Here is a 144179-nt window from a genome sequence, read left to right as displayed (position 1 = left end):
GAAAGTTGTTTGATAAAAATATGAGAATCCAAAATTTAGTATAAAAAAAATACAAACGAAACTTTAATGTGGACAAAAGTTAAAAGATAGAAAGTTTAAGGGGTTAAAATGAAAAAATGATAAAAATTATTATGTGTTATAAGAACTTGTACATTTCACACATAAAATATTTATACATTCACATAAGTTTTTAGTATATTATAATTGTGGAGTGAACCTTATAAAAATTGAGATCGTTTGATCCAAGATCAAAAACGAACAAAATAGAGTGAGTATACTTTTAATTTTTAAAGGAGTGAAAAGTTGAAAAAAAGAAAAAAAGGAATCGGGACGGTAGAGATATGTAGTAACAGGACAGAGGCCGTACAATAAAAATCATAGGTTGGCGCTTACGTGTAGGAAGCATAGAAAAAGTGGCTCACGTGGCTTTACTCAATTGAACAACCAGGACAAACGGTCGCTTCTTTCATCACATGCTAAATAAATTCATGCTCGTGTGTGATGCGTGTTAATACATCGGTAATCGGTTTATACTTTTTTAAAAGAGTAGAGTTTCCTAGTGGGACGACAATCATTTCTCAACCGTCAATTTTTGTTAATCAGTGTTGATGATGTTCGATGAAGGATAGATGATAATTTACGATATGAGTTAATTTAAGAAAAAGGATCATCACTGATACTTATTTGATAAAAACACAAACACAATCAACCAATTGTCTCATAATTAAGAATTGGCTATAAATACGTCGTAGTGAGGGAGAGAGGTTATAATTTTTGGAGAGGTTTTGAGGTCGACGATTTTAAGACCTTCCTGTTTCAGAGTGATAACATAAACTCTTTTCAAAACTGGCCGATATCATTGTAAGTACTCAATCACTAGCAATTAACTTATTATTTTGAAAATTAAGAAGAATAAAAACACAAAGATCATAAATGTAATTAAGTGTTAATTTCAATGTATCAACCAAATAAGTGTAATAAATTTATGAACCAGATAGATGTTACACAATTCGTGATAATTTTGTATATATGTTCTAAGCTACGAGCCTACGAGTTTATGTTCTTAGAATGTCATTTTCTTTCTATTACTTTTTTATAATTTTTTTTAATAGCGTTAAACTCTCCATATCACATTATGGTTTACTTTGTGTATTTAGCTAATTGAAAGTATACTTAGTAAAACTATCTAGCTAGCTATATGTAATATCATATCAAGATGTCAAAAAGCGTAAAGGACACTCTATTTTTGAAACCACGTTAGGTTCCTATCACGATATTCTCATAAAGTTTTTGATGCAGATGAAATACCGTCACTTAATACTCACATAAAATGAGCCCAAACTATATATTGGCAATTTATCGATGGATTAGTATATTATCGTAATGCTTGTGATAATGTCTTACAGAATAAATCATTTAACTTGATATAGACTATCTAGAAGAAAAGTGATTGTTTCATTTAATGTAAAATTCTTATTCGTTCGTTGTTCCATTCCAAAAATAAATCAATTTAACTAATAAACAAAGTCTACGTAGTTACACGTGACTTCAGATAGCATCTACATTTGGAGTTCAATTGTCACTTTTTTTCTTTTTCTTTCTCCAAGCCGACATGTATAAGTTATAGATAAATAAGTTAAAAATACTAACCTTGTGACACTAGGGCGTTGATGATTGATTGATGCTAAAGAGACCATTTTTTATTGATTTATATTTTTTTATAATTAATAATTATCTTAATTATTTAAATATATATATCGAGAGCATAAAAATTGAATCATTACATAATATTAGCGACCACATGTTGGCTAATCACATTTTGCTTGTAGTGATTGTTCATGGTTTTAATAACTTCCTTTAAACATTTCGACTATTATTTTACATGTTCATAATTATATGTAAATTAGTTTTGATACATAGTTAATGCGTATTAACAATCTATTTAGGTAAAGTTTAGGACAGCTTACGATTGTCGAATGGAGATTAAATAATGTACGAGTAATGAATTAACTATAGATGATGAGATATTACACGATAATAACATACTATAAAAAGTACGTACGGACTAGTAGACTAGCGCTATAAAAGCCGTATATATAAACAAATGCGAAATCAAAAGAAAAGGATCAATATCTTTCTATATATGTTTAATTTCCATATATACGACTACTATATCAAATATAGGTAAGAAACATTGGAGACAATGCAAATATGCGACCACATACTTTGAATCAAGACTAGAAACCTACTACGTATACATGACCTACTATAAATAGATTATAGATTTACTCCGGAATCAGAAATAGAGATTTCAGAATTTCCCAGGTTTAAGATTAATGAGTACCAAGTAATACATTGAATAGAAGATTTCTATTCAATTACCCTTTTGAGATTTCAAAATTTCAATAACTAACGATTGACCAAATCTTTAGTAACATCATGAGAATCGAAATGAATACGAATGAATTTGATCCTAAAATAGATCAAAAACTTGTGAAATATATTTGAAGAGGGACCTTTGAAATGTTATGTACATCTAAAACATGAGAAGAGAATGTGAAAGAGAATTTCAAAAGGGTGAAAAGGGTGTTTGATACAATGGAATGAAAAGGGTGAAAAGAGAATGTGAAAGACTTCTTATGTTTGGTTGTAATGGAGAATGAGAAAGAGAATTAAGAAGTGGGAATCGATTTCAATTCATTCCCTTTATTCTCTATAAATTGTAGTGAATGGAAAAAAAAAATTTATTTTTTTTTAATAATGTTATATGTATTAAATTTAATATTTATTTAAAATTTTGTATTTTTCATATATTCATTGTACCAAACGACGAAATATATTCTCTTTTTAAATACTCATTCTCTTTCTCACTATATTCCCTATTACATTTCCATTCTTTTTTATTCACTCGTACTAAACACCTTCTTAAAGCTTTACCATAGTTCAAACTTAGGATGGACACATCAATTTTTAAAGGTGTCAGTTCTTATGTCTTTAAAAAAACACATAGATCCTTTTTTTTGGGCATGTATGAAACATGAGCACGAATCAAATCCCGGTCCAACCTATGACCCGACCCATTAGCCTATCAAGCGGGTCGCTTCAACTCCGGGAGGTTTCGGGCAAGGTTTCGAATTTTCGGTCATATACTCATCCATACAGTATATATGTCAGTTAATATGTAATATGTAGAATTTATTAATTAGCTTTTTTTAGTGATAAATTGAATCGCTAATAGTTGTTGTCCCATCGGATCGATCACCACATTCCTTGAATTTGGGACCCGAATATCGTTAAGTTATTAGAATGAGAAAACTACTATAGATGAGAGAAAATCTGTTAACATTAGCATGAAATATTAATTGGTCTGTTTATGTGAGATTTCATGACATATTAATTTTTTCTTATTAAATAAGACTTGGATCCATTATTTCTTCATTATTGAATTCATTAGATATATCAGCCGCTTCAACTGATGATTATTAGTGAATTAGCTAATTAGCTAAATATTAAATTTTGGGATAATATCGAGTGGTATTGTCATCATGTGATCATATGACCCCACAGATGAATACTAGAATCTACATGTTCAAAAATTTACCAAAGTGGATAAACTTTTTTTTTTTGTAAATCATGTATAAGAATGGTGATTTATCGAACTTGGGTTTATGCAGTATGTACTATGAATACCAAAACGATACACGGGGTCAAAAGCTTTCACTCATTTTTTTTTTTTAATAATTAGGTAAATTTATATCATTACAGTGCATTTTTAAAACACGTATCTTAAAGGAGTAATGATATATCAACCTAATAATTAATCTAAAACTTTTATCACATCACTCATTTTTTCTTTTAGTCACTTCCTTTAATTATGACAATGTCAAAATTGTATTGTTAGTTTGATTATTATGTTGCTTTTTTAGATTGATTATTCATTTTCCATCTTAAAAGTTTGGGATAGTTCAGATAAAACCTTAACGGTAAGCTCTATATTTAAGAAAGTGATGATTAATTAAAGAGTCTTATTAAATATAGTTTTAGGGTTATAATTAGTTAAAGTGTATAAAATATTTTAAACAATTATTATAACATTTAGAGATAATCTTTGATATAAGTATATAGTTGTATAACTTTTTTATGCAAGTTAACTATAGTTCCTAAAGTTGTATTTATCACGTTAACCATCAGTAGATTGATTGGTGCATGGGAGAACCTGAAATTTAAAGGTTTCAAGTTTAGATTCTGGTATGAACAAAATCCTCTCGGGAATTGATCAAGACAAGGGTTTTCTGAGGAATGTTTCCTTTGGACGTGAAGTTAAATACATGAAAAGACATGCCCTTGCGCACAAATTTACTTTTTTTTTAAACGACAACAGACATATATATATTATAAACAAGGCCATCTAGCAGAGTGCTAGTGGTCAAATAGTACAATTACACGAAACAACAATCTAGATATCAACACATATACTACATCTAGACCTCGCCCGAAACTTTAACTGCTTAAAAAAAATCATATTAATACTATCTTATAAGAAAACTTCACCTAACACTACTTAAAATATTTTTCACCACACTACTTGATGTGACCAATTTATATAGATCGCCCACATCATTATTGGCCTTTTTCGTATGAGTTTTGAGTCAATTTTGTATGCATTTGGCGCGTTTATGGTGTTTGTTAGTGCTTTCAGCTTTTTAGCAGGTTGCGCGTCCATTTGGTGCATTTTCTGACGATTTTAGGCCAAGACGTTCATCCGAGTGTTCGAGAGCTGTTAATAATGTAAGATCGAAGGTTTCAGCAATTATCTGTTGCACCGCAGTGGGAAGGATTGTGCCCCACTGCACCGCATCCACATGTTGGTATGAAAAGAATTTCAGAGATAATCCACTGCGCCGCAGTGGGAGAACACACACCCCACTGCGCCGCAGTTACCAGAAGAACAAAACCAAAAGCAGTGATTTTTCATTGCGACGCAGTGAAGGGGTGCACAAGCCCACTGCGCCGCATTCAAAGGACAAGCAAGGAAAGAAGCTCACTGCGTCACAGTGAGGGTGTGCATGGCTCACTGCACCGTAGTGAGGACACGGGGATTGAGGTTTTCCAGCTTCTTTTTGCATTAGATTTTTGGAGGGTATAAATAGAAAAAATAAACCATTTTTCAGGCATCAAGCTTTCTTTCTATGAGCTGTGCTACACGAATTCTTTCAAGGATCATCTCAGATTTCATCATTGGATTCATTGAAGATTCAAGAACACTCATCTAGATCGTATCTAATTTTCTGTCTTGCAAATTTTATTCAAAAATCACCGGTACAATATGTTCTATTTCTATTTCGTTATTTATTTTCAATTTAGCATGAGTGGCTAGACTTCTAAGCATCCACTTTGATGAAACTTGACGAATGATATGATTGCAATATTTTAATTCAAGAGTTGATTCAATTATCGTTGTGTTGTGATCTTTATCAATTAATTCCGTGTGATTTATTCTTTTGATGTTAATGGTTTATGTGTTCATCGTTAGTGGTAGTGTGGTACTAGGTGAATATGTTTATCGTTTCAATTCGATTGTCTATGGTCGGTTGTCACCGGTTCATGGTATGACGGTGAATGTCAAATCTTTAATAGGAATTAATCGGTAAAAGTGTTTAGAAACGGTTGGTGGTACCACGTTTTCATTCACATAGGCATAATTGGTAATTAGTAATTGGATAATCAAGCAAACGAATTGTTGGGGAAATTTTCTAGGCATTGGTGGTACCGGCTTGGGTAATTAAACTAGCAATTTAGGTGTTTGGGTGATTTGCGAGCGGTTGGTGGTACCATGCGAGCTTATAATCCTTTCACGATTATCTTGTCAACTCTAAAGAATTTGTTTTTAAACGTGTGCAATCATAGCAGAAGTCAAGTGGATTCGAAGTGGATGATCCTTATTTATATTATCTGAAATTTCTTTACTCTTAGTTGTCTTGTCTTTTAAATTTCTTTAATTTCAAATTGTCAAAGTTGAGTAGCAATTCGGCTACGGTTCCACCCTATTTTTTAAAACTACTTTAGCAATAGTTGACGCCTTCTCTACAACCAATAGTCACCCCCACCACCACATCGTCGCTTCCACAACCATCACCGCATTGCACGGGTATCGTGCTATCTATATAACTTAACACTTATAATATACATACACGTAAGTTGTTGTAGCATGATAACAAAATTTTATGGTTGGGCGACTCATCTCTCGCCATTAAGTACCCGCGTCTATTTGCTTTGGAAACTAGACCAGATTGTTACATTTCTGGTGGATGTGTGGGTGGTTCATGGTTGTGGGAGTGGCGTAGAAAGTTAAAAGGCGGAGGTGAAGAATCATTTTTGAATGAATTGTTTATGATGTTACATTCGATATCATTGACTAATGTCCCTGATTCCTGGTGTTGGAAGCTTAATGGTAACAATTCTTTCTCGATAAGTGATATCAGACGCGATATAGACTTCTCCCTGCTACCGACCCACGACAAAGTTACTCGTTGGAATTCGAAGGTACTTAAGAAAATCAACATCTTTAATTGGAGAATGGAAAGGACCGCCTCCCGATAAGGTTCAATCTAAGTGCCAAAGGTATTGATATTTCCTATATTAGCTGCCCATTATGTAACACAAGTGCTGAAATATCGAATCATCATATCTATTCAAAGATTGTTACTTCTATAATGAGATGCGTAGTTTGATGTCAAATTGGCTTCAATTAGATCTCCCAGATGCAACTACCTCTAGCCTCCTTGATTGGATCAAGAACTTACAAGTGTTAAAGAAATACAAGACAATCTTAAAAGCAATTTGTTTCACATCATGTGAGCAATTTGGAAGCATCGAAATAATATTGTTTTCAAAGATAACACATCTCTTAGCATAGAAGTATTTCACAATGTTTTTTCCTATTCACTTTTTTGGATAAACTGTACGTCGTAGTAAAAAGGATAAGCTAATTTGGCTACTATGGCAAAGTAGTCCTAATTATTTGATGTAGCTATTTTTTTCTAATTCATTAATGTCTTTCAGGATTTCGCCGATTGACCATTGTTAACGAAATTATTTTCAATAAAAAAATGTTAGTATACATTATATTTTAGGCATAATTAGTTTTTTTTATTACCTTAGGGGCCAGAAAAAATACTTCAATACTCTATAACTATCCTACTACAAACTATTTATCAGAAGTAGATAATCCTAAAATTGCCTTCCCCTTACTAGACATCATTATCATTATTATTAAACTAATATAATCCTTAAAAGACATCATTATAAACTAATTTATCGACATGTCATTTAAAAGTATATTAGAAAAAAAGAAATATACGTCTCTAAATAGAGTTTGTAGGATAATATGATAAGTAGAGAAAACCACATAAAAGTATATTAGGAAAAAGAAAGAATTAATAATAGAAAGATTATTAGAAAAGTTGGAGATAAGACAGAAAAAGAAAGGAGTTGTCTCCACCGATACACGTGGACCGTCCTAAATCCTAATTTAGTCTTTCTATTTCTTTATCCAGTATTTTAAAAGAGTGTTCTGTTTTTCTTTTGAATAAATTGGTTAAATTTTGTATACCTGTTTTAAAAGTTGGCATTTTAGTCTTGTAAAATTTTACTGTATTATCGGAAATATTGGGTGGTACAGCTATTTTAATTTTTAATAATTGTTTTTAATAAAAATTTTATAAAATTTGTTACAATTTAACGAAAGTAGTCAAAATACAATTATAATTCACTCAAAAATAATACCAAACAAGTATTTCATAATAAAATATAAGTTTTAAATTTCACGACTAAAAAAATATAAATAATATACCGGATCGGAAATACCAGAAAAATGCGAGGAATACCGGAAACACCAGCCGTTATTGAATAGTGAATAAAAAATATTGGGCTTAAAATACCAGAATACCCTCGGTACCGATAATACCGACTGGTATATACCGGTATTTTAAACATTGATATTTTCTTATAATTTTTTTTTATTTATATTGTATCATACTATTATTATATGTGGATTGAAGATCTTATTTGCTTGTAGCTACAAGATACAATACCTATAAAATAGCATATAAATTAAAAAGGAAAAAGAAAAAACTATTAAAAGTGATGAACTAAAAAAAAAAGGATTATCATGGTGTGAAATATGTAATAGGCACCATGCCTCTTTTATAGAATTGATGTTGGAAACTTGCGTGGCAAGTTAAAATGGTTTGACTTAAAAATTTAAGTCAAAATAAAAAAGCCGCATATCAAGGTTTTAGGATTTAGAGTCCGTAACTAATAATAATATAACGTTTATCAATATTTTGATTCTAAATAAATAATTTTCCTAGCTTGTGTCTATAAATGTTTGCTATAAACAAGATTGTGGGTCCTGGAGGTGAGTTTTCTCCAAAGTCTCGGGTTCGAGTCTTGGGTTTTTCATCTCAAAGTATATTCCATTAGGAGGGGTTAGAGGTCTAGCAAATCGCTGGTTAAAATTGCCTCCAGCACATCTGAATCTAAACTAACTTTAAAAAAAAAACACGTTTAAGGATACAGATAAATTATTTCGTTTTTCTTATAGTATTCCCTCACTTTAAATAACAAATGCCATAATTTTTAATAAAAACTTTATATAAATATAATAGTTTTCTTGTAATATAATGCTCTTTTGAACGTATATAAGAGTTTTATACTCGTAGCTCAATGTTTCTTTAGTAAATCAATCTTTTTGTAATTGGTGTTTTCAACCCGCTCTATTGTTAAGTTGGTTAGGTTGTTAATTTAACTTTTTTTTTAAAAAAAATGTGAATTTCGTTTGAAATTTTGTGTCACGATCTGATATCGAAAGGTTTAACTTACGTTATATAAACCAGGTCCGTGCTAGAGAGCTTCATCGAAGTAGAAATGTCTATTTCAAATACCCGATGGTGGAAAAACCCTCTATTAATCCACCCGAAAGCACGACGATTAATAGGGTTAAACTCTGCCCCTCAGACTTAAAACTGTGAATATTCAAACCAATTAAGCCCTATTAAAGGGTCTTCTTATGTCCTACTCTTCTTTTCTCTACTCTCTCTCTCTACCCTCTGCTCTCTCCTTCCCCAACGGGTGATTAAGAATTCAAATCTCCACATAATTGTATAACGGATGATAATCCATGCCTCCACACAATTAAAAACTTCAAAATTATACATAAGTTATTCAGTTGACAATAAAAAAAAACAATTTTCATGTAAAGAATAATCATCGGTTGGGCTTGATTTGAAAAGTTCTCAAAGGTTCTCGCAAAAAAAAGGGTTCTCAAAATAACTTTTCACTATATATATATATTCCTTATTTTGAGAACCGTTTTTTTTAAGCATGAGAACTCATAAATAATATATTTGTTCACATGAATTTTTTGTTCATTCACATGTGAAATGCTATAAAAATTTATGTTGTAAAAGAAACTTTTTTAAGAAACCTTCAAAGTAGCCTTTTGTGAGCTTGTGAATAAATTTTTTCACGTTTTTTGTTCACGTGTGACAAACGGCTATATATGTGGTTTTGAAAAAAAATCATTCTACAACATATATTTTTATAATGTTTCACATGTGAATGAACAAAAAACAACATGTGATTCAATACGAAATTTAGGATTTCTCACTGTTCTTACAAAAAAATTGGTTCTCAAAATAAGAGTCTCCAACACACACACACACACACATATATAGTTAAATGTACACGAAACATGTTAAACTCTATCTATATCTATACTTACATATAAAAAGAATAGTCTCTTTTATTTTTGGAAGTGTTGAAATTACTCCATGCAATATGACAATAATACTCCTTACTCTTCTTCTAAATCATCCTCTATTTATTCTTTAATTTAATTATCTCCACTAATATACTTGAAATACCCTTAATGAAATAAATTATACCGTCAGTCCTTCAACTTTTAAAATAACTTCACTAACCACTATATTGATTACATCAATAGCCTACATTACTTGTTGTCCCCACTATTAGTCGCCACCGACATCAGTCATCGCCGCATTTTCATCACCAACGTCGCATTTGCGCAGACACCATGCTAGTATGTAATAATAACAAAAGTACACATATCCTACTTTTATTAGTGACGGATAACATAAAACGTTAAACACCCAAACATAAGATTCCTGAAATCAAAAGTTCTAGATTTTCAAATAAATATATAATATTTCTAAATACATACTTGCTCATTTATCTTAGTGATGTTATTGTCTACTAACTTAACATCATCCAAAAACCTATTACAATCAACTTCATCGTTAAAATAAATAAAAAACTGAGAGAAAAAAAGGGTCGGTGAAGTTATTTACACTTAGAACTTTTAAAAACGACAACCGGTGAAGTCGATTGTTGTCACCTTCACCCTTTTCATGGATAAAAGTTTATTAAGTATACTTTTAATATTTGATTTAAGCCTAAATTAAAATCTTTTGATAAACCATTCACCATCTTACACATTACGGGTGTACGATTTTAGGTTGTAAATATATTCGTTACACATTAAATTATGTTGTAATTTAAATTGAAATACTTAAAATACCCTCAATTTTTGACATATTCTCAACTGACACACTACATCTACCTAAAACATCTCTAAAATATTTTCCAATCCTATCAATCCAAACTACCTCGATCTTTTTTCACTAATTTAAATATAAAATCAACTAATATACCTATAGTATTCTTAATGAAATTTATTTACATTATACATTTTTTAACCCTTAAAATAACTCCACTACCTTATTTTACATCAATTATTTGTACAATAATTACCGTACGTTACCGTCACCGCCACTGCCACCACCACCGCTGCCGCATTGCGCCAGTACGCCACTCGTATAATACGTATAATCTCTAGTTTAGCAAGAATTCCAAATGTTCACCATACATATTTTTATAACTTTTTTTCTTTTTAAAATATGGACAATCTATATTATATAATTATTTTTTTCCTTTATAAAACAAATTGCCCTCCTCTTCTTTTTTTTTCCTTTTTTTTTTAACTTTCAATCTTCAAAATATTTAAACTACCCTTAATTTTCAACACATTCTTAACTCACACACTACATCTAACCTAAAAAATACTCTAAAATATTTTTCAACCCTATCGATCCAAACTACCTTTTTTTTCCCACTAATTTAAATATATTTTCAGTTAATATACCTATAGTATTCTTAATGAAATTTATATACAATATACATTCTTTTACTTTAATCCTTAAAATAAAGACACTACCTCCTTTTACATCAATTATTTTTACATTAATAACTACACGTTACCGTCACCACCACACATCACTACCACCACTGCTGCATTGTAAGGGTACACCACTCGTATAATACATATAATCTCTCGGTTAGCATGAAACTCAAATGTTTACCATACATATCACACATTAAGGTTGTTTGCAATATTTTAAAGTGTTCGACTCACTCTAAACTGTTGAACTTCAAAATGTTTTCAATCCATTGGTAATTTGTACGTGTCGTTCTATATAAAAATATAAAACATAAAAATTTGCTAATTGTACGTAGGTAAGTATTTGTATATAGTATCTATGATTCAAAAAGTGTATATTAAATAGTATTTAAATGGTTACCAACATACCATATATAAAATAACTAAGTTGACTTTTAATTTTAAAGGTTAAGATTGTTTTGATTATGAATTTCAATGGTTTAGATCAATAGTTAAAATTATTTTTTTCTCTTAGTTGTGGTAGCCATCTATACAACTAATAAAACAATAAGAATCCTAGCTTTATAAAGTCATCCAACTCAACTTAAAAATATTTTTAGACTTTGTCACGTAGGAATTTTCTTACGTGTCGCCTTCATAATTTTTTTTGAATATTTATATACAATATAAATAATAATATAAATATATTTTATATAATAAAATAAAATATATTATTATCAAAGAAAATCTAGACAAAGATATTATTGTATCTTACGAAACTTGACAGTGTATACTCAATTATATTTATTGATATAGTATGTTAAATAACCTAAACCTAAATATATAAAATCCTTCGAAATCAAAATCAAAAGAAGCCAAATCAAATGGTTTGTAATACCAGCCGTAAAAAAAAGTCTACATAGGAGGATTGTTAATGTTAGCAAAATATATTATATAATATTATATAATATAATAACAAGTTTTAGAAACATGTACGTATTCTTTTTCGTGATTTCACCTCTTTTAATGGATGATTTTATGAATTTGTAACATATACATCTTCATGGTAATACAATAATTTTTTTGCTTTTGTTTTAGTTTTTGTAACCAAAATGACATTACTTTTCATCTTAAAGTTTGGTTGTGTTAACAAATATTTGTTTTTGTTTTCTATAAAATTTACTTTAGATTTTAATTCCCTATTTGAGTTAATTACTTCATGATATAGGAAAGTACATTCACTTTTGAGTTCCATATGATTATTTTGGTCCTCATTTTTAAAGTGAAACTTTAAATGTATGTTTTCATTCCCTGGCAAAGTGCACCTTTTGTTATATTGTTTAAACAAATGTTAGTATTAGTTAATAATGTGGCAAGGGTGATGCACCATTTTGTAGTAAATTAAGAGTAGTCTAGATCGGGGCCAATTTAGATCCATGAAACACACGAAAAGAAAATATGTCTCACCGTTTAGATCAAAGCATCGAGAAAAAACAAGAGCCTGATAATTATATTATATCTAACATTTTCCATTACAAATAATTTATTTTTATTTTTTTATATTTTAAATGGTTTTTTCTGTTAATTATTTATAATTTTCTGACAATGTCTATGTGTTCCTTTAATATTTTTTATCCAAATAGTTTAAAATGTGACAACGGCATTCTTAAGTGATGATATTTTTGGATTTTACAACCTTCTCTAACAATGTTATGTGTTTAAGGTGAATTTGAGTTTTTAAGATTCTTGCAACATGATAATATTTTTTTTTCATTTTTAATTCAAAATAACTTTTTTTGTTAATAATATGTTTTTTAATATATTATAATTAATCTAAAATGTCATGAGTTTTTATTGTATCATAAATATAATATGTGTTTTAAGAGGTAATCATGAATTTTTATTGTATCTTGAACTACAACAGCCACACATCGTGCGGGTAAAAAAACCTATATATATATATATATATATATATTAAAACAGTAGGAATCATAGTCTTCTAAAGCCTTCTTTCAAGCTAAGCTAACTTTAAACGTTGACACATATAATTTATCCCACGTGGCATTTTCACACTTTTTTTATAATATTTATTTTATAACCTCTATATCTCCTCAAACTAATCTAACTTATTTTATTAATTAATATAAAATATTAAATCAAAACTATATACACAAGATTAAAAATAAAAAATCAAAACCCATATTGTACAATAAAAAGACGTCCACGTCTACTATTTTGGCAATGATATCTTACATACATAATATTATTTAAAATATATAAAATTTTAAAGACTCATATCAATTTTAGAATTTATTTAAAAATATTATTAGATTATATAAAATAAAACAATCATGTTGTTTCTCTCCTTCGTTCTCTTGGCCAAAACACATAAAATAAAGTCTATTATATAATGATAATAATTGTTACTTAGAGTTTTACAAATGATTTTCTTGATTGACATAGATAAAAATATTTTATTTCTTAGTTGTGTTTAGGATTATTTTTTTTTCAGTCATTACATAAGGTATTTTCTTCATCTCTTAAACATAACTGAAAACAAAAACTATATGATTTTCTCTTATTTATCTTTTTTTTTTTTTTTTACCTTTTTGTATTGTATTTATGTATATCTTATATGACTATATTGTTGTCATGTTTAGTTTTTTGCTTTGTAGATATATATTATTATTAAGTTTGATGAATAGATAACATGCTACATTATCGATTTACATTTGATTTATTTTTACACAAATGGTGTTGTTGATGATATCAAAATATCTTAGGGTAAATATTCTCAAATGAAGTGTTTAATAACTATAGTAGGTTGAGTGATTGTAATATTGACATGTCAGAAAAGTCAAAAGGTGACAAAAATTTAACCATGAACTATAACATAATCAATTTTCACATAATAAACTTATAGAATACCTATTTACTAATGTATAAAATAACCTTTTTAACTAGCCGTGCATCGCGTATAGTAAAATACCTAGTTAATATATATAATGTCAGTCTAATTATACCACGTGTCATCAACTTATATATAGATTTAATGAAGCTTCTGTCTATCATTTTAGAGATTTGATCAAATATTGTCGAGATTAAATGTCATTTATTTAATATTTTGTACTTTATTTTTTAATTTTTTCAAACAAAAAGTCACCTTTCAAAAAGAATGTCATTTATATATCTCTCTTTAATATTAACCTTAGATAATCTCACAATAACGTGACCACTATATAAAACAATAAATCTTCTATTTTCTAAAAAAGAATAAGAATAATAATAATAATAACTTTAAGATTACTGTATTCACTGATATACCTGTACATCTTTTAAAGGTCCTATAAAATGTATCTAAAATATCATATGATATTCATTATCTTATTTTGTTAAAGAAATTCCGTTTTCTAAAAATTAAATAAAATACGCATTACAAGAGACTAGAATGACTTCTGACTAGGTGCGGGCGGCGGAATGCGATTCTGATCGGACGGTCTATATTATGTGGACCCCACTTGACCGAATCATTTAAAATTAGGTTACCGAAAGAAAATATTTAAGATCGAACGGCTATATCTAATTTCGAATGTTCTTTCTCTGTTTCTAACCGTCGATCAGTTTTGTTTAAGGTATTTCATTTTAAGGACCTTGTGTTGTCTAGGTCTTTTGTGATTTCCCCTTATGTCGTACTTGTATATATTTAAAATCTAACCCTCTTACCATACCTAACTTCATAATCTACCCAAGTTAATTATCCAAGATTTCAAGTAAATTTTCATAGTAAAAATGGGGAGACGATTAAGCTTTTCGCTATTCAAATGACCAGGAAAATACGATACATTTTGACAGGTAACTTGATGGTCAAGCAAGTTAAAATCATCTCAACCATTGAATGAAAATCAAAGATTTCTTTGAATTTTAAAGCTTAATTTTTATTTAAGGGCCAAGTTGAAAAAATTGAAAGGATCCACAACTTTGACACAGATATATACAGACTAGTCACATACCCGCTCGATGAGATGGTGTTATTCAAATGACCAAGAAAACACGATACATTTTGACACAAATATATGCAGACTAGTCACGTACATGCGTGATGCAATAGTGTGACGGTAGTGACGGGTGGTGGAGGCCCCTGGATGATTACTTGATTAGAGTATGGGTTTTTATTTAATGCAGATAAAAGATATGAAGATAAGTATGATAGTTTAGCATGTTTTGATTGTAGGTAATAATAAGTTATAGGAGATTTTTGACTTTTCAATGGCTAAAAAGTTTAAGAAAAAAATGACCATTTAGTATATACACGTACGTATTTACATTCGAATTTCAAATCTCTTCTATAAATAATCCGAGCTTGGAGATACAATTAGTTACACCATCTTTTAATATACTAAAAAATAATTGCTTTAATAACTTATTGACTAATCATAACTCTCAATTTCTTCTAAGTCGACTTTTTTTTTTTCAGTTTCGACTTTAATTTAGATTTTTTTTTGTTTTTCATTACAAATTTACACTTTTTAACCAATAAATTCCAATATAAAAAAAATAAATGACATCCTTATAAGAGCAACTATAACATTGTCGTATTTAATTGAAATATTTAAAATATATTTCTCTCAAAATATATTGATCAATTTTTTATTGATAAAAAAAGTAAGTTATATTTTAAACCATAAATAATTAAAATATAATAATGATAATGTCGTAACATCCATGAACACGGACATAAAGTCTAACAAAGACTAAAATCAACAATCTATACACCAAAATATAACCCAAATGTGAAATCAAATTAGACCCCCCAAAAAAAAATTACAAACCAAGTTACTTTTAATTGATTTTAGTTTAATAATTTATCATATTTTTTTTCTTAGAATCCATATATTGAACACCCATAACAAATATTAATGTACCATATGGATAATTGGTTAAGTGGTTATCAACATTTTATAAAAATGTATCATATTGGTATCGAACTCAAACTTAGTACTAACGATACTTCTGTACATTATGTATATTTGAATAATAACATATTTTATAAGATATGTTTGTAGTTTTATAACTAAATATTGTATGAATATATATTGAAATGAATTAGATGAGTTACTTTGAAAATGAAAAGTTTACCTAAGTCTATATAGTAAAAATTAGTTTAATTTACTTTAAACTCTAAAGGTAAAGTGTTCATTTCACATATCTAAAATATAAGGCATTCACTCATCTATATCTATATTATATTAATAAACAAACTATTCTCTTATCTTTTCAACTCTCTACCTTTAAAATATCTAAAATACCCTTAACTTTCAACACATTTCTAACTTACACACTAAATCTACCCAATATATCCCTAAAATATTTTACACCCATATTTATCAAAACTATCTATCTCCTTTATTCAGTAATTTAAATATTTTCACCTAATATCTCTATAATATTCTTAATAAAGTTATTTACAAAAGATGCATCTCTAAACCATAAAATAACTACACTACCATTTACATCAATTATTTTTAGATTAATAACCACATCGTTACCACCACCGCCACTAGCAGCACCCATTGCCGCCACCGTCGCCGCATTGCGCGGGTACTTATCTTGTTTGACAATATATTGATCGACCATAGGTATATATATATATGTTTAGTTTCCATTTATGGTGACTTTAGTGAGTTTTTCTTTCAAAACTTTTAGGTGATAGATTACTTTATTTAAAAATTTAAACTAATATGTATTTTTTTTACGAGAAATTCTTTAATATGAACTTGGTTAAAACATTGTATGTTAGATTTACCCGCGATTCACTCGTGAAGTAGTGATTAATAGATTAAAAAAAAATGTAATGTTATTTATCCTTTTCAAACTAATCATTTTATGCTTGAAGGATCTTAGAATTTAAGTAGATATCTAACTATGATACAGTATAAAATATCAAAAAAAATTTCTTTTTTTCTCTGATAATAGGTTTTTTATGTATCTAAAATGTTACTCACCATTCAACATATTACTAGTTAACATACTCGTACATTACACGTAAGCCTGAAAACTATGACCCTCGAAAAACACCTATTAATCCACTATTACAAATGTGAGAAGTGAGACTAGGGATGAGAAAAAAAACCGTGACCCGCGACCCGACCCGGAACCGATCCGCCCGGAGGATCTAACGGGTCGGGTCACGCGTCAAACTTTTGTGTTTTGGGTCACGGGTTGCGCGGGTCAGGTCAGGCCGGATCAAGCCAAAAAACGAAAAAAAGTGAAGGAAACCCGTGACCCGCCCGAACCCGACCTGAACCGAACCTTCACCGGTCGGGTCACGGTCCCTATTTTCATGCATTGGCGGGTCGTGGGCCGGGTCGGGTTTTCACGGGTTGGGCCATTTGCACATCCCTAAGTGAGACTCAAACCCAGATAGATCATCCCAAGATCAAAGACCTTACCAATTTGCCACCAACCACATTGACACTATTTAACATAGATGATCTTTCAAAGATATCATTAATGAAAAAATCAACAACATTTATTCCTCAATTTCTAAAATATTTAAACTACTTCAATTTACACTAATGATGTACACTACTCACCGTCGTTGCTATCGCCGCCACCACTACTCACCACCGTTACTTACCACCATCATTGTTATATCGCGCAAACATGAATCTAGTTTTCTGTACGGAGCAAGTAGCTTGCCACTTTATCGATTCCACATTATATTATGATTATTTTATTTCTTTACCACTTTCTGTAGTTAATATATGTCTTATGATTTTAGTTCAAAAGCAAGTGCCATTTGATGATAAAGTTGATTACTTTTAATATCTTTAATTATTATGCATCATTTACACTTAACAAATATAAAAAACTATATATAAAGTGACCACTGACCACTTGCAGAATTAGTGAAGAAATTTTACGAACCAAACATTTTATTGTCAAAAAGATATATGTATATGAGTCCTATTTATTTATTGAAAATCAAGGTGGTGGAAGTCGCTAATCGTTCTCAGGTCGGTCGACAAGTGAGTTGAGAGTACTCTGGTGTATGCGGTGAGTACTCGGGGTCAAACTAACCAAATCGGGGAGTACTATGAGTAATCAGTTGACTCAGGTCGACTCGATAGTCGACAAGCTACCTTGTAACGAGTACTCGCCTATTTTTAAAAGAAAACATTAGAATTCTCTTCAAGTAATGCATATGCATGATGGCTTATGATTTCCATCAATGATAGTTGACTGATGAGACGATAACGGTTGGTTTTGTATATCGATATATAGGTAATGTTATAAAGAAATCATGATTTATGCTATAACTTAGTTTATATTAATCCGTTTTTTATCTTATGTTTTGTTGATCTTGGATATTTTCTAAAACTAACATACAGAGACAAAATAGTTGGTTTTAATACAAATTTTAAAACTAAGATAAATAACAAAAACAAATAGTTTAAAAAAAAAAAAACAAATAGTTTAAATATAATTAATTTTTAAACCAATACAAAGTATACTTAAGAGGTGTTCGGTTGATAGGTATTAAGATGAGGGATCGGTTTGACAGTATGGTTTATAATTATGTTTTTGAAAATTAGGAATCAAACCTATTTAACCGACTCCACTTAGTTAGATTGGTCAGGGGTATCTTCTAAATCTACTATGTGGGTTTTGGAGGTAAGTTTTTCCCAAGGTCTCGAGTTCGAGTCTTGGGTTTCTCATCTCAAGATATTTTCCATAAGCAGGGGGTTGAAGGTCCAACAAATCGCTGGTTAAAATTGTCTCCAACACGTCTTAATCAAAACTAACTTTAAAAAAAAGAAAAAAAAGAATCAAACCTATTTTTTAGACTTGCCTAAAAATCCATTACTTTTGGTGGATTGGAAGAGGATGAGCATAAAATCTAAAATTCAAGAGTCTTATCTTGATATCGTTCTGATTTTGATATTGTGTTTCAAGTGAGATTAGGACTGATATTGGATTTGGGATAGGAAAAATCCAACAAACTACATTCTTAGTCCCGTGCTTTATATGAGAACATAATCGGTAGCACATTTTTGTGATTTCCAAAATCGATACCGTAGGTACGGAGACTAGATGAGACTGGTCTCATGCCCACCCTTAAATTGTAAAATTTAACACCTTAAACCCTTAAATTATAAAATTTAACACCTTACTTATATATATATATATATATAAATTAAGATTTCTTTAACTTATGCTTTCGAGCCTCGAGATATATATTACATTATTTTTTTTAAATGGGTGAGGATTCCCTCAAGTTGAAAAGATCTTGACCCTTAAATGAAAATCAATGGTCAAGATTCAAAGATCTTTGAATCTTGGCTATTGATTTTCATTCAAGAGCCAAAATTATTCTAACATGACTAATATTGTTAGAGTTAACTTAGTGAATTCCCTATTTTTAAATATCGTAAATTGCGTCAATTTATTTTTCAAATTTTTTAAAACTCCAAAATGCGTCGAATTTGTATTAATATGTCTTGAGTGCACAATTATAAGAAAAACCTTTTTATCATGTGATTGTAAACAAAGAAACCCAAATTTGATCGATAAGCACAAGAACAAAAATCAATTGCCTAAAAGTTTTTAAATCGGAACAAAATACTAAAAACAATTTGTTATATAAACCAAGGCAATCTCTAGTTTTGTTATTTGTAAAGCTTTTTATTCAAAAAGGTAATGAACGTCAACTAATTCATAAAAGGCCCTTTCCATTATTACTCTCATTGAATCCATTATTTATAAAAGAACACCCGCGTAATGCATCGACAATGATCAGTGGTGACAGTGGCGATAACAGGTTGCGCCGGTGACAGTGGCAACATAGGCTAGAGATGTTATATTATTGTAAAAGTAATTGATTTAATGGCTTAATGATGAGTTTTTTTTATTGTGGTAGTCCGACAAAATTTTTGAAAGAAAATGATAAAGTAATGAGTAATTTACTAGAGGAAAAATAAGAAAAAGAAAATTTCAACTCAATTTCCTTAACCAAACCAAATCCACCACCATGTCATTGCCATATAGTGTAAGGTCGCAAAATGAACCTACCCCAAAAGTCATATACATATTCCAAAAAGTTTATATATGTTAATTAATTAAATAAAACCTTTCATCAAAAGTTAATTTATGAAAAAATACAAATATATAAATATAAAGAGTCATATATGACCGCCTTACAAATTCCTTTCAATCCTTTTCGAGCTTCCCCAGTCTTTCCTCCTTCTCTCTTTCACCGTCTGCCTCTCATTCATTCATTCATATACGTTTCACACACATATACACACACTCCAGAACCCTCTTCTTCATTTTCTGTAAGTTTTATTATTTATATATTAGTATATATTTATATTATATTATTATATCATACTCTTTTTTTTCTTGAACCGACTCTGTTTTTCTTATATATATTCTCATAGTTAAATGTAGGTTTTTGTTTCGACTTTCTTAATTTCATCAAAAGGGTTTGTTCTAATCCTATTTTTTGTTATTTGGGCTTTTGTTAAAACAGGATAAAGTTCCAAGCTTGCAAGTTTAATCACTACAAAAAACATGGTATTTTTATATTTTTCTTGAAATACTGTTTATTTTTTATTGTTAAAGATAAAAATGTTTTTTCTTTGGGTTTTGTATGTGTTTTATTGATTAATGATGTTAAGCCCATTTGATATATGTTTGTTTTCAGGTTAGCCCAATTGATAAAATGGAGCATCAAGAATTTGGTCCACCATGGTTGATACCAATGATAAAAGCTGATTACTTTATTACATGTAAATTTCATGGTGATGCTAATAAAAGTGAATGCAATCTTTACTGTTTGGATTGTTGTGGTAACTCTCTTTGTTCTTACTGTTTGGGCCATCATAAAGACCATCGAGTTGTTCAGGTAAATTTGTTTAAAAAGATTTTATGTCTGTTAATTGATTTTGATGAGATGTTAGTTTAGTGTAAATGTGATGTGATAATAATGTATTAAAAAGTTTGCATTTTTTTTTTTGGTTGTGAATGATTAGATAAGGCGATCTTCGTACCATAACGTGGTGAGGGTGAATGAGATTCAAAGATTTTTGGACATTTCATGTGTGCAAACCTACATTATCAATAGTGCAAAGATTGTGTTTTTGAATGAAAGACCACAGCCTAGGCCCGGTAAAGGAGTCACCAACCATTGCGAGATTTGTGGTCGGAGCCTTGTCGATGCTTTTCGCTTTTGTTCTCTTGGTTGTAAGGTATAACACTACTTCCCTTTTTGTACATTTTCATAATCATGCCTTATTCTGTATTGTAATTTTTTTAGTTAGAAGGTGTTGGGATAACTTTTTTTTTATTTTTAACGACAAATTTGGCTCAGCAGCATTGCTCCTTCATGTGAAAACTCCATTATTAAATTTTGCTCACATTATGAGTTGCATATAAGACATATAAGTCTTGAGTTCCCCAATTACCAATCCATCTATTGATGGTTGGTGTTGGGGTAACTTATTAAAAATATTAGCTTTTGAATGAAGCCATGTCCAAGGTGCATTTGTAAAAGTCCTTTTTTGTACTGTAAAAAGCTAATAAACATGTCTTACAATGAAATATGTTAATCAGCTCATTAATCAAAAACCCACTTAAATTCGTTATATGTCCTTATAAGTTGATAAAACTCTACTAATGTGTTAAGCCGTTTGTGTGCATTCATTGTCATTAGGACTTTTTTGTATTCTTAGTTTGTGGGCCTATTTTATCTCCTACTATGGTTTGAGTTCAGTTGCTTGTTATTCGCCTAGTCTACTATTTGGGGTTTAGAAATTATTGTTTTGACGGTTGTACTTGTTTGACCAATCTACTTTGGTTTTAACTTTATTTGTCCTGTCTCATACTTTGGGCTTTGGGGCGTTACGGATACTAATTTGTGGTTGTTTTGTTGGTTAGCTTAATGGTATGAAACGAGGCGATCGAGAATTAAGTTTCACACAAAAGATGAGACATGGCCACGCTTATGACCTAGATGAGCCGGTGACGCCCAAGAAGGGGAAAAGGTCAAATTTTTACAACCAGTTTATCGAAAATCCAATGTTCAACTTCAATATTAATTATGGGAGAAATGGTAACTCTGACATGTCGTGTTCGTCTATATCTGGAGACGAAGCAACGAACATGTCTCCAGGGACCCCACCAATATTCAACCATCGGAATTCTAGCAGGAGAAAGGGCATTCCTCGTCGGGCACCATTTTAGAAAGAAAACACAAGCGCGTTAGCATGGTAATCTATCCTCCATATGCCATCCCTTGTGTGATAGGGATACTTATACATGGAGGTCAAGGGTTTGAGTTCCACTTTATATATAGAAAGGTGAATATACATATGAACATATAGTATAGTTGTGATAAAGATGATATATATACTTTGTTAATATAAGTTAGTATAAGGTTTTGTGTTTGGTCATGTACATTATTGTTATTTTTTGTTGCTATAGCTAGGAAAAAGAAAAAGATGAAAACTAGATTGTATAAGAAATGTACAGGGTAGATACTTAAAAATGTAAATGTACAATATTGTGATACATATGTGGTATAACAAGTAGTTGGTTTATAGTAACAAATGTGTTTGTATAAATATGTATATATATGCTTACGTTTTCTTAACATGTCACAAAGATCAAAAACCGGTGAGAATAAATATAAATGTAACCATATATAACCCAAAAGCAAGGATTTTGCTGCTTGGGTTTTTGTGATTGATGGTTATTGTTGCGGGAACTCTTGGGAAGTATGTGTTTATATGGATGTATGTGAACGTACAAGTGTTTGAAGCATGATGTACAAGAGTGGTCAATTTATAATGTGGATGATGAAGAAGAGGCGTGAAGGATCTAAACTACTTTGTGGCAAATAATGTAAAAGAATGAATAGATTAGAAAATGATGGATTTGTTGTTTAGCGTAGATACATGTCACATTCTAAACTCCCATGGTTCATGGGGTACGTTTGGTTTAATGTCTGTTCGTCGTTTTGGTTTCTCTAAAAACGGAAAGTATTAACGTGGAGTGCGTTAAAATATCATCAAATTGGTCTAGTGACAAAGTGTCCGGTATTTTTTACAAAATGGTCTCAAGTTCTTTTGTCTTACGTATATATCAGGGTAAGATAAATGGAACCAGCCACTGGCAAAGCCCCCCAGCCAAAAATAACTTGTCATTCCAGGTTAACTTTTGTCAAAGGAAAACCTTTTTAGAGAATGTGGAGTGTTTTAAGTATAAATGTGGTTTCGGTATACCATTTGCGTTCTTGACATATCAGTAGTTTTATTTGTCAAGCCATTAATGTGTGGTTTATAGGATTTATGCCAACCTTGGTATTTGTTATACATTGTTGGGCTAATGTATGAAAAGTGATAAATCTACAACAACTATTAGCTATTTATAACAAATGTACATATTTTGCTGCCAAATAGTTGTTATGGATATATCATTCTCCCTAAGAGTGGACGGAGCGTCCTGGGGAAGGGAGGGGTACCGGTCCGGTACAAGTTGGCACACCGCGCCGACCCCCGGTATCGGTAGGGTGGGGAGCGTTTTGGTGACCACCGTACCGGTTTCACTGCCGATTAATGAACGTTATATTTGACTGTTGCTTTTGTTTGTTTTTTTTAACTAGCTGTCATTTATATGTATATATACATATACATATTTTATATCTATATGTCGCAGACTTGAGGGAGAAAGAAGACAGAAGCACAACCACGTATCCATCCGTCTATATATTATTAATTAAATTCAGTTTTACAGCTTATACCCCTAAAGTTTAAACTATTTATAATATTAGTTCAAAATCTTTTTTTTTTTCTATACATTATATTATTATTACTACTACTAATATTATTATTTAAAAATAGTTTTAATTACTCGTATTATTTAGAATAAAAATAAATGGAAAGTAAATTAAAAAGAAAAGGGTGGGGAGAGGAAGGGTGGTGAGACATTTCTAGCATTAGGCAGCGGGCGGGGAGGGGAGGGGAGGGGTGGCGAGGCGCTCCCCTCACCCTGATGTATGGTTTAGTTCATTGGTTATATAATTTATATAAACATCATTGGGGTCTTTCAGCTTAAGCTCGATGGTTGTATGACCATCCCCTTGTATGAGGGCTTCATTTTGGTATACCAGGTTCAAGTCTGAGGGGTCAGAGTTACCCCTATTAATCATCGTACCTTCGGGCGGATTAGTAGCGGTCCCCCCAGCAGGTATTTGAAATAGACATTTTTATTTCAAGGGAGCTCTCCGCGGACCCGGTTAAAACAACGTATACAAGAACTCCCGCTGTCGAATCGTGACACGAAGTTTCCAGCAAAATTCCACTATAATATATATATATATATTATATATATATATATGGTAAGTGATATTTGTACCACAAATATTAATAAATCTACCATACATATGCTTTAATGGCTTGTACAGTATGTTCTGAAAGTTGTACTGTGTAGTAGATTTTTTAATATATGTGGTACAAAAATCATTTATATATATATATATATATAATATATATATAGGTTAAGGGTAAAATAAAACACTTATTATTGTAAAACAAGTAAGACACATTGTGAGATTGACATACTTTAAAATTTTCATTAATTAATTATAAATATTAAAATAATAAGGGTATTATGGTATATAAAAATATCTTTACCAGATTTCCTTATCAAATTAATCCTCTTTTTTCTCATCTCCTTATCTAAACACATGCATCTGCAAGTTCATATCCGTCCATTCCGTTCTCATATTTCATCTTTAATATTTTCTTTCTTCTCTTTCTTTTTCTTATAATAAACTCTTATTATCTATATTATTAATATGGAATACATGTGATGATGAAGATGGCTAGCATGGAAACCATTGCTGCCGCCCGCTCATCAGAGCACCAGATTCATACTTTATCACTCTCTCTATGTCTCTCAACTGTTGTTGATAATCTTCTTCAGTTATGTGTTATTTTTTATCTATTTTTTTTAATTTATTATTTTTGTTTTTTTATATAGTTTTTTTTTAGTATTGCTGAATAATTTTGTGTCTATCATTGTTTGAAATAGAAAAAGATGAATGGAAAGTTGAACCATTTATATTTTTAAAACTGATAAGGAGCCACGGTGCATCATATTGTTTGTGATTTGGTTTGTATGAAGATGCAATGTATATGAATTTAGATTTGGAAAATGGGTCAGCAAAGTTAATCATGGTGCATCAATTTCTGGTGGTATTATGGCATCAATGTGAATCATGATCATCAAAATTAATCAAAATGTATCAATGTGCATCAGTTGCAATCCTGATATTATATGTTCGGGGTTGAAGATGGCTAAACAGCCGTACATCAATAGCCGTGTAACACAATTATGTGAACGAGGACGAACAAGAAAATAATTATAGATGGACAAGTTTAGAAAGAAAAAAATATATATTTTATTTGTGTATCATTTGTTCGCAACAACACATATATATATTACGTTGTCTTAACTGGGTCCGCACTAAAAAACCTTCACCCTCAATACCTAGTAGGGGAGAAACCTCCAACTAAACTGCTCGAAGGCACGACTTTTAATTGGAATAAAACTATGTCCCTTCTGCATGACTCAAATCTGTTTCACTGAAAGACTTTATTTGTGAAATACCTTGAAATATTTTTCATATATCTCGAACTTAAGATCTTCAATATAAAAAACTGATATTCAATAATTGAGCTATAAAAAAAAAGAGCATAATTCACTAATTTATGAAGTCAAAGTAAAAAATAAAAGCCTTAAAATATCCATTTTTGTACAAAGGATTGGAAAAATGAGGGGTCAATTGACCCATTTAAGTTTTGACCCCACAATCGCGAACATTACTAAGATAATAAAGATTGTCGTGTTGTATTTCTCCATGAGAAAGTTATATGTCGTTCCCAAAGTGAAAAAAATTTCAAAATTATTTTCATCATATTCTAGGCCCTCCAAACAAAACGTATTTGAGTTTCCTCGAGTCAAAAACAACATAATGCATTTCTTCTTCCTTTTGTATTTTTGTATTTTTTTTTTTACTTGTTTTGTTTAAGGACAATTTAATAAATACTAAATCTCATCCTAAAAAAAAAAACTGTAATTAATACTACATCTACATCCTAAATTATTTTGTATTGTTTTTTACTCGTCTGTCTTTCCACCAAGAAAGACTTGAACTTACGATTTTAAAATTGACTGAATACATCTATACTATTTTATAAAGGGAATCGATAATTGTATCACAAATTTTAATGCATTTACTACACTGTACATATTTTATAGCATACTATACAAGTATGTAATGCATAACAGTGGCAAATTCATCAAATTTTGTGCTACAAATATCACTTTCCTTTTATAAAGCAAATAGCCCATGTCTAACATTTTAAATTTCAACATTTATTTTTCCAAAATGTCCCTTATATATATATTCTGTATTTACCTAAAATAACTATAATACACTTTCATTCTCTTCAAATTTCAACCAATCATTTTTTTCTCTCCTCTATAAATTATTTTATTCATTAAATTCATTCAAAATCTTTTATCTCAAAAACCATACATCGATAAATTATAAAAACTATAGGTATGTTTTTAAAATTTCATGTGTTTTCATTAGAGAGATCATTCGATATACTTTCGACGAATTTTAAAATCCGAGAGCGGAGCCCGTTAGGTATATCACCACATCACCGACGTCGCCGCCACCACCATTACATCACCACCGCGTCGTCACCGCCACAACGCACAGTGGCGGATCTTGAAACTTTTAATGGTGGGGGCCAATTTTTTTTTTGTCATCGATATGTTCTGGGTATTATATCATGGTTATGCAATACACTAAATCGGGTCGGGTCAAACAAAAATAACACTAATAATCTAAGTTTTTCATTCAAATTACCAATACATAGTTTCTAATCAACACAAAACTACAAGCACTTATGAAAATACCAAGAGAAAATGTGTGGATTGTAGATTGTGGGAGATCGACCTTGTTACGCGGGTTATGGGCTAAATCATAAAATTATGAATGAACTAAGTGAATTTTGAGTTATAAAAACTAAAAAGGTAAATTTTAATTTTTGTTGAAACCTGAAACTCACAAATAAAAAAAAAAAAAAAAAAGACCTTGCTAGTGGATTGTGAATTATAGGCTAAAACATAGAATTATGAATGTACTAAGTGAATTGTGGGTTATAAAAATTAAAAAGGTAAATTTTATTGTACTATTAAATGTATTAAACATATCAAAAGTTTTTTAAAAAATAATCTCCGGAGGCCGACTTTTTTCAAATGAAATACGGATATATTAATACTACTAAGCGAAAAAATGGTAGTGACCCGTGCCTCGTTGGTCTCCTAAGAGAACCCCCCATGAACACACGAGTACTCTTATCTCGTATCACTAAAACCAATAACCTGATTCATTATGTTGACCAATGAAAAAAAGTTAACAAAATTTGAAGACCGGTTAAGAATATACTGTTAAGTGTTAATACTAAAATAAAAAATGTTAAATATCACTACTTCACGAAATATAAAAGATAAAAGAAAAATAGTTTTCTACTCCGTATATGAAAAAAAAAAAAGGAAACGCCACCAAATAAGAAATAACTTCTTATAGTTGGCTTGTCATATAGTTATGAGGGAGGATTCACTCACTTTAAAAAATATATTATGAGTAGTGATTATTGTCCACTAAAACTATGTCGACCTATAAAACAATCCAGATATATCTATATTAAGAAAGGTTTTTTTAACTTTCTAAAATACTGAAAATGTGCATTAATAATTTATACGAAGAGAGAGTTTTTTTCATTGTATTAACAAGTGTACGAAGACATAAGTATTTCATATGTTATCTAATAAATCTATCAATCTACCAATAACAAGGTGTTAAATTTTTTTATAAAGAAATAATGACCATTAAATTAGTTCAAACTTTTAATTACAACCTTTAATCAAATAATGATGTTATTTTCAAATTTATTATTGAAGAAACACGATATTAGTCCTTATACTTTATATAATTAACATTTATATAATTAACATTTATATAAAAGTAAGGTAACTTATTACCACGTATCTATATCTATGTTAATATATATGTTACGACACATCATCTATGTTAGTATGTATGTTAATGTTTTGTTAATAGTAATGACATTTATTAATTTATTTATGTTAATCGATGTTAGTATTTTGATGTATCTAATACGTTAACTATAATAAATAAATTTTAGTCTAATTATTTTTTAACTAAAACCATGTATAAATTTCATATAAATTTCAGTCTAATTATGTTCGTTCATTTATATAAGGGATTATTATTTTTTTTATTTTATTGTTGTTATTATTATTATTGTGTTTTTGCTATTTGGTTAAAGGGGAAAAATGTATTTATTTTTTTAAAATTAAACCTATTTTGGTTAGAAATTTTTTTTAAAATATAAAGAAAGAAAAAATTGCTCACTGCCGCTTTTCGGAGATTTTAAGCCTCAATACCTCGACGGTGTATGAGAAAGGTTAAAATGTAGACAGACCTTACCTATACCCAGGTAGAGTGACTGTTCCAGGTTCTACCTAAATGGTAGAAAATGACCTCCGGTCTTTGCATAGGATGATGATCGAACTTGGACTGTCTCCAAAAGTTAGGGTGTTTACCAATAATCCAAACCACGCTGATTTTAAATACCTTTGTTAATATGTCTTTTATTGTTAACGAGCATGGTACCCGCGCAATGCGGCGACGGTAATAGCAACGACGGTATAGTGGGGTTGGTGACGCGTGGTGATGACATCGACAATTGGTGTCGAGTGGTGTAAGTTGATGTTAAGATAATAGAACTATTTTATAAGATAATGACTTAGAATGTAAATTAGCAAGATAAGGGTTTGGGATGTAGATTAATTCATTAAGGGCAAATTTGGTAATTTATAAAAACCTTCCATGGTGGGGTGTTTATTAAGAACATTTTGGTAATTTTGCATGTGACATTTTGGTAACACTTTCCATTTTGAGGGGGTATATAATCTTTAATAAGGAGTATAGATAATTTAAAAGTTAATTATCCTAAGGCTAAATTAGATATAGGTATCAAGTAATTAGTAACTTTAAATATGATAAGAACATTCACGACATTATATTATTTCTAAATCTATATCGGTATACAATTAACTACAGATTATACAAAGGGAAAGGAGAATATAAGACTGTCCGACATTTAAGCTTAAGTGTGGAACCTCTCACATACTAATATTTTATTATTTCGTGTTTAATGAATAAATGCATGGGCCTCCATGATTTTTATGGATTAAAAAAATAATATGTGAGTGTTCCACACTTAAGCTTAGATACCAGACAGCCTTATATTCCCATCTCCTTATACAAGTTATGTTTTTATAAAATGTACTAACATCTAGATTTATTAGGAAAAAGATCTAGATTGATTAGGAAAAACATATTTTAATAAGTTATCTAATTAAAACAATGCCAAGGAATAAGTTTCTAATTTGATAGGATTAACACATCAGCAAACGTTAATTAAATGAAATTGGACTTTTTAACTGATTTAGGAATCGTAGTATATTAGATTATAAACCGCGTGAAACGCGAGAAAAACCTTTAAAAAATACATTTATACGTATAAAAAGATAGCACAATGATATTATAAATACTTAAAAACTATTAAAAATGACAGAATTATAAATAAAATAAGAACAATGACAACAAAACGGTTATTTCTTTCATAAATCGAACCATAGTATAAATATAACTTCAAGGACTAAGGTCTGACAGTGGTTTCTCATTCACCTAACAAGTGTTTTTTAGTTTTATGTAGTATCACAAATGATTATAGTTTTAAAGATTATAACATATGCTTTTTTATTATTGAATTGCAAGCTAAAACGGTTGGTCAAATGTAGGGAGGTAGTTAACTACGTATAACTATAAAAAGTTATAAGGATTCACGGTATCAACAAAATAATTGGATACACAAATAGTAGTGGTTTGCAGAAGCTGATTATGTCTATGATCCACAAGTATGTAATGAAGTCATAGCGAAGTTATTGGTTTCCCTAACATCTCCTTCATCAAAAGAGGGACTCGAATGAGACAATTTTTGGGTTGTACTTATACATCTCCTTCAAAAAGTAAGACAATTTTAACCCAGATGTTCCAATATTCCTTGAATGCATCGATGTCAGCCATCTTATCAAACACAACTTGATCTACCATGATACTGTATATAGTGAATTGGAAGCAAAAATGTAATTTTTATTATGCTAATGTGTAGTTGATTTATAATATTCATACATTTTTTATATCATGATGATGACTGTTTGTCACAATATCTCTTATAAGCTCATTCAAATGATTCACTATAAACGATAACAACCATATTTTACAACCTTGATCATATATCATCAAGTGTATAATTATACTTCATAACAGTTAATTTAAAGTATATATCCAATACAAAATTATTTGTAATAAACTATAATTTAAGATAGATCATAATATTACTTGACACAAATTAAGCAACTGCAAATATAATTACTAATAATTATTAGAAAATCAAATATTAAAAAAATTATAAGAAAGATGGATCGACATAGTTTTTTTGAAACTATCATAATTTGATAACAAATCAAGAAAGCGTATTTTTTGTAATATTATTAATTTATAAGAAGATTTTATAAAAAAAATCGAATATGAAATCAAAATAAAATTAAAAGAAAGATAGATGATGATGTGAATCAAAAAGGATATCTAAAAAGATAGACATATTAATTTTGATAGATTATAAACCAGCTGGATTGTATCAGTGGTTGGAGCCCTTGCCTCTGGAGACAGAGGTCAAGGGTTCGATCGCAAGGCTGGAGGGCCTTTTCTATCTATGGTAGAACATGGAAGCAGCCTCTCTACCTTAGGTAGGGGTAAGGCTGTCTAAGACGGTATTGGGACCCAAACCCGTGAAAGACGGCATTGAGAGTTACTTACTTTTTTAGTAGAATATTAATTAATAATATGTATTGTTGGAGCATTTTATTTATAGTTGAAAGACTAAAAAAGTATTTGATTAAAGGTTGAGTCAAAGATGATGTCATCATCTTGATCCAAGGGTGAAGAAATAAGGTAAAAAATTAATTAAGGATCCAAATTACTCCATTTTTTATTTAAAGGTTTTGTTTTAATACTTATAAAAGATGTATAAAGATAAAATTATATTAACTCGTGTATTACGGGGACAATAATCTAGTTATTAAGAAATAAGTATTCTATTTTCCAATATTATGCGCTATCGAAGTCTTCGTGAAAGATACATTCGACAACGTCATCTGTGACGCAAATACCTTATTAAGTCGATCAACCTTCCTTCTTTGCTAAGAAATTTATCATCGCAATTCCATATATATGAGAGTAAATTAGATTTTAAATTTAAAAAAAAAAAAAAAAACACTAAATACACCCTTAAGTTAGAGGTAATGTGTATAAAAAATAGGGAAGTGATATTCATACATCAAGTTTTAAACATCTCCAACAAATGTACAAGACTTATTGCACAATGTATAACTGTATCATACAGATATTGTTGTAGATGGATAAAATTTGTTGCACAAATATCATTTCCCTAAAAAATATATCTTTTATATCAAAAGTTGAAAAAGAAAGAAACCATTTAGTGTTGCCTTTTAATTTGTGGGTTTTGAGCCCCAATACCTTGACGGTGTATGGGGAAGGTTAAGATTTATGGAGACCTAACCTCTACTTAAGTAGAGAGGTTGCTTCCATTTTCTACCTAAATGTTGAAAAAGCTCTCCAACCTTTGCATAGGATGAGGATTAAATCCATGATCTTTGTTTTATATCAAAACTTAATCTCTTGAATTTTATATATGGTAAATATATAACTAATTTATATCAATAGGTCTAGAATTCATTGTTTTAACTGGGCCCGCCAGAAAACTCCTCACCGAATAAAAACAGATTTAAATTAATCGATGAGAATTTTTTATCACCCAAAAATTTTGAATTTATTTATTTTTTTAATCTAAAACATATTGCTTTCTACTTAAGAAAAATGTTTGTGGCTAACACGTATCCCATACTTAGTTATTTATTAATTTGAGCTTTCTTGTATAAAAATTTAATGTTTTAAAATGACAATTTATAACTTTAAATTAGCAGATTACCTGCGTAATGCGGTGGTTGATGGTGACAACAACCATTGGTGGCGTCGACAACGTCAAATGATATAGGTTATTGATATAAAGATATTTGATTTGAAAGGGGAGTTAAAATATTTTCAAATGTAAAAGACTTGTCATGTAATTTAGTATAGTCTTTACATCGCAATTCATGTAATTTTCAACGAGCGGATATTTACCAATAAACCAAAACGTATTTGAGATATTTTTAAAATGACACGTGGCGTAATCCTTGATCGCAACATGTCTTTTAATTTATTTATTCTATTAAATTAGCTTTTTTATTATATACAGATTCAATTTTCTTATTAGACTTAAAATTAAACTCCAACTCTTACTTTATGGATACAAAACCCGTTATAACCTTATCTAATTGATCATTTTCTCATTAGTAAAATTGTCTCTTTTTTTTTCCTCAATTCTTCAACTCCGTTACTTATTTTAAGTTATTAACATGGAAACTTTAAAATGTTGAGTTTACAATCCGAAATCAAAAGGCTATTTGACGTCATCCATTATGCTTACAAGTTCCGATTATAATGTGATTGTAAAAACTTAAGTTAATATAAAACTCTAGTTAAACATATATTATATTTATCGTTACTGTTTATCATAATTTATCTTCGATTATCGATTTATTTTAACCACAGTTTATTTCATACTTACGAATCATGTATGAAACATATTCGAATTTATTTGTGAAAAAAAAACATATTCCAATTTCTTTATTATATAATCTATATAATACATTACTATATATTATCTAGAAACCATGCATCTTTTTGCGTGCATCACACATTTTCAACACTTTTAGTCCCAGTCGTTAAATTTGTTGCAGTAGTGGTCCTCATCAGCTAATGGATGTTAAGTATTTCTTGCAATTATAGTCCCTGTCGTTAAATTTGTTACAACAATGGTCCCTATCAGCTAACTTTAACCTTTTAACTTTAGGTTTCTTAATCTTTGCCACATAACTTTAACCTTTTAACTTTTGTCACATAACTTTAATTTTTTTTACTTTTAACACGAAAATTTTGTTTTATTAGTTTTTAAACATATATTTTTCTAACTATTGCCACAAAAGTTTCATTTTTTTTTACTTTTTATGACGGAAACTTTTACCTTTTAACTTTTTTGTCACATAAATTTAATTTCCTTTACTTTTGGCACGAAAGCTTTGTTTTATTTAGTTTTTAAACTTTTGTTTTTCTAATTTCTGTCACGAAAATTCATTCTTTTTACTTTTTATCACATAAACTTTTAAACTTTTACTTTTTGTCACATAACTTTTATTTCTTTTATTTTTTGCATGAAATTTTTGTGTTATTTACTTTTTAAACTTTCGTTTTTCTAACTTTTGTCACAAAAGTTTCATTCACTTTACTTTTTATCACACAAATTTATGAAGTTTTTGTCTTTTTACTTTTTGCCACATCACTTTTATTTCTTTTACTTTCCACACAAAAGTTTTGTTTTATTTACTTTTTATATTTTTATTTTTTCAACTTCAGCTACCAACGTTTCATTTTCTTTACTTTTTATCACATAACTTTTCACTTTTTAACTTTTGTTACGAAAATTTCATTTTATATAATTTTCCACATGTTTACATGTTACGTAATGTCTACCGGGGCAACATCCGAGGACAAAAACTAGTTGTTTCTAAAGTGACCTAGTATAGTTACCATTATAGAATTGTCTATAAGATTTATTTGGGAGGGGGGGGGGGGTCACCCATCCTCCCCCAACACTAACCAATAAAAACTTGACACCTTAATTTTTCCCATTCTGCCCTCATTTTTTCCAAATCACTAGTGCCACTTTTCCTCATCTTTCTCCCATCTCCTCCTCACCATTTACAATATAATATCATTATCTATAAAAACTAAAAATATATTAAAAAAAAAAAGAATTGAGCCCCACCACTTTCCTTCTCAACCAATCAACTCCATCCTCTCTCCTTCCCCCGTTTTCTTTCCTCTCTTCCCCCCATCGGGGTTTTTCACCGCAAAAAACACCCTCTAACCTGCGGTTAACCGCCGGCGGCAGTGTGCCCGCGCGGCCCCGCTTCACCTTCCCCGCGACCACTCCCTCCCCCTGTAGGTTCCAAACTTCCAATCTTATTAGTTACAATTTTGTAGGAGACATGAAAAGGTCTAAAAATGGTGAAGGAATATCCTAAATTTCTGTACAAGTGTTTGATAAACTGGTTAATAAGATGAATTTATGAATCTAAAAAGTTTTGAAGATAACATTTGATGTTTATCTTGCTTGTGATCAATTTCGAAAAGATCATATAGGTTGTGCTTAACTAATAGAAGTAATAGGGAGTTCATTTGAGTTGGAATAAAATGATTTTTGTATAACCTCCAGAATAAGTGTTGTATTTAGAAGAGAAACTCACTTGTGTTTAAAAAATCATAGCTGACAAATGATAGCTTTATTTTTATACAAATATTGTATCGTTGGAAAGATATGAGAATATGTTAGATCCAACTTCGGGATGGATATATAAGCTTTTCATAATGTCATCGATATGTTTAACTGTGGAGTTTTTTTCTCACATCCACAACCAATGTGTCCAAAACGAGTTATGTTATGTAAGACCAAAGATATTATTTATATCCAAGGTCCCCCTTATATGTCAGCAATATGTGCTTTGATGATAAATCTTTTCAAATGGGACAAGTTTTTAGAGATGGATCCGAATTTTGGTGAGACAAAATCAAAAGATGATAAAATTCAGACATTTTTCAAACTTTGATAAATTACAAGCTATGTCGGATTATCTGTAAGTTGGCAATACATTTCAGTTTCATTTATTATGGTTGATGCTGTTATTTTTTATGCATAATGTTACTTTTATAAATATATAAACTTTTATATTCTAGCATCTAATTAATAAAAATAAATATAGTAATGGGGAGTTAAAAGAGAAAATTTTGATAGAACTATCTCAATTAGTGTGTAAAAATTAACAAAAATATTACTGTAGAAAACTTACGGGTAGTGATTTACTGATTTCATCATTGGAGCAACCTAAAGGTTAAATGAGCCATATGTGCAACTTACCCTTCCTCCTGTAATAAAAAAAGGAAAATGATAAATCCTTATAATTAAATAGTCTAAAAATCTTCCTAACACTTTAAGAAGGTGAAATGTGGTATCCATTAATTCTCTTTCCTAATCTTGCCTCCTGATTTTTCCATATGACATCATCTAATAATCAGAAGAATTTTTAGGATATTTAGTTAAGAGGATTAATCATTTCAAAAAAAAATAAAAATTGACCCACCAGGTAATCCCCAGACCCCCACAACTCCACTAGAACATGTGAATGAGCTACTCGTCTCAGCTGTTTCCTAAAAGTCAAACCACGGTTTCATGTTCAAAATTAATCATTTTCTCTTTGTTCTTTAAATTTCTGTTTTATTGACCCTTTCTCTCTTCGCATAACCACAACCACAATCCTCCCACCTTAGGGGGGTGGGAGTGGATACCCCAACCCCAATCTTTCCCAAATTTTCACATCACTATTTTTCAATAAAAACCTTCCACCTCAAACTTCCCCAATTCACCCCAAATCATCCCAAAATGGTGGCGCCACTCACCTCAACCCCAATTTTCACATCATCTTTTTTATTTCCATTTATTTTTACTCTATAAATTTAAAACATTAAAAAACATTTATTAATAAATAAAAAAGTACATAATAATACTTAAAAAAAAATACAACGAAACTAAAAACAAGTCCAACAATTATTCAAATGAAAACATTACACGAACGAAACTAAAAAGGCATTGCCATCCATGTCTTGCGGCAATTTCGCGTTTCTCGCTAAGAACGATTTCCAACATCAGGGATCGGTTATATGAGCATGCGAGTTGGTGAAAAACAAGATGTCCCGCTGTCTTGCGCGCCTCTCATCTGTCTCGTGTTTTTCATCCAAGTATCTCGTTTTCCTTTTGGCGTACTCGCTAATGTCATCCGCCACAGTTGAGGAGGCGGATCCGGATGCGGATGCCTTCTTTTTTCCCTTTTTTGCTGCCGCTTCCAATGGAGGGTTTGGGTCTTCATTCATGGCGGGAATAAAGTGCCCGGTGCTGGCCGTCTCATATTCTCCAGATTTCCTTTTTGAAGAGTCGCTACGTGAAGGTCCCATGTCTTGGTATATTTGGAAACATTCTTGCTCGGCCCATTTGTCGTGTATCTTCACAACATCCCATGCGGCGTGGTGAGGAAATTCCTTCTTGGTGCGGGTCTTGAAATCCGCCATAGCGACTCTCATTATATCCAAGTCGTTGCACCCGCTTCCCTTGGCTTGTTTCTACAAAAAAAAGAATACCGTATTACATAATAATAATTATTAACAAATACGAACAAAACTATATAATTATTAACAACTACGAACAAAACTATATAATTATTAACAACTACGAACAAAACTATATAATTACTAAAAACTAAGCAAAAACTATATAATTATTAATAATTAAGCAAAAACTATATAATTACTAAAAACTAAGCAAAAACTATATAATTATTAATAACTAAGCAAAAACTATATAATTACTAAAAACTAAGCAAAAACTATATAAGTAAGAGTACCGCTTGATTGTATAGCCCGTTGAAGAGACCCATGGTGGCGTTCATTTGTTTCCACTTTGGCGTTAACCCATGAATGGTCCGTGTGGTCGGGCCGACAAGTGAGGTGTAATGCTCAAGTACACGACGCCAAAAACTATCCGCTTTTTGTTCATTTCCATATTTTTGGCATTCGAAAATTTGAACCCAAGCTTGTGCCAAAGCAACCTCTTGTGCCGGCGACCAATTTTCACGCTTTGTCTTCGTCTTTTTCCCGCAATCTTGGACTTCTTGCACGTCATCATCTTTTTGAACATCGTCTTGTTGGGTTTCCGCTACAATTTCAACTTCTTCGTTATCTTGATGAACATCTTCCTCGATCGGAATAAAATCGTTCATTCTAGCCATGTTTAAGAATTGGGCGTTGGTTTGCGTAGATGGGCTTGAACCGTAGCCAAACATTTGTGGAGACGCCGGTTGTGGATAATAAGCGGATGGAGTTGAAGGTTGAGAAAATTGATATGGTGATGGATTAGAATAAGATTGATTTGGAAGAGGTTGAGAATATTGATTTGGAGGAGGTTGAGATGATTGAGAATAAAATTGATTTGGAGGAGGATTATTTGGTGGAGGCATGAATTGATTTGGATGAAAATTGGCATGCATTTATGGATCATTTAGACGATATTTTGATTTGTTGAAAGGATTTTTTTTTGGTTTTCTTTGCATCCATTGGTAATGGGTGTTTATTTTTATAAAGAAGAAGTGTTTTTTTTTTTTTTATATAAAAGTGGAGGTTTTTGGATTTGAAGTTTGTGTTGTGTTATGTTGTTTAAAAATGGTGTTGGATATATATAGTGAAAAGAAAGATGTGTGAGATTTAAAAAAAAAAAAAAACACAACGGTAACAACATCTAGCTGTTAGCTGGGTCCCATGTCCACATGGCAGCTTCTGGTTGGTTGTTTCAAATCCCATGGGCCCCCCACGAATTTCTCTCTCTTCGGTGTTCCATCCCCAAATCAACTTCACCAAACCCCACCCCACACCATCGGTGACGGTGTTCCCATGCGGAGCCGCCCTTCACCACACCCCACCCCGCTTCCACTCCCACCACTCTTATATAATAGTAGTAGTAATTCGTCAATGGCGCGCTATGTACGTTAGTTATTCAACCGTTTTTTCATTTAATCCATACTCTTGTAAAAATCTTATATCTCTCTTTATATTTTTTATTCCATTTGATATCATATCATCTTCTCGTACCAACAGACAGACATACTATGATGTTTTGATCTTGTATATTTGTAACACTTGAGCTAAATTTCAGTTTTCTAATGTATGCAATTTCTTGAATTTTGATAAATAGTCAATTTTCTTAGAATATATTGATCATGTGGGTGTAACTGTAGCCTTATGTTTATACATATACTGATATGCACACACATATATATAATTATATATTTTTATACCCAAAATACCCTTATTTCTTAATCTTAATTCTCCTATACACCTAATCTATACTTTTATATTATTTAATAAATAAAACAACCTTCTCTTTAGAAGTTATGGAAAAATTATCTAAAATACCATTAAAGATTAAATTACAATATCAGTCATTTATCCAAAATATCTTCATTAATCTTTTATCAATTATATTTACATCACTTATCTACATCACTCGCCGTCGCCTCCACCACCAACAGTGACCCCCACCACCACATCGTTGTCGCCACAACACCGCCGCATTGCGCGGGTACCGTGCTAGTTTATTATAAAGGAATGGTCAAATTTGAGTACAAAATTCTGAATAAAAAAGCTGGACCGTAAAGAATTTGAATGGGCTCTAGGTTGTACACTACATATTAATCTAGAAATTGATGTATTATAATAGGCATTACGAGTATTAAATTAAGATTATTTATATTTTTTTAGAAAAATGAGTTTTGTTCATAGTGAAATGTTTATTTGCTTTTTTAAAAATTAAAAAACTGGTCAAAACACGTTGTGATCTAAAATCTAATATTTTATTGTGATAAAGCATATTGTTTAAAGTTTTAAATCATAATGTGTTTTTGAGAGCGCGTGGAAATCAGAAAAATATTTAAATACACTGTGATATGAACTTAACACAATGTGTTTTCTAAAATCACATTAAAAAACATTGTGTTAAATTCATATCATAGTGTGTTTTAACCAGTTTTCTAGTTTTTCACAAAAGTTTTATTTTTCAAATTATCACAACCTTTGTTCATAAAATTTATTTTAGTTACGTAAGACATGAAATTACAAGACATAAACTTAAATCCATGTATGCCACAATTACTTATAGACAATAAAAACATACAGTTAAACAATGTATCAGAGTAGAATCTCTATAAATTAATAGTCAATAAATTAGTAACCTCAATAAAATTAATAATTTGTCTGGTCCCAAGTTGAAACCAGTACAAAATTGAACACCAATCAATAAAATAATAAGATAATAATTTTTTTGAAACTCCAATATACATGTATAGGTCTCATCAAAACTAATAATTCCTTAAATATTCTAAAATTCTAATATTGTTTAGGCTAAAATGAATCTACAGTCACTTATTTTTTTTTCCAACTTCAAATCCATGTTGAATATATATCTTTAAAATTTTCCATTACACTTAAAAATTGAGACATTATCTTATCGTATGTTAACAAAAAGTTGTGAAGAATTGTTGTTGCTTGCAATGCTTATTTTCGAGTAACCGATTTCAAAGCGACTGTATCATCCTCAACTTCGTCATTAACTTTTATTTTGAACGGTATCTGTGACTTCTTCAATATTATGAACCCATAACATTCATTATTTTCAGCAGGATAATTCCGCAATGCATTCACATCTGTTTTGTGCTAATAATGCATACCTTTAATCAAACTCTCAAACTCCGAATGTATTTTTATGAGTTTACGTCGTTTAAATTACTTGAGCCAATACGATTCATCGAACGAATTTTACCGTTTTGAAAGCAATTTGTTATGGACTCTTGTTTTATTTAATGTGTAAATGTATATTAGACATGTTAGTTTTGAAGAGAATACATGAACCTCTTTAAATTAATAATTTATTAATTTATCGATATAATAATATCTCGATAAGTTAATAAAATATAGTGGTCCCAACATTATTAATTTATAGAGGTTATGTATAAAATTATAAACTACATAAAAAAATGCCGATATGATATATTAAAAAGAGAACAAATATAATGTTGACGTGGAACAATCAATGACGTGACACAACCATAAGACTAAAAAAATTCAGCATCTACAATATAAAAATAAGGGTTAATTACATAAATGGTACTTGAACTATACACCATATTGCACAAATCATACCCAGGGCTTATTAATTACATCCGTCATACCTAAACTTTTCAATTTTCCACTCAGACCATACCTGGACCAAACGTCCGTTAGTTATGCAATTAAGTGCCTCATATACAGGTATGAAATTTGTAATTTTCATTTTACTTCAGGTACCATTTTTTGTATTTTACCCTTATTATTAATATTTTAGTTTATAAAACTATAGTTTATCAATTAGTATTATTTAATATAAATTAATATTGTAGTTTATCAATTAGTATTATTTAATATAAATTAATATTGTTAATGACTGTTATTTAGTAATAAATTATAATTTTATAAAAATGTATTTTTATTTTATGAATAATCATGAATAATCATGGATCTATGACTCAATATTTTTATTTAGTCGTAAAATAATAATGGATCTATGATTCAATATATTTATAGTTTTCAATAAAATACATTTTTTTAAATAAAAATTAATAACTTTTATAGAATACTAATAATATTTTATAAAAATTAAATATTATTTCATAAAAGAAAAGTAAATACTTTTTAAAAAATAAATATTTATAACAAATCAATAAATTTTTATAAATTATAATTTATTATTAAGTAACAGTCATTAACAATATTAATTTTTATTAAAAAAAATACTAATTGATATATAGTTTTATAAACTAAAATATTAATAGTAAGGGTAAATTACAAATATGGTACCTGAAGTATAATGAAAATTAGAGATTTCATACCTGTACATGAGGACACTTAACAACACAACTAAAAGACGTTTGGTTCAAGTATGGTCCGAGTGGAAAAATGGTAAGTTTGAGTATGACAAACGTAATTAATAAACCCTGGGTATGATTTGTGCAATATGATGGATAGTTCAGATACCATTTTTGCAATTAACCCTAAAAATAAATATTTTGGTAAAATATAACTTTAAAGGGGCGAGAACTTTTTTAGGGAAACAAACATTACAAGTTACAAAATTTATTGTTTCAATAATGTTATATTACAAATTTACAATTACAAAAAAATGGGAAAAAAATATAGAAAAGAAAATAAAAAAGGCTCTTATAGATAAAAAGATCTGGTTTGCTTCTCTAAGCCCAAATTGATGTTAAGCCCAAATTGACGTGTACATTATTGATGAAATATAGCTTTCAGATATAAAACTCAAATGAAAATTATATAAAAATATATGTCCATGTAATGATATAAACACAGTGTCTTCCAAACCTGTCAAAATTTAATTGACCTTAAACACTAGTATAACCCAATTTAAATTTAATTAGGGTATAATGTGATAATGGAACCCGAAAGAAAAAATCTACTAAAAGAATAAACGAAATAACTCGTATTTAAAAGTCAAAACGAAATACAACTTGGCAAAATCTACAAAACAAGAATAAATGTTCAATATAATCATTTGGAACCCGAAAGAAAAAACATATAAAAAAACCAAAAAGTAACTCAAATTTAAAAATCCAAACGGAATACGATTTGACAAAATCCGAATAATGATGCGGGTTATAGTTTTAACGAATAGTAACTCGCCATGCGGACGAGTTACTATTCACATTTAATTGAATTAGTATAAAAAACCCAAACGGAATTCGATTTGGCAACCGAGTAATGGTATTACAAAAAAAGAATAAACGTTTTTAATATAATCATTTGGAACCCGAAAGAAAAAACATATCGAAAACCAAGAAGTAACTCGTATTTAAAAATCCAAACGGAATACAATTTGACAAAATCCGAATAATGATGCGGGTTATAGTTTGGACGATAGTAACTCGCCTCGCAGGCGAGTTACTATTCACCTTCAATTGAATTAGTATAGTATATAATAACAATCACACTGAAAATTAAACATAACAATTTTATATTATATACAAATAAAACTTAAAAAAAATGAAAAATAGAAAACAAACCAACCATTACGACTTGTGATGGCTACAACCACGTTGAATCCCACCTCTACAAACCACCCAGGGTCTGTAGTTAACCATACCAAGATCCGACCTGGTTCACAAATCACAACTCTGTTGCTGATGTAAATTAACATTTATGAATGTTGTTCCTAACTATCACAATAAATATCGTATCAATTTTTTGTTAAATGACTTGCATTTCTTTTTTCAATAAGAAGATCATCTTTTTAAGTTTTTTCTTTTTATTTATTTATTTTATTTAAAGTTTTTGTTATTTAAAAAGTTTTTTTTTTTTCCCTAAGTTTTTGTTATTTAACATGTAGATGCTTTAAACGACCATGTAGAGGCTTTAAGTGACCGCTTGACATTTAGTATTATCGAGCCAACCTTGATCCTATAGCACATAGCTACGTGTATTATAAATGATTTAACTGGTGTGATATGGCCCTTATTAAGGGATGGATAAGCGTTAGTGTGTATTATATGGTTAGCATTTACTTTTGTCTTAGTCTTGAGATTTTTGGTTGTAGTCATAGAATGTAGTTTGGTTGTAGCCAATACGAATACTGCTTTTAGAAAAAGCTCCGGAGTGGCGAATTGGCGAAGTATTAACTAAAACAACTCAATTATATAAATGGTTTGATATTTGTACCTCTAATTACAAGATAACTTGAATTTCTTCAAATATCGTTATAAGAATAACAAATGACTAAGGGCCGTTCTTTTTTTAGTCATTAAGTTCTGAATGTATTAAGTGGCTAAATGTATAAATAATGTCTTATTGTATTAAGTAAAAATTAGGTAAATAACGATTGTTTTTTGTTTATTAAGTAAAAAAAAGAACATGAAATTTGTCTGTTATTAATTATTAAGTTTATTAAATAAAAAAAAAACGGAGCTAACATCTCAGAAATGTTTTTTATTGTGACAAAAGTAGGCCTCCACCATTTGTGTGAAAACAAATCATATTCCCTTGTTGGAAAAAAGTTTTGAAGACAAAAAGTATCAACACAAAATCAAATGCCTCTCTATCTTCTTATAATCACTAAAAATAATAATGACTCAACCCCATCATTGCAATCAACTACTACTTAATTGCTTACTTAAACAAAGCCCGAACCAATATTTTGATGATTATTGACCACAAAAGCATTCGAATTTAATACTTAAAAGCATAAATTATCATACACTTAACTTGGTGGCATTTCAATATAAAGCAAACTTTATCATCAAAACTTTCAAACATATGTACCATAGTGGTGGCATGGTCCCATCAAACTAAAGCAAACGTCACAATTAATTTATATAAAATAGTTAATGGTGTATTCAAAGCCATAATCATATGTCCAATTTACTTAAACCAAGGCATATATACTTGTTAGTTTAGAACCTGTACGCTACATGTTTCATAAAAAATATAAGTGTGATAACTTCCAAATTGGATCAGTTGAGGTCATCTGGTAATGAAATTTGAACATGTGATAAGTTACATTGTCATGCAAATTTTAGATTCCATTGTAGGATTTACTGATTTAGTAATCCTCCCTTGATAATATGTATATGTATTTATGTATATGTTTGGAGAGATACATTAATGATGAATCAAGATAGTTGTGATTAAAAGGTAGATGTTCTACTTATTCTAGATAAAGTGATCAACCTCTTAGTCTTTCACACAAATCCTAACCCCACAAAGATTAAAATTGGTACCAAAGTTTGATTCATATGAAGGGTGGGTGGGTATCCAATCATTCAAGTTATTCATGCTTTTCCTAAAAGTGCTCTCACTCACTCATCACTATGTGCATGCTTGGTTGGTCTTAATTAGTGTTCAGCCAACATTCTTTATTTGTCTTCTGCCCAAAAAGTCATAACTCATAAACATGTATCTGCCATTTCCTTTATACTTGAAAGATCCCCAAACCTCTTAGGGTGGACGGAGTGGGGCGGGGAGCGAATAGGTACCGGTTCGGTACCTAAGGGAACACCGCCCCGTGGTACCGGTACCGGTTGGGTGGGGAGGGCCGTGCCCGGGTCTCTCACCACCTAGCTATTCGTTTTTCGACCGTTACTGGGGTGGGGAGGGGAGGGGAGGTGCTCCTATCACTAGGGGAGGGGAGGGGAGGAGAAGAAAAATCGGGGAGGAGTGGGCAAGCCCTCCCCCCAGCCTTATAGTAACTTACATTGTTTAATACATAAACCTAAACCTTGTTTTGAAAAGTGTGAATTAAAACTATATGAATGTTTATAATGTAGGTAATGTATGTTGATATAATGATGTTGTAACTGCGATCTACCTTCCAACGACTGTATATGAAAACCGAAACTAGCAGACATATGCATAGAAACGAACATATATACATCATAAAGGTTCAATCAGTCACTCATGGTTGGCTACCTTCTACAATCCACAAACATGTATGGTCACCTTCACCCTTATGTCCAATCTACAACTATTCTTGTTCATCGCGGTCTTCCCTTTACACGTAACTACTTTTTATGGTTGAATAGTCGATCGATATAGAACAATTATGCGTCACGCATCAAAAGTTGTACATTGTGTGACCCTACTATTCCATTCAAAGTTGTACATTTCCTTAAGTATCTATATATAGCGAGTTCTCTAGCTAGCATATCTACATATCATCCCTACCCCTACACAAACACTACATTCTGTTATATTTATATTTTTGCTTAAAAATGAGGACTACAATGATAGACTTGGGAAGGGAAAGAGGACCCTTGGGAATGCATATAATCACCACAGCCACTTCAGTGGACTGCAATAGTAGGGAGGTTGGACTGCGACGCTCTCTGCGGTCCTTGATTGACTGCATAGTCCCTGCTTGTTGTGGTGCTGGCTTTGAACCTCATTCCGAGGATTCAAACATTTCTCCAGTTTCTTCTTCTTCTTCATCAGCTTTCTCAAGTGATACAGATTCACCATCATCTTCGTCATTGTCCATTAACGTAAGCACATATATATATATATATATATACACACACACATTAGTACATCACCATCTTTAGCTAATCAAAAATCTTGATAAAAAGTTGTCTAATTTTGTTAGCTTAAATCTTTTGCAGAACCGTTCTTTGTCATCATCCTCCACCACTTTAAAGGGTACATTTTTTGGGCAGAGAAACGGACGAGTTAGTTTTTGTCTCCAAGATGACAACCACTACCACAGGAGGACGCCATCAAGAAGAATGACCAACACAACCACTCCCACCGCTACATTATCATCTTTCACACACCCTCTTCTACTTTTGGAATTTGCAGTTCCTACATCTTACTTAGCAAAAGAAATGCAGCATGGTCTTCTCCGCATTGCACTAGTAGAAGAAGACAGTACTCAACGCCAACAGCCGCCAACAAATGGCGCCACTCGTGGGATATTTGAAGTGCCAGTTTGGTCTATGTACTGCAATGGTAGGAAAGTTGGTTATGCCACTAGACGTAAGACGACAGCTGCTGATTCTGCTACTCTTACCCGTATGCAATCTGTGTCTGTTGGAGCAGGGGTTTTACCATCAGAAAATAATGACAATATTATTACTGATGGAATCATGTACCTTCGAGCCAGTTTTAGAAGAATCATTGGGTCACCAAATTCGGAGTCATTTCATATGATAAATCCTGACCAAGATGGACGATCGTTTACTAATAGTCATAGTGGTGGGCAAGAGCTCAGTATATTTCTGCTCAGATCATCTTCTTAATCGAAAAACATTAATGTATCAAGGAATTCCCTATTGTACATCTATGTACGTGAGTGTCTTAGATATATCATATATAATAATGTAAGTATGTCTTAATCTAGTTCTCAGATCAGAATCAAAAACCTTAGCATTTGAACCTTTTGTTACAACTTGTGTATAACAAACCTTATGTATTTTTCATTTCAAAATTTGACTGTATCATGTGTAAGGAAGACTTCATGAGCATCCTTTCTAAGCACATAGAATATACAACTATGAATTCTTGATTATTTTGAATGGAACTGTTATAAGGGTATGTTGGGATGAGAGCTTATAAGAGCTTATTTTTGAAAACTGTTTAAGCTAAAGGCTTTGTTTGGATGACAATTTGTTTAAAGCTTATGTGAAAAAGTAAGCTTCTAAAATATAAGCCACTACAATACAAGTATGTCTTTTTATGTCATTTATATTTTTAAGATCCAGCTCCACATACTTTGCCAAACACCTCTACAAAAATATAAGTTTCAGCTTCTTGCAAAAAGAATAAGCTCAAGCTTTGAGTTCCATATATATAATAGATCCAGCTTCTACCTAGCTAGTTTTACCAAATATATGCTAGGTCTACTTGCATAAAAAGGTAATTAGCTTTCAACAACTTTGAGTAAAAAAACCATCAGCCAAAAGTTTTGACAGAAAACCTCAAGCTTACAAAATAAATCTAATTAAGGGAATCCAACACGGTTACCTGGTCAAAATGATGAAATGTTTCGGTGATTTTGACAATGTTCATTTTTTCTTGAAGCAGGAAGCCATTTAACATAAAAGATTACCTGCCACATTGGAAAACACTTGTAAAGATTATTCAAACTAAAAAGAAATGCTAAAAAAGTGCGAATTTTAAAGGGGCGTGGAAACATCTTGGGGCAGTGTACGCAGCTATGGCTGCAAAGTTTTTGTTGTGCTATGTATTATATTATCGATATAATGAAACTTTGATGCTATGTATTATAACCATAGACATGTTGACATGATAAATGCTACTAGTTTTGCCCCCGTTTGGAATATTTCCTGGCTCCGAAGTGGAAATTTACGAGAAACATTCGATAAACATCAAGCAAACAATTTTAACCAGTCATAGTTGCCAGAAAATCTATAATTCTATATATGAAGTTCATTTAAAGCATCTATGAATGATATATGCATTATCAAAAGACAGTATCTACAGAAAAAGAGTATATGATTATGGACTAGCTAGGAGGTGTCGATCGATGAATAGTAGTAAAGAGAAAACCTTTGATGTCTTTCTTGTTGGTTTCTTCTTTCCCTGAGCATCTTCCTTTAGTCAACGATTTCCCATTGACCGACCTTGCCCTACAATTGAATGGAGGCAGCCACTGTAGGTAGGATCTTGTTCCTACTCTTTACCTCAATATGTAGTCACATTCAATCTATTCAGATGCCCATGACCCATGACACAGAGAATAAAGGAACATCTAGCTACACGAGCGCGTCTTGTCAGCTCACCTTTGCTTTTTTGATTCACTATTTCAATAATTCTAATGTTTTATGAGGTAGACATTAAAAGGGACACGCACATGAACATATCTTGCGTCAACTTTTAGTTATCCATGTAATTAACTTGTATCGTACACATAACAGCCTAACGATACTCCAAACCCCGACCTTCTGTATGTACGTAAATGAATGTATTCAGATTATTCCATTTTCTGGAACAACTCGGCAAAAATTTCTAAGGCAAACGATACTTATGATAAGCTCAAGTCTGACTGAAAATCAACAAATGACAGTTCTTTTGCTTGGATGACTACAGTAAATAAGATTTGGTTACGCAGACAACTATGCAATAAAGAATGTAGGGAGCCTACCCCTTTTATTTTTAGGAATATATGTCAATTATGTTGGCTCTTTCAATTGTCTTTAACCCTTTTGCTGAAACTAATGGGGAACATTAGACAAAATGGCACATTGGCTGATAGCATATATATAAGCATATAACATGTGCAAATTATTAAAAAAAGTGGCAAACTCCCTCCTTCCAGTTGTCATGCTATTTACTTATGTAGTTCTTAACCGTTCAAGCATAGATAAATATTATATACATGCAGTGCGTAAATGAAAACTAGAACCAAATATGAGTTGTGATTAATGAAGAATATGAGTGAGGCAAGCTCACTACTGATATTGTAATGAGTTAATCAAACTAGCATTAACATGAATGATGACTAATTATGTTCGTCTCACTAAGTCGAGAATTGTAAAAAATAACTCGGAAACATATATAATTCAATTCAGGAATTTCGTCGAACAACTTGTGTGCATAACTGCATATAGGTTGAATTTACTCTCTAGTTTAAGCTCACCATGAATGATCAATGACAATTAATTTGAATTTTGTGTTTTCTGATACGTGCAAGTCCACATCTAAGCAATTTAAAATTTTATTTTGCTTGTCTAACATCGAGGCCTGTAAATTTGTTTTCGTGAAGGCTATTAATTTGGGTGGACATTGATATTTAATTTTGACATATGACGGATCTGGTTAAATTTTTTCTCGGGTAATAAGGTTTTCCTGGGATATATTTGACGAAATGGCTCTCTATTAACACAAACACAACTTATACTAAATGTCCGTAAGTAATTCATCCTTCTAAAAAATAAAAAATAAACAAAGAAAATGCTGGTTCACTTTTTCAATCAGAAATTCAGAACATTACGTTGAGATTAGTTCAAACATATAAACTTGGATTGTCACAACAAACAATTAATCAGGTTAACCAACCGCACTTATAAAAAGCCATTACATACAAGTTTTGTTTTGTTTTTTGTTTTTTTTTTTTTTATATTTTAAAAGTAAATATCATTCGCAACACAACTATTCCGCAATTACGGAATAGTAAATAGTTAATAGTACAATACAAAACGAGAATTAGAATAAAAGTTTTGTTACTTGTAAGAAGTATGAGCAATTAAATTTGTATTAAATTTACACGATTGTGTTGAGATAAACAATACTTAGCCGATTTTGTAATTATTTTTTTAGTGACAAATACTACACTACTAATTACTAAATTACACTAGCCAAATATTTGAACCTTGGTTTTTTACCTACTACCAGATGGGCTAACCCACAGATAATTTTTTTCTTTGTAATTACTTAGAATCATCAAATTATAATCAGTAACCACCTTTGCATAATAGAATCATTGTGATTCCTGTACGATCTAGTATTTAAATGACCATTAATAATTACTAATTCATCGTTTTTTAGTATTACTATTTATTATCGTCGCATCTCGCATCGACGAAGGGTAGTTTACAAAACACTACAAGACTTGTTATTGGACCTCCAGACTGACAGGTGTTAGAGAACATGGGATTACATACAAAGCCCATTACTTGCGTTTACATATTGCGACCCAATTGGCCTGACCCAATAATATATCCCATGTCCCCACATGACATAACGAACAAGACAGCAGATAACTTGTGAAGGACTGAAGTCTGAAGGAGGTATTTGAGTATTTCCACCTTAGTTTATAGCTAAACTAGATTATTTTCCCGCGTAATATACGAGATAAACATGATAAAATTTCATAATATTATAATTATTGTAAAAGATTAAACATGTTAAAATATAATAGCAATAAAATTTCATAATACTATAGTTATTGTAAAAGATTAGAAATGTTAAAATATAACAGCTGACTTACACGTAATTTAATGGTTTTAGAAATTTAACTTAAAACAATAAGTCATGCATTCGAGGTTGACATATTTATACATTTTAAAGCAGTTATATAATTATTTGGTATGTTGAAATGTAATAGCATTATTAATTTACTATTCAAAAAACATATATTTTTTATTAAAAATTGTTAGTAAAATATGTATGTTATATGTTTGTATAATGACGATGTCTGCTAAAAAAAGATAATATTGTTATTAGAAAATAAGTTTTATCGTAAATGGTTCAACATATATATATTTTTTATATCTTTCTATAATGACGATGTAAAATTAAATATTGATGAAACATTTTTATTTAGTGTAAAAATATAAATCTCAAAAAATACATATAATTTTTTTTACACAAAATCAAGTATTAAATTACTAACTTTAAACTATTGTATGTATCCATATAATAAAGCAACATGTAATTAGAAATAATGTTACATTACTAAGTTTAAACTACAATATGTATTTTTTGAGCGTGTGTTTTTGTTTAGAATGACATATATAATATATGATTCATACTTTTAAATTACATAAATATCTGAAATGGAACTTAAGATTTTCGAAAAACTCTCTATTAATCATCCCTTACAAATGTGGTAGACTCAAACCCAAGTGGATCTTCAATTCAAAAGTTTTATCAATTGGCCATCAACCCTATTGGTTTATCTTAATTTATAACATCATTAATCTAATCCAAAAAGTGTAAATCGATATTTGAAATTAATCCAACTATTAATGTAAAAATGATTGATGTGTGGGTAATGTAGTTATTTTGAGGGTTAAGGAAAGTGTGTTTTAAATAATTTCATTTAGAAAAGTGGAAATATTTGAATTAATGAATAAAGAAGAGAGGTAGTTTGAATAGAGGGTTGGAAAATATTTTAGGGATGTTTTGGGTAGATGTAGTGTGTGAGTTGGAAATGTATTAAAAGTTAAGAGTATTTTTGATGTTTTAAAGATAGAAAGTTGACAAGGGAATATTGGTATTTTGTCTAATAAAGAAGTAAAAGTTATAGTATTTATCAAAAAATAAATATATGATTGAGCATCACATTGTTTGATAGCATGTCGTCATGACCGCACAAAATGATTATAGTAGGATATAATTACATTACATGTATTAGATTAATTAAATTAAATAGGAAAAATACTCAAAGCAACCCTTAGGGTTGCATTTAACGTGCATAAAAAGTTTGTAGTTTCTATATCAAAAGTTCGCCCCTTAATTTTACATTAACTATATAACTATTTAATGCACCTTAACTACAACTCTATATAGACGGATCGACATGTTTGTACTAATTATTAAAATATTTATGTGTTATTATTTGGAAAATATTAGAATAAAAGTGGCAAGGTATATTAAATTTTATATAGTATTCTTTTTTACAACTTATAAAGAAATTACTTATTTATATAGTATATATATTACACTTTCATGCATACAAAGTTTTATATATTGTATATTTGCATTTCCAATATAGTTTAATTGAGTATTTGACAAAGCTTTAATTTAATATGGGTTCATAAATTGAATAAGATATGTAAGTTTTGATAAAAACTTTTGATAAATTTACTATATGCTTATTTATTTGTTTCTAACATGTACCATTTACTTCACTAATTACCTTTTAAAAAATGCTTATTTAGTTACAACTTATTGTTAATAAATATATCTCTTTAATATTTCATGTATATAATTTAGTGTTATGTCTAAAAACATGAATTGATAACATGTTTCCTTGACAATGAATATGGTATTATAACTGTTGTCTAAGTATGTAAATATCTATTTAGATATTATTAGTTTTCAGATATTAAAAGTCTTTTAATAAAAAAATATATACAAATCCCGCGTGTTACGCGGTTTATAAGCTGGTATAAATATAACTATGATCCCTAAATTGCTATTAAAAAAAACACTAAATAACATAAATAGAATTTGTTGTTATAAATTTATAATTAAAACGAAAATAAGTTTTTTAAAAGTTTCCATAATACATATAAAGTAGATCTTAATATAATGATTACTAGCTAATTAACCCGGGTTATCAATCAAAGTTTTATAAAAGCGCATTTTTGCCACCAAAGTTGCGATAGTCTAAGAGCACTTGTCTCCTCAAAATAGTATATCTTATAAGTTATAATTAGTTTATTAACTCACATAATATGTAAATAATTAAAAATATGTTATGATAAAATTATTTAGACGATAAAACTTATAAGACAATGTATAATTTATTAGAGTTTTTCTCTAAAAAAATTAAAAAATATATATCTCTAAATTTTTTTATATAAAATAACAAAAACAAAAATGCAATAAATTTTAAGAATAAGAGTGTTTATGACACATAAGTAAATTAAAAAAAAACAAATTTAATATTAAGAAATAATTTGAATGTGACAACTAAGTAATCTTTATGGAATGATGATGTCACAACAATCCTCTTATATTTAATATAAAGATAAAGATTTAATGTTATATCCATCTTGTAATGGTAGGCGTACATGTAATACGGAGTAATATTTACGGCTATTTCTTTAATTTATTATTATAATAAATATTTATGGTTTATGATTTAAGGTTTTTTTTTTGTCTAATCATATAAAGTATAAATATTAATATTGTCATTCTTTAAAGTTGAAATAATTAAATTTGATCTAATGGTTCTAAATTAAAGATGAAATTTATCTAAAGGTTCTTATTTGTTTAGGAATGAATTTTGGACTTTGTTATATATAGATTGGTAGATTGATCTAAATTTTATAAATCTTGATTACTTAAAAAAATTTTAAAATTTAAGTTTCTGAACGAAAATATCTGTTCTATGTCTCTCTTTTATTTTATTTATTTTTCCCCTTTCCATTGCAAATGTAGCAACAAATTTCACTTAACTACGTGGATCCAAAGTCTAAGTTGGTGAATTTTATATAAACTAACCAAAAGATCATATATAGAAGGTCTTAGAAATCTTTATATATAATAAAAAAGAATTGTCTTATAAAACTATTTTTAGAAAAAATATTATGTGGCATGTTTATAGTTTTTTCAAAAGGATTTTAATTTATATATAATGTCATATTGAATATTGAATATTTTTAAAGATAAATAGTCCATTAAATGCTTATTTAAAATTTTATTTTAAATTGGAAATGTCTTTTTATGTTTTATTAATACAATATATACTTATATATATAAATCATATGTTAGTTAATTTAGTATCTTCAAATCAAATTATAATATATTAAATAACAAAAATTACATATATTTATATTTATATTTTATTTATTTTATTTCAACAATGTTTATTAAAATACCCGGGTTGAAACCGGGTTTATTAGCTAGTATAATAAAAGAGGACGAATGTTGCATCGAGTCGAAATAGTTTGCATTACATTAAACTAAAACTAGTTCATGTATCTCAGAATATCTAGGTTATATCGTGTAAATTTGAGTCAAATATTCGATTTTTTCAAATAAAATATAGAAAATGTTATCTATTTATTACTTTAGGTTAGGGGTCATTTGGCACCCTAATCTCCCTCATTTAGCCTAATACCCCCTCCTTATTAATCTTTTGTTTTTTAATATTTATTTAATAAAAAATGACCGACCTTTAACAAAAACATTTATAAAAATCTTTATTCTTATTCTTATTATTATTATTATTATATATACCACCTAGAAAAAACCAAAACCTACAGCAAAAATAAAAACAAACTATAATTGTCTACCAAAAAGGTTTTTAATTTATATATTTTGTTCATATTTAATCATTATTATTATTATTATTTAACACTGAATTCTTATGTTATTGTTATTGTTATCTCTTTTAGTTTAATTAGTTGTTCATCATAGGTTCATTATGGTTTCTTCTTTAACAACAAAAAATAAGACCACATTAGTTCACCTTAAGCCAACACATGTTAACCATCATCTACGAATCCGTGTTGTGCATGTATGGACTGTATTGGAGTGGAACAACTCAAAGAAAATCAAAACGTTCGAGATGGTCTCTGTTGATAAATTCGAATATATTTTTCAAATTATATATTCTACACTTATTGTTTCTCTTTTTATTTAACTAAAGTTGAAAAAAAGGTAAACTAGAATCAATATTTATATGGAGTTAATTTTCATATGTTTATTCTTTAGCTTTCGTATTGATTAAGTTGTGATATTGTCATACACTTTTTGTTTCTCTTTTTATTTAACTAAAGTTGGAAAAAAAAAACTGGAATCAATATTTATATGAAGTTAATTTTCATATATTTCTTCTTTAACTTTTGTATTCATTAAGTTGTGATATTGGTCATACACTTTTTGTTTCACAATTATTATAAGATTTATATATTTTGAGATTACCCGTCCAATGGACGGGCCTGAGCACTAGTTTTGAATAAAACAGGTTCGCTTGTGAATCAATTTTTTTTTTCTTCCAATTTCTATTTCTATTAACATAATAAAATACCATTTAACACTTCCTATTGGAGGTTTCTGGTTCCCTGTATAATATTAAAAATATTTCTTCTTAATAAAGTAAAAGAATGAATTGTAGGTTATCTACTATCAAGAGACAGTTCTTTTTATTTAGTATTTTGGTTGACCTAAACTAACATATAAAAAATCGGACCATCTAATCCTTTAATTATTTTGTCTATCATCTTGCATGCTTGATTCTTTTATTTTCATTTTTAATCATGAAAAAACGTCATTTTCTTTTATACATTGGACCAAGATATGGTTTTGATTTTAATATGTGAAAGAACCATTACACAAAGTGACAAAACTTTATTGTGTTGTAAGTTGTAACTTCCTGACCCTGACGTGTCATTTTTAATAGATACAGTAGTCAAAAGATTTTCACATAACTTTATTATACCAAACATGTTGTTTCTTTCTCAATTCAGTACAAGTCGGATATTCGGATCATCTAACCTTTTGGTTACTAGTAAAAAATAAAATAAAAAATTTCATTCTTTTAATTTAATTTTTGTCTTTGATTTTGCATCATCATTCATGGTTCGTTGTTTATCTGCTAGTAGCGTTTTGTATTCATGAAATGTCATGACTTTATTATGGAACACAAAATATTACTGTTAGTATATATTATTAGATTTAAATACCACGTTCACTAATATATTAATATAGAAAGTTATCTAAAATTCTTAATGATATAAAATATATTAGAAATGAAAATTGTCATACACACACTAACATATCGTTAAAATAATTGTTATTCAATCTGTAAATTGGATAACGTGGTCATTCTAGACTGTAAATATATAAAAATTTTCTAATCAAGTTATCTAATGAATTTGTCTTTTTCGACTTAAATGCACATGATTTAATAAAGGATGTTCAAGGTATCGGGTTCGAGCTTTGGGTTTTCATCTCATATGTATTTTTCATGAGAAAGTAGTTGAAAGTCTAGAAATATCCGGTTAAAATTTAAAATTATCTCAAACTAGTTCCATTTTTCTTTCGTTAGTTAAGCCACCTTTTTCTAAAAAGGATGATAGTAATTCGTCTGAATCAAACTCACCTTAAAAAGAAAATTTTTTTTTTAGTTAAGGATGTCGTGTTGTTGTTTTCGAACTTTTTCAATGGACGTGTGACCTCTACACTAAGACTGGGAGACACGCTTCCTTATCAATTAATGGATCATTACCCTAATGGTTTCAAATGTCTAACTTGTATATAGTACAGGAAACTGAAAGAGAAAAACAATTTGACATGTATAACGGCAGATGATTGATGGCATTACTATGAAGCTTAGATTTGTTTTTGGTTTACTTAACAGATCATTTTATAAAGGTTAGTTTTCCTTGTCAATGGTACTCGTTAGACCCGATGATTTTTGAATTATTCTAAATCGATTCAACATTAATAATAACTATATATATATATATACACTCAAGTGAGAACAGTCTTAAAATAAGAACGGTGAAAACACTAAAAAAATATCATTTTGATGCATTAAAAGTCCATATAACTAACATAGTGCATAACTAATTATATAAATTTAAGTGTTTAACAACACATTGATCTGTCAAAATCGAAAAAATCATGTTTTTTTGGTGGATGCATCATTTTGAAGAATATGCATTCAAGATGGATGCACAAAAAAAAACATGATTTTCTTGATTTTGACAGGCCAATGTGTTGTTATACACTTAAATAATGATAATTAGTTAAGCACTATGTTAGTTTTATGGACTTTTAATGCATCAAAATGATATTTTTTAAGTGTTCTTACCGTTCTTATTTTAAAATTGTTCTTATTTGATTGTCCCCCTATATAGGGTAGAGATCCTGGAAGAATGTGCCTTAAGGAGAGAAGGGAGAAAAAGTCTTATAGGCCAATTAAAACACGACATGTGTCAAAATGCAAAAAAAATGTGCGGTGGCGTTTTGGTAAATAATACAAACTTTTTTTAAGCTTGGTCAGCATGGGTTCTGGGTCAACTTGGGTTCTGATCAGCTTGGTAGGTCAGCTTGGGTTCTGGGTTAGCTTGGTTGGTCAGCTTGGGGTCTGGGTCAGGTTGGGTTTTGATCAGCTTGTTGGTCAGCATGATCAGTTTGGTCAGATTGGGGTCTGCTTGGGGTTGGGTCAACTTAGGTTAGCTTGGGGTTGGGTTGGGTCAGCTTGGGGTCTGGGTCAGCTTGGGTCAGCTTGGTTAGCTTGGGTTGGGTCAGCTTGACACAATCTACACAAATGTAGATTATGGGTTTTAGGTCAGCTTGGGGTCAGGTTGGGTCAGCTTGGGGTCTGGGTCAGGTTGGGTCAGCTTGGTTAGCTTGGGTTGGGTCAGCTTGACACAATCTACACAGATATAGATTAATCTACACAAATATAGATTATGGATTTTAGGTCAGCTTGGGGTCAGGTTGGGTCAGCTTGGTTAGCTTGGGTTGGGTCAGCTTGACACAAAACTACACATAATCTACACAAATGTAGATCCCAAGCTAACCCAGATTCTAGGCTGACCAAGCTGACCCATAACCCAAGTTGACCTATCTGACCCAACCAAGCTGACCAAACTGACCAACCAAGCTGATTAGAACCCAAGCTGACCTAGAACCCAAGCTTACCAACCAAGCTGACCTAGAACCCAGGCTGACCAAGCTGACCCAACCAAGCTGACCCAAGCTGACCCAGAACCAGGCTGAGAAAAGTTTAATTTATTCACAAAAATGCCACCGCATTTTTTTTAAAAATCCACATGTCACGTTTTGATTGGTTCATAAGACCTTCTCTCCCTATATATATATATATATATATATATATATGGGGACAATCAAATAAGAACAGTTTTAAAATAAGAACAGTGAGAACACTTAAAAAACATCATTTTGATGCATTAAAAGTCCATAAAACTAACATAGTGCTTAACTAATTATCATTATTTAAGTGTATAACAACACATTGGCCTGTCAAATCAAGAAAATCATGTTTTTTGTTTTGTGCATCCATCTTGGATGCATATTCTTCAAAATGATGCATCCATCAAAAAACGTGATTTTTTCGATTTTGACGGATCAATGTGTTGTTAAACACTTAAATAATGATAATTAGTTATGCACTATGTTAGTTATATGGACTTTTAATGCATCAAAATGATGTTTTTTTAGTATTCTCACCGTTCTTATTTTAAGACTGTTCTCACTGGAGTGTTACCTTACTTTCTCTCTCTCTCTCTATATATATATATATATAGTGAAAAGTTATTTTGAGAACCCTTTTTTTTGCGAGAACCTTTGAGAACTTTTCAAATCAAGCCCAACCGATGATTATTCTTTACATGAAAATTGTTTTTTGATTGTTTTTTGAATAACTTATGTGTAATTTTGAAGTTTATAATTGTGTGGGGGCATGGATTATCATCTGTTATACAATTATGTAGAGATTTGGATTCTTGATCACATGTGCACGAATATTGCTATGATTACACGTGATCGACTTGCATACATGTGATCATAGCAATATTCGTGCACATATGATCAAGAATCCAAATCTTCACATAATTGTATAACGGATGATAATCCATGCCCCCACACAATTATAAACTTTAACATTACACATAAGTTATTCAGAAAACAATCAAAAAACAATTTTCATGTAAAGAACAATCATCAGTTGGGCTTGATTTGAAAAGTTCTCAAAGGTTCTCAAAATAACTTTACCATATATATATATATATGTATATATATATATATGTGTTGGATAATATAAAACAAGTATTAAAGTAAAACAAATAAAACAATATGTTTTTCTTTACCAGAAAATCAACGTTCATCATGAAAATCATCGTGCATTAATTGTTTCGTGAATCTTCATGCATCAATTTATAAGGCTGTCCGGCACCTAAGCTTAAGTGTGAAACCCCTCACATACTAATATTTTATTATTTATTGTTTAATGAATAAATGCATGACCCCCATGATTTTTATGAATTAAAAAAATAATATGTGAGTATTCCATACCTAAGATTAGATACCCGACAGCCTTATATTACCATCCCATATATATATATATATATATATATTATATGGGACAAGTAGCTTGTGTCCCCCTAACTTTTTCATCATTCTTAAGCAAACCTCACTTGTTTACTCATTTTTTTTTTTTAATTATTTGTCCTTATATCATGTTCTTATATATACTTTGGTTGTATTATGTAATTATTAAAGGTGTTCGAGAATGATTGAATAGATATGGTATATATATTTTGTGTTTGTGGTGGGAACTTTACCCTTTCTCTAAGAATGTGACATCGATAACTTGAATTCTCTACTATTCCATGGGCTTATCATCATACTGAAATAAGTCAATATGGCACAAACGCAACTGTTTTTAATTTAGAATAGATTATAGATATTTGAATTATATTTTATTGTTCAATTTACGGAGCTAAAGATGCACGAGTAAATAGTTTAAGAAATACGTAAATGGACAAAATGGGTTGGCCCAAACCGGCCCACCTACCTCTACTTGAGCTTAAAAGTTAAAAGTAACCATTTTCACTTCACCCATTTCACTGGTTACCTAATCTATATGAGTCATTGTTTTTGTCACCAAGCCAAATAGCCAATGTCATTAATTAATAAACGGTCATTCAGGACACCGAAAAAAGAATAGTTGATGTTTTTGCTTCAGGGCATGGAAATCCTTAAATGCAATGTAATCTTATATATATCTATATATGCGCCGAGGGAAGGTCAATTTATTATTTAATATGTACACATGGTGGTGTTGTTGGGACAATAACAAATGGTGGTGTTAGGAACACAATTGAGAGCTGCAAATGCCTGCAATGATGATGTTAGAACTTAAATACTTCATATAGAGAATATACATATTTAAAAGGATTAACTTTTTGTTAGATGTGCAATATAGACAGTTTAATAAAATAGAAAAAGTTATTATACTACTCCTAATACATTAATAGAGGATATTGGTGTAATACAACGACCCGAATATATAGTGTAAAAAATTATTATTAATATTTTACTAGAGATGGAATTCTAGTGAAAAACTCAAAAAAGTCAAAGATTTACCGTCCAACAACTTTATCTATAAAGCCTTATAAAGGGTATTGAAATTAAAAAATTAAGCATAATTTCACTTCCCAAAATACTCCTCCCTATGCATAAAATCTATCTTTTCCATTCTGTCAATCTGTCTAATTATCCAGCAAATACTGAGGGACATAATGGAAATATATAGGATACTACTCGGTATTTGATTTTTGCGGTCTTATTTTTATACTTTTTAAATGTTGATGGACAGGTACAAGATAGATGTATCAGGATGAGCGTTGGTGGATAAGTGAAAAAATGAAGGTACGTTGTATATCACCCCACGGTTCTACACTTTCTTCAGGGGAGGGCTGGCGTGGATCAAGCATATTTAGCATGTTCATGAGACAGACAAATGTAAATTACTTAATTTGCGGTGAAGTGGGGGAACAATCACACTTCCAACGAGCCGAAAAGGATCAATATGTGTGTATATGTATGCATGAAGTACTATTTGGTCACACTTCATATTATTGTTATTTGGATGCCACTTATCGTTCTTTTACATGTTGTTATGCAGTCAAGACTGGTCGACCTAAATGCTGAGTTATGAAGCAGTTCGATCTTGGATCCAGAGACGATGCAAAGGTATTTGCTATTTAAGTTATCTATGTTTCCAGTTTTGAAACATTATCTGTTTATACCTTTTAAAGTGATCTGTTTAGTGGGTATGCTATGATCACACATGATGGATGCTTCTCTGAAACTAATAGAAATAGCAGTCATAGTGTCGTACCTTATCCCCCTTATGGGACAACATATCCAAACTAATGTTGGATGAGTGTGATTTGTGATAAACTGTTTGTTTAGTAAGGAATAGGAATTGTTACCTATTAGCTTTATTTCTTCGGTTGATTTTGTATACTATGTGAAGACCTACTTTTAAGTTTTTGTATGAAATGCTCTTTAGATAGAAACTGGTGAGAACACATGGTGCTGTTGTCGGGCTTCCCACCGAAGTTTTAATCAAGTCACCTAAACAAATTGGTTAAATAATGATGTTTAATAAAACTAAAAAAGCTTTTCGTAACATGAAGCGTGGCAATTTTATCTACCCGGTAGTTTACCTTGGATGTACTAAGAACTAATGGTATGTACATGTCTGCTTGGTAAGGAATAATTTTTTTAGTTATTGCCAAGATAAAGTTCAAGGCCCTTAAGATACAAAGCTGTCTGACTATATTTTCTTTGATGTCTAGATACAATTATTGCAAGATAAAGTTCCAGGACCTTAAGTTACAAAGCTGGCTGACTATATTTTCTTCCATGTCAAGATACAATATCCTTTAGCTTTATGGAATAACTATTTGTAACTGTTTGCAGCTTAAATCTACATTGCTTTTTCACATTGTCGGAACTAGCCCCGTTTCCGAAAACATTGGACGACATGTACACCTATAGTTTATCTGGCTTCATGATTATGGACGGTTCTACAATGAGGGTAGTGGGGGCAACTGCCCCTATTCCATTTTTGATACAATGTAATTTTTTAGAGGTATATTTGAAATAAATAAATAAATATTACAACAAATGTCATCGTCGTTGTCATAAGTTTCTTCTTTGGAAGTACATTATTTATGTTAGAAACATTATTTTTGAGATAAATTCTCTATTGGTAGAGAAAAAATCTTGAGTTTTAATTTTTAATAAAGTTGAAAAAGGAGTTTGAAAAAGGGTGAAGATTCTCCTAAGTTAAAGGTTACTTGAGGGGTAAAGTTGGAAGCTAAATTGTACATCATGGCTCCAAAATTTCAAAGACCAATATTAATGTAAAAGATAGATATTTCCATAACTGGCGCTCACCTGTGCTAAACTCGGTCTTCTCAACTCTGATCATTAACGAAATTCTTTTAGGAGTCCATTTTTTTCTCATTACGGGTGAGGGTCCATTTTTTTTAAACCCCCCCCCCCCCCCCCGAAGATGGATCTTATATATAATAAACGACTTTTAAATTTGACCGCTCACAAAAAATATACCGGCTTCGTCCCTGTTCATGATAGTGAGGTATATTATCTTTTATTTTTTGGTTTTGTTACTAAATTCTTGCATGCACATCACTTGAAATTTAAGTTTACGTTCTGCAAGTTTTATTTACCAAATTTGTACCATGTTTTTATAAGTTTTCATACTTTTCTTAATCACCGAGTTAAGATGTATGGACCTATGGGACTGTAGGTTCATGTTTGTAGATTTCTCAAGCTTACAAATGCTCACAATTTAACTTCATGTTGTTATCTCCTTTAAAAGGATTAGTTAACAGATATATATTTATCTTTAACTTTTGATTTGTTAACGAATTGGAACTAGCGCAGTTGTCCGGGAATGCGGCGGTGGTAGTGGCGAAGGCGATATGGTGGTGGCCGTCGCGAGTGGTCTAGATAATTGATGTAAATGTAATTTTTATATATTTTAAAAATAAGGGGGTCATTAATTTTTATATGCGTTGAAGTAAAGATATACATAGATTTGTCTATCTATTTTTATGTTTCAGGATAGTAAAGATGCTCACCATGTAAAAACTTACGAGGTTCTTTGAATGATAAGGACTTTCTTGAAGGTGTCACCATGTAAGTTGTATGCCAAGGATTTGCAGATATGATTATGAGTGTAGCCAAGGCGTCAACTCAGTGGTTATATTAAGTCATATATCATATCATGGGTATAGTTATTGTGAGTATTTAAATAAAGTATGTTTCTTTACGGATTATTCCAATTAATAAACTTTTATGTTTATTTTGTTTGGTCTTGATATATAATGGTAATTTTTACGGTTTGGTTTGCAATTATTTTCGTCGTCTCATCTCGCATGCTTTGTATTGTAATCACCGTTTAGCCGCCGCAACGCGCGGACACCATGCTAGTTGTCAATAAAGATAATTATTTTTTTCGCTTATTATCTTATTGTTGGGATTTCAAGCAGATAAACTATATACGAGCATGGTATCTGCACAATGCGGCGGTAGTAGTGGGGAATGCAGTCTGCTTTAATAGGGATTTTGGGTAGTTACGTAAAAACAAAAGTCCAAAGGCAAATAAGGTATTTTAAAGACAAAAATATTTAATTAGGGGGGGGGGATTTGCTTTATTAGGGAGTGCTAAACGAAGTCCTAAGCGCTTTCGTTAAGGTGCATTAAATAGTTGTATACTTACCATAAAAATCAGGGGTGAGCTTTTGATATAAAAACATACAATCTTTTTATGCACGTTAAGTGAAGCCCCTAAAGGCTTTATTTAGCATTTTCCATAAAAAACGTTTTTCAGATAGATAATTATTTATTTTTCAAATAAAAGATATAAAAGAATCTAAGACACCCCTCGTATGGTTTCAATTTTTGAAATCTTGACATCGGGTTATAGGTACAAGTTAACCATTAGGGGGAGCGGAGCCGAACCTGAATTTGGTTGTGTTTGAGCTCGAGTTTATTCAAACTTTTTTCATGAAGTAACCTAAATGAAATAATACCGCATTTAAACTGCAAAAGAAAAAAAAAAAATTTTCTTTGTTAAGTAACCGAAATGAAATAACACTATTTGTTTACTACTCGTAGTTTATATTTTTGGGTAGCATATAATTCCGAGTCCCACAAAATTCGGTACACGGACAGCAATGCAGCTCTGCTCTGCTCTCCATCCCCACTCCCCGATGTTTTCCCATTATTCAATACATTCTTTTCTCTTTCTATATATATATTATATAAAAATAAAAATACCCCGTAAATATAAAAGAAATGTCGCAGTATATACTTCACATATATTAGAGTATGTGTCTTTATATAATTTATAGGGAAAAGTACAAATTTTGTCCCTATAGTTTTTTAGAAAAACACGTTTCATTCCTGCCGTTAAAAACGAGTTTTTTTCATCCCTGTGGTTTTTATTCCGTTAAAATTTTTCGTCCATGCCGTTATGTCCCCCCCACCATAGTTGTTAAACTCGTACGAGTCGACTTGTACGAGTCGAGTCAAAATGAAGTAAAAACGAGGCGACTCGGTGGATGACTCGTATTTGGTCCAGACTTGTAACATGAATCGTTTTGTGTGGTGCGAGTCGGTCCGAGTCGTGTTCCGAGTCACGAGTCACAAAATAATTTATTATTTTTTGAAATTTTTATATTTATAAACTTATTTTTAACTTAATATATAATATAATACTACTTTTCTACAATAAAATATAGATTGTCAAATATCCTGACTCTTACGATTCGAGTTACGAGTCAAAAATTAGGATTTCGAGTCGAGTCGAAAACAACGAGTCGACAACTATGCCCCCCATGTGTTAGTCACGTGAGGGCCTTTTCGTCAGTTTGCACCAAAAATCGACCAAAAAAAATACGTTAATGCCACCGAATGAAGTCCATAATGTTTTTTCACCACCGAATGTTTTTTTGGTGGCTTAGAATTAGGGTTTTCAGCGTCTTTGATGGCGTAAAACAGAAGAATGGGGCGTCTAGCTAGCGTGCAACTTATCTGAGGGTTACAGAGCACCATCTCAGACGGTGGGGTGACTGTTCGGGACGTTGACCAGCATCTCAGATGCTACAATGGTCGTACCAGACAATGGAGAGGAGCTGGGCAGAAAATCTGGGCAAAAATGGGTGATGAACACACAGTTGACTTTTTTAAGTCAACTTTGACTTCGACCAAGAACTCTAATTTGAGCTACATAACTTGATTTGAGATGAAATTAAAGTATTTTTGTGTATTGTTAATCAGTTTGCACATGAATGAAAACAAACCCATTTCGAATCTGATCCAAAATCATAATTTATATGTAAATTTCGCTTTTGACCTAATTTTGTAGTCATAAACCCAAATTTTTGACTTGTATGTAATTTAACCCGGATTTTTGGTACAAACTGACGAAAAAGCCCTCACGTGATTAGCACGTGGGGGGGACATAACGGCAGGTACGAAAAATTTTAACGGAATAAAAACCACAGGGATGAAAAAAGCTCGTTTTTAACGACAGGGATGAAAAGTGTTTTTCTGAAAAACCACATGGACGAAATTTATACTTTTCCCTAATTTATATATTATCTTTCTATCTCTGTTACACCTTATTTCCATTTTTTTTCACACTGTACGTTTGCACCTTCTTTTAACCACCAAACCAAAATCTCTGTTTTAATGATATTACATCATCATCTATCATGCTACACACATACACATACATATATAGATATGATATGATACAGGTAGTCAGGTACCCACTCTCTAGTATTTAAGGTTGTGGGGTTGTTCCTATATTTACATTATATTTGTTTGTCGCCTTTCTTCAATTCCGTTTAATTTAGTTGTTTACTTACCCTTACTCAAAGGCATCATCATATGCCTTCTTAAATGTCACAAATAGACACATACATACATACACTTAACAATAATAATAATTCTCTCTTCAAAACTTCAATTTCCAACATCTTTCTATACATCTCATGATTAATTCATTCTATCTCATTTTTCATTTTTTTTTATATAAGTTAATTACAACTTCTGTACGTGTTCATATAATTAACGTAGTTTTTCTACACTAAAATGTGTTATAACTTACTTAATGATCATCCATAAACTGTCGGTGACTCACTCACTTTCTTATTTTTCCTTTCATCATTGTCAACAAAAACACACAAAAAGAAAGAAAAAGTAAATAGAGATGTTGAGACTCAGCTGTGATTCATCTTCACATAAGTCAACCCCTCCTCTGTCTTCTTCCCGCCATTCTAGTGATGTTCATAGGTATATTTACTACTAAGTGTTTTTTTTTGTAAAACAGGACAGTTATATGTTTTGAGACTTAATAATGTTTTGTTTGTGGGCTTGTTTTTAATTTCTAGTGGTTCTTGGAAAAATAACAATGGGCAGATTAAAATTGGCAAAGAAGATGATGGTGGTGATTTACTAGATATGTCACCAAGGCCTTGCTACAATTTTACTCCAGTAAGTGTATATATTACGTATTAGTAATTTTTACTGATATGTATATGTGTCTGTGTATGTATATAACTAGAAAACAAATACTTGTGTTAAGTTTCCTGTTTTTACATGTGACTTATTATTATTAGCAATATTATTAGATTAGATATTGTAAATATATATAAGCCTAACTTTTGTATGTTTTGACATATAGGAGAATGTAAAGTTGGGAAAGATATTGCCTGATCATCAATCATTTAGTTGCTCTGAGTCAGAGATGACACCGTGTTCTACTTCTTTTTCTTCCATCACTTCCCATGGTACACCCAATTCAAAGGTTGTTTTCCTGTTTTGAATCTCTTTTTGCTATGACTTTCATTGTATGTAGAAGCAGTGACAATATGGATCCATATACAAATGAATGGGGAAATTCGGTTTATGTTTACGGATACAACAGATGCATTATGAAATAATAGCTTATAAGAATATGGGTCATACAGGTCAAAGGTTGCCCAACGTGTTACCTTGAGGTTTAAAAGTATGTAAATCAATGTATTCAAATTAAAAAACTATTAGTATTAAAAAAATATTGTTTTTGTAATTATAATTTTACACACTAACAATTTATAATATATATGAACAAGAGTAGTTTGAAGTTTGAACAATAGTATTTCGGGATAATTGGGACCCATTTTGACTTGAACACAACCCATCTGATGTGTTCATTTTGTCACCTCTAAAATCAATATTTTGTGAAAATTACTGATAGGAAGAGGGTAATTTTGGGGTAAAACATTGTCAAATTGAGAACTATTTGATGCGTTTTTGTGACAGAGGGATCACTTAGTCTAATTTTCTGTTTTCATGTGCTTTATCTGATTTGTTCTCTGATGACTTTGCATATAGTCATCAATGGAATTGGTGAAAGAGATCAATGCCCTTGAAATGGAAATTCTTCATTTGGAACGTTATCTACTTTCATTGTACCGGACAAGTTTTCAAGACCATGTTGATTGTATACAATATAACGAGTCCCCTGTAGAACGTAAGATAAAATCACAACTACAACTTGTTACTGATCAGAAAGTCAGCTCTGATGCTTGGTTAAGTGGTTATGGTGGTCAACTTTACCCTCTGCAGGAGAGAATTACGGGTTTAAAAGATCCCATTAGTCCCGTCACCTCGAATTCATCATCTAGGAAAGTAAGTGTCACATCCGTGTGCAGTTTGAAACTCATGTTATATTAAACAGTTTGCTGTAAATGAACTACAAGAGACACCTCATTTGAGAGTAATTGCAGGAGAGAAAAGCTGCTCGTTATACTCATCGTAGTCTTGGGGATCACCTTGGAACTCCTTGTACCGATAATGCCCTTCTTGATGGGCCTGATAGACTATCTGAAGACATAATCAGATGCATTTCTTCCATCTACTGCAAGCTAGGGGATCAAAATCAATCTCCATCTGGACCTTTGGTTTCGTCTGCTTCATCCTTGACCTCATCTGGTACAAATTGCACCCGAAATCTTTCTGATACATGGAGTCCTTATTGCAATGAGGAAGCTACTTGGAACAGTAAACAGGAAAGCTTAAAAGAGGAAAGAGGTCCTTATGCTGCAATGATAGAAGTTCTGAAGATAAATGTTGATGATGATGGTTTTAATTATGCGGCGAAGATGCTAAAGAAATTCAGGTAGTTTAATAAACAACAGCAATGGTTTCTCGGTTATTTTTTTATATTTATTTATTTTACCTTCTACGTGTTCTAATTACTAGAAATTTTATCGATGTAGAGCATTGGTAAAAAAGCTTGAGAATGTTGACCCCGGGAAAATGAAGCGAGAACAAAAGCTTGTGTTTTGGATCAACATTCATAATGCTTTGGTGATGCATGTAGGTTTTTTCTTCTTCTTTACATTGTATGGATGGATTGCAGTTATGTTTTATCTCTAATATGTATAAGGGTATAATAATAAAAGATAAGCTTAAAAGAAAATGGGTCAAATGAGTCTAAAGTCCCCCAATATGTACTTTCAACTCATACAAATAAATTTGATGTATTGGAATAACAATTTTTGTAATCATATTTGATGCACTCGTCCGCAAGTTATAATCTTGGACCATAGGTGTTTTAGGTAAAACCAAATGGATCCGCTTTTCATATCTCTTAAAAGGTGTAGAATGGCCAAATAATCAACCCATGCAACCTGTCCATTTTGTCACCTCTTACTCCATGGTGCCATAAAAGTTGCAGTGTTGGACAATAGGTGTTATGAGTAGACCCATATCTGTTTACTCTTTGTTTATCCTGCTCTTATTGGTACACTTTTATGTGCTTATTTCTTGCAGGCTTATTTAGCATATGGAACACCCAATAACACAAAAAGCAATTCCATTTTAAAGGTATAACATCTGCAAATCTTTTATTTTTTCAATTAATATGTTCTTAACAATGATCCGTTTATTCCAATTAACATTTCCTTGCTGAGTTCATTAAATATCATATTACAGGCAACTTATAACATTGGGGGACATTCCATCAATGCATATATCATACAAATCTCTATATTAGGAATCAAATCACACTTTAGAGCACCGGTTTGTCTCTTATCTTTCTCTGACTGCTTTTAACATTTTTCTATTCATTCGTTTTGACCAAGTGGTGTTTTCTCTTGTGGTTTCCATATAATGACTAGTTGAAGAAATACAATATAAATTTATGGAAATCTTAAGGCATCTTAACTAACATAGCATGAACGCAGTGGCTACAGTCACTGCTGTCCCCAGGGAGGAAGCTGAAGACGGAGCCCAATAAACATATATATGCCATTGACTACCCAGAGCCTCTAGTCCATTTTGCCCTTTCGTTAGGGGCATTCTCTGACCCTGCGGTATGCATTTTTACTGATTTACATTTTGCACATTTGACATATTCTCCTTTTAGCAGAACTTTTTGATTTGACCCATTTCTGTTTAATATAGAACAGAACCCAAAACAACCCATTTATTAGTAAAACATGTAAAAAAAGTATCTGGGTTGTGTGGATTGTGCAATGCATTCATTGTTCTTTACACTTGTTCTTGTTATTCTTTGTGCCAAAACAACCCCTTTATTAGGAATCCTTGAATGTAGGTACGTATCTACAACGCAAAGAACGTTTTTCAGGATCTAAGGGTCGCTAAAGAAGAGTTCATACAATCAACGGTTTACGTGAACAAAGAAACAAGAATATACTTACCAAAAATCTTGTATTACTTTGCAAAAGATATGGCATTGAGTATGTCAAATCTTTTGGAGATGGTTAATGCATGTTTACCACAACATCAACGAATAGTCATGAAAACAAGCATCAAAGCAAAACCCGAAAAACACGTATATTGGTTGTCACAAAGTTGTATATTTCGATACGTGATTCATCGAAACATAGCTGAAGGAAGACTGTCTATTTGATGTTTAAGCTTTGTTTGTGCATTTGTGAAACTTGAGTAAATTTCTTAGTGACTCTCAGAGTGTATAGAGGTGTTTAAAGGACTATGAATAGTTGTGTATGAAGTTTGAACACACATTATATGCATTCATTTGCCTTTTTTGTGAGGATGATCTCTTTTTTGTCAAAGGTTGTTAAGAAAGGAGAATCTGTTTATATTGTAAATTAAGAATTGTAATGATATGTGTGGTAATCCACCGATCATAAGGAGGCGAAGTTATGCTTGGTTAGCTGCTAACATGGAAAGCAGATGAAGGTGTTCGGATAGTTATGCTTGTTTGGGATGATCGAACTTCTGTTGGTTTCAAAGTCATGCGCGCAGCCAACTCATCTTAGAGTTGGTTCGTCTTATTTTTTTCAATAAACTAATTTTTATATAAGTCGTTAGGTATTTTTACTTTTTACAAATAATTAATATAAGTACCGGGTCCGACCTTGAACCGCCCACTAGGCTGGTTTGATATCCTGTCCGGTTTTGAAAACATCGGATTTTGTAGAATTCTGTGGATGTGTGAAAAAATGAGAACTAGATAAGGGAATGACAAAGAAAGTAGGGAAAAGACAATGTGTCTGTGGGTCGACTACAGCATTGACTTGACTTCCTGCATGTTGTTATATTTGATATTTACATCCTGTATCTATACATTATCTTCTTGTTCTTCAATTCATTGGCTGTTGAGTGTTGTTTAATTAGTACCTGATGAGAACATCAAGGATTATTTGTTTTTTTCTCTTTGCCAATTTTCTCATATTATCTTGCAACTCGGCCACACCCAGTGCTCAGCTACCTAATGTATATCGTCCTGCAAATCTTTCCACCACATGGACCATCAATCAATCTACTATCAACTTTACACACACAGATGGAAGTATTGGATATATACTCGAAAATTTATTACCATTTCAATTTGCACTTGGCTTCTTTTGTCAAGGAAATAAGTGTGCCTCTGATTACCTCTTGGCCGTATTCGCTATTGAACCACTCGTTTTCCCATTATTTCCACTTCCACTAGTTCCACTTCCGTCCTCTACTGTTAGTTCTGAAAAACTTCCTCCTGTAGTTTGGTCAGCCAACCGAGACTATCCAGTCCAGAATAACGCAACACTAAATTTCACTGCCGCTGGAGAATTAGTCCTACGTGATGCAGATGGAAGAAAGGTTTGGACCACCAACACTGCAGGGAAATCTGTTGTTGGCATGAATTTGACCGTGTCTGGAAACCTGGTGTTGTATGATGTCAATAAAAAGGTGGTCTGGCAGTCCTTTGATCACCCGACCGATTGTTTGTTACCCGGACAGTCATTGTTTCAAGGTCAAAAATTGATACCTAGTGTTTCGTCAACAAATTGGACGGCTCAGAAAGGTATGTACGCCCTTCAAGTCACTGATAAAGGTTTGTTTGCTTATGTTGACTCAAACCCACCACAAGCCTATTTCAGTTACATTGTGGCTGGAAAAAATGAAGCTAAAGGAAAAAGATATGTTCGGTGGTTGAATGGGAGTCTGGGTTTATTCATAGATTCTGCTGTGGAGCCAAGTGATCCTGATTATAATATTTCCACTTCCATTTTTAATATTTCCATAAGTAATTGGTCAATGTCGGCGTATATGAAACTGATGCCAAATGGGCACTTGAAAGTGTTTCAATCAACATACGATGGGTGGACAGAGGCTGATCTACTTACGGACAGTGATTTTGGAGAGTGTGGTTATCCTTTGGTTTGTGGGAGAAATTCTATTTGCTGGAATAAGCAACAATGTAGCTGTCCGGCACCAAGCTATTTCAGACTGACTTATGAAGAGACCCACCTTGGTTGCTCCGAAATTACACCTCTCACTTGTAATGCTATCCAAGATCAAGTTTTTATTGCACTCGAGAATGTCAAATATTTCACCTCTATTGCAGACATGGAGAAAGTGGACATGGAGACCTGTAAACATGCATGTCTCAACAATTGCTCGTGTAAAGCAGCTCTGTTTCAGTATGATTCTAACGTTTCAAGTGGTGAATGTTATTTACCTTCTGAACTATTTACAATGGCTGCTCTTCAGAATAATAGTTCTGATTCATATGTGAAAGCTAAAGCTTTCATAAAAGTCCAGAACGTAAGAACCCAAAGAAAAAAAACTCAACTTGCAACTGCGATTGGAGTTTCTCTGTTTCTCCTTATTGTGGTGGTAGCTTTTATTATGTACATAGTCCACAAGAGAAGACAATATATTGAAATGCAAGAAGAGGAGAATTTCGATCAAGTACCAGGAATGCCCACTCGGTTTTTCTATAAAGAATTAAAAACCGCCACAGAGAATTTCAGTAAAATCCTTGGTGAAGGAGGATATGGAATAGTTTTTGAAGGGATCCTGGAAGATGGCTCTAGAATTGCAGTGAAGTGTCTTGATGGTCTTAAACGGGTTAAAAAATCATTTGAAGCTGAGGTCAAATCCATTGGCAGCATTCATCATGTGAATCTAGTAAGGCTCAGAGGATACTGCGTCTGGAAATCACAACGGCTTCTCGTGTATGACTTCATGAGTAACGGATCATTAGATCGTTGGATCTACCATGAAGATTTGAGGCACCCACTTGAATGGAAATGTAGAAAAAGAATTATCCTTCATATAGCTAAAGGTTTAGCATATCTCCATGAAGATTGTAGGCTACAAATCATCCACCTTGATATTAAGCCTCAAAACATACTACTAGACGACGACTTTAATGCCAAGGTATCTGATTTTGGGTTGTCTAAGCTCGTCGACAGAAACCAAACCCAAGTGATGACTACCTTAAAAGGAACCCCTGGCTATATCGCACCAGAATGTTGGAGCAGCTCAATCATCACCGAAAAAGTGGATGTATATAGCTTTGGTATCGTTCTCTTGGAGATCTTATGTGGAAGGAAGATATTTGATAGATCATTTCCGGAAGAAAGCTGGCACTTACTCGCCGTCTTTCAAAAAAACTGGGAGCAAGGAACATTGTTAAATATGGTTGACAAGTACAGTGAAGATATGCAAGCAAATGGTGCAGAGGTGGTGGAGATGATGAAAGTGGCTTCATGGTGTTTACAAACTGATTTTACGAAAAGGGCTTCAATGTCATCAGTCGTTAAGGTGTTGGAAGGAGGAATGAGTGTTGAATCGAACTTGGATTACAACTTCACAGATTTGAGAATGTGTAAAGAACCTGCAATTGCACAAGAGAAAGAGCTCACAATGCTCAGTCCTTGTATTCTTTCTGGACCAAGGTAGCCCAGAAGTTTCTTGTGGAATATTTCTATGCGTCTATCTTTATGATTGTATACGTACCTTAATTTTCCCAGGATCAACTTGATATATTTTGACTTAGATTTATACTCTTTCGAATTTTTTTTAACCATCCAAAAAAGCAATTTAGTGAGATTCGAACTTGATATATTTTGTTAATACCCATGTCTCCTGAACACTTGATATCATCTCATGTCATCTAATATGACATGATCAATTACCAATCTTTTATTATCATAAAATTGAAGCCTCGCCTATTAAGACAAAAATGGGACTCAATTTTCAAAGACAGAGATCCTCAAAAGTTACATTCAACTTTATAAATAAAGTTGAAACAACTTTCGCCCTTAGATAGATATCAAGAGTGAAGATCAAAATATCAACTTTGAATCTTAACCCTTAATTTATAATGAAAAGGTTAAAGATAATCTAATTTTACCTATAAAATTGGATCAACTTTAAAGTATTCTTATCAATTTTCAATGAGTTTTCTAGCCACAAAACATAATCATATAGTATTGTTCTATCATCGACTAATTTATAACATGTACTTTATAACCATCCTAATTATTCGGTTCCCATGATAATTGGATCATTCTTGTACAGTAATAAAAACAAGTTTCCATAAATTATAGTCTAAATGTATAACTCAGTAAAAAAAAATGTTTGGGCAGTTAGCCGAACCAAACTGATCAACCTATCCAGAAACATTACCCATTTGGCCCATTATCCAACCTGTTTAGGCCTACTTGACATCAGTTTAGAGTTTTATCGAGAGACTTCACAATTTAGAGCACTTCCAATAACAAAAAACCAAAATTCAGAACTGGCATTTGCAATAACAGGCCAAAAAGAAGAAATGAAACAAATGGTTTACTAGATATATTTATAATAACAAACCATCTCGTAACAGTCATTAGCAAACTCTAACAAATTCAAAATAACCAAAAACTACAGAGTAGAAAAAATTACTCGTATAAACATAATGCAAAAACTTGTACAAGCTCTCGTTTCTTCCCTATTTTTTAGTATAATCAATAATGTACCACATTTTTATAACTAATTTGAAACCGTGATCATCAAGTCATTACTCATTACATGCATACCTAAGCAGTAGTGTGCGTCTGATCATGACTGCAGATAGTTTTCTTAACCTTGAGCTCTTCCAAGTACAACTTGCAATTCCTCTTCCAATGACCAGTCTCATTACAATGGTGGCGGATTGCATCCGCATAAGGCTTTTTGGCATTCTGCTTATTGCCCTTATTTCCAGGGGTTTCTTTGTCACCTTTCCGCCTACTGCCCCAACCATCATAAGGGGGGCAGCATCCTGGTTAGGGACGGCCATGGCGTTAATATTCATCTCAACAGCCGTGGCTACCAATTTGGGTGTCCTAATCAATAAACACACTCAGTAGGCTCGTAAGGTCTTCACAAACCCAACAATCTCCCACTTGAAGGCCTTGCGATAAACTTTAGCTCCCCATTCAAGCAAACAATATAACGGTCAAACAGTAACTCCAGTAATCTTCGGATGACAGAAATCTTCCAAGCCTCCAGTTCCAAGAACAGACTAAAACTTTAAAAGTTTCCCAAGTCTTCGATTCTCCATGAATAAGCTAAGATTTTCATAAAAACGGTTAGGAATAGAAGTCTTCACAGGTCCATCTCCCAATAACAAACCAAACTTCAATCCATGCATCCTATGTGTACCTAGTCGCAACGGCCCTTTTCATCAGTCACCATAAAGGCCCATTGAAGTTGTAAACTGTTCCAACACAGTTTAGACACAACTGACTCAGTCATGGAAAAGTCCACCAATGGCTCATCCTCAATCTCAACTAGCTCTTACTGATTTGAAATACCGGCTCTAGAGACTCCATAGGAACAACAACCTCCCCACTAGCGGTATCATCACATGAGAGGTTTCATTCGAAACCTTGGTCTTCAGAACTCAACGTCGATTTCAATATATGTCAACACACTCCTCGTGCTCCCACTGTTACAAAGTCGCGTCCAAGTTCAAACCTCCGAATACACTTGAATAGATTACCTCAAAGTAGGGGTGAGATTGGGTCGGTTTTGGCCCAAAACCAAAAATTGAACTGAAACTTTTGGTTTTTGAAAACTAGAAACCATTGAATTCAGTTTTGATTTGGTTCGGTTTCTCGGTTCGGTTTGGGTCGGTTTCTCGGTTTGGTTTGGGTCAGTTTTTTTTTTTTGCTTTATTATGTAGTGTTAACTAAAAATATGTTTATTATGCAGTAAAATTCTTAAAAGTTTATAGAAGCTAGACTATTAAGTTTTGGTCATCTATTGTTAATGTCTACCAGCAAAAAACATAGAACATAATATAACTTATATTTATGTAGAACGGGGCTATAAGCAGGAGTAGTTGCAAAAACAAATTAACGTGACTTTCGTATTCGTATTGTACATAATGTAATGAAACATTAGTTACGTAAAGGAGCTAAACTAGTAATAGATACAAAATGATATAAATACTAAATTAAAAATTATATATATAGTATTCGGTTCGATTTTGAGGGTCGGTTTTTGTACATAAAACCGAAAACCGAACCGATCTGCTCGGTTTTTGAAAAACCAAAACCAAACCGATCGGTTTGGTTCGGTTTTCAGCATTATTGGTTCGGTTTTATCGGGTTTTTTTCGGTTTTCGGTTTTCCGGTTCGCTTTTTGCTCACCCCTCCTGAAAGTCCCCGAGTCCTCCACCGCAAACCAGACTCGTATAACTCTCTCTGCGAGCCAAGACTTTTCTCCGAAAGTTGGTTCAATTCTTCCGTTAGCGCAGTAATCTGCACACTCCAAAAGTCTAATCAACAAATTCACTAATGCTTCACTATAGTTGGTAAAATTAAATGAAGCAAACCAGAATCTGTAACAAGAGTCTTCACTGCCTTCCAATGAACCCCAATGCATCAACCCAGAAACATTCTTATAAGCAGAACTTTCTCAACCTCGGGCGACTCTAAAAAACCCTAAGCACCTCATGCAACCCCACAAATCAACTACGCACAGCTCCCACTTAGCCTATTACTCCAACCTATGCTAAACCAGACTTTATGAGACGAACCTCCACTTAAATTCAACTAGAGAAAACCTTCACCCAATACCAGTACAAAGATCCCCTCAAAAATTAAACCACTGATCCATATATCCAGGCCAGTTAACAGCAACGATCGATAATAGTAGAAAAAACAAGCGTTCGTTTCATGACTTGACTAACTTTTTCCACTCCAAACCCTGCTAGCTCTATTTTCCTCCAAAAACAGTACCACATCCAACAGAAATTCAAACCATTCCAAAATACCTGTATATAACCCGTTGAGCAAAGGCTTAACTCTAATTAACCTAATATCTTGTTTTAGTGGACTAACTTCTAACGATGGTAATTATCTTCTTTTCTTTTCGATCGAGGTAATATCACAACAACAAACTTGGTACCAAGCACCCGCAAAAACCACACCCTAATCGCAAATCAGAATAACCCGAGATATAACTTAAACAACAAATTGAACATAGACAATACCTCAACCTTTGATCAATGACGAACAAGAATGTCACAGTGGTAACCAAGAACAATAGCCAATACCTTCTCGAACAAGAAAAAAACATAAACAGTGCTCTATCATCTTCCAATCGATCAATAACACCAAATCACCCCAATAAACGGAAACCCTAACAGAGTTCCAATTGGCGGCGTTGACTACAACAAAGACAGCTGCAACAACAGCGACGAGCAGGCAGTTGTTTGGTGATGAAACAGCGGCGGAACAACAGCAAAATCAGCTGCAAACCATATACCTCAGAAACAGATCGAATCAGGATGAACAAAAAAAAAACCAGCAGCAACAACAGTTCCAGCAGCTAACAGATGCAAATCAGTAGCAGACAACTCCAAATCAGCAGTAAACAGCGGCATACAAGGATAGAAAAACCCTAATCGCGGTGGTTGTAAAACAGCGACAGCTTGGTGGCGGAAACAAGTCCTAAACACTGCTGTAAAACAACAACTAATGACTGCAAACAGCTGCAAAACAGCAGAGCAGACAACAACAAACAGATTCGAAAAATAAAGCAACCTTGGCTTCTGGCCCTCTGTAGGAAAAAACAGCGAACAAGGGGGCGAAACAGGACCCTTAATCGACAAAGACAACAGCCACGGACAAAGACAGAATCGAATCAAACCGAACCTTAGCTCTGATACCACTTGTTAGGAACAACCTTTAGCCTTAGCACAGTGGAAGCAATTAAACAAGAAGATAACAACCAGAAAATAGAGATAAGCAGCATACGAGATTTAACGTTGTTCAGCCCTAGTGGGAGGCCTAGTGCACCGGCTGCAACTAGGTTATTTTATTATGCTCTGAACCATATAAGTTACAATTACAATAGATGGGTATATATAGGAGAACAACTAGGGTTTCTTACTTGTTGAACAAGGATACCAATTTGGGCTTCCTAATCAATAAACACAACCAGCAGGCCCGTAAGGCCTTTACAAACCCAACATAGAGCTTCCCCTGTTGTTTTTTAAAAAGTCGCAAGTTATCAAGCCAGGGGACGTAATTCGTCTCGATTAGCTTGTTCTGCTCAAGAAACGATTGCACAACTGTTAAGGAAGTAGTCACGTTTGTGTTGCTGGTTGTCATCTACAAAAACAACAAGGAAACTCCACATTTACACTATGTTCTTGAGATTGATTTATAAAAGAAAAGAAAAGATTAGAAGATAAGTTTGCTTCCTCTCCAATCATTCCAAATACAGGGAGAAAATTTTTTAGACAAAAACAACTAGATTACTCCTCAAATCATATCATTTCCATTCTTTTCTATCTTAAAAATAAACTCAAGAACACAACTTGTTTTATAATCCATTAGATTCCTTTCTTTTCTTTCTTAGAAAAAACTTAAGAACATAGTGTTAGTATATATCATATAAACAAAAACCTACTATATATTATATATCAGTTTTGACATGAACCAATACATGTAAACAAGGCGGTCGATGAGGAAAGTGACTTGTTTTGACTTTTTAAATCTTTCTTATTTAGTTTCGATATTTTTACCACAACACTACATTACTGATTTGTACAGTCTATTGCATATATCGTACTTAATGGTACATTGATTGGAAAAAATGGTACTAATATCATTTATTATATGAAAACTATATCAATGTCATTTGTGTAATTTTCATTAAATACAACGAGTATATAATACAAATAAATAGTTTTAAAATCAAATTTGAAGAAAAAAAAGAGAGCTTAAAAATATACAATGGGACGGAAAATTTTATTTCGTTGGCCCTTAAAAAACAAAGTTTTACATTTCGATCACGAGTGTTTAAATAAGCGGGTTTTGATTGAGCAGCTTAACTTGTTTCAATTGTTTGGACTAGATATATTAAGTATAATATTACTACGAGTAGTATTTAGTAAGAGACTTATTTGTCGATTTAAAAAAGCTTTGACTTTATCGATTAACAAGATATATATATAAATAAAGTTTTTCGAGAGCAAAATCATATTGATTGATGTTTGTATAAACTATGAATAAGAATGGCGTAACTTTTTGTCGACAATATTGAAAAACGAAAAGAAAAACGTTGGGATCCGCTCTGGCTTTTTGTAAGATTTTCTGAAAAAGGTGAATAACTGTATGGGTAAATTTAATGGAAAATGATAAATCCTCTTAGCCAAATATCTTAATAATTCTCCTAATATATCAAGAAGGTGACATGTGGTATCCACTAATTCTCTTTCCTAATCTTGCCCCCTGATTTTTTCACATGTTATCATCTCATAGTTAGGAGGTTAATTAAGCTATTTGGTTAGAAGGATTAATTATTTCCCAAATTTAATATGTGGAGCTATTTATAAGCTCAGAATCCCGTTATCTTCTTTACCTGGGCCCGTAGCAAGCCCACTCATTCCTCCTTTTATTTTTGGAAAGAGTACCGAGTATTACAACTTATTATAAATTTCTAAAAATTAAAAGATTTACCACTTTTTGGAAAGTCATGTTAATAAAGCATTTAAAACTACTTACTTACTTGAATATTTTTAAAAACGTTTCCAATTTTAAGTAAAATTGTAAATCTATATAATTTTATTTTTATTGTTGTGCTACATATTATAAAAATTAATTTCACATAGGCTTATCATATAGAAAAATATTAATATTTTTATATGCATTAAGTACAGCCTTGTTATATTTAGCATTTAGCTTTTATATATATTTTATAACTACGTTGTAAATTTCATCTGGGTTAGATGTTTGCTAGCTTAAAATTTTTTGCTTTAGGGACGTTTACATTTTCATTGCTTAAGTAAATTTGATTAGTATTTAGGAAACTACATATTAGGACATAGACTGAAAGGGACATGTTATTTAAATATTACTCAATATCTCTATCTCTAATATATTATAAAACATTTGTTCACTTCAAATTTTTTTAACTTTTCAACAATGTACACCTACTGATGCATAATGTACAATACATCTATATACATCTCAACCACTTATTTTTCTCCTTCTTCAAATCTCAACCATTCATTTTTTCTTTCTTCCGTAAATCATTGTATCCCCTTAATTCATTCAAAATCTTTTATCTCAAAAACCGTACATCGATAAGTTATAACAGTTATATGGGTGACTGGGTGTTCTTAAAAATTCATGTTCTTTCACTAGAGATGTCATTCGATATATTTTCGAGGAATTTTTAAACTTGAGGCCAGAGCCCGTACGGCTAAAGCATTTGGCTATCATACTTTATGTCATATCATCTCCTATGACCTATCACACTATATGACATGTCACATTCACCATCTTACCGCGACAACGTACGGATATTTTGTCTCGTGTCGATTAAAAAAATGCTACAATCAATCTTTAATCCATCTTTAGAAATAGTTTTCCTGTTCTTATTGCCAAATTTTTCCCACTCCAAAAAATTAATATTTATATTACAGTGGTAATAAACCCCGATACATACCCAACATGTAGTAACAAAGTAACACGTGTATAAAAGACAAATTAAATGAGTATTAACTACACCCGAATATTGACCAAGTCAACATAAAAATTTAGGTGAAATTAATCTTAATGCACATAAAAGTTGTATTATGTGCATAGGTAGTAAAAATAATGTGCTGTACATCATGCATATATTTGATTCGGAAAACGAAGCGGAAAATAGAGAAAAAGTTGTGAGGTAAATATGCCTGACCATCCTTATGTCTTTACTTTTTTAAATATGCAACATTAACTTCATTTTAAACAACATGTGCTATTGTGACAGTTCTGGCACTCAGAAGTCAAGAATGAAAAAAAGTGATCTCAAACGTGACACCATCAACATATTAAAGATGTTGTTAGATTCTTGCAACCCTCTTGTGAAATCATTTAGGATGGTAAGAGATTGTGTTAAAGATAATGATTGGCAAGATGTAAGTCTCAAACTTATTGCCGACAGAGATAAAGATGGTCGACTTTACAATTTGCCAACAACTTCAGAAGTAGCTGGATTAATAATTGGAGACATAGATTCACTTGAACCTAGAGACATTATACTGAGAAAACAGTTAGGTGGTCTTCAAAGAATTAGTGAGTTGCATCCTTCTTATCTGGCTCTTCAATATCCACTCATCTTTCCATTTGCAGAAGATGGTTTCCGTCTAGGTATCAAACACAGAGGCATAACAAAAGATTCAACCAAAAGGAGAACAAAACTGACAATGAGGGAATTCTTTTGTTACAGAATGCAAGACAGACCGAATGAGTTTTCACTGTTACTTCATGCAGGGAAACTGTATCATCAGTTATCTGTTGATAGTTACACAATGGTAGAAGCTGACCGATTGTCATATGTTAAATGTAACCAGAAAAAACTCAGAACTGATACCTTCCAAAATTTGACAACGAATATCGAAAATGGCACCATTGATGCATCAGAGACTGGTAAGCGTATATTACTTCCTTCATCATTTACCGGTGGGAGCAGGTACATGATGCAAAAGTACTTAGATGCAATGGCTATATGCAAGTCAGTCGGATATCCAGATTTGTTTATTACTATTACTTGCAACCCCAATTGGCCCGAGATTTACCGCTGTTTGAATGACAAAAATCTTACCCCCGAAGACAGGCCGGATATAATATCTAGAATGTTCAAGATTAAATTGGATGAAATCATAAACGATTTCGTGGAAGAGGAATTCTTTGGTCCGGTGCAAGCAGGTATTAATGTGGATCTCCTGTGTATCCTATACATATATTGTATGTCTATTTTTTAACTTTGAAATTATATATTACTATCATTATTGGTAAAACTTGCAGTTATTTATACAGTGGAGTTTCAAAAAGAGGCCTACCTCATGCTCATATTTGTTTGTTTTTGGCTCCCGCAAACAAGTTTCCACGTGCAACAGATGTCGATAAATACATTAGTGCCGAAATACCAGACCCAAAAGAAGATCCAGAGTTGTATGAACTTGTCAAACAGTTCATGATGCATGGACCTTGTGGAGCTGAAAATCCCAACTGTCCTTGTATGGTTAAAGGAAAATGTACAAAGAATTTTCCCAAGAAATGGAAGGATGAAACGGCTGTCGATTCTGAAGGTTACCCTGTATATAGACGTCGTAATTAAGGAATTACCATAGAAAAAAATGGTATTCCTCTTGATAACAGCATGGTGGTACCTTATAATGCTACACTTCTCCGAAGATACCAATGTCACATTAATGTAGAATTGTGTAATCAATCAGGCTCAATCAAGTATTTGTTCAAATATATAAACAAAGGACCCGATAGAGTTACGACAACTGTGTATCAAACCAATGTAGATGGTACAACAACTCAGAACAACAAACCTACAGATGAGGTGAAGAATTACCTGGATTACAGGTAATTTTACATAATTCTAATTAAACCCTTGCACTTTGTATTTTACATAGGTCAAATAATTGAATAACAAAAATATACAATGTAGCTAACATTTGTTTTACAACAATTAAATTAAGGTACGTTTCCGCTTCTGAAGCAGCTTGGCAAATATTTGGCTTTGATATTCATTATAGATACCCTCCTGTTGAAATCTTGCCATTTCACTGTGAAAATGAACAGAGCATAGTATATGATGATGAAGCCCAGTTATGTGATGTTGTTTCAAATCCAACTGTCAATCATTCAAAGTTCCTTCAATGGATGAAATTAAATGCAGAAGATAAATTTGCAAGAACCTTGAAGTATGTCGAAATCCCACAATTTTATGTTTGGATACGTAGCAAAAGGATATGGAAACGAAGAACTGTTGAAGGATGTGGTTCTATAGGGAGGATATGCTATGTCCCACCATCTCTTAGTAAAGTATATTATTTAAGAATCCTGCTCAATCATGTTGTTGGACCAAAATCTTACGAGGAAATCATAACAGTCAATGGACGTAAATGTGATAGTAACAAAGAAGCATGTTTCGAGTTAGGACTTTTAGATGATGATAAAGAATATGTTGATGCAATTTTGGAAGCATCTCATTGGGCAACAGCATCATATCTCATAACCTTCTTTGTCCAATTGCTACTTTCAACTTCTGTAGCACGGCCAGATGTTTTATGGAAGAAAACATGTAAAGTTTTAAGTGAAGATATGTTACATATGCAAAGAAGAATCTTAAACTGCCCCGGTAATTTCATTTACTCTTTATATACATTTTTCAGTTGAATGATTAAGTAAAATTAAACAGAAAACACTATGTTGGTAATCCCATTTTTATATATTAAAGGTTTGCAGCTTCAAGAAGAAGATATTCACAACCTCTGCCTATCATATATCGAGCAATTGTTACTTAACAATGGTAGTACCCTCAGAAACTTTCCCGACATGCCTTTCCCCACTACAAATTATGTTGCATCACTCAATAACCGCTTAATTCCCAATAAACTGCTTTATGATAAAAGGGCACTAAGTATTGAACATCAAGAGTTGTTAGCCTGCTTAACTATTGAACAAAAATAGTTGTATGATACCGTTTTGAGTTCTGTTGCTAAAAACGATGAAGGAGTTTTCTTCGTTTATGGATATGGAGGTACAGGGAAAACTTATCTTTGGAAGACTCTAACAGCTGCATTACGATCCCAAGGACAAATTGTGCTAAATGTAGCTTCAAGTGGAATAGCATCACTTTTACTAAGTGGTGGAAGGACTGCACATTTAAGGTTTGTTATCCCAATTAACATCACTGAAAACTCTATTTGTTCCATAGATCCAAGCAGTGAATTGGCAGCATTAATCAAGATCAGTAAATTGATCATTTGGGATGAAGCTCCTATGATACATAAACATTGTTTTGAAGCTCTTGATAGAACAATGAGGGATATTCTAAGATCAACCCAACCAAACAGCGAAGACAAAGTTTTTGGAGGCAAAGTAGTGGTCTTTGGCGGTGACTTTAGACAAATCTTGCCTGTCATACCAAAAGGAACTAGAAGCATGATTGTAAATGCAAGTCTAAATTCCTCATATATATGGCATCATTGTAAAGTGCTTAAATTGACTGTCAATATGAGGCTAAAAGTTGGAACACAACAACAAGATTTACAAGAGCTTCAAGAATTTGCTGAATGGATTTTAAAAGTGGGAGATGGGGTTCTAGGTGATGAAAACGATGGGGAAGCAGAAATTCAAATACCAAAGGATTTGTTAGTGGCCGAATCAAATGATCCCCTTTTAGAGTTGATTAATTTTACATATCCAGATATGCTAAGTAGTTTGCAGGATCCAATGTTTTTTCAACAACGTGCTATTCTTGCACCAACTCATGATGTGGTGGGAACCATAAATGAGAAGCTGTTACAAATGATGCCCGGTGAGGAGATGACATATCTCAGTTTCGACAACTTATGTGAATCTGAAGATACCAACGCAACTAATGCAGCTTTGTCCTCATCAGAAGTAATAAATGGACTTAGATTGGCCGGATTACTGAATCATAAGTTGGTGTTGAAGGTTGGAGTCCCTATTATGTTATTGCGAAACCTTGATCAACAAAATGGCTTGTGTAATGGCACGCGTTTACAAGTGATGAGGTTGGGAAAACATGTGATAGAAGCTAAAATCATCACAGGAACAAACATTGGCTCACACTTTAATTTCAAGGTTAAAGATGACTCCATCGGATAAAAGGATTCCAGTTAAGATTTGTCGAAAGCAATTCCCTATTTCAGTATGTTTTGCTATGACGATAAACAAGAGCCAAGGACAATCACTTGATCGTGTTGGTTTGTATCTTCCACGACCAGTTTTTAGTCATGGCCAATTGTATGTAGCAGTCACGAGAGTGAAAAGCAAGAAAGGATTGAAAATTCTAATACAAGATGAAAACTTTGAAGTAAAGAACACAACCACAAATGTGGTCTACAAAGAAGTGCTACAATGTTTGTGAAGATGCTGCTCATGTCTTATTACATTCAAGCAGTACACATGTTTTGCTACAAATACTCTTATTATCTGTAATATCCAATCTACAATTCCTACTTTTCTATGTTTATATCTAATGCTATTTCATTATTTTCACATTATATATAGCTAATATATTTAGCGTAAATTTTCGTTTTTTTAAAATCGATCCGCGGTTTCCCGCGGGATAAAAATCTAGTTTATATTACAGTGGTAATAAACCCCGATACATACCCAACATGTAGTAACAAAGTAACACGTGTATAAAAGACAAATTAAATGAGTATTAAGTATTAACTACACCCGAATATTAACCAAGTCAACATAAAAATTTAGGTGAAATTAATCTTAATGCACATAAAAGTTGTATTATGTGCATAGGTAGTAAAAATAGTGTGCTGTAAATCATGCATATATAGTTGTAAATTTCATACTGCTTTTAGCACGTGTATTTAGCACGGTTCTAAGAAAAAGAAAGAAAGTTGGAAATCCTTTTTCGCCGTTTGTTCAACATTTAATTCAAAACCCTAATTTTAAACCCTTTTTCCCCAAGCAATCTCACATTATAATCTCATCGCCCGTTTGAATTCAGGTATAAACCCTAATCTAATCATCAATTTCGAATACTTGCCTATTGTTATTGTTATTGTTATTGTTATATATATAACTGTTACAATATATATACATAGTATATACATATAAATGGATAATACTTACAATTATGATTGTAAATCTATAAGAAACATATGCATTCTTGCACATGTTGACCATGGCAAAACAACACTTGCTGATCACCTTATTGCATCATCTGGTGGTAATCTTTTGCACCACAAACAAGCCGGCAAGGTTCGGTTTTTGGATTTTCTCGACGAAGAACAACGTCGAGCTATAACGATGAAAAGTTCATCTATTGCCCTTAGATATAAGACTTATTCGATAAATTTAATTGATTCCCCTGGCCATATGGACTTTTGTAGTGAGGTTTCAACCGCTTCGCGGTTAAGTGACGGTGGGTTGGTTTTAGTAGATGCAGTTGAGGGTGTGCATATACAGACGCACGCGGTTTTGAGACAAGCGTGGATTGAAAAGGTTACACCGTGTTTGGTTTTGAATAAGATTGATAGGTTGATTGTTGAGTTGAAGATGACTCCTATGGAAGCGTATACTCGGTTGTTGAGGATTGTTCATGAGGTTAATGGTATTGTTAGTGCTTATAAGTCTGAAAAGTATTTATCGGATGTTGATTCTATTCTTGTTGGGACGGTTGGGGATGAGAATCAGGAGTTTGTAGAGGATGATGAGGAAGATACGTTTCAACCGCAGAAGGGTAATGTTCTGTTTGCTTGTGCGTTGGACGGGTGGGGGTTTAGTATCTGTGAGTTTGCTGAGTTTTATGCTTCGAAACTTGGGGCGAGTTCTGCTAGTTTGCAGAAGGCATTATGGGGTCCTAGGTATTTTATTCCAAAAACAAAGATGATTGTGGGTAAGAAAGGATTGGCTGCTGGAAGTAAGGCTCGTCCCATGTTTGTGCAGTTTGTGCTTGAGCCGTTATGGCAAGTTTATGAAGCAGTATTGGCTACTGATGGTGATAAAGGGATTCTTGAGAAGTTGATTAAGTCGTTTAATTTGTCTGTACCTCCTCGTGAGCTACATAATAAAGATCCAAAAGCTGTATTACAATCGGTTATGAGCAAGTGGCTTCCTCTATCGGAGGCTATATTGTCTATGGTAGTTAAACATATGCCAGACCCTATTACTGCACAATCATTTCGTGTGTCACGTTTGCTTCCTAAAAGAGAAATATTAGATAATGATTTAAGTAACTCCGATGTGCTTGCTGAGGCAGAGCTAGTAAGGAAGTCTGTTGAGGCTTGTGATTCACAACCTGAAGCTCCATGTGTTGCTTTTGTGTCTAAGATGTTTGCAGTTCCTATAAAAATGTTACCCCAAAGAGACGTAAATGGTGATATATTGAATAATTATGCGGAGGAAAGTGGGAGTGGAGACTCTGACGAGTGTTTTCTTGCATTTGCAAGAATCTTTAGTGGCGCTCTTCAATCGGGCCAGAAGGTTTATATTCTATCAGCTTTGTATGATCCACTTAAAACAGGAGATGCGGTTCAGAAACATATTCAAGAAGCCGAGTTGCATTCTTTGTATCTAATGATGGGTCAAGGGCTAGAACCTGTGGCTACTGCTCGGGCAGGAAATATTGTTGCTATTAGAGGCTTAGGTCAACATATCTTGAAAACTGCGACTCTTTCATCAACAAAGAACTGTTGGCCATTTTCAAGCATGACGTTTCAGGTTTCACCAACACTTAAAGTGGCAATAGAACCTTCTGATCCAGCCGATATGGCTGCACTTATGAAAGGGCTAAGGCTTTTGAACCGTGCAGACCCATTTGTAGAGGTCAGTGTTTCTGCTCGAGGGGAACACGTGCTCGCTGCTGCAGGTGAAGTTCATTTGGAGAGATGCATTAAAGATTTAAAAGACAGGTTTGCAAAGGTTAACCTAGAAATCTCAACACCTCTTGTGTCCTTTAGAGAAACCATTGAAGGGGACTCATCAAACCCTTTTGAAAAAATAAAAGCTTTGAGCGGTAGTTCTAACTTTATTGAAAGAGTTACACCAAATGGTAGGTGCACCGTTCATGTGCACATTCTGAAACTTCCTGATGCGCTGACTAAATTGCTGGATGAAAGTTCCGATCTTCTTGAAGATATTATTGCAGGTAAAGCAATAGTTAAATCAAGCACTGGAGGTCAAGATGATGACCATCCTGTAGAATCACTTAGAAAACGTATATGGGATGCGATAGAAAGTGAAGTTTCTGAGGAAAATGCAGAGAAAGATAAGGAAAAATATAAACTTCTGTGGGGGAATCTTTTAAAGAGGATCTGGTCATTGGGGCCAAGACAAGTAGGTCCTAACATGCTACTTCTTCCTGATGTAATTACAAACGACAATGGTTCTTCTGTTCTTATAAAAAGTTCCCCATATGTATCTGAAAGATTGGGGTTTGTAGATGTTTCGGTAACTGATAAGTTAGAAAGTGAGACGTCAACAAGTGCCAAAACTCGATCACTGATCGAAGAAGCAGAGAGCCTCAGGAGCAGTGTATTGTCTGGATTTCAAGTAGCCACTGCATCCGGCCCGTTATGTGATGAACCAATGTGGGGTTTAGCATTTGTAATTGAAGCTGCCATTTTGCCTTTCGTTAGCGAGACTGAGGCCATTCACCAACAAGTTCAAACAGACCAATATGGGGTGTTTTCCGGGCAGGTTATGACTGCTGTTAAAGAAGCATGTAAAGCAGCCGTACTTCAAAAGAACCCACGAATCGTTGAAGGAATGTATTTCTGTGAATTAAATACGCCTACAGAATATTTAGGCCCAATGTATTCTGTGCTGGCCCGCAGACGGGCTAGAATTTTGAAAGAAGAAATGCAAGAAGGGTCGCCATTGTTCACAGTTCATGCTTATCTGCCAGTTGCTGAAAGTTTTGGTTTTGCTGATGAATTAAGAAGATGGACTTCTGGGGCTTCTAGTGCCCTTCTTGTTCTTAGTCACTGGGAGGCACTTCCTGAAGATCCCTTTTTTGTACCAAAAACAGAAGAGGAGAAAGAAGAGTTTGGAGATGGTTCGAGTGTTTTACAAAATACTGCAAGAAAGCTAATTGATGGGGTCAGAAGGCGCAAGGGTCTCCCTGTTGAGGAAAAGGTGGTGCAACATGCTACGAAACAGAGAACTCTAGCTCGTAAGGTTTAAAATTTTTGGTTCACTGAGTTGCCATGTGTTCTTTACGGAATCTTTTTTGTTTGAAATGTAGAATGAGTTAAACTAGTCTTATTTACAACGATGGATTTGGTCCTGGTTTCTGTTCATATGCTTCTTTACTTCCATTTGATAGTTTGTTTGACAACCAAGCTACTTTTAATGTCTTTCATAACATCAAAATATTATACATTTTGAAACTCTCTGAGTTATGATCTGATGTAGAGATGTGCAAGTAAGCCAAAGCATGGTCTAGGAACTCTCTGAGTTATGATCTGATGTAGAGATGTGGAAGTAAGCCAAAGCATGGTCGTCCTGTTCAGAAACAGGTCCCTAAAAGCATTATCCAGCCTTCCTGGTTGTAGGCATGGTCAGTTGGTTACTAGTCCGACGTAGGGTTTAACGCCCTGTCTTGATGATTACTATTCAAGGATCAAATCTAGACTCAAGTTTAAAAAAAAAGTTGAGCTTTTAATTGTTATTCAAATGGTTTTTACTCTCCGGTGGCCGTGGCTATATGCCTATATACAGTCAAAAGTGATATATTTTAAAAAATTTGCTCCATTCAATTTCTCTGAACATGCCAAATGATCTTTTTCTTTATCTCTCTTTCAACAGGGCAAGTTTTTTGTGGCAAACTTGGAAATTATTGAATTTTGGTTTGCATAGAAAAATTGTCGATTAGTTCTTATACACCAATTTGATATAATTCTACTTAAAAAGTGGATTTGACATAATCTTGTTTTTATTCTATTTAAAGATAACTTGTTTTTTTTCGTATTCCCTTGTATGTAGAATGTTAAATTCAATAAATATAAAGAAGTAACACTAATCAGGCTGTCAGCAAGCTCTGACTGGGTTTTTAGTATTAGGTGAGGGTTAATGATACTATCCAGGGTCCAACAATATGTTTCATCCCAAATCTCCAAGGGCTGAACCTGATCAGTCTGAGTACATCTCTAAATTGTTAGACTTTATTTAATAAATTTGGTGGCCCTTTGGAAGTATAACAGGCATCTGTGATGTTCTTTTATTCTATAATTAATACACACAGACATGATGTCGAAAAAGACATTGGAACTATAACAGTTGAAGATATCTTGTTATCTGCCATGCTAAAGAGATCAGGAATGTTATGGATCCGAGGCTAGAAAGGTTAACATTATCTTAGACAGTGTCGCAAACACCTCCGCCACAGATGGGTGGTCTTTTAGAACTGCAGCCACACGTTTGCTATCTAGATCTGCCATAGAATAGGCCAACTCTGCCGGATACTCCCACAAATCTACCGATCATAGACTCTGTCGGCTTCTCTCTCACATTATCCCCTTCAACCAAACTCTATCATCATTTCCCAATAGCTACCCCTGTTTTTACGCTGGCCCATACCTTCCTTCTAAGCCGCCCTAAAGTGGTAGGGTTACTTCTTTCCTGATAAGAGCTCTCGAATCAAAATACCGAACACATCCATTTTAGGGGTAAGCAAGCCTTTCTCAATGTATCCAAGTGACATGCTAGTTGGGGGGATCATCACAGTGGTTGGAGAGTGTTTAGCAGGAGGAGCTTCTGCTGCTAATGGAAGAGGGTGCTAATGGAATGGTGGAGCAGGCAGTAGTATTTAAGTTACAGAGGTGTTGATCTTTGGTGGTAACAGTTTTAGGTGGAACTAATGTCGGTGGTTATAGCTGATGATCATAGACCATAGTGCACTTGTTGCATTTGAGTTGTCGTTTATCGAATTACTACCAGCTTAACAAGTTTAAGGATTGAGATTTGATTATAAAATAGGAATTGGAAAATGACTTGTATAATTTGGATTATGATTTTGAACATTTTAACATAATAATAAGCGGGGTTTACTTAAGATGACGGTGGTCTTGTGTTTGGGATGTAGAAAACTGAGGTCAAGGTGAGACTGCAAATACTCGATCCGACCTGAAACGGCGCAAACATAAATGGGTCTGAAATCCCAACCTGCCAACCCAATTTATTGAGGTCAGGTTCAGTTTTGCTATTTGGGTAAATGGGTGTCTGAAACTTATTTGACCTGAAGTCAATCAGCCAGCATGTATGATATGACTTTAAAAAGTCAGAAAGGTTGTCTGTATGTTAACAGGTTTCGGACTCTGTTTGAAAACCCCAACCTGATTATCTACCCAGGTCGGGTTTGAGTTGGGCAATATCACTCTGCAACCCGGTCTCACCAACCAGAATTTGACCCAATTGCTGTCCTAGTCACTCCATATGTGGTAAAGGCTTTAAGAAAATGGAGGTCAAGATGTTATAAGCCACTTCTAAGTGATTGTTAATGATGACTGAAACTAAAAAAAAAAACAGAACTCCATTACCCTTCTTTTTCAGTATATATTAGGCATACTCCTCTTTAGCAGAGTAATGAAGTATTAACAAAAAGTAAATTCTCAGTATCTACATAGATCTGTACTTCAACATCTTTTGGTCTCTTTGGATCAATTTCACAGGTACCAACCTTGGCTCTCCAGTAGTCCAGTTAAGTATCCCAAATACAGCTTATTCGATAACCTTATATAATGTCTTTTGGAGCATTGAATTATTCGTGATTTTTATCTCTTCTTTTACAGTACACACTTAGACTAATCAAAACAAAACAAAAAAAAAACATTAGATTATACCAACTTAAGGTTTTTATGATTATCTGCCATGGCTAAGCGATCTGGAGTGTTCAAGCTCATCAGATGGATCCCAGTCTAAAGAAGACGACAATATCTTAGATAGCGTCACAAACACCTCTGCCACAGACGGCCGGTCATTTAGATCAGCTGCCACACATTTGCTAGCTAGCTCTGCCATAGAATAAGCCAACTCCACCGGATACTCATCCCTTAAGCTCCCGTCCATAAACTCTGCCAGTTTATCTCTCACATTTTCCCCTTTAACAACCTCTTTAATCAGCTCCGACAGCTGTCCCTGCTGTACCACCACCTCATCCTTATCCTTCTCATCCTCATTCGGCCTAGTGGCAGCTTCTTTACCAGATAAGAGCTCTGAGATCAACACACCCAAAGCGAACACATCCATTTTAGGCGTAATCAAGCCATTTTCAATGTATTCTGGTGGCATGTAACCAAACGTCCCGACAACATGCCTAGTCAACTGAAGTTCTCCATCGCCGTTGTCATCCATGCTTCTTCCCAACCCAAAATTCGTTATTTTCCCTCTCATATTACCATCTAACAACACATTACTGCTTTTCAAATTCTTGTGAATGTATGGTGGATTAACAAAATTGTGCAGGTAATTCAATGCATCCGCAACATCATGTGCAATTTGAACTCTTTGTTTCCATTCCAAAACCATATCGTACTTCATGCTCTTGAAGGACGAGTGCAGCCAGTCACTTAGTGATCCATTGTCAGCAAACTCGTAAACTAGATACGTATTCCCTTGATGCAAGCAGAATCCCGAGAGTCTAATTATGTTCGAATGATTGATCTGTTGGAGTATATTGATCTCACCGGAAACATCCCCTTTCATAATCTTCACAGCTGCAAGATCCCCATTGAAAATCCCCTTATAAACCGATCCTTTCACTCTGTTTTCCTCTGAGAAATCCCCTGTAGCCTTCAGTAGTTCCTCGTACTTATAAACCGTTAAAGATTCTATCGCGATTCGAAGCCCTTCAGCTGAAATCGACCACGAATTACTCTCTGGCGTTATCTCCATAGAGTTAGGAGACTTTTTTGCTGGAGGGAGATTGTAAGTATGCTTTTGTTGACTCTTTCTTCTCCTAAAGAACCAAAAAAGAACCCCGGAAACCAAAACAAGTACCAGCAAACCGACACCAATTCCAACACCGACAAAAACCCCGGTATTTGACGAGCTCCCACCGGTGTCCGGTGTTACTGGAATCGTTGGTGAAGAAGGCGGCGGTGCAGGAGCTACAGACGCATTGATCTTTGTGGGTCGGGTTGTAAGAGGGATCAAAATAGGCGTAAAGGGAAATACAACGTCTGTAGCATTAAGCTCGTTTGCATCTAATATCCTCTGTCCACCAACATTCCCAAAAATCTGGGACATATATTCAATCGTGTCGCCCCATGTGATCAAATAAGTTGCCAAATACCTTATCCCGGCAGCCGTTTGGTTGGCTGTTGGACACGCACATCTTAGCGGAATCTGTACATATACAAAAAATCATCAAAAATGGATACATGGATGGTTATACAACCTAGTAACGTGTATAAAAAATTATAAATTTTCATATTAAAAGCCCACCTGTGAATTTTATGACAAGTATACAACTAATTTATGCATCTTAACTACCGTCCTTAGGGCTGTATTTAGCAAAACAAACAAAAAATATATATTTTGACTAATTACCGTGACGTTATCACCGATGGCTAAATTCCGATAATCTAAAGAATTCTGAGAAATCATGGCTTGACAAGTAGTCAACCCTTCAAAAGTATTATTCGCAAGCGAAAAATAAGTTTCATTCCTAAATCTAATGGAATAGCTAGAATTATGTTGATAAAACCGGTTCCCTACACAAGAACAGTCACTAATAGGGACTAACACCACAGTGTCAGCTGGAATGATAGCCGAGTTGGAAGAAAATTCATTAAGCGATGTAATATCATTCGGGTTGGAGTCGAGAAGGGCTGCGATGGCGTCAGGCGTGTTGTAAGCAGGTGGTTGTGATCGAAAGGTGAGGTAAGATTGACAAGAAGGAGTGGATGCGGAAGTGCAAGTGTAACCGAGAGCGGTATCGTAAGCGTTTTCGCAGTCGAGTTGTCGATTGTGTACGTAAGTTTGTTGCGAATTAGATCCATGGATAGTAAGCAAGGTTATGAGTATAGTATAGGATAGTAGTCGGGGTGAGAACAACATTTTTTTTGTGTGTGAATTTTTTATGAAATGAGAAAATGATTGAAGTGGGTTTTGGATTGGATTATGAAATGTATGTTGTTTAAGGAGGTTTTTTGTTTTTGGAAGCAATTAAAGAAAAAGAGGGGAAAAGTCTACGCATTTTGTGGTGGCGGTCTTGTGATTGGCGTGTTTGAAACGATGGTCAAAACTAATTTTGATAAAACAAAAGTCAATATGTTATCGGTCTTGTAAGCAAATTAATACTATTGAAAATTGAAATTGGGAATTTAATGCTACAAAATAAAATATCTTGTATGATGGGTGGCTGCCTGGCTGGTGTCCTAAAGAAAATTATTTTTAGTGTTATTAAATAAGTGTATATTAAACTTAGTTATGCCGTTACTTTACTATATTAAAATATTTTGAGTATAGTAATTATTATTTTTTTGAAAGGTGAATTTCGTGTCACGATTCGACAGCAATAGTTCTATCATATGTTATCTTAACCGGGTTCGTGTTAGAGAGCTCTTTCGAAGTAGAAATGTCTATTTCAAATACCCAAGGGGGGAAAACCCCTTATTAATTCGCCCGAAAACACGACGATTAATAGGGGTAAACTCTGCCCCTCAGACTTGAACTTGGGTATACCCAAGCCAAACCCTCATAGAAAGACTACCTATATCTCAAAGTTTGTAAAATGAAGATTCGAACCTGAGACCTTTAGGTCACCAGGAGAACTCCAAACCACTCCACCAACTTATCATTGATTAAGTTGAGTAATTATCTAATTAGCGTATATGAAGTGCTAAGTTTAAAGTTTTATTGTTATATAAAGTTTCTGAGTATAAAACTACTAAAGTACAAATATAATTTTTTTTTTGTAAGAAACTCAAAGAACGAATGACTGAATGATACAATGAGAAGCTCTTACAAAACTTTGTTATAACTGTAAGGTTGGGTTATGCTCAATGAGCCCATTTTTCTATCTTATAATCCTTCTATTTACACATTCAAGCTTGGCCCAGCTAAATACAATTGTATGGTCAAATTCAAATATACTACGGCAGTAATGGCTTGAGAAATAAAGCAAGGGCTTAGTCGCTTAGACAGTTAGACTCCTGGGTTTGAAAGACCCTAAATTTATATCTTTACATACCTGTGTTTATCTTCATGAGCCATTAAAAAAATATATTACAAAATTTTATAAATATATACCTATGTTACCATTTGTCCTAAAATTTGAGTCATCGAGTAATCTACTAATTGATTAATTAATAAGTCAATTTGATGATATAGATAATGTGGTACATATATGATATATGGACATGATTAAATGTAGAATATAATTTATTATATTCTTCACGCTACAAATTTGAACTATAAACAATAAAGGTTAATTAGATGATGACTTTTATATAACATATGCATATTTTTCATTTTGTCTCATAGTGATTGTTGTCTTGTGTAAATCGTTTTTTATGAACTTTACTAATTTTTCGCTTGTGAGGAAAAAGCCGATTTGAAAGTTTGCTTTAGCCCCCCTAACGGCTTGAGCCGCCTATGTACTATAGATAGTCGTACAATCATACACATTAACACATGTATTTATTTAATACAATTTTTTCTTTTTGGTATCGTTAATATTCGGTATCGGTTTTGATATTGAATATTTAGAGTGAACAATTCAGTACCGTTGTCCAAGTCCCTTGTCGTAATGGGCTCTTTATTGAATGATTCTTTTCTCTATTTTAATAATAAAAATGACGGTTGGGAAAAAAAAACGGCTTTGAGACGGACTTATTCGATACAAAAGAAACCAAATTTAATGCAGAAAATCATGAAAGTTTTTTAATACGGATCTCAGTTTTTTTTTTTTCCGAACATCGGCATACGACATCGGGAAAACCTTACCGTATAATGGTGAAGCCTTGCATATACCCTAGACAACAAGATGTTGACCATATGTCATTACACGTATTCAGAGGAAAAAACCCCAAGATTTTGTCATCCCTAAGGATCAAACTCAAAATCTTGAGTAAAATCGGGAGTGCCTCTGACCAGTTGGACTAACCTTCATTGGCAATACGAATATCATTTAATGCCATGTATACAAAAAATTATGAACACCTATTTTGGGTACCCAATAGGGTATAAAACCAAAAATTTTGGTATTAGAACTGGTGCTAGTATAGTGAATTTGGTATGGTTCGGTACTAATACCGTACGATAACAAACCCTACATCAATGTAGTCTAAAAGTTATATGTTTTGATGAATTATAAAACATATCGGATTCAAATTTCATTATATTTGAAAACGTTAAAAATATCCCGATTAAGTTAACGTTTATTTCAAATAAACTAAACAAGAAAAACTTTCTTTACTTATATTGCGAATACATACTAAATGAAATTTGTTAATCTGTGATATTGATATTGGATTGAATTTCTAATGGAATTAAGGTCCTGGATTTCAATATGCGATACTTGTGTTAACAAGTACTCTTCACCCAGTCATTTGGTAATTCTGGCTACATCAATACTTGATATACTTGTGGTCTTGTGATCTTGTATACACAAGTACTTTATATGGAACAATAACTTTATGCAGCTGAAATTCTTTTGTTTTTTGGACAACACATTTTTTTAGCTCTACTTTTAGGTGGTACTATATTGAAAAATGCCACTTAAAATCAATACGGTTTACTGGTTTAGCCTTCCCTCAATTCTTCCCATTTTATGGTCAATATATCTTTCTTATATTAATCTTTAGTGTTTGATAGAAATCAATCTCTTATATTGCGAATACATAATAAAAAGTTCCATTGTTTGCAACTTATTATTTACATGACAATTCAATTCCAAATACAACTTATTATTTACAAGTGTGCATACAATCATCAATTAAAAAAAAATCTCTTTCTCTACATAATCAAATTGAAATATATAAAAAAAGTTGAGCTAGGATCAGAACAAAAGACAGGTATGTTCTGATCCTGGTATCTTCTGATCCTAGCTCATCATAACTCGAAACTCATCAAAATCCAACACACCATCACCATTGACATCAAATCTTCCGATCATCGTCTTACAATCTTTCACACTAGTCGATTGCCCCAATCGCTTCAACATTTTTTTCAAACTTTTAGGCGTAATCACACTACTACACCCTTTACTACCCGAATACATAACAAACGCCTCTTTCAACTCTTCGACTTCCCCTTCCTTCATCATTTTCGCAAAATCATCCAAACCCAACACTCCGTCTCCATCCGCATCCGACGACCTCACGACCATCTCCGCTTCCTCGTCCGACAACTGATGTTCTTCTCCTCCCACCTTCCTTATCTTGTTTTGGAACTCTGACGCCGTTATCTTCCCATCTCCGTTTTCATCAAAGTAATTAAACACTTGATAAATGTCATCACTTGTTGAAGTTGAACATGATGGACTAGTAGTAATTGGGGTTTTTGTGACATTTCTAAATAACTTGCCAAAACTCATATTGTACGTTAAAAAAGTAGTGTACGAAAAATACAAAATGTTTTGTTTTGATAAAATGTATAAAGAGCTAGATATTTATTGTATGATCCAATGTTATGGGGATTGGATATATTATGGGCTATATATATATAGGTGTAATAATGGAAGGTGTAGGAAATAGGCTAGAAGAAAGATTGACTGATATGATGGATAAGAGTCGACAATAGGCAGATAGTGGCAGGATTAAGGAAGAAGCTGTGTGCGTGTGTTGAATTCCGTGGCGGTGGCGTGGCGGTGTTTGTGTGCCGCCCACAAATACATTTTGCGCGTTATCACGGTTCAATGTTTATCCTTTTCTTTGTATTTTTTTTTTTTTTATTATTATTATATTGTTCTAACATTTGTCTTATTCGGTCGACTTTTGTACGTGTTACAGTATTTTAATTTTATTGTTTGCTGAGTTACCGGTACTTCGTACCATACCCATTACTTAAATTGATTGAACGACTTGAATCTTTAAAGTTATTATCAACTTCATTAGTAAAATTGATAATTTTGATTTTTGGATTAAATTCAAGGATCAAGATTCAAATATCTATTTTGAATTTTAACCTTTAATTTTAATCCATTTGATCCGTTTTTTTTATCATATTATTAGACCGAGTTTAAACCAGTCTATCAATTATTTTTCTTAGACATTTACATATGTTAAGGGAAACTTGTATATTTTGATTTGTTTTTTGATCATATATATTATATTACTTTTAAATACAATGGCGTACGTGTATTCTTATTTAACATAGTTTTTTCCACGGAACGACACCGTTAACTTGTTCAAGGTTTTTGAACAGCGTATGTTAGATTGTACAATACATGAAGACATAATACTAGTTTCTTTGGAATGGCTTTGAACTTGAATTTAGATAATTTAAAAGTGATCAAATACAATAATAGTTCATCATATTGACTTAGTAATAGTAACATACGAGTATAAATTACTCTATGCATTTTATGTGGTGACGTGCTATAAAAATTACTAAAACATCCATTAAACATGTTCTATGCATATAATAACAACAATGAAATTTTATTACAAAATAAAAGAATTGTAAAAAGATCACAGGTAAACATATTAAATTTTTCCAAGTTAAACGGGAAATAAGTCTTATTGACTATGATATACGGGGATTAATGAGTTATTTCCGTGACCGTTTCCGAATATCTATCTGATCAACTCCATGATTATACATGACAGAATATGAACCTTCAACTTATTGTAAAGAGGCTCAAAAAGATAACTACTAGGCCGCTTAGAAAATATAAAAACATGATATCCATATCTTTCTCCATCGATAGGTCTTGTGACTAATATAAAAAGTAAAATCATAAAATTTACTCGTATAATTTAAGTGACACAAGAAAGTATTTAAACATATGGGGTTTGCTAAATACAGCCCTTAGGGCTGTGTTTAAGGTGTATAGATTGTTTGTACATTTACTATGAAAATCAGAGGCGGGCTTTTAATATGGAAGGTACAAGTTTTTTTATGCACGTTAAATACAACCATACAACCTTTAGGGTTGTATTTAACATTTCCCTAAACATATTGCCTCTATTTCTATTTCTATGTTGCTTGACTTTATGTCTTTATCACTATGCTACATCAGGAGCTTTATTATTGGGAATTGCCCTAGTGCACTAGTTAAGAAGCATTTAATGAATCATTTATTGAAGTCGAAATTTTCTAACATATGAAAATATATATTAATTATTCATTTAAAAATAGAAACTGTTAGGTTGAATTAATACACATTAAATATAATTTTTTGATTAATAAAGAAATAATGAGTTCATTAAATATTTCTTAACTAGTGCACTAAAGACACTAGTTAACAAATCCCTTTATGTTAACTAGATAGGTAAGTCAGTGACTGTCAGTTAGTCAAGTAACAGACTATCCATAATATACCCAACACAGGCCCAAGCCCAACAACTTGTGGAATGTTTAGCATTGCCGGAGCCCATTCGGCCCTGCGATGAGGCAGACAAATAGCACTATAGCAGTGGACTGGCTAGTTGCCTAGTTGTAATAACAGAGGAGTTTTTCCAGTTAATAACAAGGTTTTTCTCACAGTAAGAGATACATTCTTTAATTAAAACTTTAGTTACATTTCTCCAAACTTTAAATAGTTTCATGTTTCCCTCTTAACTTCACTTGGTAATTTTTTTTTTCTCTTCTTTGACACTACTACTTCAATCGTAGCACAGAGCGGATTACCCTCAACAGAGTCCGGGTCACCTCTCTTAGTTTCAGACGAAACGGGCTAAAACTGTAAAACTCAATAACCAAAATGAACCAAAACGTTTTAACAAAAGGACTGCACTGCAGTGCATAATAAATTCCAGCTCCTATTCTTCACAAAATAGTCAATCCCATCTCATTTGCTTTACCAAATGCACATTCACCAGATACATATATAATAGTTACATTAGAAAGTAAAAATAAAAAAATAAAAATAAAAAAAAAAATAAGTAAAAACAACATAATAGACAACACCAGCATCCATCGGTGTTTTTTTTTTCAAGGAGGGAAAACAGATAGCACATTAATACATACAGGGAACCAACTATGCAATATAATTCTCCTCTCTACGTTCACGGCCATTTCGAGTTTCCTCTGCTTTCTCTCAAACTTCTACCTCTTCTATACTCGACTTCTGCATCAGAATTTGCGTGATTTCCCATATAATACTTCCCGTTCATTCTTGAACCTCCCATCTTTGAGAATATGTCTTCATCGTCCGTCAAACAATGCTCAAAAGGTTCTTTCACATCTTAAGTCAAACAAACAGGAAGTTTTGTGTCAGATTAAGATCTTGGAAACTCAAAGTAAGCTTCTTTGCTTCAAGAAAATACATATAGTTGCAACTTCATAGAGTTCCACAAGTTCATATAACCCCCTCATACCCAATAATGCATAATGGCAAGAAGTAGATGTTGCAAAATAAGCAGGGAAAGCGAATTGGATAACGGATAACAGAAGAAAAGAAACTTCCTTTGTACTAGTCAACGGGTGCGTTGAATACGAAACAAATTGTTTAAGATAAGCTTAATGTTTTATAAACAGGTTGCAGTGTTAAAAAAACCTATATCAAATTAATAATAATATACTTTTTGGATAACATAGATAATGACATTCCGTTTTATTTAAAATACATTTTGGGTGACTTATAAACAGTTTGACCCATTCTACAAATTGGCTTGTTTCATTATACTCCAACATTTGACCATTAGTGATAAAACATAGCTTGGATCAACCCGTTCATAAATGAATAAACCACGGCCTCTAGGTAGAGGCATACGCAAATCAATAACATAGGCCAGATTAAAGCTAATGCTCTTAGCATAAGATATGAATATACAGTAAAATATATTTACCTTTAATGGCATCACATGAATCAGGCTCGTTCCTGATAGACTGAGTAGCTTCCGCCCTGCGATTTTTTGGGCTTGGCACTTCATCTTCTCCGAGACTTGGTATACTTTTGCTCTCATGCACCTTATTGGGTCCAGAGGGCATCATGGAAAAAGAGTCGTCCATAACATCAGAGATCTCTACATAATGGGCTGTTGTCACAATTTCATCAGCACTAAACCCAAATGATGCTCTATAAGCTTCTAATTCCTCGATATCTTGCTTGCACACTTTACTCTGCCTGCTTTGAACCCCGTTTCCAGCATTCGAATAAACATCTGATTCTTTAGAAACACTTAACCGCCCACCCGAATGAGGAAACAAAGATTGATCCAAATAGAATTGTGCAAATGTTTCGGGGCAGAAGAAATTAGCATCTTGTGGTAACCTCGGGTCTGACCCTTTTTCTTGAGACGGAGGTGAAGGATTCCATTGCGGGCTGAAATCCCTTTCAGGGAAAGATGATGATAAACCTTCACCTGATGCTCGTGAAATTGGTGATCTAAGAGTACTAGCCGGGCTTCCAGGGTATAAAGAATATGTTGCTTGAAGATCATTTGCAGTCATGTAACTATTCTTACGATCACCTTTAAGATTCAAAGTAGATGAAAGGAACTGTGCATATGGTACATCAGGAGATGAGGGTGTGGTCAGATGAGCTAGCTCAGGTGGCGGTGTAAGTGGAGCTGTGGATGGCTCGGTAGTGAAGGTTGAGAAGACAGGTGGAGACACAAGTTGGGTATCGTTGGCATAAGGTCCAGTGGCATACATTTGAGCAGACGGACCTCCAGGTGAATTCGCTGACAGAAAACAGTTTGGTGACTGGGCTGTAGATTGAAGGGCCGAATTGGAAAAGGAGGCAGGTGAAGATGGTGGAGCTAATAGTGACGGATGAACCGAGTTATTCTGATTAGTTAACCCCGCAGCTTGAGGCCCATTTTGTTGGTTTCCTGTTGCATGGGTTTCTGGCATACGAGATGCAGGTACAACACGCTTTCCACCTTTTTGCAACCCAAAACAAGATAAACCACCTAAGCAGCCGCCCCATCTTTTTCGCTGCAGCACAATCCAACAAAAGATTACTTTTGTTTTCCCTTAAACTCAACTTATTAACAAAATTATACAAAACCTATACATATAGCATATAAAACTACTTCAGCTTTATTAGCAAGACTATTACCAGCCAAAATGAAGTAAAACCATTTATTGCTAATCAATGATATCATAACATATTGTTAGGTAAGAGTAGACAGTGATGCTTAAAGTAGCTTTCCCATAAATGTTCTCATTTCTAACAATTTTCTTAAAAATCATCAAATTTTAACACAAACAAGTAACTTTCTAACAAAATATAATGTATTAGACATCTTGCATAGGCAACTCCGACTTCCTTATCTAATTTTTAATAATTGACTATTTTGCCCATAATAGTCCAATTTCAGATGGTTTTCATAACACTTAAAAAACAAATTATAACTTTTAAGTATAAATGTGTGTGGGGTTTAATTAACATTTTGAGCTACAAATCATGGGCAGCCTAAATTTAAGTAGCTGCAAGAAAAAACTAAGATACCCAGTAAACAGATCTACAATATCTTAAAAATGCATACATATATACATGTATATATAATATAAAAAATATATATATAGATCTGAAAATGATCATCAAGTGTGAAGTAAAGAGTACATTATAAACAGTAACTATAAATGTAAAAAAAACATAAACAGATCTGAACAAGTACAAAATGGGTTATACTGAAAAACCAAAAAAATAAAAAATCAAGAAAAGTAAAGTAGAAAACTAAAACAAAAATGAGGTAAGATCCAAGAGGTAAGAAAAGGGTACCCTTGAAGAAGCTGGTTGTTGTGGGTGTTGCAGAAACCTGTTCTGCTCTGATGCCATTTTTACTTACAGTCGGCCAATCAAGTTTGAATCTTTTTTAAACCCCACTTCAATTCTTGAAAAAAGAAGATACATATACATACATATAGATATAGATATATATGTATACACGCAAGATTAGTACTAACAAGTAGAAATCTTGAAAACCCTTTCGGCTTAACTTGGCATTTGATCAGTACAAGGTTTAAAGATAGTATTTTTATAATTTTTGAGGTATGTAGTAGAAGCTGACAGTTTACAGATTTGGTAAAATAAAGAAAGAATTATTTTATGAATTAGTATATAAAAAAAAGGAAGAAATGGGAAATGAAAGAAAGATTGTAGTGTAAAATGTAAAAAATTTAGGGATGGATGTGATATGATGCTTTAATTTGTTTGTTTGCTTTTGATTACTTTATGAAACTTTTGGGGACCCAATGAGACACTCTTTCCTTTCCTTTCCTAGGGTTTTGAGAAATGGGAATATGATCAAAGGATGAAAAGATAGGATTATGCTATTGTTTATTTTTTTGCAATTTGTGTGTGTGTTTTTGTGTGATCTTTTTAGTCCTTTTTTTTTTGTTTAATATGGTTTATTTTGTGTGATAGTGAGAGAGGAAAAGAAAAAGAAAAGAGAAAAGGAAAGATGAGAAACAAGCTTTGGTTTTATTTGGCCTAAAAAGGAGTTTGAGAGATGACAAAAACAGTGTGTATACGCATGCCAAATTATTGTTTTTTTCTCTCGTTGGTTTAATTAATCTAATCTTAGTAGCAAGACTGTGTAGTGTGTGTGTATCTAGTAGTAGTAATTGCATCAAATAAAAGTTAAGATAGTAATTAGAGTCAATTTAATTTAGGTAAGTATGATGATTTGTATTTAGTAATTCATGTGTTTTTTGTACTTTTTGTTACATTCCATAATAACAAGATCAAAAAGGTGATTTAGTATTTTCATTTCATAAGTTATTATTATTGTATGATATTTCTGTCTATAATTAGTAGCAACAGAGAGTGTGTCGATAGTAGTAATTGCATCAAATACTCCAACAACATTTTGTCACTTTACCATTGTTTATAATTTTCGGTCATCGTTTTTGGTATGTCGACCTTCAACCAGATTTTTATACATACTACAAGTCTACAATACACTTTATTTAGTAAAATCATTGTTAATCATCTCATTTTAATTCCTCATAAAACTAAGCGGATTTTTATTAAACGTAAAATTGATGGAACCATGAGTCCATGACTACCTAACCTCCTTGTGTTTTGTGCGAAAAATGAAATTTGTTTGATTTTTTTATTTTTAACAATAGCAAAATTATATATTAATAAAGCCAACCAGTAGCGAAAAACAAATTACATACATAGAAAGGGTTATTAATCCACTTGTCTCAAGTAACTCTTGACTTCTAATTCCTACTAGTAAACCAAAAATAGGAATAAATAACTATTGTATTAAAGAAGACTATTTTTTTTTCTTTTATCTCAGTGAGAAAATTTAATGCGAAACTTTCAAGTCGACCACCACCACAATATAATGGTCACAATAGATCTCTTGGGCATGGATAACTTAGTAGTCTCCACCTTATACGCAAGCTCTCTTGGCTTGAGAAACAGAAGCGACCCAACACCAAGCCAATAATTAACGCTAGTTTGACATCAATTGGGAAATAACAAAACACGTGATTAACAATGGAAGAGAGATCCACACGCCTATTAGACAAGGTCCAACACGATCTGGAAATAATCCCCATATATGGATATTAACTTTCTAGGTACGAAATTGTAACAACAAGTTTTGAAATTCTGACTCGAAACATTGTCAATTCGCGCACTAAAGACTGGGAATGTATCTACACCATCCAACCGCCATTGTGTCTTCATACTTGAAGGAAAATCCATAAGGGGGGATACAGTAAAACAAGTGTAGCAATAATTAACATAATAGAACACATAAAATCGGTCTTGCAATGTCGCTCATGACCGTGTTAACAATAAAGATAATAAAGCAAGTGTTTTTAGGCCCCAAATTTTGATATGCGTAATCAATACTTCAGTTAGCGTTACCATATATATTTGTCAAGGGGTTGGGTATTGTAAAACAAGTATTAAAGTAAAACATGTAGGACAAGATCTTGACCCTTAAATCATAGTTAAATTGATGCACGGAGATTCACGAAGCAATTGATGCACGATGATTTTGACTGAAGGGATTCATATTATTTTATTTATTTTACTTTAATACTTGTTTTATTTTACCTAAAACCTATTTGTCAAATATGGGTTACACTTCATGCTCTAAACAGGAATGGTAATGGAAGATTTCGTAGATGACAAATTACTTTGTTTGAGTAAAAATGTATGTTACTCTCATCATAATCTTATAACAATGAAATCAATACTCAAGGTTTCGAATGATTTGGTATAGCTATTAGCTATTGAGAAAATTAAGTTTGTTTTCATTACTATAGTATCTACTCACAAAAATGTGCAAGTTTGAATAAAAGTTATTCGACTAAAACACTAATTGTAAACTCTGTCGTTCAAATCTTTATAAATTCAAGTTATCTCAAAACAATATCTATTGTTTTAAGTCTTTTACCTAATTATACTAACTAATTAACCTGGATTCAACTTGTGCATATTAATAAAAGTTTTATATAGCATATTTTTACAACTGAAGTTGCAACGAAATTGATTGAGTCTATTCCTAAATATCTATGTTATAGTTAACTAAAACATTTGTTAGTATACTTAGTGTGCGTAAATAACAAAAATAAATATATTACTCATGACTTCATAATAGTATACCTTATGTTACAAATAAATATAATTAGTTACAAAAATATAATTGAAAAAAATCATAAATTAGATAATTATAATTTAATTTACAAGAGACTTAGGCTATAAAAAATATAAATCATAAATCAATTAGAAAATAGTATAAATCTTAAATAAGAATGATGTCATGAATCAAAACAATAAAAAAAAAAATAATTAATATAAAGAAATTTAATAATAATAAATAATCATTGTTTAGAAAATAATTATGTCATATAAATCTTGTTATATTTATATATATATAAGAGATTTTACTATTTTAGTAATTATAATATAATTAATGTCTAAAAAATGCCGACTAGAGTTGCCACAAAATGACATTTGATGTAATAAAACTAAGAATTAACCTTCATTTTCCATTTCCATTTGAGTCTCCATCAATCAATGGTCCCTTCAACCCCTGCCTTGGACATCATCCTTTGCTGTAGTCACTCTCAAAGCCATAAACAGATTCCTTTCACGGCTCATTTTCTCTTGCTCATCCCTATACAGTATCTATTTCAATCCAATTTTCCAATAATTATTACTTACACCTTTTGTATCTATAAAACTTCAAAATTTTGTTCACATGTGCAGTATACTTGTTGGAAGTTTCAGAATTTTTGTTAAGATAAAAATAACAATATGAAATAAAATAAACTGGGTAATTGACAAGCAAACTCTATGAAATAAAATAAAATGAAGTTTAAGGATTTTGCATAGTAGTGTTATTTATAACTTCTTTGTTCATAGATAAATACAGACGACTAATGATGTGTCTATTTTTTAATACTTGACATGTCTGCTAGATATATGATCTTTCGTTATCTCCATTTGTAATGTTTCAATACATCTCAATTAATATTATTATATCTTTATATACATAGGCACATCAATCACTTTCAATAAAATATGTATGCTTCATTCTAACAAACAAAATGTTGTTAATTAACTTGTCTAAACGTAAACTATGCTACTACGCTCATTTTTAAAGTCTTTAAGTTCACGTTTGGTTCGCAAATTCTGATAGAATCTGATGGAATTGGAACTAATTTTCATTCCTTAGTGCGTTTGGTTGTTGAATAATGAAAGAATATCATTTCATTGGAATGTGAACATTCACTCATTTGATGGAATCTCCATTCCATGGGAATGAGGAAAGGAATCTCATTCCTTCCATTACTTAAATCTTCAAAAAAAAAAAAAAACACATTACATCAGATTTCAATTCCTTTGACAGTATCCATTCCTTTTAAAAACATTTTGTGAATCAAACGTGCCCACGTAAGTGAACTTTTCATATTAAATTATACCAAAATTAAAGTATTAAATCCATTGTAAATTATTTTTCAGAGAAGTAATTTGATTGATTGCCCGTTATCATTTACTTTAAGTAACAATGGGACCAGAAGTATTGTCTGAGTTACTTCTTTATCAAAACTACAAGCTTTATTTTTAGGGATTTGTTAAACTATAGTCTATACATATTGTTTCATTCAGAACTCCAAGGGCTTAAGAGCATCAGGTATGGTTCAAGGACTTAGAATCATCCAGAACGTCACTTCAGTGTCACATCAGCTTTCATTATTTCATCATTTTTAGGCCGTTATGGATGTAGAATGAAGCCGAACGCAGAACACCACTTTTCTTCATTAATTTATTTTACTTATAATAATACTTAAATTATTGTTAACTAACTTTTTATTCAAAAATACTATATCAATAATAAAAACTGTAATCTTAGAATAATGAAGTCATTACGATTAGAAATATCAATTGATAAAAAATATAATAATAATTAAAAGATAACGTATGTAAGTTCTAAAATTTCAAACTAAAATACCATTGTTTAAAAACTATTAATAGTGGAGGGTTTAAATTATAAAATTGTATAATAAATGGAGAAAAGAAAAAAAAAATCTCTCATCTCTTTTGTTGAATCACCTCCATCAAGAAACAACCCCTTTCTATATCTTTTAAAATATACATACAACTTTTTATCTCTATAATCTTCTATAATAATAATAACAATAATCATAATAATAATATATGTAGATTGAGATAAATACCATACATGAAATAAAAAGGAAGAAAACAAAAAAACATTGACGCCGGACAACGGGGTTTGATTGCCGCATCAAGAACCACGAGCCAAGAACCAAGATGGCGGTATGGTTGAGGGGTCGGTGCCGATTGTCCAGATAGGATTCGTGGTCGGCATCGAGCGCCCATACCCCATGCTCTAAGTTAGTGAAACAAGCACACGTAGTCATCTAATTCATCTGCATATATTATCAAAGAGTTATTAGCTAAACCACTACAAAAGGGAAACGATTTATACATCACTTGTTTTTGATCGTACACTACCAAATGTGCTTTAGAGTGTTGTACAATATTATTTAACATATTAAGTGGCTTGGTAGTGTATGGTCAAAATCTAGTAGTGTACGTACAAATCGCTTCCCAATGATCCTTCAACCAATAAATGTAGATGTTTAATAAATCTCTATATAGCTAAATATATGTAGTATTTTGTCATTGAAAATTAAAAAAAAATTACCATATTCATTCATAATGCAGAAAATTAACATAACACAAAACAAAATAAAAAAAAATTAACATAGCACAAAACAAAATAAAAGTCTTTTCAAGACAAAGTAATGAAATTGTATACCAAGATAAAAGGATACAGTATATGTACTTTTTTGATACTATAATAGAAAAATTGTGTCCTATTCAACCGTACGTCATTTATGGGTAACTTAAAGGAATTCCCTCCCTTTATTTAAAAGATTTTATTAGTAGTAATAATTATAAAAGGGCTATTGTACTCTATTAATTGTACTTTTTATTTATTATTTACATTTTCATGAAGGGACACCATTATCGAGATATTACACAATTTTACGGTCAAAAATCTCATTTTCCTATCGAAGTACACAAACTCTATAGATGGATAAGTGATATTTTGGTGGCACTATTTTTTATATATGTATCACAATGTAAAGTTATATAGTTAATTGTATAAGTTAGTTTTATACAATCATGGATCAAACAAATTGTATGAATATCACTTTTAATTGGATCAACTCAAGTTATTGGAATGTTACTATTGTGCTGGAAGTTACATACTCAAAATAAAAGTAAAACGTTGTAATAGACTAGCTTTATTAATGGTCAATCGATCATTTGTATTGATAAATAAGAAGAAACGTAAAATGACCGGTTGAATTTTTCAGTCATCCACCCACCACCAAATCCAATCCATGAGACCATGACCAATCCAAGACTTGTCAACTGGCCGATTCTTATTGATGCATCAAATATTGTCTTAATTTCTATTTTAGATAGATAGATAATGTATATTAAATTAAACTATTTTTTTAATTAAAAAATTAATTTAAAATTAAAATTTTAACTTTCAATTTCTTGTAAATAAAGTCAAATATTGACATATATTTTCAATATCTTAACCTTTTTATCGAATATGAAAACAATGAATCCTAATACAGTAAACTAATTATCCTTATTGTTTTCAAACCCTTCGTATTATGGAGATTTCCAAAATTTTCTAAACTATCACTCTATTTTATATTTTTCAGTTTTCCCCAACCTGTATCAAATGTCTACTACATCCCGATCATGAAACCTTACAAGCTATATCCAAAAAATTGTTTGACGATTCTCAAACGAAACGACTATTACTAAGGAAAGTGCAGAATGGGAAACTAAAGAACATAGATGGTCGTGTGGTATCATTTTATTGAAATCTCGGCCCATGAAAAATTCAGATAAAAAGTTATAGGGCAAAACAAGTGAAATGAGTTTGAAAGATTTCTAGGGTAATGCTCGTAAATTTTTGAGGCCCATGATTAGAAGTTTTTAGACTGAATGTATTAAGGAAGTTATGTGCAAAGTTACAAGTTAGATCGTGACAATACAATGTTCACAACCACAAGATAAATAACCTAACAAAGAAAGTGGTGGGAGTACTATCACGGACCGGTGAAGATGGTGAATATGTTGTTCATTCCGACCAGTAAACGTTGAATAATGAAGATGCAACAGTTCAACGATCAAGTGGTATAGACGCAAAAGAAAGGATAAGGCATCATTGTCTTCTTTTGATTGAAGCAATGTGTGCAATGATGATTGTCAGGAAAAATGAATTCGATATCATGAAGACAGTACGATCCAAGTACATTTCTAAACGACATGCATACAAATGGTAATGATAATGTTGTATGCTCTACTAACTGCATTGCAGACTTGTCAAGTTATATGATAAAAAGGGGACACTACGTAACAAATAAGCTCATGCATCTTGAAAAATCGATTTGACTGAACATATATGGAACAAATTATGAATTAGTTATTGTAATTTGTGTCTTTTATTTTGTAATTTTACATTTTATGCATCTGACCGGTAATCTGGTTGCATAGGTGAAAGAATGAGAAAACAATATATATAGTGAAAATGAAAAGTACGATCATTATCGGTTGCTGCTAAAGATATTATTATATCGTATTATGGTTGGTTCAGTGGTAACATTCTTGCCTCTGGAGACAAAGGTCATAGGTTCGATCCTCATCCCATGCAAAGGTTGGAGGACCTTTTTACGATTTAGGTAGAAACTGGAAGCAGCCTCTCTACTTAGGTAAAGGTAAGGTCTGCCTACATCTTAACCTCCCCCATACACCGTCGAGGTATTGTGGCTCAAAACCCGCAGAAGGCAGCACTGAGCAGTTACTTTTCTATAGATGTAAGATTTCAATATTTATTATCTGGATAGCAATAATGAATAATGCCCTAAATGTCATATTACAACTTGTTTGTGTGAAAACTTTAGCTTTCACAAATGTCCCGACTTTACAAGCAATTAAATCTCTTCTGTCATTTCTATTATACACATCGAAAGAATTTACCCGGAGTCCCGGACATTGAAACTATAACATTGACCATCCACGCCCAGATTTAGTTATATGGAATGTGCTATACACTTGTTGCACGAGCTGGTGCAGGTGAGCGGAGAACTTGTTGCAGCATGCGTGCAGCAAGACGCTGTGTAATTCCACCAAATACACGCCCACCAAGATTACGCGCCTCGGGTTCTTGAAGAACCTGATATAAAGTCATTTCATCAACATTGATGTATCTAACTCATATAAACATCATTATTATCAAATGGGTCAATTTGGAACGGGAATGGGTCGAAACTTAAAAGTGGCCTAAAGAGTATTTTATACAGATACAACTCGCAAAATTAGTTCATTATACAAATTAAATAATCATTGTAAGTAGTTTAAATTTTTTGACCTGTACAAATATACCCGTTTTGGCCAAATCATGTTACCCAATTACCACCCCATGCTAACAACTCTAATCCTTAAGATGCATGATATTTAAGCATGAGTTCTGCTCTTACCTGTAGAATTGGCTGTAGGATAGTAGGATCAAAATTACTATCTGAGGACCGCAAAAGCGCCCATATCCTTAAAACTTGTTGCCTAAGCTCCATCATACTTTCCATCTCAGCATCAGTCAGGGGTGTGCCAATTCCATTTCCGTTTGGGATAAATGTCTTCAAAGGCCCCGGAATGGAATTGTATGTATCAATCATGGTGCCAATTGTGATTGCTTCAGTTACCCGAATAGCCTCTTTGATAACTAAAGTCCTCAGTTCCTCACCTTCCGGACCCAATAATAGTTTCAAAACTGGTTGTAGAGCTTCTTTTGCTGTGAAATCTTTATCCATTTTCCCCTGGACAAGCAGGTTTTCAAGCCTGTTCCACCTGTTGGAAAGCATTTAAAAATTACTCAACATAGCAAATGTATAGGTGGATTTCTGACCCATTGATATATAGATGGGTAGATTTAGGTCGTTTCTCTTTCTATAACATAAAACCTCCTAAATCATTTTTATTTTGAAGATTTAAATTAGTACAATAAAAATACGATTTGTAGGTCAATCCCAACTAGGCCATTTTGACCCATCCTAAAAATGACATGTTTCAACCCCAACCACTTTGGTCCCATTACACGACTCACCTGGAATTCCCATCTTACACCTCTAAATGGAAGTCAATGAAGAGCTACATTTCAGAGGACAAAGTACCTGAACTTTCCGTCCTTGAATAGTAACTCAATAAGAGCATCTCTTAGGTATGGATTCGGATCTGTGAGTAGCCTTTTGGCAAAATAAGGATATGACGCCGCCAAAACCTTAAAATTGGGATCGGCATAGAGAGCTAAACCTTCTAGAACGGTAAGTGACCTTAATATCAGTGCATAGTAAGCTGGGACATTAAATGGATACTGATAAAGAACGGAACCAAGTCCATCCACAATTGTCTTAAAATTGAGCTCGCTGACAGTTGAATTCAAAGCATCATCAAAAAAGTTTCTGAGTGCTGGCACAATCGGGGTCACATCTACATCAGGTGACAAAAAATCCAAATTATAATAATCTTGAGCCATGGCTTCATAATCCCGGTTTACCATGTGAACCACATGACCAATTATTGCAAGCCGTGCTTCTTCGGGTGTCTCACTCATCATTCCAAAATCAAGAAAAGCAAGTTTTCCATCAGGTGTTGCTAAAAGATTGCCTGGGTGAGGGTCTGCATGGAAGTAACCATACTCAAGTAGTTGTCTAAGACTGCATTGTATACCGGTGTTGACCAGATCCAAGACTTTTAACCCTTGACTTTCGATTATTGCTTGCTCGTTTAGTTTGACCCCTTCAACCCATTCCATTGTTAAGACCTTCCCACTGGTGTAATCCCAAAAGATGTCTGGAACGAGTACCTCTGCTTTGTCGGCATATAGCTTCTTAAATCTTCTAGCATTTTGTCCCTCCTGCACACACCTGTCAAAATTAACATTCAAACTCACAAGAACCTCTCCAGGATTACCCGTTTATGTTTTCCCCCCGACTAGTCTTTGGATTTGTGTCTTAACACTGATCATCTGACAGTTGCGCTACAATTAGTTCTTAAACTTTGGATAAACAGCTAAGATTATGCTTCTAAGGAAAATGATTAATCAACCTAACTCATATGCCTAAAAATCAACCTAAAACCTTAAAAATTTAACATGTGGATTCCACTAATTCTCTTTCCTAATCTTGCCCCCTGATTTTTCCATATGTCATCATCTACTATTAGGCATATCTTTAGGCACACCAATTAGGTTGATTTATCATTATCCGATTCTTTGATTTGGAAAATGATTAATCAACCAAATCGGCTGATGTTATAACCAAGATTTTACAGTCTCGTCAATTTCAGCAGTTATTGTCCGAGCTGGGGATGTCAAATTCCCATCCTCCATCTTGAATTGGGGGGTGTAGATGTATATGTACAAAGAGGGCTACTAATGCAATCTGCATTAGCTTGGTGGTATGATGCATATAAACCCCTTTTGTTATTCATTTCGTTAGATCAATGAAAATAAGACTTTCCCAAATTCTCTCTTTAATTGTTAACCACTGGTACCCCTTCTTTTAATCTAATTTACAAAGCTTTTACTCAAGTCACGACACAACCCGTATCTCCCTTTTTCACAAAAACGCAATTGGGTTACATTTAAAATATAATTTAACCCTTTAGAATTTGCTAAAAACTCAAATAGTTGATTATCTCATTATTACAACTTAAAAGGTAACACATCTTCATTTTACTACAACTAAATACTTCATTCTAATTATTCAGAATCACATGATCATTTTCAAGACACACAAATACCCTATTGAAACATCTATGTAAACTCTTAAAACAGTGAAATTCTAGAGTAACAATTTTGGTGCAATAGGAAAGGAGAACCAACCTGTACATAGTTCAGCTCTTGATAAACTCTTCGTGCGAATTCATCGATTAAAGCAACCACGTCACTACTTATTACATCTACATATTTATTTATAAGAAATCCTAGTCCTCTTATTAAGTAAAAATCTAGCCCAACTGCTTCCTCAATACCAGGTCTTTGCACTTTCACCGCAACCAACTGACCGGTATTCTTGAGCTGGGCTTTATAAACTTGACCAAGACTAGCTGCAGCAATCGGAGATGATGATATTGATGAATACATGGAATCAAGTGGAAGCCCCAATTCTCTTTCAATGCATGCAAATGCCTCCGCATCTGGAAATGTTGGCAAAGCATCCTGCACACATTATGTGTGACATGTGTGAATACTAAAAGATTAGTACATATAAATATATCTAATAAGAAAAGATAATAATAGAAACCAGAAGACAGAAAGGAAAAGCCATCAACATCCATGAGTATTGTCAAGAAGAGGCAAACAATATTATAGAAAATCCACATAATTCTTCACAAAACAAGTTCTAGAGAGAAATGAAGAAAGGAAAAGGAAAAGAAAAGGTGTTCTCAAGATGGGAGAAAAAGGGAAGGAAACCTCTAAAGAATTTTTGTTCCATTTCTGGACAAGGAGTAAAATAATTTTCCTTCTTTCCTTTTCAACTTTTGCACACATAAAATACCAACTTTCTTTGTGTTTCTTGTTCTTCCCTTTTCTTCCATTTCTCTCCCAGAAAAATTCCGGAACACGGATTTAAAGAAAAACCCACATATTTACAATTGGGGAAACAGAACATGCAAGAGTCTTAAAGCCTACATATGGCACCAAAGTTTTTTCCTCTGCTATTATGAGCAACCAGTATGAAGATACAGACTTTTGCATTCAACATAGAACCCTAACTAATGTCTTAATAGTTAATACTGATACCGTTAACTATCTAGCATTATAAAACACCAAAACATATGTAACAACAAATGCCCTATGAGATTGAAAATAAAACAATTGATCATTTTACACAAGTACCTGGAGTTCAGTAAGCTCCTCGAGGAATTCAGGTGGACAAAGATCAGGTCTGGTTGAGAGCCCCTGACCAATTTTCACAAAAGTAGGACCTAGCCTTGTGAAAGTCTCCCTCAGCTCAACAGCTCGTGATCTTCTATTCTGCTCTAGTTGGCCTTGCAACTGGTCTAACCATAGCTTTACTCCAAACGAACCCAGTCCAACAAGTATTTGCAAAGTCCTCTGTAACACCTACATTCAAATTAAAAACCCTAAGAATCAGAGCAATAAACAAAAGCACCAACACCTCTTTTAGGTTCACAACACAAAACATCAATACATCCTCTAGGTTTACAATTTTAAAATTGTATCATCATTTAACAGATACCAGTAAAATTAACGCTATGTTCCATTCTACCACCAGCCCACCACGTGAATCAGAGCCATAAGCACCCCAAGCGCCTAACCTAACCTAGTCAGTGGTTGGAGAATTTAGAATCTCTACTCGAGACCCACATTCAATCCCCAGGCGGATTTTGTGAACATGGCCCCATGCTCACATTTCCCATTTGGACAAGCACTCTCCTTAACTGGCTATTGAGTCAGTCTGAACATTACCTTCCACATGACACGTGTGAGTTGATCAGCATTATCAATTATCAAGGTTTTTACAAATCAAAACTATAAATTAAGGATTTTGCTGTTCCTAGCCCTTAGAATTAGCATAAAAATACCCCCTTTCCCCCTACTCTCAAGTACTTTTTAACCGCCATGTACTACTGTCGTACTGCGCCTTATCTATAATCCCTATGGATAACAAACTCATAAAATAAACAACAGACAGCTCCTCTATTTTCACAGCTATAATACAGTTGTAGCAATAATTTCTTATTAAACCAAAACACCGACTTAAAATTAATAAAATTAATCAAATCGCAACGGCTTGTTCAAGGTTACACATATGCAGCAACAATATGAGATATCCACACCAACATTCTATATGTTTCACAATTTCAAAATTATAACATACAATTACTATTAATAGTCAGTTACTATTAATATGTATGTATGCATGAGTCTTTTCTTAATACATGTTTTGGTTTCTTGTAGGAGGCTATGTCTTTTATGTTTATATTTTTATGATGATTATTTGTTATATGGTTGCTATCGTCTATGTATTGTCGAACTTGTGATATAGTATGTTAGGCTAGTATGTTAGGCGCATGTCGCTATTTCTTCCCTACTCTTAATGTAGCCCGGGGATACTCAACAGATAGGTAGATCTTCTATGCCATTTTTTTTTTCCGGCCGACAGGTATGAGAACTAAACTCTTTACACTTTCCTACTACTTATTCTGGCCGGAGGTCCTTATGGAAGCAGATAGGTAGATCTTCTATGCCATTTTTTTTTCCGGCCGACAGGTATGAGAACTAAACTCTTTACACTTTCCTACTACTTATTCTGGCCGGAGGTCCTTATGGAAGCAGTCTCTCTACCTTTGGGTAGGGGTAAGACTGTATACAACTCAACTCCCCATACCCCGCTTAGGGATTGAGTCCTGTTGTTGACTTGTTGTAACATACAATTACTAATAAACTAAAACAAATCATTCAAACTATAATACACACACACACATGTATATAATGAAGCTGACCTTAAGAGGACGATTACTGTATTTATATTTAAGAAGTTCAGGACTATAAACAGAGGCGTTGATAGCACGCGCCAAGGCCCTGGATTCAGCTTGAATATCATCAGCTCTATTTCTAGAAATAGAAATATCCGCTACTACTACTGAACCATTAATATTGTTATTATTAGTAACTCTAACAGGAGGTGGTAAAGCGCGTGGCCTAGCTTCTTCGATTAAGGCACAGCGTAACCGTTTTGGTCTGAAACAGTTCCTCCGATATTTGGGGGAAATTCTGTTACGCCGGAAAACTGGTGTGGTTGAAACTGGATACAGTGTCGTCAGCGTACTCATTATTTTTATTATTAATTTATTGTGGAGATTTGGGTTTTTTTTTTTTTTAATTGATTGGATACAAAAGGATGTGTATGTTATATGTATAGGTTGTATGTATAATTGTCATTGTGTGTGTAGAGGTTGAGTTGGTTGGATTGGTTTGGTGGAGTGTTGAATTGAAATCAAATTGTTGGCTGAAAATGGAAGGGTGAGTTTTAGATTTATTTGTCTACGTGCATCTTTACCCGTCAGTCCCCTTCTCAACCTTTTTTTTTTTTTCCTTTTGAATTTTTAAATTGAGAGATACTTTTACGATTTCAAACTCCAAACTCCAAAGTTTATAAAAAATGAAATTATATTAGAAGCTCGAACGACCTATAAGAAAATCACGATAAATAGGGAAAATTATCGAAAACAATTATACAAGGCTGCTTTCACATCATCTTTTCCAACTTTTTTACACACTAATTGATTTCATAGCAGACATATAAATAGTATGATGACCGGGTGCAAAATGAATATCTTCCTGGCTTCAAAATGTCGATTACGATACAAAATGTAATTACCCCTTTAAATTTAAGAGATAGGAGAATAGGTAACTTAAAAAGAAAAATAGAAGTTAAAATCACGAGTTATTTTGATTCATATTTGACGATGTAATTGGTTTGTGGTCTATGGTTGATTTTTGGGAAAAATCCATAAAAATGTAACATTTTTACATAAAATTTTTAATAAGGGGAATCTATTTAGTTTTCGTTTATTAAAAGGATTTAGATTTTATAAAGTTTTCAATAAAGGTAATGTCGTTAGTTTTTAACATTAGTCCTCTGTAAAAAAGCCATGTCACCATGCCACGTCATTAAAATTGCTTATGTGGATTTTGAGTTTAACTGAAAATGAAAAACATATATGTTTATCTTTTCTCCCTGTCATAATTTTCCCTTTTTCCCCTTTTCCCCAAAACACACATGAACCCTAATTTTTCAATTATCAAATCCAATTAATTTCTTATCAATTCAACAAAATAAAAATTTCTAATTTTTCAATTCTCAAATTCAAACACATAAATATCTCCCTTTTCCCAACAACTGTAATATGTTGTTGATGATGATCCGACTGGACCCGATGTAAATAGCAGACCAGACGGCTGAATGGGTCTAAACTCGGATGATGATGATGATGATGATGATGATGATGATGATGATGATGGTTGTTTACGAATGGGTCTTAAAACGGATCTAAAGCAGGTTGGTTGATGATTTGTTGTTGAAAAGCTAAACAAGATGATGAAGCAGGTGGGTCGATTGGTATGTCGATCATTTTGTAGAGCTCACCGGAACAGTTAACATCACCGTCGGTATAAGGTATGGCACATGAAAGTTGAAATGATGGTTGTTTGGCATTCTTTGAGTAGCTGTTTGGGTCGACCCGATATATAATCCATTGCTTAGTTGGTGTGATGGGATTCTGCTCCCATATCTATCTTCCTTAATTTATAATTAGCTCAATTCAACTACTTATTAATTACGGGGACAAAAGCAACATAAAATGAGAGTTTGAGTGTGTTTTGTGCGTGGGTAAATGAGTGTGTAAGTAGAATTTAAACATAAAGTAGATAATGTCATGATTTTTCCCTTTCTTTTTAACTAATAACTTCTCACATTATTTTTATATAAATATAAATAGATATATATAAATATAGTTTTTTTTAACATTATATAAATATAGTATACATATTCATGTCAGGCCATACGTCCACGTCAGGTTATTTTAATGATGTGGTATGCCTACATGACACTTAACCGTTAACTAACGATGAAAACTAACGATATTACCGTTATTGAAAACTCTTTTAAAAACCAAATCTTTTTATTAGACGAAAACTAAATAGGTTTCACTTATTAGGAATTTTATGTAAAAAGATTACCATTTTATAGATTTTTCTCTTTATTCTAGCTATTTTCATACCTTCTCAAGATATTTACTTAGAACAACAAAATCGATGCTCGTTAAGAACAATTGTCATCATGGAGTTTCGTAATTTGTAGGTATTATTAGTTTATTCTAAAACCGTCAAAATTGGTAGAAGTTTTGTCAACACACGTAACATAAAACTTCTATTCTGTTTGCAACCAATCATATGCGTGATGCCCCTCACACCCCCCCCCCCCCACCCCCCCCCCCCCCCCCCCTCTTTCAACTTTCAAGCATTATGGTCGTTTTTCACTTTTTACAATTGTACTATTTTATAATGATAAAATTAAATTAAATTAACAACAAATATTTTTTAGTAGTAGGTAACATATTGTGAATTTCTAAAACAAGACAATTACAATAAACAATGTGAGTATCTTAAAGCAAGGTTATAAATATATATTTCGTATAAGTTATTTTTTTAAACTATCGTTAATTACTTAAAAATAATCAGGTATAGCAGGTCATACATGATGGATTCAAGATTATTTGGTGACTTCTAGGTGATAGCCGATGCATTTTGTGAAGATAAAGTGTTTGATTTAATACATATTTGGATATTACAGATGTTGTAAAATACTCGTATCATCTTAATAACTTATATTTTATAAATAATAATTTTCCTGTAAAATATTATCAATTTTATATTAATTACATTTAAATTAAGGAAAATGCTAAATTATTTAATGCCCTTATCAAAAGACCACCCCTGAATTTTATGATAACTGTATAACTATTTAATGCACTTTAACTATAGTCATAAGAGTTGCTTTTAACAAAACCCTTAAATTAATCTACAGTATCAATCTAACAATATATATCACTCAGCAACAAAGTACAGTAAAACCTCTATAAATTAATAATGTTGAAACTATAGTTTTTATTAATTTGTCGATATATTATTATACCGATAAATTAATAAATATTAATTTAAAGAGGTTCATGTATGACCTTCAAAATTTGCATGTACATTTTATATTAACACATTAAATAAACTTGTCAAGTTTTTTGTTTTGAAAAAAATATAGTTCAACGTACATGATTCTAATTGATCAGTATAAAATGTTCATTGATAAGTTTTAAAATCACATTAACTATGACATCCAAACTAAAAGATGTTAAAAAATTCAACCATGACCAATCACACGAAAACGGTTATAAAGTATAAGAGAGATCACGAAGGATGCACTCAACAAGATTTGGTGCATTAGGTTGACAAAACTTTATATTTGAAAGTTATTCAAGGAACAATATCAAACACCTCGATAGATCATCGGAGTTCCTATTAGCTGACTTTGACAAAGATGGATGTTCCAAGCGTCAGAAAGCAGTCGAGTACCCGAACATGGAGAAAGTTATTTCTGAATGTTTTTTACTAGACAATGTTAGAAATTTGGAATATATAATAAATTATTAATTTATAGTTTCACTAGGACTTATATATTTACACTGAGATTTCAAAAAAGTTATTATCTTATTATTTTATTGATTGGGGTCTAATTTTGCACTGATCTTAAGTTAGGACCGAATAAATTATTAGTTTTATCGAGGTTATTAATTTACCGAATATTAACTTATAGAGTTTCTATTGTAGTCACCATGGGTGTATATATATTTTTGGTGTTTGTAGTGGTGGTTTCTTCCTTTTGAATAAAATCAACTATTCTAAATAATAAAAAAAAAAAACAAAGTAGTCACCATAGTCACTGTCGTCCTAATAGATATCGAGGGTGAAAGACTGAACCCGGTTAAAACAACACCCCTTTAAAAAAAAAATTCACCATAGTCACCGTCGTCACAGTTTTACCGTCCGTAATGCACGGGGCCCGTCTAGTTATACATACATAGATACAGTCTGGCTTAGTAGTTGCAGTAGTCATCTGATCATTTAATCAATCAATTTGAATATTTGATCACACCTGATAACATTGTTTGTTAGAAAATCAGCTGAATCGGAATCAGTGAATCATACACAGTTGACTGGCAATTATGGAGGATGATGACATGGATTCCTTATTTGAGGGTATGGTCCTCTTCAATCCTCCTTCTTCTTCTTCTTCCTCATCTCAATTACCTCTACAATCCTCATCCTCACTAAATAATAATACTACTCTTGTTACTAACAATAATAATAATAATGATAATGTTATTGAGTTATTACCTAATAATAATATTAATGATAATTATAATCAGCATCAACCACCGCCTGAATCACCAACTCCAGCCACCACAACAACGGCCGGAGCTCAATTTGAGCCACTTGATGAAAACCTATTTTCCGATCTAACTCTATTAGTTCCACCTCTACCTCTAACTCAAAACGACGACGTTTCTTCCGATAATCATCCTCCGATTTCGCCTTCTTCTTCATCTACATCGTCTCGCAGTACTACTTTTGATGCTGCCACGTCAGCATCGGTATCATTAGCATCGCCGTCACCGTCACAGACGTCAGTTGCTGGCACTCGATCGCTTACTTCGCAAATTTCGTCTACCAGGAAAAAGAAGAAAGCCGGACTACGGATCGGTTACGGCAGATCAGCGGTCCAGTCGCACGATTCTGCTGTTGATGTCGATGATTCGCAGCCGACGGTGTCGTCGCCTGTTGTTGTTTCTGAAGAAAAATCTGCACCAGTGGAAGAAAAAGCTGGACTAATGGAAGCACAACAGGAAAAACAAGCAGTTTCTGAATCCGAAATTAGTACAGAATCGAACGTAACGGAAGCCATGACTGCAGAAGTCGAAGAACAGGTTTCAATGGTGAAAGATGTGCCGAATGGAAAAGAAGAAGAGGTTACACCAGTTGAAATTAAAGAGGATTCGATAGAAATGAGATATGATAGGATTAAGCAACAGATTGCCGAGAAGCTGAATCGTGTTAGGGAAGCGGTGGTTTCTGTGTCGGTTAAACGGAAGGAGGTTATTAGGAAGAGAAGGAAAGCTGCAGAGGAATTGAATCGTGTGTCTACGAAGTATAAGGAAATGGAGAAGGAATTAGAGGAAGCGGTTGAGTCTGAGGATTTCGAGACTGCTGAAAGGGTTAGTGATGGTCTTGCATCGGCTGAGAAGAATAAAGAGGATCTTTTGATTGTGTTGCGAGATGCTGAAGCCGAATGTGATGATGTTGATTCTAAGATGCAAGAGGCTTTGGAGTTGCAGATTGTAGCTGAAGAAGAGTGTGCGGCTCTGCTAAAAGGCTTTGCAGTGGTGAGTTTGCTATTTTTGTTGTTAAATTATATAATTGTATATCAATTAGGTAGCAACTTTTCACAATTTTGTATGTTTCCTTGCTGCTCTTGATTGTTAATACTCAATAGTTTCATAGATATTGATTACATATACATATGAAGTTTAAGAGCTAAATTAAAGTGATCACGTCAATATGTCATCACGGACTCACAGTAAGAAATTAGAATGTAGTTTTAACTATGAAGTGTTATGCAACATGGGATACTAACTAACTCTAGTATGATTCTATCTCTTAAACACTCTATTGGAGTATAGATATTCATTATATACAAAAAGCTTTAGTCCATAAATGATCATGGACTAATTAGTTCCTAAATATGGCTCTCCTATTATCCTTCTGAAAGTTATCAACAGAGAGTTCTGACAGATAGAGAAAATTACTCTATATGAAATTAACATGGATTTCCTTTAGGAAATCCCCCGAGTCCAACTAAAACTGCTATGAAATTATGTTCTGGATTTAGCTTGGAAAATTTACAAATGTGATAAGGATTATAGTCATAGAGAACACTATTATTTTGTGTGAATCTTATTGGGTTAATTGTTCATATGTGTTGATAATCGTAAGGATTATTTTCAATACCTATTTTAAAATTGTCTTTAAACAAGTATTATATGTATGATCTACCTTGTTGGTTTTATATATGAAGAAATGATAGAACGTGAATGATATTTTAGTCAGCAATATTGATAATAGGAAAGGTATACATAGTTGCTTTGCTTTTGAGAAGGCAGCCGACTCTCTAAAATGACCTACATTCAAAAGGTTGGGTCTCATCAATGATTGTTTAACTTAACCTAAATGATAAATGAAATCAAGCATCATCTACTAATACCCCTAACCATACATATACTGCGATACATACTCATAGTTAAGGATATAACAAGATTGCCATATGTAACTAAAGCAATATCATAATGCCTCTCTTAGTCAATGAAATAGCATAGTTGCCGTATCCTGGGCCTGTAGTTCTCACAGTTGATGATTAAGAGATTCTAGTATTTTTGGTGAAAATTGGAAAACTGGCTTGTTTACTGTTTACTTAACCTTTTCTCTTTACCCCAATTCTAGCTTAATAAGCAACCATTCATCCATAGCTATTGTAGAATGAGACATTCATATTTTGTCATCACCAATTCCTACATTGAAAACTGATCTACTGCCATAATCATGCCAAACCCTGAATTGTGTCCGCTATCTAGGGGATGTACAAGTTTTATCTTAAGAATATAAAGTTTCAGGGAAAAGATAGTGTATTTTTGCCAATATCAAAGAGGCGTTCACTGATTATATGGTAACCTAGCCTGAGGAATCTCAACGTTGATCTTACAAGTCGAGGATCCCTTAGTTGTGACCAATCATGAGGTAGAGAAGGAAGCTGTGGTTGAAACTTAAAAACAAGATTGAGAAGCCAACTATAGTCAGATGGATTGGATAATAGGTCTAAACTTATTAAGGTCGGGTCATGCAACCGTTTTGTTATTTAGATTAGATATAATTACTATATTAAACAAGATTATTATAACCATGTCTCTAAAATAATAATTTATTGAATTAGTTTAGGAGGTTTTAAGCATTTGAATTTCAGAAACACTTTGGGTGGCTTTTGTCTCATTCAGTTGGTTGACCCATTTCACTTGTTTCCATTTTAGCTAAGGTCTAAAATGTTACCTTTGTGACCTGTCAAAGGTAACATTCAACTCAAAACCCCCATTTTTCTACAGATTGGTTGATGTTGACGCCTATATATCTATCCCATTCACATAATCACGTCCATAACCTAAATTGACGACTACAAGAATATGATTACAGCTCAAATCAAACAAATGGAGAGGAAGAGGTTCAAATATAAACTTAAAGATGAAATAGAAAACAAAAGAATGATTGGTTTCCAGATTCAGAAGGTTATTTTGGTTTGTGTCAGTTGGGTTTTGAGTTTTTGACCTACTAATAAACCACCCAATACCCAAACTGAATTTAGAATCACCCCTGAGTAGTCAAGGACATAAATTTCGGTGTTTCGGTCACGGACTGGTATACGAAATATCGTTTTTTTCGGTGGTATTTCGGTAATTCTAATATTATATATATATATATATATATATATACACATAAATAAGAGTAAAAGATAAAACCTGGAAGTGCTGAAACAGAATTCACCGAAATTTCGGAAATTTCGATGGTATTTCGGTCAAAACCACCGAAAATTTCGGAAACGATATCTAAACCGATATTCAATACCGAAATTATGTCCCACCACCGAAAACCGGTATACCACCGAAATTTCGCCGAAATTGATAACATAGAATCACCCAAGTCAAACCATCCAGATAAGGTTTTAGGTTAATTGGTTTTAGATTTACCCAAATAAAATCATTTTCAAAGTCTGATATACTTTTTGTTGTATAATGATACTGTGAACTCGAGTTTATATTCTTTTAGATATTAATATTAAAATATTTGATAATTATATGTGCATTTGGATATACTCGGATTAAGTTGTTTTGATTATCAAAGTTATATTAAATCCTAATTGATTCGGTTATCTGTTAATGACAAATGTTTTTCGGGTTTTTGGGCGGGGCCTGATTAGAAATTGCATAAATCAAAACTGAACCATTAAACCATTTCTTGTTCAGTTTCAGCCAACAATTTGAATAACCCGTATAACAAATGGATTGGGTAAGTTATTCGGTTAACCCGAATAATGAACACACATAGATTAGGCATATTGATTTTGTTATTGCTGCTTTGCTGGTTTTGTTTTCACATGAGATTAAGCATATTGATTTTGTTATTCCACAACATCTTCTCAAAGCATCTGTCAAGTATAATTAGGCATTTGGTCTCTCTACAGAAGGAACAACTTGCAGACTTGACTAATCAACTTCAAGCTTGCATGACTACAAGATTGTCACAAACTTTTTTAAATTTTTTATGATAGTAAATATATCCTGTAATGGAGGGGAGAATAGTTAGGTTCATAATTTCATATTATTAATGCAAGATGGAATAAAATGAGATATTAAGAAAATAGTAATATTTACTGTATATTATTAGGATGACTGTTATTATATATTTTAATTAGCTTTCAAAATGTTAGAAGATCGAGAATTGTATATATATATATATATTCCAGTGTCTATATGTTGTGAAGCCGCTTAATCTCGATGGACTAACGATTGTTTTCAGGATGCTGATCATGATGCAGATTTTGTCATTTCAATTGCCCAAACTAAGACATCAGAAGAAATGGAGAAGTGGTATTCCTTATCTGAAGCTTTAGAGGTGAAGAAAATGGAAGTGGAAATTGAATCACATGTTTTATCAGGGGCCCGCCAAGTGCTGGATGATTCCATCGAACATGTAGTCAAGGATGACAAAGAAGAAAGTCAACTCCTACACAACAAAAAAAAGATCTTAGCAGAGGAATTGCAAGAATTGCTTGATTTAGTCAAACAAAAAGAAGCAGAAATATCTGAGAACGATTTAAACATTGAAAATGTAGAGAAAAGAGTGGCTGAGGCAGTCTCTAGTTTCCATGAGGCACAAACAAAGATTCATTCAAAATCTGAAAATCTTCAAATGGGCCTCTCTCAGTTGGATTTAGAAAATGATGATTTGGCCAGAAAAAAGAAGGATATTGACGATTTTCTTCTTCAGGAAGAAACCAGAGGTTCAAAAATCAAGGAACTTGGGAAACTTTCAACGGATGAAGCTCACATGTACCAAGAAGTCATACACCTGCGTAAGACTTTGATAGAATTCATTTCAAAATCACAGGAAGATAAAGCAAGGCTAGCTAAGACTGAGCAGAAGCTGTTTGATGATATCCAAATGCTCAAACAAGACATTTCTGCTGTGAGAACTTCTCTTCAGGTTAGTCCTCAAACCTAAAATATGATTAATTCAAATATCAACGTATTCCAATCAAGATTTAAAATTTGTGCAACTTACCGGGGTGGGGAATGATGCAACGGTTGGACCATTGTAATACAGGTTTGAAAATGCATGTGATTCAGGACATATCTTGTACGTCTTTGTAGCGCTTACCTGATTTTGGTGCTAGATGGGCGCGAAGGGCAGGTTGGGTTAGGGCCTGAATGGACTTTGTTTGAAACAGGTCCATTTTTTAGTATGGGCTTAAATGGTCTGTGTCTGGTTGAGTTGAGCTGCAAATACTGTGTCCATTATAACTGGTTGATGAAACAATATTATTAGAAACCAACTTATTATAGTAGTAACAATATAAATCTATGAAAAAAACCAACAGGAGGTTGTATCCATAAAAAATAGTCATGGAACAACTTTGAACCTATTTGACCTGCTCGACCTGTCTGAACTGTTTGAGATAAATCCAAACTGACCACAAAGTTGCTACATATAAACTTATTAGAGACAAAATCATAATCTTGTACCAATGCTATTCTTATAAACTAATTTGTAATTGTTTCAGGATCTATCTTCAATGAAATCAGGATCCCAGCAAACAATTGAATCTTCAAAGCAGAGGCTTCTTTATATAGAAAAAAGAGTTCCAGAGATAGAATCTGAAAAGAGAGTTGCTGCTACTGCAAGAAACTTCAAGGAAGCAGCACGGATAGCCAATGAGGCAAAGGCATTGTATGTTGAAAAAGAAACTCTGCAAATTAGAGTAGACGAAGCCATGTCTGAGCTAAAGAAAATGGAAGACGATATTAACCAAAATGTGGAGAAATTACAAGAAAAAGAACAAAATATTTCATTAATGGAGAAAGAATTAGAAAGTGTTAGATACCAACGACTAATTCTCCTTGCTGGTGCTGCCATGGCCGAAAGATCAGCTGCTATAGAGTTGGGTGATATGGAAGAAGCTGATATATTGCTTAAGGAAGCTCAGACTGCAGAAGTTGAAGCTAAAAAGATTCAGAAAACTCATAAAGAGGATGAGTTTGAAAGTATTCCAAAATCGTTTATTGCCATGGAACTTGTTTCCACTCTTGATAAGAAGCAGCTTGCGGAACTGGCAGCATCTACTCAGATGGGTGCACCATAGAAAATGCTGTATTTATTTGATATATTAAAGTTTTCAAGAGAAAAAGATCATATTGATTAAAAGGCAATCAGACCACAAGAAGAAGTTTGATGTTAATAGGGTTGAGTTCTGCTCCAAGGTTCATATTACAATGGTCGTGATAGGGGTTTTTGACCTATTCTTTATCTTTTATTTCTAATCCACCCATGTTTTGTATTGGGATTTTGACTTCAATATCATTGATCTATTAGTCTGTGATTTTTATACATTGTTGTATAAACAATTGAACTTGATGTTGTTTTCTATCCGTTGTCTACGATAGTGTTGAGGAGGAAATCCCCTCATTGAGAGTTTGGGGCCCTTGAAGTTTAAAGCCAGCCGTGTCTAGTATAATCTTGGATCTGATGATTTGGGAGCTGATGCATGGCTTTAGTTAAGCCAACATCTTTATTTTGATTTGGTCCGAAAGAAATAGACGCATTTTCATTCTGGCAACAAGCAAAACCCCATCGATATGTCTTTCTTTGATGGTTCATGTAGACTTGGGTCTTTCATTCGGGCCCTCTTAGGGCACCCTGTGGGACAATGCGTATAACTTGGGGTTTCTTGACGTGGCTCATTTGACGACTCAGTACATGGATGTCATGACTCCATTGACATAGAGGAATCTTTTCTACGTAAGCAGTTTGTACAAAATTTGTTACAATGTTATTCCGGTATATTATGTGTTCTCCTCAAGGTAGCCAGAGCCAGCTAAGTTTTCATGAAAAGACATGATCGTCTTCAACTACGTAAAAGTGGTCGGAGACCTAGTAAGAATTAGGCCTGCCATCCAATTTGGATGATCCGTCAAATCCATTGCTGACTTCACCACGATCGATTATGTGAAACGCATCTGCAAAGTCTGCTCATACAGGATGTGTGGTTATAGTAGTCAGAATTCTTCATCAAATTCAAACCCAAGAAATTTCGTAATAGCACGTATAGCTATGGATGTTGCAGACAGGTTTCTGTAATTGATGCCGAAATGGGGCAACTTCAAAAAGAAATTCACAGCACCACAAAGTGCTAAACTCCTTTTTAAAGTGTTAGAACAATGGATCATGCGATGAAAAAAGCGTGCATTGACTAAGAACAAAAAAATATTCCCTCAATATCAAAATTTTACCCGTTGTAAGTCTGGGCCACTAAAAAAATACATGTTCCTCTTGATGACTTGATGCAAGTAAAATTTCTACTCAAACTTAGTCTGGTTTCCATCCAGGGAAATCAAATCTAACTAGATATGTATGCACTAATAGCCATGGTTTGATGCATATTTTTGTGTTAAGCACTTGAGCATTATTCATTTCTGGATTATTCACTTAAGTTTAAGTCAAATATGTCTAGATCATAGTTATGATAAGACTAGTTCAAGGTACTGAATTGACCCTGTCTTATTAAGTATATATCTTGTGGACATATTTGAGTTATCCAAAATCTTATATTTAGCTTGAACCATTCTTCTCCTGAGCTAGAGCATGCATTATAAAGATACACCGAGCTATTAAAACAAGTTCGAACTTAGTCCTAGTCCTGAGAAATTAGTGGATATACTATGGTATTCTTGATGCTACCCACTTGGAATGTTTCTAGTTTGCTCTATGCAGAGTCAATGGTGAAACTTGTTAGATCTAGGCATCTAGCAATACTGGAGATGAATAGATGATCCATTAACCGAAAGACTGAAATGAGGGCAAATTATGAATACTATCATTTCAAAAAAGTAAATTACAAATAATTACTCTATAATAGAAAAAAGGTAGAAGTTATTTAAAATATAACTTACACAAATCTACAAATAATAATGTTGAAAGGTAGAAAGAGATGGAGAAAACCAAACAACTGCTTCATATAAATAATAAAATCTATTGACTTGACATAAGAATTTCTATAACTGCATAAGCCATTAGCATGAGCTACATAAAAATCTATGGAGAACCAATTCCTCACCTTTGACATTTGATCTTTGAATGCACATTAATGAAGGGCATAGGGGTAAAAAAAAAAAACAAACATAATAACACATTGAAAGAACAGTAAAAATATGATTTCTAATGAGAGTTTCGAATCTTTCTATTTAGATTCACCAAGCTCCTGATTCCTAATTGTACCTTTCTCCAATCCATCCTTCAATAAATTTAATTCTTCTTCTGTCAAACTGTGCTTAGTATGGGGTAAGGTCTTGTTACTGGCCTTTTCAACCTCTACTGCCCAACTATAGATTACCATGCCAGCAACGGCAACAAGCATTCCGAGAATATTCTTGAAGGTCAACTCTGAGTCAAATAATAGCCATCCCAAGGTCAACACAGCTACTGTTTTCATGTGACCTAAAACCTGGAATGAAACAGCAGAAAATCTTCCAATGCATAGATATTGGCTAATGTTGCAGAAAACCGCTAATGAGCATGAAATGAGTATGAAAACCTGCAATTATTTATATTGATTTAGACGCACGGTTCAGCAAATTAATTGTAATGATAGAAAAAGGAGAAAAGGATATTTTTGCTTACAATTGCCCCAGAAGATATGGTCTTCATGTAGTTTGTAATGAGTCTTCCGCTTAGATAATAGTCGATGAAAGGACCAAATACAAGAAGCGAGACGGCCTGAATAGGAGCTGTTTTACTCAACAATTCAAAAGCTCCGACAGAATACTTCTTCTGCAAAGAGCCTATAGACTGCACCGATGTAATCAAATAATTATTTTCAAGATCAATCTAAAAATGCAGAAAAAGGAGACAAATAGTGGTGCCAGTTGATCATTTTATGCTTAAAGTAGTATTGCTTTCTAATCATATACTCGTATCTAGAGAACAGTTATTCATAATCTTTTGTAAGAAATTGGACAGACATTTATTTCCGATTCAACTCAACCTTACCCAGGTGATCAATTCCATACCAAAAGTTACCCTTTAACCCATTACCCAACCCACCCAGCTTGCCCATCTTGGCCACCTAGTCTGGTCCTCTAGACTCTAGAGACAACATTTTATACCAAGTGGACAGCAGAAAATACTACAGAGATCGTACAGAAGGTCTGGTTGATAAGATATTCTGTTTCTTATACCAATGTACTATCACATGTATTTTAGAGTCTTATACAATATTAAGATTATTGTAAGAGATGCTTTTTAGCAAATAAACAAATTAAAGGGTCATTATGTTTTCTAGTTAATTCTAAATTTAAGAAAATAGATCATAAGCACTCCCTCTGTCCTAAGACCATTGTCCACCTTTCAGTTTTAGTATGTCCCAAATTAATGGTCCATTTCTAAGAGTGAACAGGTATAACTCACCAAGTTTCACATTCTAACCCGACATTATACTTATCACAGATTCATAGTTATGTTTAAATTACTAAAAGGGTAAAACTTGCATTCAATAAACTAAAGCTATATATACATCAATACATGTATAATTCAAAAACTGTGTTCTTCTTCATTGTGGACAATTGATTATGCACAGATAAGTATATTATACGAATCAATAGTAAGAAGAAATAACACTTGATCAAAGGGGATAAAAGATGCATGTACTCACAATTTGTTGCAATGATGTTGCCAACACTGCTACACACGCACATATAAAACCTTTGGCATTAACCTTGACATCAGTCACGGTGCAAACACCAACGCCTATAACCACAACCACAACAGCCACTTTGACTTCCTTTGAATAACGCTTACTATGAAGAATCCACTCCATCACACAAACCACTGGAATCATGCTCAGTTTAGAAATCTACATGAAAGGAAAACATAGTATTAGTCAAGGATGCAGCTTACATCATGGAATTATACAAGCATTTATCAACTGATAGGGGATGTTTAGGTGTACGCATGGATGATGTGATGTTCAACAATCAGAATCAGATAATCTGCTTGTTCTTTTGTTGTTTGAATTTGTATAATCAGATAATCAGTTGTTTGAGTGTTATACAAATTACGATGATTTAAGAAACACATACAAAAAATGACCTAAAAGAACATTCTTGTGAAAAATAAAAGGTCTTGTGAGACGGGAGAAAAGTTCTCCTAAGTTAGGTTTAGAAAGTGGTTAATTATGTTATTTTATTATATCCTTCGAATGCCAATTTAATTATACTAATGGTATGTGGCAGCTAGTATGAAGCTCATTATTGAAATGTATCTATTTGACCCGACTATTACAACTGCAAGTATCAATAGTCATATAATCAGCACCAGGACATAAATTCATAGACTACCATAGTATAGTATAACATATATACAAAGTAAATGAAGAGCTCCATACTTGGTAAAATCCAACTGAATTCAACATAAGACTGAGGTTCATCCCTGTAATCGACATATTTGCAACAATTGAAAACCAGAGAAGTTCCCACAAAGGCACATGCTTTGATGTAGTGTATCCACTAGAATTTGACACAAACCCGACCAGTGCAGTTACAGCAAAGTGAAATCCCGTTAATGTCGTAGCTGCAGAAACCAACATGGCACTAAACTCAATCAGTAAATACACCATAACTTGGCTTAACAAGATCTAGATCTCATATAGTAAGCACACACTTCAGAAAAAGAAGTATACCACAATCTCTTTATTTAGTAACAGATTTATGAATATGAATTACCAGTGTTCAGATCTAAGAAACTATAAGACAATGTGGTGATTGAGACTTCGTTTCCTAAAATGTTTCATCGATCTATACAATAAAGTCAGCTTTATACATGCATCTTTTATTGATGAATTTTGTGACATCTGAAACTTGTCTATCTCATGAATGGCAAAAGGTTTTCGTTGAATTGAAAAGTTCTTCTTTTCTGGTAGAAACTTAATACATAACACGTGAATCGTTAAAGAAGATTTTTTTGTTGTTCTTTCTACGATGTTTGATTATTTGTTCATTCTTCTTGGTTAGTTCAAATATTGTTTTAAAGGGATGAGGGATCTTTTAAAAAGGCATTTGTTGATACCTAGCTTCCCACAATGTTGCATTGATCTATACAATAAAGTAGCTTTATACAAATCTTGCAAACTAGATGCAAGATTTACTTGTATTCATTACAAATCTTTGAATACCGCTATAGTTAAGATCCGGATGGCCATACTACATAATAAGATAATTAAAACTTAAAACTCAATTTTCATTAAAGTTTATATATAACGAATCAAAACTATATACAATCCGTGCATAATAACAGCAATGCAAGATTGCAAACACCATCTCATTGTCCTCTAAAGCCCTAAATCCCAAAACAAGATCGCAAATTCACAATCTCTACAAATACACACATACAGAGTAAAAGCTTAGACAAACAGCTGAGCTGAACTTCATAATTGAATTGCCAAGTTAAAGATCTGAGGATGTAAATACTCAATTTCCTAAAAAAGCGTTATCGATCTACATTCAGAATCCACCTAAATTCAAATCCTTGCAGATCCGACACATAGATTATATACACTTAACTTGAATATCACTCCAAAAGCCCTAACCCTAATTACACATAGTAATGATCTCACTAATACAGTAATGAGCTGAATTAGGAAAAGACAAATACTCAAACAGTTGGCAGGCATACAGATCTACTATACAAATAATATCAGTGTATAGATATAGATATATGTATCTATAATTCTATATATATATATATATAATTGGAACTAAAATTGAGAAAAAATGAGAGAGGGAAAGAGAAAAATCAAACAGTTGGCAGGCATACAGATCTACTATACAAATAGTTATAAATGTATAGATATAGATATATGTATCTATATGTATATGATTGGAATTGAAAAGTGAGAAAAATGAGAGAGGGAGAGAGATCTGAGGGAGGGAAGTAAAAGAGTACCGAAAGTAAAGGAATAGCCGTTGGCGGACATGAGTTGTTTATTAGCCATAATAATACCGACGGAGCTGATTACATTCATCGCCCATGCTCCTACATCCGATACCGGCGACGACGATTTCTTCTCGTTTTCCATTTTCTCTCTCTCTCTCACACACACACAATAGAATAGATATAGATATTGGAGAGATTTCAAGAGAAAGAATATCGGATATGCGACCGACGGCAATTTCAAAGAGTCCAAATGTTTGTGTGTGTGATTTGAAAGATTGTTGAGTTGAATATGTAAGACCACCACCACGATTGACAGCAAATTTTTATTTTTATTATTATTTAATTACTCGTATTAGTTATATTTTAACTAATATACACTAATAATATAATATAGATGTATGTATGTATGTATAGGTAGATATGTGGTGCGGTGGTGATCTAGTCTTTGTTTCAGCCGACGATGAAGACAAGATCCATTTGGTGCTAAATTTATTATACTAGTAGATAGATGGAATGATATGTATTTATATTTGTATCAAAAGTTGAATTTATTTCTATATAATGATATGTATTGATTGGAGTTGAAGTTGAAGTTGATGTAGCTAGTTGCTTGTCACTTTATTTGGGGTAAACACTATGTTTATAGTTATTAAATAATCATACTTGTGTAGTTTTTATCGACTTTAATGGTATCAATAAATGCCAATGCTTTGCCCATAAAGTGGTGAGGCATAAAGTCGGAAGTTTAATATTGAGTTTAGTTTTTACGAGATTATTTTTATTTCATGATTTATTTCGAACAACTAATCATTATATGTTTCTTGTAAAATAAAATTATATCAACAAAACAGCCATAAGATAACTGGACTAAATTTGAGATCCTTAATCCAACCTAATAGGAGTTTGATCTCTGCTAAACACTAGAAAGTTGTACATGTTTGGATTTCCCTTAAGGGTTTTATTACATTTCCACATCAAAGTAGAATATAATACTTAGCTCTTTTTTCTTTCATTTAATGCCTGTTACGAAGTACCGAAAAGGAAGATGGGAAGCCTACTCATCGTCGAATGTAGCGTAACCCGAATTAAGACTACTGATTATCCTGGTTTGAGTAGGTTTTCACCTTTGGGTGAGAGGAAAAATGTCTCAATTCAAAAATTATTGTTACAAAAAATCATTTCACATTATTTTATTTTATCTATAAAAAAACAGCTAAATAAATATAACACAAATTACATTGTGCTTTTCCTCTCTTACACTGTTATTGTCAAAAAAAAAAAAAGTTTTGTTATCAAACATTATCAATTCGAGAAACATCAATATTAAAATTATTAAAATCAAGAAAACAGAAAAAATACAAAAATACTAACAAAAACTACTTATCAATGATACCTCATGTCATTTGATTACGTGCAATTAACATGTTGAATTATTTAACCATTACCAAATAAGTGGTAAGGAGACATGTTTCATGTCCGAGTTCTATAATAGGTATATATGGGAGTAACAATAAGTATTTGATTTTTACCTATAGCCAGAAGGAGTGATTATATGAGCTTTTTTTTTCTTTTTTTTTTTTTTTATCAAACTAAGATATTTCATTATTCATAATTAATTCACGTTTTAAGAAAAGACAAAAAATGTTGTTATATTTAAATTGGGTATCTTATTTGTTGGATTAGATGGTTGACATTGATCCATGCACCCTTTCTTTTTAATCCATGTATTTAGATTTTAAGGAAGGTTGACTTAAGATGTCATAATCAATTTAAGATATGTTGGGTGATGTTTCAAGTTACATCCCATTATCCCATACACTATTCTTCTATATAACGACTTTTATATCCATTTAGGTGATTATCATTATCATAAGATATAATGTGAAATGACCAAATTTTTTTGTCATTATTATGTTAAAATGGTCGCATAGACAATACTATAGACTTAGCTTACGTCGTCTTCTCAAGATAAGTTTTTTCTAGACCAAAATCCTAAAATGGTTGCTAGAGACTATTAATAGACATAAAAGAAAGACATTGATATTTCGAATTGACGGAGCAACAAACGGTTCACCAGGGTAGTAGATCTACACAATAAGAGAAACTCACAAATGAGTAGTCCTAATGTGATGAAGAGAAGATGATCATTAAGCGAAGAAATGTTTTGAATAAACCTTAGAACGAACTTAAGTTTATTATGAGGGGAAAAAAGGAATCATTTAAAGTAACTCTTGAAAAATAAGGGCTTATGTAAAGATAAAGTACTAAAACCCCAAAACAATTATACTCCGTATTTCGCATTTTTAATTCTATTTTGTCTACTTTATGTCATTTAGAAGTTTCAATTCCACATGTTGCATCAATCACATAAGTTGTGGCCACAAGTTATAGATAAAAACGTCAAACAAGTTCATATAAGCTCCAGCTAGCTTTACTAAACATACAACAACAATTATACAAAAAGTTAATAAGTTTAATATACATAATAATATTTAGGGTTAGCTAATATGCTGCTAACAACATTTATTTCTCTCCTGTTACCCTCACATTCAGAGGATTGTTTATTAATTTATCATGTTAGAAATTCAAGAAAGGGGAGGCTAGAATCATTATAAAACTACGAGGTCGCCCGTTACCCTCACATTCAGAGGATTGTTTATTAATTTATCATGTTAGAAATTCAAGAAAGGGGAGGCTGTTTGTGAGAATAACAGTTTGCTGTTAACAGCATTTTATATTTTTACATAATAAAAAAACATCTTGTTCATACGTAAAAGAGTAATCTTTTAAGTCATTTTGAAAAAACAATGTTCCACCAGAGTTCAAATCCGATATCTTACATTTGAGGGGGCGTTGTTGAGAGTAGCGAGTTTCATCTCTCGGACATTTGTGTAAATCAGGGTAAGAGTAAAGTAGTTTGCAATTCAAAAGAAAAAAAAATCATAGAGAAAGAAAATCAATTCAACCGGTGGCAAAATAATTTATAAAGCATGATCAACAAAAGAATTCAAGTATTCACTAATGTATTTAACTACTCTGGTTTTCATGCCACCCAAACTGATTCATAAGCACATCCTACTAATACAATAATACATTATGTGCTTATAGAAACCAAGCTAAAAACCCATTCAAAAGTTAAGTATTCACTCAAATACAAACAAATTCAAATCCATTAACACAATGATACATATAAACACATACCATTAAAATCCAACCATCGTCATCATGCTTCTTGTAGTCTTCACTGAAATCTCTGGGCTCCAGGGGGTGCTGTCGGCATTGGAAAGTGGAAGTTTTCTACACCCACAAACTGGGGAGCTTCCACATATGGACTCTACACAAGTATGATATGATTTGATTGTTATACAAAAAAAGTATATGTTGTAACTGTGAAATCAGATAAAGGATATACCGGAGGTGCCATGGTGGTTTGAGAGCTTTGTCCAGATTCCACGTGATCTGGATCAACTCCATCTATATTATGCATGCCAGAGTGTAATATCGGTTCATTTTCATTACCGTTATTTGACTTCACCTTCTGAAACCAAAGCATTTATTATACATCACATATCAACCAAGAAAATGACATAATGCATCACGTGGAGGTAGCAAACAGGTTGGTACGCACAGATAGGGCGGTCAACACAGACAAATTTTGGAAGCTAGTTAACTTTTTACATAAATTAAAAATATTAGTATACCACATAACATTACAATAGTAATAGTTCAATATTTATAAAACTTTTTTAATAAAATAAGTTTGGATGCCTGGTTCAAGAATCATGGAGGAGTGATATTTTGCCCAGTTCAACAGGTTAAGGATATCAGTATAGGCCTGAGCTTGGCTTTGCTTGTCGGGTAAACATAAGTTGAAGGTTTGCTTGGGTGGGATTTCCACAGTTACATGAAACATAAAGTTAAATTGATATTTTATAACTAAAACTTGATATTTTCCCCTTAGATATTAACATAACCTAAATGAAAATTCCACCGATACCAAGTATAGTTTATAGTGGTTCATGCAAAGTTAAACCACCTAACCAAAAAATGAAACGCAGCAAACTGAAATGGAACTGAGCAGAGCTAGTGCATATTAATGAGTATTTTAGATGAAGAGAGTTGAAATATATTTATGAAATTATGATTATTATAGCTCCAACACATTTAGGACTTTTTAGGCATTTTGGCTTTCCAGATTAAACATTAACCAAATGCAGGTTAGCCACATACTTTTTTTGGTTAGGTGTTTGCATGAACCACTATAAACTATACTTGGTATCGGTGGAAGTTTCATTTGGGTTATGTTAATATCTGAGGGGAAAATAATAAGTTTTAGTTATAAAATATCAATTTAACTTTATGTTTCACGTAACTGTAGAAATCCCACCCAAACCTTCAACTTATGTTTACCCGACAAGCAAAGCCAGACTCAGGCCTATACTGATATCCTTAACCTGTTGAACTGGGCAAAATATCACTCCTCCATTATTCTTGAACCAGGCATCCAAACCTGGTAAGCCACATACTTAAGCCAACGGATATGGTAAAATGAGGTTAGTTTAGGTTCAGCTGTTCAGAAGGTTAGATTTAAATTCAGCTGTTCAGAAGGTTAGGTTTAGGTTCAGCTGTTCAGTCTTAGGCAGAGACCCGTATATGAGTCTAGATTTCAGGTTTACCAATAAACTTAAGGTTAAAAGTATTGCAAAAAACCCTAGGTATACTACACAAAAATACACCTGAAAGATCCGACCAAGAGTCCTCAAGCCCTTTGCTCTTGCACGAAGCTCCTCCTTTTTCACAGTATTATCTTGAAGTACCTGAATAAGAATACAAATTAATGTAAGTACCATTAAAATATTATATAAACAAAAAAGGGGCAAAGGAGGAATAAGTATACGACCATCTGACAAACTCGAGAAAGTGTGGCTTCAATATCAGCCACATTGAGCTTCCAAAGAGAATCAATCATCAATTTCTTGTGGGACTGCATATATTCTTCAAGTTCCGCTTCTGTGTATTTCCCCTCTGCACTTAGCTGTCGTTTCATGTCCTCTTGGAGCTGAATTAAAGCAAGTGCACCTAAACTCGTACATAAAATGAAAATTCTTTTCAGCTATAATAAAAAATGAGTAAATAATACTAAAAACCCAAACGGGGAACAAATATACCTGTTGCTGCTGTAACTTGGGATTTGATAAAATGTCCTTTATTTCTAAACCACTCAGCAATAAATGGCACGCCCAAATACATAGCCTTTTTGCCAAGCTCTTTTGCTGCCTGGCGTGCATATATATACCCGATAGTGTTTAACATGTCCACACCATAAGCTGCAAAAGGTAGCATATCTTACTATTAGGAAGATGCTTAAGTTTAATACCGTTATTTTGATGATGTGATCATAATATAAGGGTACAGTGCTCAAATTATACAGTTACACTTTGCCAAATAAGTGTATATCACCTGCTTTGGAGAGCCTTGCTACTTCCGCTTCAGCATGACGGATAAATTCCTCTTTGTTCCCTTGAACATACTCGTGTAGACGATTTTTAAGTAACTCGATTAACTTCTCTTCTCTTTCCTTTTGCACATTCTGTAATATCAAAATTACATAGCCGCTTAGAACCTTCATAAATTTAGCAAGCCACTGTTTGTGTACTGCCGCTTAGAACCTTCTATTTTAACACTGAAGCAGGTGTGATTAAATAAGTTCAGAAGGCATTGAGTATAATGAGAAACACACACATACCCTCATCTTTTCTTGCAACTTTTTAGCATCAAATTGCTCCCCTTCTGTGAAAATATCCAAAGAAGCCATTGATGCCATAGCGAGCTGACCAATGTAGTCTTCAAATAGCTCACTCCCAAAAAGCATTGCAAATATGGCAGCAGGGTCGATGATTGCTTCACTATAATGAAAAAGAAAATAAATTTCTAAAGCTTACAGAACTTAGCTAAGTAAATATCAAGAAGAAAATACATATGAGCTCATGATATCTAAATCAAGAATATGATTCAACTATAATTAATGATCACAAAACTTACGTTGAGATTCCTGATTTCCCACAAGCATCGTAAGCTTGTCTTTGATCTGGATTACTCAATACTTGGTAAGCTTCTCCTAAAACCTGTGATAAACACACATTTGTTAAAGAGAGAAACATAAACTTCACAGATGTATGCAAATGATATCAATATGATTGTTACTATCGACAGAATGGAAACCCGGATACCAAGAATATGATGCAGAAAGGTTCAGAAACACAAATATAATAAGCGCTTGAAACAAGTGTCACCTGAAAATTTTGTGCTGCAAGAGGATCATTTGGATTTTTATCTGGATGGACCTGCCGAGCCTGCAATCCTCCAAGCATACCAAGTCAGATATATGGATTAACATATACTAATTCGGTTTCCTTCCAGCATCTAGTAGTTATCTTAGTGAGCAATATGCTAAATAAGAAAATGCATGAACACTTACTAGATCATTGATTATTATGCTATATACAAATAACAATCTAGATGATTGTGTTGTTCAATGAAACTTTGCATACCATGGCGTAAGTAAATATAAGTAAGAAAATGAAAATTAAATCCCGAAACTGACTGCAATTAATTCTTTTTATAGATAAAAGTCTGCTTAAATCAAAGTCATTAGCACTAATCTTCTGAGATATGTTTGATACTAAGTGTTTGGTAGACTACAATTGCAATCCAAGAATGAAACACTGGAAAAAGTATATGCAGCACGTTCCTGAGTTGAAAGCAATTAAATACGCTACACAAGAAAGACCATACTTTGACGATCCATCTATGATACAGAACACTAAAAAAAAGCCAGAAACTGTAGGGAATTGGCCCTCCATCTGTTGGCCATTCCTTTATTGCGGTGTGTGTTAATGAACATATTATAACAGAGGATTGATGAATGTGTGTGTGTGTGTGTAGAGCAGAACGAATAAACAGATGATATAAAACTGTCGTTCGAATGGTTTCATATGTACAGCATCTTCTAATATTTATAGTTATCCAACCGGTATGTCTAACCCTTAATACCGATTCAGTCTAAGAGACATGTCCCTATAGGACTCTAACTGCCATGTATTACACTTTAGTAGCATGACATGTCCCTATACGTACATACATATATAATACATATATATATAAATATATATATGTATATATAAATCTATGTATATTAAGATTGAAGTCCAATACTCCTCCCCAATCTTAATATACATACTTCTTCAGGTCTTTTGTCCTTCAGCCATCCACAATGATGAAGTCCCCATCATTGTTGTCTTGGACCACATTCATTTCCTCGCCACTTCCTTCTTTGTCTCTGGTTGCATTGCCTTTGGTGGGTTCGTTATGGTCAGAGTCGTCAAAAGTAATTATCAGTTGATCACCATTGTCGAACAAAATTCTGCCCTTTAACCTTTCGTCATCCTGCCTTGCACTAGTTCCACTGCAGCCCGGTTCAGTCCCTTCTCTAGGAAACTCCTCTGCCTTTATTCCACTTGTACCCGTGCAAGTCCATCGCCTTTGGTACAACAACACCACTGGAATATTCTTTAGCCACATCATAACAGGCTTCTAAGAGACTCAAATGCGTTCATAGCATTCCTTTAAACCACCTGCATACTCCTTTGGGAACCCCATTGCATAAGCAACTCCAATCCACTTGTTTTTCATTGTAACTTGGGCAAATCCACCCATTCCTTTCACTGTAAGGTAAAGGTCTAAAAGGCATACTTTTATGCCATGTATCTTCACAGGCATGGGCCTTTCTGTTACTTCCATATATTCTTTATAGAACCATATCACTAATTTCTCAAAGTGGTCTTTTACCACATCTTTGTATCCCACAAAATCTTCGTAGTTATCAACCACATTCATGAACCCAACGATGTTTTCAAAATTAAATTTAGAGGGTACCTTTTGTCCTTGGTTTCCATCCACCAGTTCTTCAATTGTGTTTTTTTTAATATACAGAGAGTCACAATAATGCATCACGGCTTCAGTGGCCTCTTATCCGTCCATCTCAAGCCTTTCTTCTTCTCCCCTGCAACCTTCTTCTTTTTCTGCATTGCTACATCCCTCACTCTCACTGCTTGTATCATCAAATAAATGTTTCATCGTGCAATTGGTATGCTTCAAGATCACACCAAACCCTTAATGCATCAATTGGCCCAAACTTAGAGTGTTTAGACCCGCGTTAGGGACATAGCATACTCCTGGTATCACAAACTTAGAGTGCAAGATTACAGGTTTTAGTGACAGTAGTTATGGAATCAATATTGATCAAGGAAAAGGAACTACTGGAGTAGTATTCGTGAATGCGTAGAGAATGCACACATCAATGTGAAACATGTTAGTGGCGAACTACAAAGGGCAGACATATTGACTAAAGCACTACCAAGGCTGAAGTTTGTCACTATGCAGCAGATGCTCGGGGTTCACGATCTAGGATGAAGCAACGATCGAGATTAAGGGGGAGAATGTGGACCATAATCCCGTTCATTGTTCGGTTTATTAAGTATTTAGTGTCATATGAAAATATAGGGGTTTAGTGAGTCAATATGATAGATAATAACTGAATAGCGGTTATTGGAAGTTATAAACAGTTATGTCAAATAGGGAAAAGGGATGACCATTTGTGAACAGTCATGATGGTTCGTTTAGTGTATTACAAAAACAAGTGTCGTGTAACAGTTTCATTAATCTATCACACATGATTATATTCAGTAAATTCTCCTACTGTTTTGTGAATCAAACGATTAGGGACAACACAAACCACCAAAAGCCGCCAGAAAATGCCAAAAAAGTGAAACAGCGGCCACTGCTTTTCACAGGCAAAAGGCTAGGAATAATGGAATGTCAACCACTAAGAGTAAACAATATGGCAGAAGTCACCTCACCGCCACAGCAGCATCACACCCCTCTCAACAAACTTCGAGACCCACTAATCGCACCTTCATCACTCAAAACCCATCAAAAACACATGCGAAAGACTCTCACATCTAAACTCAGCCCGTTACCACCTTCACCCATGCCTTCATGTCGTGAGGTCACAACACCTTCAAGACGGCTCCCAAACTCTTCTTACGCGTACTGAACATAACGATGAGCTCTCACTTACCTCATACTGTTTGCTCTTTAAAAAAAGCACACCTTTTTTATTAAAACAAATGATCATTGCAAAGACACAAGTACTCAACTTTAGACATTGCATTACTTGTAACTTAACAAACGAACATCAAGATTCGACCTTTAATTACTGTTTAAAATAGTACGAGTATCATAATGTAATGCATTGCAATCAAAATCTTAATCATACTTCGAAAATCCTTAATATTTAGCTAAATTAGGGCAAACTGACTAAAATTTAGTGACACTTTAACAATTGGGGATCTTATTCCTAAACTAAAAATCCAGATGCAAACAGTAGATTAAATTATAAACAAGGTAAAAATTAAATAAAATCACATTAAATTGTATATAGTAATCAAAATAATCCAAGATATATATGTATATATGTGTATGCATGTATGTATATGTATGTGTGAAATATAGAAATATAAAAAATATATATATATGAAAAATAAGACCTTGATGTAATAAGCTTTTTTGATCTCGGATTCAGTAGCGGTGGGTTTGACCCCAAGCACATCGTAATATTCTGTCTCCTTCACCATCCGATCATATATTCTCACTACCTGTATCTATATCTGTATCTAGGGTTTCTAATTGTACTTTTGAATGAAAGTATCGATGATCTTATTATATTAATTGAACGGAAATCACGAGAAATGGAAACTTGAGTAATAGAATTGAAGATTGAAGAAATATACAAGGTCGATAAAATACAAGGAAAGTGAATAAAAGACAGACTGGGAATAGTCAGTCGTTGATTTTTATTATTTGTTTATTTATTTATATTTACTTATTCTTAAATTTGGTCATTTGGTCGGAACAAAAATACAAAATTACTGTATTTGGCTTAGAAAATTGGAGAAAATTTTTTCAATTAAACTGCTATAAACATAACAATCAATTAAGAAAAAATCATGTATCCACAACAAGACTCGAACTAAGACTATTCGGAGTGGGGGTCTTTTGCCCCGACGCCGCCCCTACGCCGCAATGAACACCGTCCTGGAGGGCGGCAAACACCAAAATTCTTCCCTTCCGGCAAATATTCATCGCCCCATTTTGTTCCCTTTTTCAAAAAAAAAAATGAGCCGCTCAACAGCTATTTTGGGCCATATTTCAAAAAAAATAAAAAATTTATTTTTAAATTACATTACTTATTACTTATATATATATATATATATTTTTGTTAAATAGAATGGTGAAGTATATATATATATATATATATATACACTTCACCATTCTTTTTAACAAAACCTACTAAACACTTTCAATCTTTCACACTTTTCTCTCTAAAAAATCAAATATGTATTCCGCGTCATCGGCCACTCTTGTTAGCCAAGAAGAGTCCACGACTAGTTCCGGTTCCGATGAGTACGATGACGCGGTCGAGAGTGTCGCGATTGCCGCCGTTTAACTCGCAATGCGAGTTGCCCAAGACGAGGCCCCAGTTCGGCCACCGGGATTCTTTCGTCGAACAACACTTGTTCGACGAAGGGTTGGGGCAAATGATAGATTGATGCGTCATTACTTTTCAGAGAATCCCACGTATAATGAAAGACAGTTTAGGCGACGTTTTCGTATGTCGAAGCGTTTATTTTTGAAGATAAGTGGTGACTTGGAGGCGGAATATCCATATTTTCAACAAAGATACGACGCGGCGGGAAAGTTGGGTTTCAGCGCCATACAAAAGTGTACATCCGCACTTCGACAGCTAGCAACGGGACAAACCGGTGACTTTTCGACGAGTATTTGGAGATGTCGGAGAGGACTTCACATGAGACACTTGAGAAATTTTGTAGAGGTATAATTATATATATATATATGTATATATATATATCTAACTTATATATAAGTATGTATTATATATATATGTATATAAATATATACACATATTGCAAAAATTTACATATATTAAGTATATATATTTATTTAAATTGTACGTACAAGGTATATGCGAATTGTATGAAGACATATACTTACGAAGGCCTACTTGGAGTGATCTCCAACGTTTGTATGAGGTTCATGATGACGTTCATGGATTCCCCGGCATGATAGGTAGTATTGACTACATGCATTGGGCGTGGGACATGTGTCCCACAGCGTGGCGGGGCACGCACACACGAGGTGATGTCGGACACCCGTTGTTGATGTTTCAGGTGGTTGCATCTTATGATTTATGGATTTGGAACGCCTACTTTGGAAAACAAGGATCAAACAACGACATTAATGTATTCGAATCGTCACCCGTTCTAGAGGAAATCATTTCCGGATTAGCGCCTACAAGTAAGTTATATAACTTGTCTTTAATTATATATGTTAAGTATATTTATATTTAAATATATATAAGTATTTATAAATATATGTATCTATACTATATATTAAAGAAAATACCCCCATGTTGAAAGTTACATGGGGGGAAATGTCTAAAATGCCCTCCTATGTAATATTTTCACCTACAAGGCTACAACCCTTTAAAATATTTTCACATACACTATTCTCTTAACATTAATAATTAAATTACACTATCAATCCTTTATTTTTCTAAAATATCTTCATTAACCTTTTAAATCAATTATTTTTATATGAATTATCTACGGCACTCGACGTCGCATCCACCACAAACACTCGCCTCCACCACACCGTCGCCGTCACGACCACCGCCGCATCGCGCGGGTACAATGCTAATATATTTAAATTATATAACTTATCTTTAATTAGGTTCCTTTTACGCAAACGGGAACTTCTACAAGTGCGGATACTACCTAACAGAAGGTATATATCCTGAATACACCACGTTTGTGAAGAGTTTCACCGACCCGTTTGATGAAAAACGGCAATTGTTTAAGCGTAAGCATGATTCGGCACGCAAGGCTATTGAGAGGGCGTTTGGTGTTCTAAAGAAGAGATGACATGTTTTAAAATATCCGGCACGCTATTGGAAAAAAGAAACTATGGTTGATGTCGTATATGCTTGTATTATCATGCATAACATGATCTTACAAGATGAAGATAGAACTTTTTGTCAAGACTTCAACCCGAACGACCCAACGTTGGACCCGGCATATTGGATGCAACAAATGGCGATTGAACAACGTATCGCAAATGGGGCAGCCGTCCGAGACAGGGAAGTACACAATACGCTGAAAGCGGATTTGGTTGATCATCTATGGGCAAACAGGAGGCGTGGCGGTGCACAAGCCGACAACGACCCCGAGTTCAACCTAAACGACTATGTTAGCGATGAGGAGTAGTACTTTAGTATAAATAAAATGTGTAATGTAGTTTTTAGTTTAAGTATTATTCGTAGTTTGTTGAATTATTAGTCATAATTTAGTTTTTAGTTTAATGTAGTTCATAGTTGAATTTTAGTTAAGTAATGTAATTTTTTTCTAATTTTAATGAACTTTTTAGTTGTATTTTAAATAAATATATAATATATTATTTATATTTATACTTTTATAAAACAAAAAAAAATTGATATAATAATGGGAGGGGCTTCCCCAAAGAGGAGCCTCACTCACAAAAAAGTAGGGGCAACTCTTGGAAGGAGCCCCTGCCACATGGCGGAAGCCCCCCCTATGTAGGGAGTCCCATAGCCCCCCACTCCTAATAGTCTAAATAATCAGACTTAGTAGAGTTAAAAAATAAATATAAATTACGAGTACGATATTATGTAATCAAATAATGTAAAAAGTATTACATTAATTTTTCTAATGATAAATTATATTTATCTTACTTCTATTTTTAAAATAAAAGGTATGTCAAATGTGAAATGACACCTCAAATTTTTCCTACATTTATCTATACACCTTTTTAATTAATAGAACTATCATTTTATTACATGAAATTTTATAACTTATACTATTTTATTCTTTTGTTTTTTCATAAATATACAAATATTTATTATATAAAATATTTTATGAGTACATTATTAGGGGTGAGCAAAAGCCAAACCGGTAAACCGAAAACAGAACCCAAAAAAACAAAAACCGAACAAACCCGATTGGATTGGTTTTGATCGGTTTGGGTTTCGATTTAATATGCATAATACCAAAGCAAATGTTCACTAATGTATATGTTTCTTGAGTGTAAATCGAACCAAACCGAAAAATTTTTAAATTTATTATATATTTATATGATTTTATATGTAAATCTATTACTTATGGTTAATAATTATGTTAATGTACCTATAAGAAAATTGGTGTACAAATCAAATGTTCACTAATGTATATGTTTCTTGAGTGTGTAACATGAATAATACAAAAGCAATTTCGTATAGCAAAATGTAAACAAATAAAATC

General features: G+C 32.8%; 14 protein-coding genes across 17 annotated transcripts; 8 read left to right on the top strand and 6 right to left on the bottom strand.

The window, feature by feature from the left end:
• Positions 1 to 20457: 20457 nt before the first annotated feature.
• LOC122608434 (protein RGF1 INDUCIBLE TRANSCRIPTION FACTOR 1-like) lies at positions 20458 to 22692 on the top strand. 2 transcript variants are annotated; one of them, XM_043781547.1, is made up of 5 exons: positions 20458 to 20574; positions 20772 to 20815; positions 20946 to 21146; positions 21274 to 21489; positions 22178 to 22692. In XM_043781547.1, the coding sequence occupies exons 2-5, from the start codon at positions 20813 to 20815 to the stop codon at positions 22481 to 22483; spliced, it is 726 nt and encodes a 241-aa protein (XP_043637482.1). In that variant the 5' UTR covers positions 20458 to 20574; positions 20772 to 20812; the 3' UTR covers positions 22484 to 22692. The 2 variants fall into 2 exon arrangements, with proteins under 2 accessions (XP_043637482.1, XP_043637488.1); XM_043781553.1 differs by lacking the exon at positions 20458 to 20574 and adding an exon at positions 20669 to 20685.
• A 22332-nt stretch (positions 22693 to 45024) lies between these two features.
• Positions 45025 to 46275, top strand: LOC122610153 (protein MIZU-KUSSEI 1-like). Its single transcript, XM_043783150.1, has 2 exons — positions 45025 to 45334; positions 45452 to 46275. Exons 1-2 carry the CDS (start codon positions 45065 to 45067, stop codon positions 46085 to 46087), a joined length of 906 nt encoding a protein of 301 aa, XP_043639085.1. The 5' UTR covers positions 45025 to 45064; the 3' UTR covers positions 46088 to 46275.
• Positions 46276 to 64794: 18519 nt separating this feature from the next.
• On the top strand, positions 64795 to 68932 carry LOC122606427. 2 transcript variants are annotated; one of them, XM_043779304.1, is made up of 10 exons: positions 64795 to 65138; positions 65237 to 65339; positions 65530 to 65652; positions 66222 to 66518; positions 66617 to 67008; positions 67109 to 67208; positions 67665 to 67718; positions 67827 to 67913; positions 68087 to 68206; positions 68449 to 68932. In XM_043779304.1, the coding sequence occupies exons 1-10, from the start codon at positions 65056 to 65058 to the stop codon at positions 68764 to 68766; spliced, it is 1677 nt and encodes a 558-aa protein (XP_043635239.1). In that variant the 5' UTR covers positions 64795 to 65055; the 3' UTR covers positions 68767 to 68932. The 2 variants fall into 2 exon arrangements, with proteins under 2 accessions (XP_043635239.1, XP_043635238.1); XM_043779303.1 differs by having other exon boundaries at positions 64798 to 65138; positions 68078 to 68206.
• A 521-nt stretch (positions 68933 to 69453) lies between these two features.
• Positions 69454 to 72214, top strand: LOC122584895 (G-type lectin S-receptor-like serine/threonine-protein kinase SD2-5). The gene has a single exon (XM_043756970.1). It carries the CDS (start codon positions 69504 to 69506, stop codon positions 72051 to 72053), a length of 2550 nt encoding a protein of 849 aa, XP_043612905.1. The 5' UTR covers positions 69454 to 69503; the 3' UTR covers positions 72054 to 72214.
• A 7037-nt stretch (positions 72215 to 79251) lies between these two features.
• On the top strand, positions 79252 to 83272 carry LOC122590765. The gene is made up of 7 exons (XM_043762938.1): positions 79252 to 79304; positions 79392 to 80348; positions 80429 to 80712; positions 80860 to 80998; positions 81115 to 81776; positions 81876 to 82058; positions 82152 to 83272. Exons 1-7 carry the CDS (start codon positions 79252 to 79254, stop codon positions 83270 to 83272), a joined length of 3399 nt encoding a protein of 1132 aa, XP_043618873.1.
• Positions 83273 to 84215: 943 nt separating this feature from the next.
• LOC122585691 (elongation factor-like GTPase 1) lies at positions 84216 to 87422 on the top strand. Its single transcript, XM_043757812.1, has one exon. It carries the CDS (start codon positions 84251 to 84253, stop codon positions 87317 to 87319), a length of 3069 nt encoding a protein of 1022 aa, XP_043613747.1. The 5' UTR covers positions 84216 to 84250; the 3' UTR covers positions 87320 to 87422.
• A 2305-nt stretch (positions 87423 to 89727) lies between these two features.
• Positions 89728 to 92289, bottom strand: LOC122607548 (protein LYK5). The gene is made up of 2 exons (XM_043780543.1): positions 91685 to 92289; positions 89728 to 91480 (listed from the first exon to the last, which is right to left on the bottom strand). Exons 1-2 carry the CDS (start codon positions 92192 to 92194, stop codon positions 89996 to 89998), a joined length of 1995 nt encoding a protein of 664 aa, XP_043636478.1. The 5' UTR covers positions 92195 to 92289; the 3' UTR covers positions 89728 to 89995.
• A 2707-nt stretch (positions 92290 to 94996) lies between these two features.
• LOC122609059 (probable calcium-binding protein CML31) lies at positions 94997 to 96003 on the bottom strand. Its single transcript, XM_043782121.1, has one exon. The coding sequence runs from the start codon at positions 95673 to 95675 to the stop codon at positions 95184 to 95186; it is 492 nt and encodes a 163-aa protein (XP_043638056.1). The 5' UTR covers positions 95676 to 96003; the 3' UTR covers positions 94997 to 95183.
• A 2067-nt stretch (positions 96004 to 98070) lies between these two features.
• On the bottom strand, positions 98071 to 101558 carry LOC122609050 (uncharacterized protein At1g76660). The gene is made up of 3 exons (XM_043782112.1): positions 100977 to 101558; positions 99094 to 100186; positions 98071 to 98489 (listed from the first exon to the last, which is right to left on the bottom strand). Exons 1-3 carry the CDS (start codon positions 101031 to 101033, stop codon positions 98311 to 98313), a joined length of 1329 nt encoding a protein of 442 aa, XP_043638047.1. The 5' UTR covers positions 101034 to 101558; the 3' UTR covers positions 98071 to 98310.
• Positions 101559 to 108599: 7041 nt separating this feature from the next.
• On the bottom strand, positions 108600 to 114818 carry LOC122607529 (protein ACTIVITY OF BC1 COMPLEX KINASE 3, chloroplastic). The gene is made up of 6 exons (XM_043780521.1): positions 114312 to 114818; positions 112681 to 112908; positions 111664 to 111999; positions 109952 to 110694; positions 109262 to 109628; positions 108600 to 108957 (listed from the first exon to the last, which is right to left on the bottom strand). Exons 1-6 carry the CDS (start codon positions 114639 to 114641, stop codon positions 108829 to 108831), a joined length of 2133 nt encoding a protein of 710 aa, XP_043636456.1. The 5' UTR covers positions 114642 to 114818; the 3' UTR covers positions 108600 to 108828.
• Positions 114819 to 118477: 3659 nt separating this feature from the next.
• On the top strand, positions 118478 to 125164 carry LOC122585295 (protein CROWDED NUCLEI 1). The gene is made up of 3 exons (XM_043757421.1): positions 118478 to 119804; positions 123040 to 123726; positions 124304 to 125164. The coding sequence occupies exons 1-3, from the start codon at positions 118587 to 118589 to the stop codon at positions 124880 to 124882; spliced, it is 2484 nt and encodes an 827-aa protein (XP_043613356.1). The 5' UTR covers positions 118478 to 118586; the 3' UTR covers positions 124883 to 125164.
• Positions 125165 to 126730: 1566 nt separating this feature from the next.
• LOC122607622 (UDP-rhamnose/UDP-galactose transporter 2-like) lies at positions 126731 to 131041 on the bottom strand. Its single transcript, XM_043780640.1, has 5 exons — positions 130735 to 131041; positions 129179 to 129363; positions 128447 to 128647; positions 127417 to 127584; positions 126731 to 127330 (listed from the first exon to the last, which is right to left on the bottom strand). Exons 1-5 carry the CDS (start codon positions 130865 to 130867, stop codon positions 126977 to 126979), a joined length of 1041 nt encoding a protein of 346 aa, XP_043636575.1. The 5' UTR covers positions 130868 to 131041; the 3' UTR covers positions 126731 to 126976.
• A 2640-nt stretch (positions 131042 to 133681) lies between these two features.
• On the bottom strand, positions 133682 to 140632 carry LOC122582111 (chaperone protein dnaJ 10). 2 transcript variants are annotated; one of them, XM_043754479.1, is made up of 10 exons: positions 140334 to 140632; positions 137019 to 137078; positions 136768 to 136850; positions 136472 to 136631; positions 136186 to 136315; positions 135894 to 136052; positions 135626 to 135804; positions 135462 to 135542; positions 134138 to 134260; positions 133682 to 134059 (listed from the first exon to the last, which is right to left on the bottom strand). In XM_043754479.1, exons 1-10 carry the CDS (start codon positions 140418 to 140420, stop codon positions 133967 to 133969), a joined length of 1155 nt encoding a protein of 384 aa, XP_043610414.1. In that variant the 5' UTR covers positions 140421 to 140632; the 3' UTR covers positions 133682 to 133966. The 2 variants fall into 2 exon arrangements, with proteins under 2 accessions (XP_043610414.1, XP_043610406.1); XM_043754471.1 differs by having other exon boundaries at positions 134138 to 134263; positions 140334 to 140631.
• Positions 140633 to 141298: 666 nt separating this feature from the next.
• On the top strand, positions 141299 to 142787 carry LOC122590756. Its single transcript, XM_043762933.1, has 3 exons — positions 141299 to 141623; positions 141934 to 142161; positions 142597 to 142787. Exons 1-3 carry the CDS (start codon positions 141299 to 141301, stop codon positions 142785 to 142787), a joined length of 744 nt encoding a protein of 247 aa, XP_043618868.1.
• Positions 142788 to 144179: the final 1392 nt, after the last annotated feature.

The sequence above is a fragment of the Erigeron canadensis genome, chromosome 1, assembly GCF_010389155.1.
Source record: "Erigeron canadensis isolate Cc75 chromosome 1, C_canadensis_v1, whole genome shotgun sequence".
In the NCBI taxonomy this organism is placed as follows: domain Eukaryota; kingdom Viridiplantae; phylum Streptophyta; class Magnoliopsida; order Asterales; family Asteraceae; genus Erigeron; species Erigeron canadensis.
Note: the sequence above shows the minus strand (reverse complement) of the source record. Positions and strands in the feature narration are given on the sequence as shown.

Excerpts from the sequence above, each read along its gene's own strand:
- LOC122609059 (XM_043782121.1), bottom strand. The coding sequence starts at position 95,675 with ATGAGTTTTGGCAAGTTATTTAGAAATGTCACAAAAACCCCAATTACT.
- LOC122584895 (XM_043756970.1), top strand. The coding sequence starts at position 69,504 with ATGAGAACATCAAGGATTATTTGTTTTTTTCTCTTTGCCAATTTTCTC.
- LOC122610153 (XM_043783150.1), top strand. The coding sequence starts at position 45,065 with ATGAGGACTACAATGATAGACTTGGGAAGGGAAAGAGGACCCTTGGGA. Across the intron at positions 45,335-45,451 it reads CTTCGTCATTGTCCATTAAC|AACCGTTCTTTGTCATCATC; the intron begins GTAAGCACATAT and ends AATCTTTTGCAG.
- LOC122606427 (XM_043779303.1), top strand. The coding sequence starts at position 65,056 with ATGTTGAGACTCAGCTGTGATTCATCTTCACATAAGTCAACCCCTCCT. Across the intron at positions 66,519-66,616 it reads CGAATTCATCATCTAGGAAA|GAGAGAAAAGCTGCTCGTTA; the intron begins GTAAGTGTCACA and ends GAGTAATTGCAG. Across the intron at positions 68,207-68,448 it reads GGGCATTCTCTGACCCTGCG|GTACGTATCTACAACGCAAA; the intron begins GTATGCATTTTT and ends CCTTGAATGTAG.
- LOC122590765 (XM_043762938.1), top strand. The coding sequence starts at position 79,252 with ATGCATATATTTGATTCGGAAAACGAAGCGGAAAATAGAGAAAAAGTT. Across the intron at positions 79,305-79,391 it reads AATAGAGAAAAAGTTGTGAG|TTCTGGCACTCAGAAGTCAA; the intron begins GTAAATATGCCT and ends CTATTGTGACAG. Across the intron at positions 80,713-80,859 it reads AACGGCTGTCGATTCTGAAG|GCTCAATCAAGTATTTGTTC; the intron begins GTTACCCTGTAT and ends GTAATCAATCAG.
- LOC122607548 (XM_043780543.1), bottom strand. The coding sequence starts at position 92,194 with ATGTTGTTCTCACCCCGACTACTATCCTATACTATACTCATAACCTTG. Across the intron at positions 91,481-91,684 it reads CCATCGGTGATAACGTCACG|ATTCCGCTAAGATGTGCGTG; the intron begins GTAATTAGTCAA and ends GTATATGTACAG.
- LOC122607529 (XM_043780521.1), bottom strand. The coding sequence starts at position 114,641 with ATGAGTACGCTGACGACACTGTATCCAGTTTCAACCACACCAGTTTTC. Across the intron at positions 112,909-114,311 it reads ACAGTAATCGTCCTCTTAAG|GTGTTACAGAGGACTTTGCA; the intron begins GTCAGCTTCATT and ends ATTTGAATGTAG. Across the intron at positions 109,629-109,951 it reads TTCAAGGACGGAAAGTTCAG|GTGGAACAGGCTTGAAAACC; the intron begins GTACTTTGTCCT and ends GCTTTCCAACAG.
- LOC122608434 (XM_043781547.1), top strand. Across the intron at positions 21,147-21,273 it reads AAGACCATCGAGTTGTTCAG|ATAAGGCGATCTTCGTACCA; the intron begins GTAAATTTGTTT and ends GTGAATGATTAG. Across the intron at positions 21,490-22,177 it reads TTTGTTCTCTTGGTTGTAAG|CTTAATGGTATGAAACGAGG; the intron begins GTATAACACTAC and ends TTTGTTGGTTAG.
- LOC122582111 (XM_043754471.1), bottom strand. The coding sequence starts at position 140,420 with ATGGTGAAGGAGACAGAATATTACGATGTGCTTGGGGTCAAACCCACC. Across the intron at positions 136,316-136,471 it reads AGTTGCAAGAAAAGATGAGG|AATGTGCAAAAGGAAAGAGA; the intron begins GTATGTGTGTGT and ends TTGATATTACAG. Across the intron at positions 136,053-136,185 it reads AGCAAGGCTCTCCAAAGCAG|CTTATGGTGTGGACATGTTA; the intron begins GTGATATACACT and ends TACCTTTTGCAG.
- LOC122609050 (XM_043782112.1), bottom strand. The coding sequence starts at position 101,033 with ATGGCATCAGAGCAGAACAGGTTTCTGCAACACCCACAACAACCAGCT. Across the intron at positions 100,187-100,976 it reads AACAACCAGCTTCTTCAAGG|CGAAAAAGATGGGGCGGCTG; the intron begins GTACCCTTTTCT and ends ATTGTGCTGCAG. Across the intron at positions 98,490-99,093 it reads TTCATGTGATGCCATTAAAG|ATGTGAAAGAACCTTTTGAG; the intron begins GTAAATATATTT and ends GTTTGACTTAAG.
- LOC122585691 (XM_043757812.1), top strand. The coding sequence starts at position 84,251 with ATGGATAATACTTACAATTATGATTGTAAATCTATAAGAAACATATGC.
- LOC122607622 (XM_043780640.1), bottom strand. The coding sequence starts at position 130,867 with ATGGAAAACGAGAAGAAATCGTCGTCGCCGGTATCGGATGTAGGAGCA. Across the intron at positions 129,364-130,734 it reads CGGCTATTCCTTTACTTTCG|CTACGACATTAACGGGATTT; the intron begins GTACTCTTTTAC and ends TGGTTTCTGCAG. Across the intron at positions 128,648-129,178 it reads ATTCAGTTGGATTTTACCAA|ATTTCTAAACTGAGCATGAT; the intron begins GTATGGAGCTCT and ends CCTTTCATGTAG.
- LOC122585295 (XM_043757421.1), top strand. The coding sequence starts at position 118,587 with ATGGAGGATGATGACATGGATTCCTTATTTGAGGGTATGGTCCTCTTC. Across the intron at positions 119,805-123,039 it reads TGCTAAAAGGCTTTGCAGTG|GATGCTGATCATGATGCAGA; the intron begins GTGAGTTTGCTA and ends GATTGTTTTCAG. Across the intron at positions 123,727-124,303 it reads CTGTGAGAACTTCTCTTCAG|GATCTATCTTCAATGAAATC; the intron begins GTTAGTCCTCAA and ends TAATTGTTTCAG.
- LOC122590756 (XM_043762933.1), top strand. The coding sequence starts at position 141,299 with ATGCGAGTTGCCCAAGACGAGGCCCCAGTTCGGCCACCGGGATTCTTT. Across the intron at positions 141,624-141,933 it reads AACCGGTGACTTTTCGACGA|GTAGTATTGACTACATGCAT; the intron begins GTATTTGGAGAT and ends CCGGCATGATAG. Across the intron at positions 142,162-142,596 it reads TTCCGGATTAGCGCCTACAA|GTTCCTTTTACGCAAACGGG; the intron begins GTAAGTTATATA and ends ATCTTTAATTAG.